The following is a 144,179-nucleotide window of genomic DNA, read 5'->3' as shown; positions in this document are numbered from 1 at the left end:
CTGACAGTCCTTTTGGGCTGAAAACACTATTCAAAAAAGTAGGCATTAATCAGCGTTGTATTTTAGTTGAGTGCAAACTACTGGTGAAAAGTTAGTTGAGTTGCTGAAGAGTGAACTGGACAGATTTTAGTTTTTCTGTAAGAGCAAAACTCAGCATAAGCAGGAATGACATTTCTGAAGGAAGCCTGGATAAACAGTTTCTCAAAGTGCTCTTTATAGATCTCTTCTGATGGTTCAAGACCTCAAAGTTGGCCAATCACACCTTGTTTACACCTTGGGAAGCTCTTGGTCTCTCGGTATAAATAAAGATCTGCAAAACAGAGAGCATAGCTTAAATTTCTTGACAATATGTCTTAACTTTGGGGTTACCACACCCTTGTATCTGGAGTTGTGTGTGGGCCCTGAAACACCGCTGTGCATCAAGGGACCCAAAACTTTGCCAAACTTGTTCAGCCCATCTCTCTGATGGTTCTAACTACTCTTATAATGGAAAGACAAGGAATTAAAAACCTTGTCAATTGGGTCTGATAGAGTAGAAACAAAGTAGTGAGCTCCCATGATTAGAAATGCACAGTGCTCTTAGGCTAAAAAAGCTCCTAAGAAGCCCTTTTGAATGGGTTGTCACATCAGGAGCAAACAGCTACCCAGCAAGATGGGTTGTCATATCAGGAGCAAATAGCTCCAGTGTCGTACCCAACAAGAGGTTCCACATCACAGCCACAATCCTTATTGAATCATATTCCTAAAGGGCTGCTGCAGTTGTACACATTGTCTGCACTATTTACTCCCAGGACACCCTAGGAGGTACTTGGAATGTGGAAGGTATTATCCTACCTTATGGCATCTACAGGGACATTTATGCAGTGTGCATCACTGTCAGTCTCACAAGCACTGATGGGTTTAGCCTCAGAGCACCCTCATGAGGGGTACAACAATTTTTATCCCTGCAATACTGGATGAAGTAGGTTTGTGACTGAACCCCACAATCCCCTAAATCAGCCTGAGACACCAGAGCTGACTGTCAAGAGCAGATACCAAGTGGTCACAAGTGGTGTTCCCTAGGGTTCAGTACTGGGGGTCCCATCCTCTTTAATATCTTTATTGATGATTTGGATGAGGGAATTGAGCACACCCTCAGGAAGTTTGCAGATGACACCAAGTTGGGGGGAAGCGTTGATCTGCTGGAGGGTATGAAGGCTCTCTAGAGGGACCTGGGCAGTTTGAATTGATGCTCAAAGGCCAATGGGATGAAGTTCAACATGGCAAGTGTTGGGTCCTGCAATTTGGTCATAAGAACCCCAGGCAACGCTACAGGCTTGGGGCAGGGTGGCTGGAAAGCTGTACAGAGGAAAAGAACCTGGGGGTGCTGGTTGACACCCAGCTGAACATGAGCCAGCAGTGTGCCCAGGTGGCCAAGAAGGCCGATGGCATCCTGGCTTGTATCAAGAATAAGTGTAGTCAGCAGGACAAGGGAGGTGATCATCCCCCTGTACTCAGCTCTGGTGAGTCCATACATTAAATACTGTGTTCAGTTTTGGGCCCCTCACTACAAGACAGACATTGAGGCCCTGGAGCGTGTGAGTGAACCTGGTGAAAGGTCTGGAACAGAAGTTTTACAAGGAGCAGCTGAGAGAACTGAGCTCGTTTAGCCTGAAGAAGAGGAGGCTCAGGGAAGATCTTATTGCTCTCTAAAACTACCTGAAAGGAGGTTGTGGTGAGCTGGGGGCCAGCCTCTTCTCGCAAATAAGTAGCAATGGGACAAGAAGGAATGGCTGCAAGTTACACCAGGGGCGCTCCAGGTTAGGAATTAGGAGAAATTTCTTCTCAGAAAGAGTGGTTGGGCATTGGGATGGGTCACCCAGGGAGTTGGTGGAGTCACTGTCCTTTGTGGTGTTCAAGGAAAGGTTGGATGAGGTACTTAGGGACATGGTTTAGTTAGTAATATAGGTGGTAGGGGAACAGTTGGACTGGATGATCTTGGAGGTCTTTTCCAATCTTGATGATTCTGTGACCTCTGGCTCTGAGCACAAGCAGCTGCTGCCTGGCATGGGATACTCATGGAGTAGTGGAGTGAGTCCAGAGGATGATCAGAGAGCTGGAGCACCTCTCCTGAGAGACCTAGGCTTGTTCAGCCTGGACAAGTGAAGGCTCCCGGGAGACCTTATAGCAGCCTTCCAGTACCTGAAGGGGCCTACAGGGAAAACAGGAAGAGCTGGGTATGGGTATGTAGTGACAGGACAAGGGGCAATGGTTTTAAACTAGAGCAGGGTAGGTTTAAATTAGACATGAGGAAGAAGTTCTTCATTTTGAGGGTGGTGAGACACTGGAAGGGGTTGCCCAGAGAGGTGGTGGCGGCCACATCCCTGAAGACATTCAAGATCAGGTTTGATGAAGCCCTGAGCGACCTGATCTAGCTAAAGGTGTCCCTGCTTACCGGAAGGCTGTTGGGCTAGATGGCCTCTAAAGGTCCCTTCCAACCTCATGCAGGTTATGATTCCATGAAATGCTCGCACTGAGCACCCATGTGCATCTTGGATACCAGACAGTAGCAGAGCACCATGATGCCTGTTTCTGAGTGGGGGTAACACACCCTCTGTCTGAGACAGAGGCGGGGATTGAATCTGTATCCCAGCTCCATGCCATCTCTAGCAGACGTGTCTTCCATGTCTAAAGCAAAGGAATACTTCAGTAGAGGATGAGCAGAATTATCTGCTATGTCTGATTTAAACTTCAAGATATTCAATGGCAACAGACCCCAACTCATGTTTCATCTGAATGCTTGTGGAAAAAGGCACCGACAGCTCCCTGTAGGTTAATCACACAATCCCAAAGGATGTAGCCAATAGCTCCTTTCCTATTTAAATGCAGTCTGAATTGGGTATTAACTACCTGCTGTGTTTGGCAGATCTCTTATTCCTAAAATAAATAACTGTATGAAAAGTCATAAACTCTATATTGGACTTTTTCATTAAAAAAAATTCAAAGTAATGTCAGGATTTTAGCAGCCTCACTTATTGCAGTAAATCTGGCTTCCACAGCTGTTCATGTTGTACTGTGTGCTTCAGCCAAGTGTAGCTGCAGTCCAACATTTCCTTCTTAAGGTATCCCTTACCCAGAGCAAAGCCAAGTGAATTTTGGACAGGACTAGCAAGCTAGAAATTATGAATGTGCTCTTATTAGAGCAGGTTGCATGTTTTACATTAAATATTCATTCAAACAACAATCCAGCAAAATGTTTGTCAAGATGATAGTTACTTTGGCTAAAAGAACACATTTTTTCCTCCAGCCTCTACCAAAAGTCGCCCATATTTATCACATCAAGAATCTAAGGACATTAATGAAGATCTTTCTTGAACTCGGCTGAGCCCCTTCACCAGTGCCAGATCCTGTTCTCCTGTTTTATAGCTGTACCGTTTCAGAAATTGCTTGGTTCTCACTAGGGACAATTCTTTTACAGGTTCCACTGCAGCTCATAAAAGGGAAAAAAGAAAGAAAGGGGAAAAAAAAGGGAAAAAAAAAAGAAAAAGAAAGAAAAGTAGGGGAAAGTAGCATTTTCTCCTCCTGCCTGTTAAAAACCTGTGTGTGTTGAGCTGAGACCCACAGAGTGACTCATAAAGCAGTTTGATTTCAGTGTCACGGGTTTCAGAGCAGAACTGAGTTTGCCTCCACTCATCCCTGCTGCTGTCCCCCCACTGTTACCACTTCTGGCCCTGTGTGCCTTTCTCTATCCCCATTTCTTCAGTAACCAGACCTCATACGCGGGTTTGCCCTCTCAGGCACGTCTCCATTCATGCAAGAACCCCTTTTTCCCAGGCTGCAGGCATCTTCTGCTTTTTTTCCCAATCCTCCTCTGAAGTCTCCTCTGCCTTGAGCAGAGAGTTTGTGTTGCCCCCAGTCGTGCTGGGGACTCTAAAAGCACTTGTGCTTGGCAGTCCTTTGGTGGACACTCTGAAGCAGGCCCCAAACCAGTGGTGGGCTAATGCCTGTTTCCAAAGCCTCAGCACCACCCATGCACGTGGCACAGCACGTTTGTGACTACGTGGTGTCACAGATCGGGTGGCATTTCTGTTCACTTCTTTCCCCCGAAGTCAGGGGTGTAAATATGGGCCATACATACAACAGGTATCACTCACACAGAGTCAAATCATGAAGGAAAGGTTTCCTCTAAAAGCCAGAGAAGGTCAGATTTCTAGTAGGGTTACATGCCTTACGCTGAGTCAAAAGCAGAGGCAGCCACTACATTAATGAAGTTAAAGATTAGCAATATTGCCATCATGCGGCTACTTGAAGGAAATGCTCGGGCACGATCCTGAATTTATTAAGCGCCAGAAAGCAGATTGTGCCTGAATTCTGCTGTTAAAGCTAAGAGGCAGCATTTGGAGTTGCTTGTTGCCATTATACAGTTATCCCTTTGATACAGCAGCGATTTATATGGCAAGAGCGTGTGTAGAGCAGACGAGGTTATGTTACCCCTTCCACTCTTATCCTCGTCCTCATGGATTTATAGCTCAGATTTAAAAATTCACTCCAAAATTTACCTTGAGTTATCCAGCCAGAAACTATGTAAGTGTGGATCCCCTCTTACTGCAAGAAGACGGAAGGAAGAAAAAAGGACAAGTATCAGTTTGGATGCTCTTCATATTTGAAATGGCTTGTAAGTAAAATCGTATGTTTAAATCCCCTGAGTTACTTTCTCATATGAGCACTATAGTAACTTGGGTTTTTTTCAGTAATTTTATTGTATTTTCTCTCTCATGTCCCACTCCATTCTATGCAGTGCCACAACAAGCTTTCTTACATAGGCTGAAATATGTAGAAGGAAAGGGACTTTCACAGCTTTTGTTGGAGGAGTTGGATTTTGCTTTGGTAGCTGGTTGGAAAAAAGAACGTTCTTTATATTACATCTACCAAAAATTACGTCAAATCCTGTCACATGATAAGGTATCTCAGCTCCTGGCAGGAACTCATATAAAGAATGTGACCTAGATCTGCAAATTTTGTACAACTAGAAAGCCTGACTGCACTTGACGATACTCAGAGGCTGTTGCAAACTTCCAGCCCCATTTTGAAAACTGCTTCCCTTTTTCTGGGAAATCGATGAGTGAAACAACAGTGGACTGACCACCAGCAACTACTCCAGCAACTGGCACAAGTCTGGCGTTTGCAAGGTCCTCCAATTTTCTTCCTTGAGGAACTCTGTCTAGCTACAAACCGCGGTTGTTTCACACGCACGTTCCTGCTACGGAGGATTCGCCGTTCCAAGAGACAAACTGCCACGACCCATAACTCATCTCTGCTGTTGTACTGTCTGCTCTAAATTAGAGGCATTGCGTGGAGGCAACATACTGCAGCGTAAGATGGTAAGATGTGTTATTCCTGCACACGCAGGCAAGAAACGCTGATTTAGCTCGTTGCTGGCTCCACACATTTGCCTTCTTGTAACAATCAATCACACAGCAGAGATGCAGCATTTTCATGGGGTCAGAGCTCAGATGTGGAATACTGGAGTACAAACCACCCAACGCATTAGCTCTCCCCCACTTGCAGAGTAAATACATCCCTGCTTTCCTGCCCCGCTAGTTACTTGTAAGTACATCCAGCTGGTGCAACCCCAACTGGTGCCAGGAGCAGGGAAACCAGAAACATCCACGGGGCTCCTGCAGCCCCGAGTATGCAGGAGGCAGCACTCAGTGATTTAGCTCAAACCACCATGTTAAACTAGTTCAATTAACCGGGCGAAGATCACACAGATAGCCATAGCCATTCCCATTTCAGTCTGGCCTATTGCCACTTCCCTTAGCCAGCAACATTTAAGAATTCCTTATTTCAGCTTTGCTGAAATCAAAACGGCTACCCATCTTATTTATTTACTTTTGCTGGCTAAATACACAGAAGTTTATTCTGAGACAAAAACCTGACGCTATTTATCATCATCGTTGTTGTGCTTAAGGGTCACATCGTGTGATGGAAGGACCTGCAGAAGAATGTCTGAAAAAAGGGCCTCAAAATCAAGCTTTACTGGTTCACAGCAAGAAAAATACAGTGAATGGAAGAAAACATTAACGAAGGACACCCGTATAGGGAAGAGTGTGTGTGTGTGTAAGCTGTACCTGATACATAGAATGAACCTAACATCGCTGCAGACAGCTGGTTTTAAATAATTGGGGCACAAAGAAACTCCAAACAAAGACTTTGGGGAGTCAAAGCAAACACCTATCAGTCCACACAGAAAGGATACCAACAGCTCCCCTGTTAAAAGACAAAAAAGAGGTTCTTCTCCTTTCAAGAGCACCAGGATCAGGTTTTTACAGTCCCTGGACAAGCCCCGATTTATGACCAGTTTCCAGACAGAAAGAAATCTGTGAACCTTTTTAATTATTCATGCTTTAAGACGCAAACCCTCTCGGGTTGCAGGCCAAGAGGCCTCAGGGCCATGGCTTTCTGGGGTCTGCAGTGGAGGGAATAAGCAGCCGGATTCTCAGCAATATCGCTTGGCTGAAAGCGGCTGTCAGGCTCAAGAAAAACAGCAGTGTGAGCTGGTTTGGCAGACATGAAAGGGAACCGGCGGGTGAAAAATCTTAACTGCTCCCAGTTTGTACATTCCAGCTCTTTTCCTGGTGTTTGAGCACCTGCAGACTGGCCACCAGAGACCTTGGGCAGCAGGGATGGCAGGGGCGGCCACGCTGGCAGGAGGCTCAACGGGACGCAGAAAGATTATTTGACCTTATGGAAGACCTTCTTGTGTGGAAAAGGGAGGCAGGAGGAGAGAAAGAACAGTGGCAGAGAAAATGCTCCTTGGAGAAGGCCTGAGCAGGCGGGTTAGGGCAATCCTAGCATCTCCAAGCCGTCTCTCTGCAACAAGCGGCTCTGGCAGCTCCCTGAAGAAACAGCATTGAGAAAATGGCAATGCCCCAAAACCCCACACGTGAGGAAGAACAGACCTGCTGTGTGGGACTTAGAGCTAGGCAGGGGGAATGATAATTGGTACCAAATGTGGGGATTTCCCCTCGGAGCTTATTGGGAGCGTAAGTGCTGCCAAAGAAGGGCTGGGGGACCTCCCGAATAAGCTTGTCTGGAACAAAGTGGGGAGCCAGCAAAAAACCCCTGGTGAATGTAGCACTGTCTTACACTGCAAAAGGTCTTTGCCTGGTAGACATTTCTCAATACCAAAGTTTGTGTCAGTCTTTCTGTTAAGAGTGCCAGGACCTCTAGCTGGTTGTTCCCATAGCCAGAGGTTCTGCTTGATGTGTGTGCAACAATCCATTCATGCTCCTGCAACATGGGGGTATGTGTCACCTCAAACTCAGGACGCTGGCTAACCAAAGGTCAATTGCTTGGGGAGTCTGCAGTGCCAGCACTCACCAGAAGAGGCTTCAGGGCTGCCTGACGTGCTGCTGCAGAGCAGAGCAGGAGAGGCTGTGCTTAGGTTAGAAAAGGAGACCTGTCGATTGAAGTCGGCCTGTTGTATTTTCTGACTGAAATATCTCTTTCCTGTAGAAGCCAATTCACAAGTTTTCTTGTTCTCCAAGTGGAAAGGGACCAAAAATCACTACATTTTAGAAAAAAAAAATCAATAAACAGATATAAACATGATGAGGTTTGTTATTAAGTAGACATAAGTCTGGAGTAGAGACGAGTTTCTGCTCCACTTGAAGCACTCCCCAAATGCTGAAACCTGCTGGCAGAAGAATGCAAAACAGTTTTGTGGTAAGAAGAGCCATCCCATTCCAGAGGGGGAGAAAAAAAATCAACCAAACAACAGCAACACAGCTATAACCTAACCTGGAAAACTAGGTGCTCTTGCATAAGAAGGATCATTGCTAGGCCAAGCATCCTGCACAGGAACTTCCAAGGATACTGAACACCCTCCCTGCTACCTATCACTGACAAGGCTTTCTGCACTCTTGGCTGCCTATTCACTTCCTTTCCCCAAATACCAACTTCTCCTTCAACTACCAACCCTCACAGATCGCTCTACATCCCAACTTCATCCACAGCTGGGACTTTTCATTTCGCAACTGTCACCACTTCTACCTACCCCCTTCTTTGACAACTTTTTCTTTTGACAACTAAGGCCCTTTCCCACCTTTCATCAGGCAAAGAGAAAACCCAGCGGAACCACCCGTTAGGATCACTGTCTCACAGCTACCTGAATAAAATGTCCTGTTTGGACTCAAAGTCCAAAACAGGGAGCACTTAAAACAGATTTTGAATTTTCAGGCTGCTATAAAAGAAAAAAAAAATCTTTCTGCCTCTTGCTCTAAGAGCTTTGTCCTTGTTGTAGGGAAATGCAGAGCTGCCAAAACCAGCCGGGAGCCTCAGCATCCTATGGGCATTTCCACTTTGCCCGAACAGGAGCTTAAAGGTAGAAGGTACTTGGTGGTGTTGCTTGTCTGTTAAACATGATTTTGAGTAGCACAACTTCTATGTTTGCCCAGACACACTTATACATTAGTAAATATTATGATATGGTCAGTAGAAGGGAGATTCTGTTTCCAAGACATTCATTGATGCACATGGTGAGTGAGAAGCAGACTGGTAGCATGAACACCATTTCCATGTAATTCTTCACAATAAAGAGCTGTATCTTCTGTTGTAGGAGCTTTTAGGCCCTGACAAACAGTACTCATACATCAGTCCTCAGCCTTTACTTATCATAGAAGGGTTTGTGTGGAGAGGGACCTTTAAACACCACCTCGTCCAAGCACCCCATGAGGAATTAGTACTTCGGAAAATCTGGCCCTTGATGTTTGAGGATGCCCTGTCCCCACTTTTCTATGAGCTTGTAATACTGACTTATCTACATAAACAGACAGACAAGTGAATTTTGCTATTGCCAGGTAGCAATGATCTACAGCCTTTGAGCTGCACAGAAAAATCTTTTCTAGTAGCACTTATATGCTACTATAGAGGTAGACAGGTTTTATCTGGCAGATCCTGCTATCATCTAACATATGGTAACACGTGTTACCATGTAACTCACCTGCCTCTTCTTCTTGGTCCTGCAACTGCTCTAACAGAAAGCACACGTACAATATAGTTACCTTGTTATATGTGTTTTTCTTTATAAGAAGTGAAGTTCATGTAAACATACAGCACATGAGTACAAAATACAGAGATTTCATTTTGAATCCATAGGCAAATACCAACCACGTTTTGACAAGAAGGCAGCGGTTCAATATTTACAAGATGTTAGGAACACAGGTAGCTGGACTTAAGGAAAAGTAAAACTAACATCAATAGTACAGGCAGCATCGTGTCTACCTGACTAAAAATTATTACAAACTAGGTCTTTTCAGGAGCCAGGCAGTTGTGAATCCTCCCTCACCTGAAAAGCTGCAAAATCTATTTGAAACCACTAGTGCAATTAGCTACAGATCTGTACGAAATGAGGCTGGTGCTGTGGGTCACGGAAGTATTTGGTTCTTAAGATGGTGTACCAGCATATGCTTTTGCTGAGGAGCAAGAGACTCTTGTGATTTTAACTCAAGAGCAGAAAAAACGGATCACTGACTGAGCAGCACCAGCCTGACACATGGTGGAAGCAGGAAGAAGTACCCTTCCAGGCAGGAATAAAGAAGTGACAGCTAAGGACAGAGTTGCACAGAGTTTTGCTCTTGCACGCAGTACACACTTCGTGTGCAAGGATGGCTTGCACACTGCCCTTGCACCCATCACCATCTGTGGCCCCTCTATCCCTCTCCAGCAGCTCTGCCTCCATCTTTTTCATTTCCTTTTAAGTGGCTGGAAGATGAGGAGCGTGGCATGGCAGCCCTTTAAAACTGATTAGGACAGCTAAGATGGTGCAGTACCGTGGCCGGACGTGATTAACGGGGGGGGGGGGGTGCTGACTTACAGGCTGGGCACGCAAACTTTCCTCCTCTTTTCCACCACCCCCCAGCTGCAGCAGTAGGTGCCAGTGCTGGTGGTGACAGTGGCAGTTCCTGGATGTCGAAATACTCCGTGTACCTGTCGCATGCCGCCTGCATCACAACTTGGGAACTCGTGGCAAGGCGCTGGAAAGCTGGCTGAAGCTGGCCTGTGCACTAACCAGATGGCTGCATCCCTCCCACTGCCTTGCCAAAAAGCTCTCCAACAAAAGTGATGCTCAAGATGTTCTTGGAAAGCCTGAGGCTGCATGTGGCAGGAATTCTTACGAAAGCCAACCCTGTCTTCTTAGAAGGAAGCTGAATGAATTGTTTATTCATTCAGTGACAATGACATTTGCTGTACAGACTCACCTACAACTCATTTTTAAGCAGCAGCAAACTGTTTCCCTGCCTGCTGTGGGCAGCATTATTCCCCACGGAGCCCTGGGAGGAGGACTGCCAGAAAGGTGGCATCCAGCGGTCGCTCTGGCTTCCTTGGTACACACACGTCTTGCGCCTGGGGCTTCTGCAGCCCTTCCCCACACTCATGGGAACATGGTATAAAGAACAAACTCTGTTTCTGACATGGAAAAATATGGTTATGCCTACACAGAGGCACAATATTTAAATACAAAAGGGGGCAGAATGGGGACATAAAGATGACCTTTTGGAAGATCTGTTATCAAGCCAGAGAAGCGCATGTAAGACATGCAGGAAAGCCAGTCTGAAAAAGGGAAGGATCACCTGCCTGCCAGCTCAAACTCTCCAAGGCAATACAGTGCCCATTGGTACTTGCACTATCAGACAGCACAGAACACGTTATCTGGGCAGCAGCTGTAGAGGATGTGCTCACCCCCCACCTTTCCATACACTTTGTATCCCTGGGCAAAGTCCATTTAATTCCAAGGAAGAGGGCAAGAAGTGGCACATGAAGACCAAGCAGCTCAGTGGGCTCCCATGAATGGTAACTTCATCTTAAGTGGTAAATGGCTTGTTCAAACTTTGCCAAATCACAAACTGGGTGAGGCTGGACGTGACCTTAGGAGGTCATCTAGTCCAACCCTCTGCTCCAGCAGCCCCCTCTGTCAGCCTAGAGCCTGGGGAAACACTTGGGGCAACTGGGATCTTTTTTCTGTTGGTTTTTTTTTTTCTTTAATCAGGACACTGACACACACTGGTACCAATGTGCAGGGGGAGCAGGGCTTGGACACGCCACCTGAAGAATTCCATGGTTCCCAGAGTTTTAACAGTAACTTGCTGCCTCTTAGAGAAGTTACTTCTATGCACTCAGCTCCATCTTCTTGCTGCTGCGAGCTTGACAGATGTAGATAAGGCTTTTTTCCATAATGCTATCTCATCAAGACAGTACAAAGGGGACAGCATTCCTTAGAGTGGCTAAGACCCTTACAGAAGGCACTAAGCAAAATGTGACCTAAGACAATGACATCTACACCATGGTCATAGCTGGAGTATGAACTCCAGGTCCATTTTAAGTACAAACAATCAGCTGGTCAATTAAAACCAACATTCAAGTCGAACCTGAAGTAGAGAGCACCCTTTGAAGAATCATGTCTGTACAAAGCATTGCCTTATGAAGCAGTCAAAAATGAACTGAAATAGCACTAGGCACATTCTGTCTTGGGGCAGAGTGTAATGCATGGCTGGAACAAAGCATCACCCCACTTTGTACAGGGAGTGTGAGAACAGTTTTCAATGCCCTGAGAATGACTGTTCTGTAGGGATGGCCCCTTGGAGGCTGAAACGGAGGTCACAAAACCCAGGGACCTACAGTTCTGACAGTCAGAACTGTAGGTCCCTGTCCCCATAGTCAGAACTATGTTAAAGATCATAACAGATTACACAAATGATCCATTTATAGAAGAAGCTCAAAAAAACCAAGTACCCTATAAATTTGACAAAGTAGGGTCTAAATAACAGATCAACAGAGAAGCAGAAAATCATAGTATCACAGATACAATCATAGAGCATTCTGACAGAGGTCATGATGTGAAAATGGTCTCCAAATGGCAGCAGTGAAAGCCATGTACATGAACTCCACAGCTCCAATCAGACTGTAAGACAGAGCGACAATTAAGCTGAGCAACCACACAAACAAATGTGGACGCCAGCTGAATGGTTACGGTATGAAAGACAGATTAATACTCCAGCAGTTAATTGCATCTGAAGACCAGAGAAGCCAGGTGTGTCAGTAACACAATAATACACACATCCTACTATTTTACAACAGAAAGTTGTGGTTTACATTGAAACACAGTGTAAAAAAAATGACAACAGAAGATTTAACAATACCTTTCCTGACAGCTTTGCAATTAGTACTCAGAAGTGCCATGTGGTGCACAAAACACTGCAGGACTGCACTAAGTGGGTCACTGTCCTCAAGGAGAGGAAACATCAGTCTTCTTATAGCTCAAACTGGACAAAACATAAACCAGCAAGTCCAGCAATGCATGGTAATTAGAAATAACTGCTTCAGCTAACGATTCACGTATTTCTACAAACTTTAAATATCTCTATAAACTCTTTGGGACAAAAAAAGCCCCAGTTTTAGATTTGGCACTGCTTGGTAATCAAGTCTTTATAGTCCTCACTAGAAGAACAACTACGTTTGTGTAAGTCTAATGAAGCTCCATCGTCATCTGAGTGGTTGAAAGCAAAGATTCAGTTAGTTTGCTACAAGTCTTTGCTGATTAACTTCTGCTGAAATTTAATTGTAGGCAAACACTGGAAGACAGGTATTGAACTCCTCCCTATGGAATTTTATGAATTGCTTCTGAAACATTTGCATTTCTGTTGGTCTCAAGTAGTATTCCACTTTCTTAGAAACTGAGAGGAAACAAGTTTTAAGTAAATTACACATCTGAAAAACAACCAAATCCAGGGAAGAATTAAAGTCAAAGCTTTAATATCAATTGCAGCTTTCCCCTCCTGTGTGTTATGGAGCTTCAAATGATAGAAAAGTAGCCTAACTCATGAGAGAAAATTCTATTTAAATCTTCTACGTGCTATCATCAGCTAGAACACCTTTTAAGAATTATCTTACTTTTAAAAAAATCAAGTTATGATGTTAAAGAAATTAAAGTGGACGAGCTCACAATACTGTGGCTGAGCATTCTACTTCAGGAGGCCAGGTCTGCACACTGCAGCAAACCAGTGTAGTGATCTTCAAACATTTTGGTCTCAACAAATCGCAGGTCTTGGTTCAGTTATTAAATGCCAAGCTCTCAGTACAAATATTACATACTAAAGAGAAATCAACTTCCAGAAGCTCAGCGTAAACTGGCTTTATAATATATTTTATCAGCTAATGGAGTTAAGATTTGGAAAGTGTGAAACTTCTAATGTATACACTCAAATCTCATGTTTGCATTTTTTTAAATACAGAAAGGAAAGAATTAAGAACTTTCTTCTGCTGTTTAATGCTTGTAACGGTCTTCATAGGGTCTCTTCCTTTCGCTTTCTTGTTCTTTGCAGTTACAAATTCTGCTTTATGTCTCCATTGTATCAATCACAGTATGTGCTGCTGCATTCAGAGCACGTGAACATCAGATTCTATTCCACACGTACCAGAGAGTCTGAATTACTTCACACATTGCTGAACAGGTGAGCCAAGGCACTTAACTGAAACAGTTTCTTAGTTTTGTGTCTCACACCACATCATCATTTTAAGTCCTTAGAAACCCTATTCTTTTGCCAGAAGGGTTACTGGAAGACATAATACTTCATAAACATCAACTCAGGGACTTTGATGGAGACTCTAAGGTTACTGTGTGGCTTTCCAATACCCAGGTTTCCCAGATTTCCTTAGAGCTGTGGCATTTCTCAAACACTGCAGTCTTCAAGAAGTACAAACGCACTTAGAAGTCACTTCACAACTATTTATTCATCTGCAAAGTTCCTGAAACCTGTGTCTTCCACTGGCAGTTTCTTTCTTCACAGCACCACACCCAATATGCAGATGGTACTTTGGTCAGGAACTGAGGATTGAGCATTTGCAAAAAATAAAAGCACTCTCAGATATGGCTACAATGCCTTCAGACTGTGAAGAGTCTATGAAAAACTTTGCCTTTACTTGTTTGCACCGCAGCCGATTTGATCTTCAGCAGACGTAGGAAGAGGCTCTTCCTCAATTCTTGGACGTTTCGATGCTGGGGGATTTTGAAGACCGTCATCAGATGGCAGTGACCTCTCTGAAACAGGCAGACAGGAAAATCATTTGAGCTAAGTCTATCCAGATTAAAAAAAGTAAATTGGTTTGCTGAATTCACCCCCAGTTCAGCACTCACCAAAAAAATCCACAACCCTGCTTTGAGAGAGTCCAGCATCATGAATGATGTGCTGAAAGCACAAGGGTCTTTAAAACCCACCTGTAGAACCTGAAGAGCATTTATTTATTCAATGAATTTATTCTTCCTGATTTCAGTGTCAGCAAACGCACCCATTACTACAGAAATGGCGGTGACACCATCACATCAGCAGCTGTCTAAGAGCAACCTCAGCCAGAACACACTTCACATTGTCAAGAGCACTTTCCAAACACACCAAGTCAATGAGGAAGCTTTAGCATCTGCACCTAGGTTTAAGTTTGTGCCTGACTGTGCTTGTGTTATAAGCTCAGAAGTCTATAATGGAAAGAACCGAGAGGCAAAAGACTTTGCTGGATATTAATAACCGCAGAGGCGTTACCATGTTCCTGTTCTGAAGAGGGAGATTCGGGAACCGTGTCTGGATATGCAGAGGTCGGCGTATCTGGCTTCAGTGGAATGAAGTTTGCTCTCCTTTAAAAGAGCAGAAACAGTTGAGCTGCTTTAAAGCCATCATTTCCAGAAATACTTCAAGACTTACTTCAGATAGATTTAGTTATATTTAAATGTAGCTGAGATGGATTTTATTTTGAATTTTTCCTACATGTTATACATTGAACAGAGCATTTTTTTTAGAAGTACTTTAAATCACACTAGTGATCTTCTCCACTAGTAAGCACTTTTGCATGTTAGATGTGGCAAAATGCTTGATACTCACCTTTAGAGCACAGTAACTTGGTCAAATATTTTAAAATTAAGACTGGCTGTGCTTAATATTCCCTAGTCCTGTCCACCTTAACACTTTAGATACATAAAACTAGGGCATTATTTTGCCCACTGAGGTCCATTAACGATTGTTCTACATCTATTTTCTTCTGCTAAATTTTTTCCAGGTGGCACTTAACTTTTAAGTGCCAAAGCAGCTGAGGTTTGAACCTTAAAAAAAAAAAAAAAAAAGAAGTCTTACAAGTAGCACCACACATGCCCATATGAGATGACAGTCATGGCCTAATAGGTCGATATAGTTAAATACAGTTTCCCTCAAGCATAAAAGCATCAATTAGCTCCACTGGTTACTGCACCCTCCAGGCAAAATCACTTCCAACTACCTACAACCCTTTGACTTGTTAGTGCCAGTACAGAGAACACCGGTGCGAGGAAAGCCACCATTTCCAAGATTTTTTCTTCATGGTTGCTGATGGAATCCACTATCCTGCTTTCTCATTCACCACTTCCTCCCCAGCTCCTTACTAATTAAAACATTCCTATGAGAAGTTACAGTAATCTCCTTTGATGCTACAATAGCCTTGTTTGGCTGATGAGGTCTATCTCTATTGCATGGCTGTCTCCTAACTGTTGCACAACAGCCCAGGATCTTAGGTGGCAGGCTGTCTACTATTGATACATGGATTACAGGCAATTCCTGAAACCCCAGTCCTCACGTCAGTGCACTGAGTCCCACATCCGTGACCATGCATACTGAGGGCCTGCTGAGACGTGCATTCTTCTTAAAATATTTCTTGTTAGAAGGATCTTTAAATAGCTCCTGTCAGCTGAAGGCTTCAGGCACCATCTTTATATGGAAAACGGAACCTGAAGACAGACACTTGTTGCTGCCATATGGACAAGGCGTAACGGTCAGGTTCACTTTGCTGCTGCCTTGCACTGCAGACACAAATACAAAAGCTGTACATTTAGGATTCAGAAGACATTTTGACCTTTCAGTTGGGGTACAAATGGAACAGAACATTCCATGTCAATGCAGCTACCACCAAGACACAGGGCTGGGAATTGATGTCTAAACCTCAGCCCCTTAAATGTAGCACAAGCACAGCTTGTCTTGGCCTTCGTATTTATGACTGGAAACGGCAATATAAATCTCACCTTGGCGTCTTGCTCCATGCTTGTAAAGTGTTGAGAGTAATCCTCCTGGGCTGGTTTCCTTTAGTGCTCTGGCTGGCTGGCTGGCTGATTTTCCTCTCGTCTGAGGATGAGACTGGAACATTTTTTATGCCAACAGGTGTGGAAGGCAAGTCCTTACCGGCAGCCGTGGGTGTTCTAGCTTGTGGGGTTGGAGTGCTGGGATCGGTGACCCTGCTGGGAGGAGTCCCCTCTGTCAGCCAAGAGCCTGGGGAACCGACTTTGTGGGACTGGCTTTTTTTCACCTTCTTCTCTGTCACACCACAAGTCCTGACATTTATCTGTGGCTTCTCCTTCAGCGGTATTCCCAGTTCATCTTTCTCAAAGGTAACAAATGAGCAATATCCATCCATGGAAGAAATAGCAAGAAAGGCTCCGTCGCTGGACCTATTTGTTGGGGGGTTTTTTCCATTAAAAGCAGAGGTCAGAACTTGTCTTCAACCCACTCCCCCTATCCCTAACACACACTGTACCTGTCCTTTCCTCCTCCCATCCCCAAGTACATGTATACATTTAAATAAAACTGCAGTCAAGGGAGAAACATTAAATGAACAGATGACCTTTGATTCTGGCCTTCAAGTCTAATTCAACCCCTCTGGTGGCATCTGTGATCACCTATAATCTGCTGCTGCCAGCACCTGAATGCACTTGAGCTGGCACAAGTAATGGTTTGTTTGCTGAAACTTGCTGAGCTCCCCTCATTCAGGCCAGCAGAGCAGTTAATGCTCCTTGCTTGTGCTCCTTGTGCTGAGGCAATGCTCAGAATCACCGTGGTGCTCACCTGAATGGGTCCTGCGTTCTCATTTCACCAAGTAATGTCTGTCACTGATTAAAACCCCCTTGCTTTTCTACTCTTTTCCACTCTCTTCCACTTGGCACACAGTCACCTTCACAGTGTCTGAGCATCAATTAAAACTCCTGAAAGAGAGGGCTCTGTGTGGTCCTCAGCCTAGGTATATTGGCCAGAAAGGCTGAGAGAAAAGGCCTTGTCCAGCAGAGCAGTCTATTCTGACTTCAAGGCTCAAGTTCAATTTGCAGTTCCTGTTCTGACACCCCACATCAAGTCAGATAAATGACTTAGTCCCACACATAAGGAACCATTAAGCAGAATGGTGCCGATAAAACAGAATTTGGCCAGGATAGAGACACCTGAACTCAGAGAAATTACTTCTGAAACCTACAACTAACGTCATTATCATTAGTCACGCTGCCCAAACAACAAGTACTGTTATGGGCACCCAGCACATCAGTTTTCATCAGAACATCTACCTGCTTGTCTCTGGGCTGCTTGTGCCTTACTTCCCCCCAACTGGTAATTGAACCATAGTTCCCAAGTTTACAAGGTAAAAAAAAAACAAAGGCAGCCTGCTGTCCAGACGCTGGGATGAGAGTGACCACGTGTGTGTCAAACAAAAAATGAAGTTAAAACAAGACACACACAGCTTCAACATGCAAAGGACACTCCCATCACAACAAATCTTAACAATATAACAGTTACCCACCATGAAATGTCACTCAGGGTGTGATAATGTACATTAGAAACATAACCAAAGGGGAAGGACTGCTCAGTGTCGTAGAAAAGCACAGAGTCTTCTGAAGCAACAGCAAACACCAACCGATAGGGCAGAGTAAATAGAGTAGAAGCTGATTTCTGACTGATTTCATCTAGAAGGAAAAGACATTAACACACTGAGAATTCCCTTGCATTCATCACAAGGTAATAACTGCACTTAGTTGTGAATCTAGTTAAATATTTCATTAATAATCAGTATCAAGATAATGGTTAAGACAGCACTTCTATAAAATGCAAAGTTTAATGTCAAAGACCAGTATTTCTGTTGTCTGAACTTTACCCTCTATTGCCTTAGCTTAAGATAGAGAAATTGGCAGAAGTTTTGCTATTATTTTGCTTTGTAAGTTTCTCATACTTTTCCAACTGAAATGTTTTAACATACTTCTGTGCACATTAGTATAAAGGTCCAAACAGACACACCTTAGTGTAAGGTCACAAATTTCCGTATATTTATATATATGGATTTAGCTCTATTTATGTCACACTGGGTTCAGCTCCCAGCTAGCCTTTTCACTGCAACATTAGTTCTCTGTAAGGCTGAATTCTGGAAGCAGGGCTCTAGCTGCTTTCAGAAGTGCCCAGCAGACTGAGCTCCCATTCTCTATGATGCTTATGGAAGCCATGCACTGAAACGGGCCGTTGACATCACCTAACTTACTCGCAGCTACAAATGTCTAGACTACCAGAGATTTTAACTTTTCTGGGTGTAAGCTGCAGAAACTAAACACACCATTTAGAGGAGCTGTGGAGATCAAGAGTAGACACTGATAGCGTTACTTTGCAACATACCATTACAGCGGATTTCAAGATTATGATAAAAATAAAGAACACAACAAGAGGTAACCCCTATGTTTTGTAAGCAATACTACAAAATGACCCTCTAGGAAAAGAGCAAAGCTCTGCCTTTTCACCAGGGTAAGACTGGTCTTGTTAAAATATAAACTCTCCTGAACCTACCGGGCTCACAATAAGGCTGGATTTCAAGCTCCTGGTAAGTTCTCAATGCAAGTTCATACTATCCATTCCCCAACTCACCACTCCAGTTCTGGCCAGTAACACCAGCACTACTTCAGGTTTGGCTTTCTTGAAAAAACATTAATGGTTGTCGCAAACTGCACCAACTCTCTGGTGCTTCTGTGATGTGGGTAGTTGAGGCTAACAGAAAATATTTCTACCAGTCTCTCCTTTAGTGCTAAGCCAAGTTATTTATTCTTACTCACACAAAATGGTTAAAAGTTAAAGAAAAATATTAAATAGTGTTTCTGTAGCCTAAGAATCCAAGCAAGAATGTTTATCTGCTATATCAAAAGCGTCTCACAAGGTACTTAAAGTGAATTCAGGGACTTAGAATCAGGAAACAGCTTCTAAGATGTGGTACAAAACTATCTTAATGGAATGTTAAAAGGCTGGGACATAAAACAGTAAACAGCCACAGTGGCCTTTTCACATAAATGCTGTAAAATCATACTCCCTGAAGGATTTACAGTACCTTTATTAAATGCTCTTCTCAACTCAAAGTAGACTGGGCAGCAGCGAACAGCAAGAGTTGCCTTTCCGGGACATGGCAGGTGACCCACGGGCCTTTCATAAAGAATCAGTATTACAGAAAACAGCATTTCATTTTTAAGGTTGTTTTTTTTTAAAAAAATGAAAAAATATTTTTATCTTATTAAAAACTCTACCTTTTAAGATTGTTTCTGGAGAAAACATACGTGGTATTTGTTACATTTTCTCCTGATTCAACACAGCCAGCTGCAAAAACAAAGGTTAAAACATTACTCATCAACTCCAAAAGGTACTGAGTACACACTTTATGTCCATAAACATTCTACTTGGGAATTGGCTTGTCAGTTGGGCAAGAGCTGTGCAACCTGAACACAACCTGAAAAGGCATCCCAAATATTTATCTACTGCTGTTTTTGTTTCCCTTATATACTTCCCCCTCAAAGCTTCTTTTTGATGTTGCCAGACGTCCATAAAAGCAGCGCTTGTACGGGCAAACCGATCCCCTCCTTGCAATGTTATTTTTACTACGACTGCAGAATGTTCTTAAGAAAAGATACAAACCAAGGCAGACCAGTCAATAGAAACCACTTACTAGTCTTCGTTTCTATTTTAACAGAGCTGTATTGTTGCAGTTTACGTGCTTCAGTCCAGAAAAATGCCATAAGCATATTTTTTATCACAGGAGAAAGCTGATGTTCTGGACTGCTAACAGAAAAGTACTGTGCAGTCTCCCTTTACTTCAGTAGGAAGAATGCAGAACAGCATATTTAAGGTAAATAAGCATCCCCTGGCAGTTTGAAAGCAATCTCGATGCCCATTCAAGCTAAAGCATAATAGATACAATGTCAGTTACAGTACATGCACGCTCTCACATACCTGGAGTAAGTAAATAGGAGCCATCAGGAGTAAAACTGAGCCTGCGGAAAAACGACTTCATGCTGTCATCGTGAAACATCCGATAGCTCCTCGCCTGTAACATTGAAAATACGACTGTGTAAAGTGCCAAGAACGTGTCAGCTGGAATTCAAGTGAGAAAAAACCATCCATTTGTGCAATGCAACCTGATGGAATTTTTTTACATAAAAGATAAATGTTTTAAAAACTCCATCAAACTCACTTCTGCCAAGCTATAAATTCCTCACAGCTAAGAAAAATGGTCCTTGATCCCTCTTCAGCTACTAATCAAAACACTCAAAGAGCAGTCACTTCAGACCAATAATCAAAATATGGTAATAACCTGGAGAATAATATTATTTAACACTCAACATAAAAAAGCCTGTTCCTTAGGCATTTAATTTTAACTCTATTGGAGGTTTAAAGAGAACTTCTATAACTGCAAACATCCTCCCTTCATGCCTGTTCTTTAGTCTCTATAAAACTGTTAATGATTTTTTCACAAAAAAGAAAAAAAGAGAAAAGAATAAAAGGAATTTAAAAGGTTATAGCCATCTCAGAGGTGTTATTTTACTATAACTTACAACTGTTGGGGGCAAAAGCTCTTTGTTTTTCCCCCTCAGGGTTAAAGATTTTCGTAAATTTTCACTAATACATATTTTTCCTAAAAATCACATTACCTTTTTGAAAATTTCAGGCTACTGACTTTCCAATACTGTTGCTATGTCATATCCATTAATAAACTTACAGTTACTGACAGACAGGTTTGAGGTTTTTCCTATTAAGAGCTCACTACACACACTATTTTTTCCACATTAATTTTAACATTTACAACCAAAGACACGGCGTTACTGCTTTAACCAGCTGAACCTGCAAATGTTCTCAGTCATTTCTGCAACGTTTAAGGGTCAATTTATGAAACGCAAAGGTGAGACAGAGACAAAAGACACCTGATGTATGAATTACCTGGATGGAAAACATTTGCCCCTTTTGGTTGCACAGAACAGAGCCACTCACTGAAAACAGCACCCAGCACATTCAGCAGTACCGTCTGCAGCAGAACAACATACCTCCCCTTCAGCTCCCGATCCGGATGGCATCTTGGTGACATTGAAGGCTACACGCTTGGTTTGTGTGTTGTACACCCGCAGGACCCTATGTGGTGGGAGAGCAGTTAGCCATGAACAGCTCCCTTTCACCCCAAGTTTCACACAGAGCTGCAGCACCTCACTTCTCAGTCTGGACTGCCAAATACACCCGACAACCACACAAGAATCCGAACTCTGTTCGTGAGACACCGCGAGGTGCCCGTGTTCTGACGGCTGAATTGCCAATGCAGCACTGACAGTTACTTGGCTGGGTAAGGCTTGTGCCAGCACAAGCATTCATGGGGGAGTGTCGTGGTTTCACCCGGCTGAGGGCCAAGATCCACGCAGCTGCCTGCTCCTTTAAGGAAAAGAGCAGGTTAAAGGGAAGAGGGAAGGGGGGTGAGAAGTAAGGGAAGGGAAAAGGAAGAGAAAGGGGCAAATAACCCCAAAATCAAGAAATTAAGAGGCCCGTGAGTTGGGATAAGGATAGTTTACTAAGATAACAGAAAGATACAATGTAACAATACTAGCAGGACTTCAAAGTAAAATATATGAAGCTGTTGATACACAATGCAGTTTCTCACCGAACCACACAACTCAGGCCGTGCCACCCAGAGCCGTACCAGAACCCGACCGTCCCCCAAGAACCGTGCGTCCCGGAGCCGCCCCAGGCCTTCCTCCCGTCAGCCCCCAATATCCTGGGCAGGACGTAACTGGCGTGGAATACTCTCTTTGGTCAGTTCGGTCACCTGTCCTGGCTTCGCCCCTCCTTTCTCATGAAGAGCTGAGAAAGTCCTTGACTGTCTGACAGCAACTAGAAACATCAGGGTGTTATCAGCATTACTCCCATTTTACTCTCAAACGCAGCATTCATCTGCTGCTACAAATGAAATTAACTCCATCCTGACCAAAACCAGGACATTATCCACCCCTTATTCCATACCATTTACGTCATGACCAAATCCAACCATTTCTTGTTCCAGACACACATATATGTGTGCACACATGTATACGCACATATGTGCATACAGGTATTCTTCCCTTAGTCCATTCCTCTGAGTTTGTTGAGTGAACGAACATTTAGTCCATGATGCTTTTCAGGCTTCATTCTTCGTAACAGTCTCTCATGGTGTCAGTATGCGCCATTGGATCGTTGCATGCTGTATCTCAGGCTCTCGACCGATACATCTGACATGGTCCATGTTCATAGTCTGTGAATCAAAGACGTTCATTTTCAAAGGGAAGGAGGAAAAAGTCCTTGGAACACCAGGTCTTGGTCCCGTCATCGTGGCACTCTTCTTTCATTGACTTGTATGACTCCGGCTGTAACTCCATTGGTACAACATACAAAAACATACAGCAATAATAGCAATAATGAATGTACAGAGCAATTATTATAATACAATTTCTACCTTATTACTTATATTGGCTATTCTCACCTAAAATCAAATCCCTCTGGGGTACACATCGAACTTCTCCATTCTTCTGCATTATCCACCAAGTACAACCAGGTCCTTGAGCAAAAGCAATCCCAGACATGGGTTTACCTTTGCCCGAAGCAGGGATGACCCAAACCGTCTTCCCTAACATACTCTTCATATGCACCACTGGGACTCTGTCTCCTTCCACAGTACGTGGAAATTTTGACTGAGCAGGACCAGCTTGATTGGTGGATCCCCTAGAGTTAACTAACCATGTGGCTTTGGCTAAATGTGTATCCCAGTGTTTGAATGTTCCACCACCCATTGCTTTCAGGGTAGTCTTTAAGAGTCCATTATATCGTTCAATTTTCCCAGAGGCTGGTGCATGATAAGGAATGTGGTACACCCACTCAATGCCATGCTCTTTTGCCCAGGTGTCTATGAGAGCATTTCGGAAATGAGTCCCGTTGTCTGACTCGATTCTTTCTGGGGTGCCGTGTCGCCATAGGACTTGCCTTTCAAGACCGAGGATTGTATTCCGGGCAGTGGCATGGGGTACAGGATATGTTTCCAGCCAGCCGGTGGTTGCCTCCACCATCGTAAGCACGTAGCGCTTGCCATGGCGGGTGCGTGGGAGGGTGATGTAATCAATCTGCCAAGCCTCCCCATATCTGTATTTCATCCACCGTCCTCCATACCAAAGTGGCTTCAAGCGCTTCGCTTGCTTGATTGCGGCACATGTCTCGCATTCATGGATAACTTGTGCAATAGCATCCATGGTTAAGTCCACCCCTCGATCTCGAGCCCATCTATATGTTGCATCTCTCCCTTGATGACCTGAGGAATCATGAGCCCATCGAGCTAGGAATAATTCACCTTTACGTTGCCAGTCTAGATCTACTTGAGCCACTTCAATCCTAGCAGCCTTATCTACCTGATGGTTGTTTCGATGTTCCTCCATGGCCTGACTCTTAGGCACATGTGCATCAACATGACGTACCTTTACAACCAGCTTCTCTAACCGGGCAGCAATATCTTGCCATAAGTCAGCAGCCCATATGGGTTTGCCTCTACGCTGCCAGTTGTTCTTTTTCCACTGCTGCAACCAACCCCACAGGGCATTGGCTACCATCCATGAATCAGTATAAAGGTAGAGCATCGGCCACTTTTCTCTCTCAGCAATCTCCAGGGCTAACTGGATGGCCTTCACCTCAGCAAACTGGCTTGATTCACCTTTTCCTTCAGTAGCTTCTGCTACTCGTCTTGTAGGACTCCATACAGCAGCTTTCCATCTTCGTTGCTTTCCCACAAGGCGACAGGAGCCATCAGTGAAAAGGGCATATTGCTTCTCATCCTCTGGCAGTTTGTTGTAAGGTGGGGCTTCTTCAGCCCGTGTCACCTCCTCATCCTCTGGTGACATCCCAAAATCTTTGCCTTCAGGCCAGTCTGTGATCACTTCCACAATTCCTGGGCGATTAGGATTTCCTATTCGAGCCCGTTGAGTAATCAGTGCAACCCACTTGCTCCACGTAGCATCAGTGGCATGGTGTGTAGAAGGGACCTTCCCTTTGAACATCCAGCCCAGCACCGGCAGTCGGGGTGCCAGGAGGAGCTGGGCTTCAGTTCCAATCACTTCTGAAGCGGCTCGAACCCCTTCATAGGCGGCCAGTATTTCCTTTTCTGTTGGAGTGTAATTGGCCTCAGAGCCTTTGTAGGCCCGACTCCAAAACCCCAGCGGTCGACCTCGAGTCTCCCCTTGTGCTTTCTGCCAGAGACTCCAGGTAGGGCCATTTTCTCCAGCCGCAGTGTAAAGCACATTTTTAATGTCTGTCCCTGTCCGGACAGGCCCAAGGGCCACTGCATGGACTATCTCGCGTTTGATCTGCTCAAAGGCTTGTTGCTGCTCAGGGCCCCATTGGAAATCATTCTTCTTCCGAGTTACGTGGTGAAGTGGGCTCACAATGAGACTGTAGTTTGGGACATGCATTCGCCAAAAACCTATAACACCTAAGAAAGCTTGTGTTTCCTTTTTGTTGCTTGGTGGAGACATAGCTGCTATTTTATTGATAATGTCCATTGGGATCTGACGACGCCCATCCTGCCATTTTATTCCTAAAAACTGGATTTCTTGCGTAGGCCCCTTGACTTTACTCTGTTTTATAGCAAAACCAGCTTCTAAAAGGATTTGAATTATCCTTTTTCCTTTCTCAAATACTTCCTCTGCTGTATTGCCCCATACAATGATGTCATCAATATACTGCAGGTGTTCTGGGGCTTCACCCTTTTCCAGTGTAGTCTGGATTAGTCCATGGCAGATGGTGGGGCTGTGTTTCCACCCCTGGGGCAGACGATTCCACGTATATTGGATGCCCCTCCAGGTGAAAGCAAACTGTGGCCTGCACTCTGGCGCCAGTGGTATTGAGAAGAAAGCATTTGCAATGTCAATTGTGGCATACCACTTGGCTGTCTTTGATTCCAGTTCATACTGCAGTTCCAGCATGTCCGGTACAGCAGCACTCATACCTGGAGTGACTTCATTTAGGCCACGATAATCCACTGTCAGCCTCCACTCTCCATCAGACTTACGCACTGGCCATATGGGACTGTTAAAGGGTGAGCGAGTTCGGCTGATCACTCCTTGACTCTCCAGTTGACGAATCAGCTTATGGATGGGGATCAGGGAATCTCGGTTAGTACGGTATTGTCTTCTGTGCACTGTTGTCGTAGCAATTGGCACTTGCTGTTCTTCGACCTTCAACAACCCCACAACAGAAGGATTGTCCGAGAGTCCAGGCAAGGCACGCAATTGCTCAATTTCTTCTGTCTCCAAAGCAGCTATTCCAAAAGCCCACCGGTACCCTTTTGGGTCTTTAAAATACCCTCTACGGAGGTAATCCATACCTAAAATGCACGGAGCTTCTGGGCCAGTCACAATTGGGTGTTTCTCCCAGTCCTTCCCAGTTAAGCTCATTTCAGCCTCTAACACAGTCAATTGTTGGGATCCCCCTGTCACTCCAAAAATGCTAACAGGTTCAGTCCCAACATGATTCGATGGCATTATCGTACACTGGGCACCAGTATCCACCAGAGCCTTGTACTCTTGTGGGTCTGACGTGCCAGGCCATCGGATCCACACAGTCCAATAAACACGGTTATCCCTCTCCTCCACCTGGCTGGAGGCAGGGCACCTCTATTGTCGCTGACTGTGTTGGTTGTTCACTGGTGCAGCATTCTTCCTGGCAGAACCGCGTTGTGCGATTCTTTTACCTCGCAGCTCATTTACTCGTGCTTGAAGGGCTGAGGTGGGCTGCATACCCCACTTCATCATGTCCTCACCATGGTCACACAGGTAAAACCACAGCGTCTCTCGCGGTGTGTACCTACTGTATCCTCCCTTCTGGGATGATGGACGCTTTCTCCCAATAGCTGCAACATGGCTGCATACGGGTTGGGAGATGGACACATTTTCGTCAAGTCGCTTGACCAGTTTCTCTACCGCTGCGATCACAGAGAGAGAAACATTGTCCTGATATCTCCGGAGATGGCCGGACACCTCAGATACGGTTGGTGGATATGTATCACTCCAGTCCATTGTTGCCAATGAATTGGTGTGCCCTGCTGGTGCACTTCGTACAACCTTACGCCACATAGCTGGAGTGCATAGGACGTCATCAGGATCAGAGGGAAGCTGTGAGTTGTCCAGATCATAATAAATTACCTCCCGTACAGCTAATTCTCTCAGGTGCTGGATAACTGCCTCTAGGTTGTTACACTTGGGTGTTTGACATGTAATGTATTCCTTTATGGGATACCTTTCCCTCACACTTGACAGTAGTCGCCTCCAGAGGCTGAGGATTTCAGGCTTTTCCCCAATTGCCTTATCAATGCCTCCTTCTCTAGATAGGGATGCCAACTGCTTGGCCTCCCTGCCATCTAATTCCAGACTACTGGCCCCGTGATCCCAGCATCGGAGCAACCAAGTGATGATGTGCTCACCTGGGCGGCGGCTGAAATCTTTTCGAATTTCACGCAGCTCACTCAGGGACAGGGATCGTGTGACAACAACCTCATCCTGAGATGGTTGAGATGGAACAACCTTATCCCGGGATGGTTGAGATGGCTTTGCCTTATCCTGAGATGGTTTGGATGGCCCTGCCTTATCCTGAGATTCATCAGATGACCCAGCTTTATCCTGACCTTCATCAGATGACCCCGCTTTATCCTGACCTTCATCGGGTGGCCCTGATTCAATTTCATCCTCATCCTCATCCTTCACTACAGGAACAACTTTCTTTGTGTATTTCCTCTTTCGTACGGGAGCAACAGACACTGATGTGGGTTGATTTTTTGTTTTACCGGCAGTATCTGCTGTAGGGGCAGCAGTAGCTGCAGCATCATCTGGGCAGGTTGCAGTAGCCACAGTGCTAGTCACAGAAGTTACAGTGGCCTCAGTGTTAGTCCCAGTGGTTACAGTAGCTGCAGTTTCAGTTGGGCAGGTTGCAGTAGCCACAGTTCTAGTCATAGAAGTTACAGTGGCCTCAGTGTTAGTCCCAGTGGTTACAGTAGCTGCAGCATCAGTTTGGCAGGTTGCAGTAGCCACAGTTCTAGTCATAGAAGTTACAGTGGCCTCAGTGTTAGTCCCAGTGGTTACAGTAGCTGCAGTTTCTGTTGGGCAGGTTTCCTTCCTTTCCCTCTGACACTGATGACTGCTATCAAGCAGTGTTTGGTAAATAGTGGCCAGGGCCCAGCACAGTGCAGTAAACTGTGCATCTCTGGGAAACTTACGGCAATTTCTTTTCAGATATGCAGCCACTTTATCAGGGTCCTGTAACTGTTCGGGAGTGAAACTCCAAAACATCGGACGTGAGAAAGTGCCTAGGTAGTTGCCCATACTCTGCCATGTACCCTGCCACTCGTGATTATCTGGCCTCGCAGAACACTCTTGAGTGGTATTCATAAACCTTTGCTTAATATTTAACAAAAGCAGAACCATATTCACCAAACATAACAACAGCAAAATGCTAGTTTGAACATCCCAGGGATATTGGAAATTTTCAAAAACTGTTACCAGAGCTGTTGTATTTAGCCCAAAGGAAGAGAAAACAGCATAGATATTTCTTTCTCTACTCCCACCATACCAGCTGCCATTGTTAATCCCTGCCGGTCTAAAGAATAGACAGAGCAGCAAAATCTTATACCAGAGCCGGAGCATCGTGACCAGAGACTGCTTAAATCAAAGTGCTTATCACAACTTTGACTTAATTACAATCGGGTCAGGGTCAGATCTACCGTTATCCCAACCTTTCGAGCCCCACGTTGGGCGCCAAAAAGACTGTCGTGGTTTCACCCGGCTGAGGGCCAAGATCCACGCAGCTGCCTGCTCCTTTAAGGAAAAGAGCAGGTTAAAGGGAAGAGGGAAGGGGGGTGAGAAGTAAGGGAAGGGAAAAGGAAGAGAAAGGGGCAAATAACCCCAAAATCAAGAAATTAAGAGGCCCGTGAGTTGGGATAAGGATAGTTTACTAAGATAACAGAAAGATACAATGTAACAATACTAGCAGGACTTCAAAGTAAAATATATGAAGCTGTTGATACACAATGCAGTTTCTCACCGAACCACACAACTCAGGCCGTGCCACCCAGAGCCGTACCAGAACCCGACCGTCCCCCAAGAACCGTGCGTCCCGGAGCCGCCCCAGGCCTTCCTCCCGTCAGCCCCCAATATCCTGGGCAGGACGTAACTGGCGTGGAATACTCTCTTTGGTCAGTTCGGTCACCTGTCCTGGCTTCGCCCCTCCTTTCTCATGAAGAGCTGAGAAAGTCCTTGACTGTCTGACAGCAACTAGAAACATCAGGGTGTTATCAGCATTACTCCCATTTTACTCTCAAACGCAGCATTCATCTGCTGCTACAAATGAAATTAACTCCATCCTGACCAAAACCAGGACAGGGAGTGAGGGAATTAGTGCACAGAGAATGGCCACGCTACTCCTACCTGGGCTGTAGCAGCCATTGTGTTCCTGGGGAGTGGGAACTCACCTCAAATCAATTACCTATACTTTGATACTTCAGTTTCCATTGGAATAAATGGAAACTGGAGTATGTCTCTGTACAGAGCATTGGAACTCTCCTGACTTCATCTCACTAAACCAGCAGGTTGTCTAAGCAAATCCAACTGCTTGTCCCACCACGTTCTCCTTCCTGCCAGCTTTGAACTTCACTGAGTTATGTTGGTTTGTCAGGCTGACAGAAAACCACCTACCACAAAATAAAAACCAGAAAGCTTTATGCTGATGTAATATCCTGAAACGGCTCCATAAAGAGTCCTGGACAGAGCTAGGAAGAGAATGTAGAAGGCAAGACTGTGGCAGACACCTTAAGACAGTTGTGGAACTACTGGCTGTGGATGTCACGCAGCTAAGCTGCCAAAAGAGGAAAGAGGTGTGCCCACCCTGGGCTGGTGAGTGGTCAGTCCCAGCAACTGGTATGGCTACTGTTAGACCCCCACTGAGCTGATGCTGTGCAGAAAAACATCTGAAACCTGAGGGGTGGGAGATTTCTCCTCTTCATGTCAGCTCATGCCCTTGCTCACAACTTTACTCCGAGAAAAACTTGTGCATGATTTGATTACTTGTTTCACTGCTGTTTGTTTTAATAAAGGCACATGATCTCACATAACTGATTATCAGAAGACAGAGGCTCATAACGATCTAGTCACCACTAACTTACCATTTTTCTGAGCCTACTGCAAATCTTAAATCAAAACTACTTTTCCACTATTACAGCAGTTTTCTTTGCAGTGGGTGCCAGATGAAATGTGTTTATTAGCCAGCTGTGAACTCCTTCAGACCAGCACACATGCCCCAAACAGTTTAAGCTCAACCTGAAGTTCTGACAAGGGCCAAGTTTATGAAGTGTGTGTTTTGCTTTCCCAATGACATCACTTACAAAACTGTTAAGAGATGGAGGGAACACGAGGGCAAAAGAAAGGTATCAGGGGAAAAACATTTTAATTGATTTCTTAATCTGTTCATGTCTTTCTGTCAAACAACAACGATGAACTTCTTAGCTCATTAACAACCCAGAGAATGCAGTGCTCACTCAGGATGTGCTTAGTATCTCTAATGACCAATACCATGAAAACTTATTTCCCAAAGAAAAATTTCTATGCAAGTTTATGAAAGCTTAGTTGCTGCTTAGAGAGGATACTCAAACTTCAGGAATCATTTACCACAAGCAAAAAGTTAACTAAAACATTGTGTTAATTTCACATCAACATTTTAACAGAACAATCTGAATAAAACTGTCACATTTATCCCACACACTTGCTTTCAATTCATCCTCAAGTAAGAAAAAGCACAGACCAACAGCTCACCTATCACAACTCAGAGTGGCAATGTACTGGCCTAGAGGATCCCAGGTTATTCCTTGGACGTAACTCTTGTGTTCATTTAATATTGAAACCTTCTGTCCTGAAATTACAAACAGTTTCCAAATTCTAAATTCAAATTTGCTTTAAAACACTGCTTCATTTAAAAAAAAAAACCAACAGAGAAACCAAACAAGGCAAAATGTTTCAAAGTAATTTTTTTAAACACACAAACTGATTATTTCATGGTACCTGGTAGGAGTATCAGAAATAGTTGCTTTATTTCTAAAATCCTCACAAGTACAGTAAACACTGACATACCTATTTAAGGCTTGTTCCTTACAAACTGACTCGGATAAGCAGTTTGGCTTAAGCATTAAACGTGCAAGATGAATATATTTCAAAACCAGAAGTATTATAAAACCTTTTTGATTTAGTAATATTTTTCAGGCCTGTGTAACTGTTCAACAGCTAACTGAATTTGGCTGAATGCCAAGCTACAAAACGCAGCATTAAAACATAACTTTCAGCTGGGGGTAGACAGCCAGACTCTCCTAACGTGAGGCTGCGTCAACTCACCTACTCTGTTGAGCAGGCAGTGGAAAAAATATACCACACACATGTTGAGTGATGCTTCCATGCAGGCAGCTTTCAGAAACAATTCTACAGCAGTGGTAACTCATGTTCTTCCACAACTTACTCTGTCATGAAGATCTCTCAAGGGCATCAGCTCTCTGAACCCACTGATGTTCCACAACTGAACGCCTCAGGTCTAAAGCATCACGACGAGGTAAAGGTACAGATAAGCTTATGAAATATTTTGTTCTGAAAACTAGGGACAGGGGGCTTTTTTTTTTTTTCTTTTTTCCCCTTTTAGCACCATGTTCCACTATTGCAAAGAAATACTATAAGCTGACAAGTTTCAAAGACAAGAGCTCTTCAAAAATATTCCACAAATAGGGTTGGGGCGATGCTGCGTAATACCCAAAGTCCTTCTGCGGCAGAGCTCTGTCTCAGACAGTGGCAAACAGCAGATGTCAGAGTACAGCAACAAGCCAAACACACAGTGGTATTTCTATGGGATACCCTATTAGCTGCCTACAGTTCGTACCTCAAGGGCTCCTTCTGTTACGGTCTCTTAGTATTAAACACCTCTGTGGATTTTGACTATCAATTTTCTTCCAGGCATTTAAAAAAACATTTTTGACATGCTAACTTTAACCTGGGTGTTACTGGAAGCTACCCCTGAAACTCCTCCCTTCGGTGTACCTACAACTTCAACCACAAAAACCTACATTTTCCAATAATGGCTTCTTACTTCCAACATACTCATTGCCTCTTTGCCTAGAGACAAAATGCCCTCCACACCATTAACTGCATGTTAAAAGGCAGCAGTGACAATGGAAGACATCACATATAAGTAACATAACAGCTTAAAAGGCCATCTGGCTCTTTTCAGTAATAATTCTCATAGATAAGTTGTTGGAAGCAGTCTGAGATACATTTGTACACAATGCCCCTCACTCATGCTTATTCTCTGAGCACACACATTCTTAATTGGACATTCATGTATTTATGGCAAAGACTTTTGGAAAGGGGCATGTGTGGTGGTCTGGATGGGAGAGACCCAAACCAAGAACACAAAGAAGTCAGCAGCAGAACACTTACGTTTTCATATGTGCATGCACTGAAAAAAAAGTCAATCTGGATTCTGCTTTATTTTTCTTAATCAGACACTAAACATTAGGAATGTGAGACAACATGTTATCTTTTCTCTAAAATTAAGTATTTCCACATTAAATTAAAAAAGAAAGTAATGATTACACTGCTAATAAAACCCACAAAGCCACTGTGTAAAGCAGCCTAACCTAGCTGGGTACTACCAGAACTTCTTGGAGAATACAAGCAATCACTCTAGTGAGATGACCATGAACAGAAGCGTTTTGCTGAATGGAGCCAATATAAAAAAGTCCCACTTTGCAAAACAGAGCCTATTCATTTCCCATTTTTGGCTTAGGTAGGTAGTTACCAGATTCCAGGTTAAGTTTTGTTTGTTTCCTGCAGCATGAGGGGAAGTAATATAAAAGATGCTTATGTTGGAGGCTTTTTTGGGAGAAAAAAAAAAAAAAAAAAAAAGTGAAGTTTACTTCCTGAATACTCCAAAGTGAAGAGACTACTTAAGCTTAAGTTTTGCTGACCTGAGGGTTATCTTTATATGCTCGGTCATCTGCCTCACAATCCCAGAACACTAGCAATTGGACTGTTCTCTCACAAAAAAATTGCTTTCAACTATTTTGGTAAATACTAAAAGACAATTCCATCAAGACTGGAGCTGCAAGTAATAAACATAACACTTACCTTTATTAACATCCCACATTATAGCTGTGTTATCTACAGAAGCAGATGCCATGTAATTTCCATCTGAGGTCCAACAAATATCATACACATCTTCTAAGTGGCCTCTAGAAGCCAGATGAGAAAAAAATAAATTATTAATTTAAAAATTAACAGCCACTTGTAAACATGAATTTTGTGTATTTTAAGGAAAAAAAAAAACCAAACCCAACCAACCAACCAACAAGCCAAAACAAAAAAACAAACCTCAAAACCCCAGAAATCCAACCAACAAAAAGCCCTCTAAACCCCCCATCAAAACAAAAAACAAACACACCCCAAATCCAGAGGCAAATAAAGTATCACTGAAGTAAAATGGGCAGCATGATTTTCAGCTTTCAAAACGCCCATATTCAGAATGTGGTAGAACATGCTAAAAAGCCACATCCTAGCTCTAATTCAAAATAAGCCTGCCTTTTCAACAGGTCTATTTCATTGACAATGACAACCCTGCCTTGGAAGTCATTTATGAATTTGTACCTAGAGATCTGTACCTAAGATTTCTGTCCTAAGAAACCTGCTCTGGCAGGGGGGGTGGACTCTCTGATCTCTTGAGGTCCCTTCCAGCCCCTACAATTCTGTGATCTGCGAATGAACACTTCTAGGATTTATACTAACAGAAAATAAAACATGACACCAAAGCAAACAGGAAGTGTCACTACTCAAGAAAACTTTCCTGCATGTTTATGGGTTTTATAAAAGCATTAAAAAAAAAAGGAATATATGTGTTACGGATGGCAGTGACTCATCTTTTGTAAGCAAGTGTAAATTCTTAATGATTTAATCAGTATGGGAAGACAGAGCCAAAATCTTTTAACAGAAACTACCCAGAAAGCACGGCAGAGTTATACATATTGTTCATCCAAAATGCATTTCAGAGTCCAGAACCACTAATTTCTTTCAGATTTGAGCTGAGAGTGAGATCTGTCATATCCCACCTGCCAGCAGTGGTTTGACACCTTAGCCACTATGAGCTAATACTTACTTATCCTTCGCAGGCACAGCCTGTGTGTTTTATTGGCACACTCGAAACAAGAGCAGGTAATACAGTAGATTTTCACCTACCAAAATGAACTGATTGAAAAAGATTGGTTGAGCCTCACAGCTATCATCTGGCAAAGTGGCAGGAATCATTCCATTTCCTAAAGCTTTTTTGCTTCAACAGTGATCAAAATTTCCACTACAAAACTAGAAATAAACTTCACATTTACTTTCTACATCTCTACGCTAAGCTTTATGTGACTGCACATCACAGGACCAAATTTCTGAGCACATCTGTTTTGTCACATAAATGGCAAATATTCTGCCTTAACAAAAGATGTAGGATGGCACTGTTATAAAAAAAACCGAACCAAAACAACACTCCACAACCAAAAAAAATTTAAAGCCAATAACAGGATGAATATTACAGCAAGCAAATTTCAGAGAGCACTGAAGTTCAGCATACACTGAACAGAAGACTGTACCAGATGATAAAAGTCACTGGGGAATTAAAAACACTGAAAAGAAAACAAACACATGAAATATTAAGCTACCTTAAAGTTTTAACAACAGTCCAGTTCTCCTTGTTGAGCTGAGCTTCATCTTCATCCTGAAAAACTAATGGTTCTGATTCTTTGCTATCATTCAGCTTCCACAATAAAATAACAGCATCTGTAGAAGAAATAACACAGTTTCTTTCCTTCCTGCTCACTGTTAATGCATTGCATTTAGTTCAGCATTACAAATATCTCGCAGAAGACACATGAAAAGCAGTTCTTATTTTATAGTGGGGAAGTTCTTATTTTGAAGTGCCAGACTGCTTTAGCTTCCAGTGTGAGGTGCTGATTTTAATCAATGTATTTTTTATTGTTATTTAATTACCCAATAAAAAAGATGAAGACTTCCAGGTGTAGGATGAGCGTTTAGCTTTCGATCTGCTTTTTGATTGGAGCTGGCTATGGTTCTACCCTTTGGCCTTTTGAAAAACCGTCCCCTAAGACAGGTAACACTTGGCTCTACCTCAGAGAGCACACACCTATCCAACACTGCCCTTCCTGTGACTGGGAAACCCACATGGCCATGGACGGGCAGGCCTCAAGTCACAAATTCTGCCCCAGCTTCCCAGGATGACAGTAGGTAATCCATTCAACCTCCCACCTAGGAAACAGAGGCAGTAATTACTTCCTGGGAAGCAAAGCCTCTCAGACACCCAGCCAGCCAGAAGCCGTTACTTCAGAACTTACAAATGACAATCGGAGGGTGTGTGTGAGTCTAAAGCTGGAAGTGTCAGAGGGGTATGAACAAGTTTCCCTGTGGGTTTTTTTCTCCCTTCACTCACCAGATGCACAAACATAGGGTTTTTTAATGTTAATTAGCTTCACCACTCACCGTCTCCTCCGGAGGCCAGGATCTCACCGCCTGGAGAGAAGCGCACAACGTTCACGGCTTTGGTGTGGCGGGCAAGGTTGGACAGGAACTCCACGATCGCTTTCCCATCCGGTCCCTTTTCCACTTTCCATATCTAGTCACAGAAGCATTGCATACATTTCAAGAACCAGCTGTAGTATACACACACACACACACGCCACAGCAGTAACCCACAATGTGCTCCTCGAGCAGCCGTTCTGAACTTCTTGTCTGAAACTTGAAGAGCTAAAGCTGCAGTCGCACCGCAGATTTTCACTCTGCTGTGCACTGGGCTTATGTGCCAAGGTTTTGGTAGCTGGGGGAGACTTCAGAGGTGGCATCTGGGAGATGACACCAGAAACTGCCCCCACATTCCTCAGGAGAGCAGACTTTGGCCTCTTTAGGGACCTCCTTGAGTACTCTACCATGGGATAAAGCCCTGGAAGGAAGACAGGACCAAGACAGTAGGCTGGCATTCAAGGATCACTTCCCCCAAGCTCAGGATTGAGGCATCACAACGAAGAGGGATTCAGGCAAAAATGCCAGGAGGCCTGCATGGATGAACAAGGAGCTCCTGGGCAAACTCAAACACAGAGCCAAAGCCTACAGAAGGTGGCAGCAAGGGCAGGTAGCCTGTGAGGAATACAGAGAAACTATCCAAGCAGCCAGGGATCAGGTTAGGAAAGTTAAAGCAATCATAGAATTAAATCTGGCCAGGGATGTCATAAAGAATAAAAGCCTCTATATGTACACGAGCGATAAAAGGAAGGTGAGGCCCTCTCCAGAAGGAAACAGGAAACCTGCTTACCTGGGACATGGAAAAGGCTGAGGTACTCAATGTATTTTTTGCCTCAGTCTTCAAGAGTAAGTGCTCAAACCAGCTGCAAATGGCAAAGGGAGGGCCTAGGATAATGAAGAACTTCCCACTGTAAAAGATCAGGTTCAAGACCATCTAAGGAACCTGAAGCTGCACATGTCCATGGGACCTGATGAGATGCCTCTGCAGGTCCTGAAGGAACTAGTGGATGAAGTAGCTAAGCCACTCACTCTCCATCATATTTGAGAAGTCATGGCGTTCCAGTGAAGCTCCCACTGACTGGAAAATGGGAAATATAACCCTCACTTTTAAAAAAGGAAAAAACAAAGACCAAGGAACTACAGACCAGTCAGTCTCATGCCTGTGCCTGGCAAGATCACAGAGCAGATCCTCCTGGAAACTCTAGTCAGGCAGATGGAAAATAAGGGGACTGGTTACAACCTCCATGGCTTCACTAAGGGCAAGTTGTGTCTGAAAAATCTGGTGGCCTTCTATGATGGGGTTACAGAATTCGTGGATAAGGGAAGCACAAGTAGTATCGTCTACCTGGACCTATGTACCTGACACTGTCCCATACGACATCCTTGTTGCTAAATTGGAGAGACATGGATTTGACTCAAGAACCACTCAGTGGACAAGGAATTGGCTGGTCAGTCACACTCAAGAGAATTGTGATCAACAGCTTGATGTCCAAGTGCAGATCAGTGACAAGAGGCTCTCCTCAGGGGTCAGTATTAGGACCAATGCCGTTTAATGCAGTGGGATTGAGCACACCCTCATCGAGTCTGCTGGTGACACCGAGCTGTGTGGTGTGGTCTATGTGCTAGAGGGAGGGGTGCCATCTAGAAGGACCTCGACAAGCTCGAGAGGTGGGTCTGTGTGAGCTCAAAATGCCAAGTCCTGCACCTGGGTTGGGACAACCCCAACCACAGCTACAGCTTGGATGGAGAATGGATTGACAGCAGCCTTGAGAAGGACTTGGGTGTATTGGTTGATAAAAAGCTCAACAAGAGTCATCAATGCGTGCTCACAGCCCAGAAAGTCAACTGTATCCTGGGCTGCATCAGATGAAGTGTGGCCAGCAGGTCAAGGGAGGTGATTATGCTCCTCTACTATGCTCTGGTGAGACCCCACATGGAGTACTGCATCCAGCTCTGTGGCCCCCAACAGAAGGGCAGACTCGGAGCGAGTCTAGAGGAGGGCCACAACGATAATCAGTGGCCTGGGGCACCTCTCCTATGAAAACAAGCTGAGAGAGTTGGGCTTGTTCAGCTTGGAGAAGGCTCAGAGGAGACCTTATAGAAGCCATAGAGTACCTAAAGGGGCCTACAGGAAAGCTCGAGAGGGACTGCTTAAATTGGCATGGAGTGACAGGACAAGGGATAATGGCTTTAAATTGAAGGAGGGGAGATTTCAGATTTGATATTAGAAAGAAACTCTTCCCTGTGAGGGCGGTGAGGCCCTGGCACAGGCTGCCCAGAGCAGCTGTGGCTGCCCCCTCCCTGGCAGTGTTCAAGGCCAGGTTGGATGGGGCTTTGGGCAGCCTGGGCTAGTGGAGGGTGTCCCTGGCCATGGTGGGGGTTGGAACTAGGCGGGCTTTTAGGTGCCCTCCGACCCAAACCGCTCTGTGATTTTATGTTAGAGCCAGTTCCAGCTGCCTCCAAGACTGTCACAAGTTCAGCCCATCAGTGACACTGGTAGCATCTCCGCAACAACACATTTACAAAAGGTTAAAAAACACTGCACAGAAGCTGAGAAAAGCTGAGAAAGAAAAATGTAAGAAAATCAGCCCTGCAGAGACCAAGGTTCAATGAAGAAGGAGGGAAAGAGGTGCTCCAGGTGCCCGAGCAGATATTCCCTTGCAGCCAGCAGAGAAGACCATGGTGAGGCAGGATGTCCCCACACAGCCCACTGAGGAGCAGATCTCCACCTGCAGCCCCTGGAGGACCCTGTGCCAGAGCAGATGGATGTGCCCTGAAGGAAGCTGCGGCCTGTGGAGAGTCCATGCTGGAACAGGCTTCTGGAGCGGGTTTGTGAAAAGGAGCCCAGGCTGGAACAGGTTTTCTGGCAGGACCTATGACTCCATGGGGGAACCCACACTGGAGCAGTCTGCTCCTGAAGGGCTGTACCCCATGGAAGGGACCCATGCCAGTGAAGAACTGCAGACAGTTATATGAGTATATATAACTGTACTTACACATACAGAAATGTATACTTATAAAGATGACATATATGCATTCAGTAACTTACACATACAGCCAAAATCCCTGAAATACATACACTGCCTTATTTTTAACTACATTTATCATCTCCAAGAGACAGGGTCATTCTAATAATGCACAAATTACAGCAGTGACCATTCATAATGATTTCATAATAAATATATTAAGAAATATTTCACAAAACACTGCATTGAGGATCCTAAGAATCAAACCTGGATCTAATCCAAGTGTTCCAGAGGCTAAGGATAGATCCGACCTTACAACTCACACTCTCAGCTAAAAGAGAGCATTACCCTATTCAGAAGAAAATGCAGGAGCACTACAAAAGAAAACTATTTCTTCTCCTGTGTCCATCCCACATGTAATGAGACCTTATGACAATAATTTGTATTTCTTCTTCAAATACATCACAATGGAAGCCTGACGGAACACAAGCAGGGCCAAGAGATAGTTAAAATATAAAACTATGATGCAAAGACAGATACGTACAGATGCAGCAGAAAACCTACAAGAATTCTTTGTGTTGGAGTTCATTACTAAGGAGCACAGGTGAAGTCTCAAGTTGGAACCTTTCTTTACTGCCATATGAGTTTGAGGAACAGTCTCAAACTGAAAGGTTGGCAGTAGAGGTTTTAGTAAACAAACCAACCTAACTTTTTACAGGAAATCACCAGGCCCTGATACCAAGGTGGCCTACAGGAACTCAAGTATGAAATGAACAGCCCAGCAGTGATGAGTGACATGCTCTGTTTTCATTCTTAGCCCCAAAATGCAGGGGATGTAAACATGTCAGTTTTTTTACAAGTGCTCTAATGGTAACCCAAAAGACTCTGATCACTACATCTACCTTCTGTACAGAGAAGCTGTTAGAGTAAAATAAAATTTAAAACTGAGTCAACGAATTTCTCTGCAAAAGAAAACTGTGCCTCACTTGTCCACTAACTTTATTGAAGGAGATGACTAACATGGAGATAAAAAGAATGTGGTTCAACCAGTGCACTCAGTTTCCCCCAGCTTTCAAATGAGGACTGAGGCTTTTAGAGAAACCAAGGGAATGATGAGGACAGTCTTCATGTGCCTTAAGGATCTGGAAGTCAGTAACTGCCTGATTTTGAAACAGTGAATCTTACAGCCACATATTTTGAGGACTGAGCCTCAGATTTCATTTTCATAAGTGAGTCTCAAACGGATGAACCATCAATTAACAAAGGTGGCTAACACCAACACAGAATTACTTAGGAAAGCTTCATCTGAAGCTGAGTGAAAAGGTCTGCAGAAAGACTCATACCACTGAGTGACTACTTACAAAACAGCAGATAATACTGAACTTTGCTGAACATAAAGAAATCAAAACCAGTTGTGTCTCACTAACCCACAAGATACCCCAAATTAGCTGTTACTACTCAAGAATACGACCCAGCAGTCAATAGAAGTAATTTTCCAAAAATACCAGTTCAACACCCAGCAGGGAATGACAGCACGTGAGGGGAACAGCCATTCTGGGTACAGGTGTACAACCTCACACCCTTTCCCCGGTGTACCAGCCGGTAATCTCACACCTTGGAAAGCACCACATCCCAGCTCTGCGCATGCGACAAGACACAAACAGGTCTGAAACTTACACGAACGGTGGTGTCCACACCGGCTGAGGCCAGTCGATTGATCTTCCCATCAGCTCCATGCTGGAAGTCTAAACTGTAAACAGGCTCCTTGTTATGCCACGCTATTTCACAGGTGATGACCTTCATGCTTGCTAGAGAAAACAGAGCAAACACAGGATCGTTTCTTGCTTCTCCCGACTCAGGCAACCCGCTCCCCAAGGGCCACCACGGGCAAGATCCCCTCACAACCTCACGGCCGAAGCTCACAGAAGGGTGGCTTAAGAAGGGCCATTTTTAAACGCTATCATTTACCGCGCTTAAAGCTACTGCCGGGGCGCTGGGCGATGAGGGGAATAAACCCGCACCCCCGAGTTGGGTCAGCCGCGGTGACAGAAGCGCTGGGCAGGGTTACAGCCAGCAGTAAGTGCCGGCGGCCGACCCCGCGGCGCGCCGGCCCCGGCCCTGCCCTCAGCTACCGCCGAGCCGAGGGGCGCCTGCCCGGAGCTGCGCGCACCCCGCCAGCCCCGGCACGACTTCCGCAGCGACGGGGAAGCACCGAGAAGCCAAAACAAAGTACGAAGGCCCCGGCGGGGACAGGAGGACGGCTGATGCTTCCCGGCCCGAAGCCGCCTCTCGTCCGAACGGCCGCTCGCCGGGCGGGGCCGCTCCCCAAGGCCCCGCAGGACCGGCGATGCCCGACAGGGATCTGCCGCACGCAACCCGACGCAAAGTCCGAGCCTGCGCTCCCCGCCGCTCCCGCTTCCCGCCCGCGGCAAGCCCGGCTGCCGCTCCTCTCCCCGCACCGCAACGGGACAGCGGCGGCCCCGACCGGCAGGATAGAGGGGAGGGGATGTCCCGCGCGGGGGTAGGGAAGCGCCCCCCCCAGCCCCTACCCGCGGCGCCCCGCGACCTTACCGGGCTCCAGCGCGGGCGCGCTTTTCCCGCCCCGCGCCTGCGCGCAGCTTGCCCGCCGCCCGCTGAGGAGCCCCCGGTGGTGCGGCAGCGCCCCCTGCTGGAGGCGGTAGCAGCGGTGCCTCAGGAGGCGGCTCCGGTGCCCTCGGGCAGCCTGGTGGGGCCGAGGCCAGCGGCCTTGGTGCGGGGCAGCCCCCAACACCCTGCGGCGTTGCCGTTTCGGCGGGGGTTTCTGCCTGTCGTGTGCCTGGCCTTGTGCTGCACTTGTGTCCAGTTTAAAACCCCACACACACACAACAGAGCAAAACCTGGAAAAGGCCGGATGCCTTCCTGCTCCCCAAGATTAAAGAAATATAAGGAAGGAAGGGAAAAAGCTGTAATTGGCTGTATTTGGGATGTTTTTACATTTTAGACTGGTCAAAAGGCAACAAATTCTCCCCTAGTTTTCAACTGCAATCCTTTCCCTTTGCAACAGCGAATGCCAGCTGCTCTCCCTCCTTCCCACCGGGCCTATGGCTTTGCTGCTTCTCCCCACCTTCCCATGGCACCTATGGATTTGCTGCTTCTTCCTGCCTTCCCACAGTGCCTGTGGCTTCACTGCTTCTCTCTGCCTTCCCAGCACCAACAGGTGAAGGCAGCACGGGCCGGGTGGCTGAGATCAAGACCTGAGGAGCTCGCTACCCCCAACACAACAGGCGAGAACCTTTTCAGTGACACCTCGCCTACTGCCATCTCCGTCAGTCTGTCTTAGACCATAAAGAGCTGGTCAGGGTAAAACGGTGTGTCTCACACTCAAAAAAAGCCACAAAAACAACTGGAAGAACTTGAGTCTCTCATGCTGAGGAGCTGGGAGTCTGAATGTGAAACTGGAAGGAGAGCTGACCCAAGGGCTGTCACTCACCCGCAGAGTGATGGTGAATCTAACCTCGCTCCCCAACTCCAACCTTCGCCTTCCCGCCACACCCCAAACATAACAGCTCTCCCACAAGGCCTTGAAAAACAGGTTTGCCCCAAGCCCCAACCTAGTAACAGCCTTGTAATTGGGTAACCAAATTCCCTGTGCAAATCTGACTGTGCGAGGCAGTGAGGCCACAGGACTCAGTGAGGGTGCCTGCCAGGGCTGAGGGTGCACATGGTCTGCCCGCGTCTTTGGCTGAGAACCAGACTGGGCCAGCTTTCTTAAGACAGAAGACTTAAAATAAGCCAGAAGCATCAGCCATTCTGCATAGTGTTTATTTATAAACAAAAACATTGCATTTGATCACATACAAGTTTTGATCCAGCAAACTCAGATTTATATATTTTTATTTTTTACAAAAAATACATCTTAGCAAGTAAATAAAAACCATTTCCATTAGCCCACTGTTCTCCAAAGTGTAAATGTACAGGCTAAATTTGTCATTTTTGAACACAGACGTGCTGTATTTTGCCAGTTGTCTATAAGAAATTCAACTACAGAATCTGATGGAGCATAATAAATAATGGATTTAGAAATGGAAAACCACACACCAATAAATGGAAAATATAAACTTTTTAAAAGTCATACAAACAGTTATATTACAGCCACCTCTTCAAAAATCAAACATTCAATTTATCCATTACAAAGTACAATAGTACTGTGTTAACCTCATTGGCATATCAGAATAGACAGCATCTTAAATTGAAGTACTGTCCCATTGAAAGAAACTGACTGAACTATAACTAAAAGGTACATAATCTAATCAAATCAGGACAATAGCAGTGCAAAAGCCAATACTGTTGGCTTTATTAAAACAGAATAACCAACAAAACACTTCCTAGGAATGACCATGTTGAATGCTATTTCATGATTTTAAAAAAAGTGTAATATATTTTTAAGACTTTTTCAAAAACAAGAACCATTTTTCTCAGTCACTGTTTGGATGAAAAATACCATCACAGAGTAAAAGGTGGATTTGCCATTTTTGCCGCATCTCTTCTTATTCCTGATGACTTCAGAAGAAGAATACGCGCTTGGTTGAGAATACTGTCACCACTGTAGTAGCAATTTCTCTCTGTAACATTTCTTCCAGGAAGTTTTTGCATGAGCATTAGAGCATAGAACTTGTGGCTTAAGAGTTGCTATAATACATTGAAAAATCAACAACAAAAAAAAGAGGGGTGGGGAAGAGGGGATTCCCCACCCCTCTTTTGTCTATAATAAAAGACACCTAAACTTTCCGGTTGCAGAAAGAAATCCTAGTCGAACATTTTCAGCTCTAGCCCACTCTGTAGTAGTTAACACCACAGATAAGGAAACATGTCTCCTTTTGAAAGTACTTCAACTCAACTAGTTACTTGAGGATTTAGTAGCCAGACTCATTCATACTCAGCACGGTACATTCTGACAGTAAGGTAAGTTTTGGAGACAAACCTCAGCACTCTCCCATCTCAGCCTGAAAGACTCCAAGGCTGACTATATGCTTTAGACTGAAAGAGGGTTTTTTTTGAGATAATAAGTAAGTATTTGTATGCATCATAAAAACCTCTATGTCAATCCTGTTCAGCACTGAGCATCCCCAGGAAAATAAATTAAAAAAAATAATAATAATAATAAAAAAGAGGCCTTCAAGTCTCAAGAAGTGCTGTTTGATGCAGAGCAGGGGTTGCCAGAGATCCCACCTAGTTTTGGATACACCAACCCAGCTTGCTTTCTCCCACAGTCCACCAGGATGTTGCCCATTCCACCAGCTGCCTTTGACTTGGAGAAAAAAATACAAAAATAGGGAAGTGTTGTGTGTGAAATCTGAAGCCAGCAGAGACTGGCAGATACCTGGACTTGTGAACCAACGCTGCTGTGCTCAAATGGGTACCACAGGGTAGGACTGAAGGTGCCTCTGACTGCGCTCAAATACAGACAGGTTCTTGGATGCAGGAAACAAGGGCAGGAGACAAACAGGCATGTGGCTTCCAACACTGGAAAGGCTGAAATATCCTAGCCATATCGCATGGAGTCGTTTATGCTGCAAATAACATAACTATGTACAGGTCATGTTCTTTTAGTGGCATCAAAAAATCCAAAAGGGAGTCAAAGAACATCAGTTTTCTGGATAAAACCCTTAAAGAAGTTTTCTTCTTTTGGTAGTAAAACACAAATATTACTCATATGGCCAACGTTTTCATCTACTAGTTACATTTCTATCCCATTAATGCAACATACAACATTGCTGATAGCAATGTAACAATACTGTAGTATACGACAGCGGTACTAAGGTTTGTTCTGAGAAGGAAAACAAGGAAGGTTCTTTTTTTTTGCATTTTTAATATATTCCACTACTTAGATTTTAGAAGAGGAAATAATTGCAAGTATTAATGCTTATATAAGATCAAAAGTCAACGAAAAAGCCTTTGTAGAAAAGTAGTAAGATTCCTAATAATAAAAATATTTGCAAATTTAATTACAAATACATTTAAAAAGCAAAATCCTTAATTAAGTACATCAGGGTTGGTCAATATTGACAGTATTCCTTTAAGAGGAAGTGAAGATAATACCCACTGTATCTGTGGGAACATCTTACCGCGCAGCGTATATACACTTCGTGATCGAACTATGTCAAATATATAAAGTGAAGAAGCAGTATATACAGTTTTGAACCTACACAAAGGTTACAATGGAAGATCAAGTAAAGGTCTGCTGAAAATCTTAAGATACTAAGTACTACTGATTTCGTGCATTTGTTCTACAACTTGTCCCAAAATTTCATCTACAACATCAATATCATAATTTACTTGCTGCAAGTCTAGATCAGGCATGATGGTAGCCAGAAGTTGTCCAACATTCACTCGAAGAGAGCGCAGTTTCAGGCTGTGAAGAAATAATTAGATTTGATTAGATGTAGATAGAGTTTTACATTCAAATACACAGTATTTTTATTTAACAATGCTGGATTAATACTCTGTAAAGGCTCCATGCATGATTTCTGTAAACCAGTAACAAAAAAACCAAAGATGCAGGTAAAGCTACACCAGGATCATTTAAAACTCTACCCAGTTTTCAAAGCTGAGCCTCTCAAGTTTTCATCTTGAAGGTAAATAAACCCTTAGTTTCACACAAATGCTAAGGGCTAAAGTGAATTCTGCCCTGACCCAAACACATCACAATTATTTCTAAATGCTTTTGTTTACATTAGCAAGTAAACAACAGCACAATCCTTTATTCCACCTTTTTATTTTGAGGAATATTAAATATTAATATTAAACCCTAGTATTTTTATATATATACAAGTACTAACTACTACTACTGTCATGGTTTTACCCTGGCTGAGAGCTGAGATCCACGCAGCTGCCTGCTCCTTAAAGGAAAAGAGCAGGGAAAGAGGGAAGGGGGGGGGGGTGAGAGGCAAAGGAAGGGAAAAGGAAGGGGGCAGATAACCCCAAAACCAAGAAATAAGAGGCCCGTGGGTTGGGATAAGGATAGTTTACTAAGATAACAGAAAGATACAATATAACAATGCTAACAAGACTTCAAAGCAAAAATCTATGAAGCTGTTGATACACAATGCAGTTTCTCACCAAACCCACAACTCAGGCCGTGCCACCCAGAGCCGTCCCAGAACCCGACCGTCCCCCAAGAACCGCGTGTCCCGGAGCCGCCCCTGCTCTTCCTCCCGTCAGCCCCCGATATCCTGGGCAGGACGTAACTGGCGTGGAATACTCTCTTTGGCCAAGTTTGGGTCACCTGTCCTGGCTTCGCCCCTCCTTTCTCATGAAGAGCTGAGAAAGTCCTTGACTGTCTGACAGCAACTAAAACCATCAGGGTGTTATCAGCACTACTCCCATTTTAACTCTCAAACACAGCATTCCATCCGCTGTTACAAATGAAGTTAACTCCATCCTGACCAAAAGCAGGACAACTACTTACAGAAAAGAGGGTAGAAGAGGTGAGACAAGAAAGAGTAGCTTGTATAAAGGCTTCAAAACATGAAGAGGAAAGAAGGTAAGAAGTATAGTACAGGACAAATGCTGTGCCTCCTCTTTTTGCTCTTTCCTGGGTTCCCTTGCTCTATCCTTTTTCTGATTAAATTCCTTCCAAGCCACCCATCCCTTCTCTTGAGCATTTCTTTCCACTATCGGTTCCTTTATCATCTCCTATAGCCAATCTTCCCAGTGCCATCACACCACCACAGGACTCAGGGTAGAAGTTACTTACAAGTCCCACGTATGTTTGCTAATTCTTCTAGGAAGCACAAGTTGGATGCTTTAAAAAAAAAATGGGAACTCTGGCAGATAAAGGGGAGATTTAACTACAGAAAAATACTAGATTGAAAGGGGTGTCTGGAAATCATCTAGGCCATTCTCTCCTTCTGCCCCTTCTTCAAAGCAGGGGTAACTGATGAGGTTGCTTATGACCTTCTTGTGTTTTGAACATCTCCAAGGATGGAGATTCCACAATCTCCCTGTGTCCTTTTTTCAGGGATTGACTACCCTTCACTGTAAATATTATAGAGAAAAATCCAGTGTTCAAACAGATTTCCCCTTGTGGCAGCGTGTATTTGTCACCTCTCATCACTCTGCTCCTGAGAAGAGAATCATAGAATATACTGAGTTGGAAGGGACCCGTAAGGTTCGTCAAGTCCAACTCAAAAAGGCTGTCTTCATCTTTTCTACATCTTTACTTAGGCAGCAGAAGAGATCCATAAAATCTTTCAGGGTGACATGTTCTTTGAAAGGCTACTTTCCTGAGCTGCTCCTTCCACATCAGATGCTCCAGGCCCCTAGCCATCTTGGTGGCCCTTCAGCAGACTTTCTCCAATATGCCAGTGTCATTCATATACCAGGGAGCCCAAAACTGGTCACAATCCTCCTTCTTCAGTCTTGACAATACCCAACACTAGCAAAGAGTTACTTCCTTTAAACTGCTGGCTAAACTCTTGCCAATAGAAGCCAGTGCCCTACTGGGCTATCCCACCACCAGAGTGCACTGTTGACTCACATTAAGGTTTTTAGTCTACCAGCATCACAGGCTTCCAAGCTGCTTCTTCCAAGGTGCTCTCCTGTGAGTAGTTGTCAGTTTGTTCAACAGCATTGGGGTATTTCCAACACAGGCACACAACTTTGCAGTTGCCTTTGCTGAATTTCCAGGAGGCTTCTTTCTGCCCGTTTTTCCAATTTGTCAAGGTCCCTCAACAGCAGCCCTACACTCTAGAGTATCAGTGGTTCCCTCCAATTTCATGTCATTGTGAATTAATTCTGCTTCATTATCTAGGCCACTAGTGAAGGCATAAACCATTACTGGCCTTGATACTGATCCATCAGCTCAGCAGTCTGGCCAATTACGTGACCCACCTCCTAGATTACCTGTGCAAACCATACCTCACAAACTTGGCTGTCATGGTATCACAGCAGCCCACATTGGAAGCTTAGCTAAAATGAAGGTTCACAGAGCTGGTTGTCTCATTGTAATTGGAAATGAGGCTACAAAGGCATGATTTAGTCTCCATAAATCCACACTGGTTGTTCCTAATCACCTTGACATGGTGCTGCAGGTGGCTTCCAGGTAGATTGGCTTAATAGTCTTCCCAAGGACTGGGGGCTATGCTTTTGCCTGTCCTAAAGCTGGGCATGGCAACTGCCTTTTTCCATCAACTTGTGCAACCTTTAGAAGATAATTGTTGCAAGGCCAACTGCCCATCAGCTGGCCAGCTCCCTCTGACAGATCTCATCTAGCCCCACAGATCTGGGTATGTCAAATATGTTTAAGTGGTCCCTTGATTCAGTCACCTTTTATTACAGGTAAAGACTTGGGTTTAAAGACCTTACCAAGGTAAGGAAGACACTGGGTACCTCAGTAGTTTGTGCTTCATACCCCTTGTGTCTTTTGCTACTGAGCACCTGCCCCTCTATGCAGCCAGGCCCACGTTTTTCTTAGTTCTCCCGTTGCTGCTACTGTGCGTACAGAAGCCTTTCTGGTGGCCCTTCACAGGCCTTGCCAGCTTTAACTCCAGCTCAGCTCTGGCTTTCAATTCCATCCTACATACCCAGGCAGAACTCATCCCTGCTTCCCCCTGGTATGTGTCCTACTTTTGTGCATTTGCTAATTCTTTTAACCAAGAGCTGCAAGCTCACTATCTGAAAGTTTAAATCCTCATTTAGTTCCAAAGGTACACTCCAGGCACAACCTAGTTCCACAGGATTGGTCTGCAGCAAGAAATTGCTACAGGAAAGCAATGTTTCAAAACCAAACCCAAACTCTTTTCAGAAAAATAGAACACAAAAGTAAAGGTCATCTACACAACCTAAGTTAACAATCACCCTCTTTCCTGCCCCCTGTCTCTCTCCTTGTTCTGCAACTCATATCTAGAAATTACATAGCATTCTTGCTATTTTAAGAAGTGCCAGTATGAATTTTTTTGTGTGCAATGACTAACCTTGCTCACACAAGTACCCATTTAGAAAGATTAAATCACTTGATAAAAAAAATATTACTGAGTTGGGAGTCACAAGAGGCAGTAGAAAAGAATTCCAAGCATCACATTTTATTACATGATTATCAGACACAACCTACATCAAGATGTTTCAGATACAGTCACAGTCAGCCAAAATCTTGCTTGAACAATAGTCTAGAAAGAGCAAAATTGATACCTTTCTCCATCAGAAAAATTTACAGAGTCTTCTACATTACTGGTAGTAGAATCATTTGCACGGTCCACTGCTTGTGGAATCGAAGCTTTTAACTGTGCTATTTCTGCTTTGAGTTCTTCACATTGACAGGCCATTTGATTTTTTTCCACTTCTAGTAGTTCAGTCTGGCAAGTAAATAAAAATATTCTTAAATATCAAATAAAACTGTGATGGATTAAAATAAAGACAGTTTACACAAATTTATATAATTTAACTCAGTTGACTGATTTTAATTAACCTTTCAGTTAGATTTTAAACTAAACTGCTTAAAAATTGTCAGCTGCACATGTTCCCTGCTAAGACTGCTGAGTCTTGTCCTGCATTCAGAGCCACTCAGAGCCCTGCAGTCTCCCTTAAGTATCTCTTCCACAGATAGAGATAACTATCTATGACAGCAGAAAAACAGACACTCCTAGGCTAATTTCAGATTTTCTTCTCTCATTTAGGTGGTTTGGTTAGTTAGTGGACTGAATGACATGACACGTTGTGTACTAGAAGGGCTGTGAAACGCCCATTAAGAAAATAAGAACTGTTAGTTTGAAGGGTATCACTCTTAACGAACGTACCTCACTTTTATATCTGTCTCTCTCAATGCTGCATTTGTCCAGTTGCCTGAAAACATCGTCCAGCTGCACAGCCATCTCATCGACCTCGCTCTTATTTTCACCATCAGCACATTTGCTGCATTCAGATTTTAAGTTCTGCAGGGTACTGCACTGTTCCTTTAGTTTTGCTATTTCTTCTAAGGCCTGTTCATAGAGAACAGTCACTTCTGCTAAACTTCTTTCAGGAACTTTGTCTTCTTCAAATGAAACTGTCTCTGTCTCAGTTGACTGATGGCACATTTCTTTTTTTACGTACTTATTATTCATTTCTAAAATCCTCTGCTCCAGTGTTTCCACTTGTTTGGTTAATACTTCACATTTGTTTTGGTACATTTCTTTTTCTTTGTTTAATAATTGCAGCTGATTTTTCAGTTCATTTCCAAGATCTACAGATGCCTCAGAAACATGATTAGCGTGGTACTGTTTAGCTTCCATCTCTGCCCTGGAAACTTGAGTACCGGTGTCATCCTCCGCCTCTTCCTTTTTAACAACCAAGTTTGGGACCTCTGTCTGTGTCGCTGAGGTCAAGTGTTCACTTCTCGATTCTGAAGCAGCTGCACTGCAGGGCTCTCCAACATCACAGTTTTCTTTCTGCTTCTCCTCTTGATCCAAATTAATACATTCAGTTTTTACGACAGGACCATCAGAATCTGCTGAAGGCTTTGGAGTACTGCTCTCCTCTAAAATGATGACCTCATCATCATCATCATCGTTGGTGTGATGGTTGTTCACTGTTTTGTTATTTAATCGAGGTGTCTTTAACAACACAGGTGTCATGCAACTAGGTGTCTTCCGTTTAAGACTGAGAAGCAAAACATTGCACTGATTACTGTATTGCTCAAGTACTGCAAAGCCATTGGTTTCAAGTACTGCCTGGTGTTCCTACCAGCGCTACTAAAACCTACTGCTCGATAACCAGAGAGAGATGTCTGTCTCCCTGAGAGTTATTTTAAGATGTGCAGCCAGAGCAAACACCTTTTCTGTAAGGGCTGGCTGACAGCCGCACACCAAATCATTACCTTCACACACTGTTTTGACTCAGATTTGGACTCAGTATTTACGGGAACAGCCCCCACCCTGTACCCATTCCTTCACCAACAGACATTAAGAAAAATCACACTGCAGAACGCGGTTAACACGACCCTTTTCTTTCCTAAAGACACAAACCACTATGCAATTTTCCTCACCAGTGCACAGTATGCTTTGCTGCGTTCACTTTTGTAGTTCACAAGGTTTCAAGGTACTTTTGATTAACCTGCTGCTTCCTATGCTCTCAAAAGTGACATAATAATGTTGGCAGCTATCACCTCAAGACAGGACTACACCCAACACTGTAATTCTCATTAACAAGTGATTAATTCTAGAAATGAAAAGGAATCCCCTTTGTACAGGTTCACCAACCTGCTATCAGAATCAGAATGAGGTGAAGATACTGATCTATTTAAAATAAGCAGAGGTCTTTTGACAGAAGCATTTGACGTTTCTGGTAAAAGTGATCTTGGACCAGCTTCCTTTCCGCTCACAGCTGAGAATGCCTTGAAGTCTTTACTTGAAGAAACAGGTGTTTTTAAAAACATTTCGTTACTGATCTATAAAATAATATTAGTTAAGAATGAAAAGAAACAGACATTAGTAGATTCTTCAGAATAGACTGAAGCAGTTCTCCTAACTACCGGCCAACACCTAAAATTCTGACTGCCATTTCTTATGTACACTACAAGGATTTCCTCTGACCTGGGCTCAGTATTTTGCATTAAAAAAGCCTAACTAGACTCTACATCATCTTAACTTAACGATCGCACAACCCCCACCCCCAAAGCCTAGTGATGCATATCAAGTATTTCCTTCTGTTGGTTTAAGACACACAACATACTAGAAAGCACCAAGTTCTGTATCATAACTACAGACTTCTGTCAGATTTCTTAGTGGACTTTGAATGCTCTACACCGGCTGCACACCCTCAACCATGCAGAGATTTCTTGCTGTCAGAAAACAGCTTTCTGATGTTACAAATCTTTCTCCAGATAGAGCTTTGTTTAAAGTACCACACAGTCTCAAGCAAGAGCTTTTCCCAAGCTGTATCTCTCTCTGAAGTCTGGCCACCATACACAAAGTACAGGACAGCCATCTCTGTTAAAGCTGCTCATGATTAATTCAGTTTGTCTAAAATGATCAATTCTTTACTTTTAGAAAATACTTTCATACTTTGGCAGAAGTAATGGCAGAAAAAAATTAGAATTAAGTATATAGGTTAAAACAGTATGTACAAAATATCTTCTCCATAAATAGAATGATCTGAAGTTAGCACTTCACTTTGAAAATAACGTAAGCTAAATCACACTCAGGAAATTTGATTGAGTTACAACCTACACATTCTCATCACTCGCTCATGTTGACTTGCGTCTGCATTTAATTTGACTGTGAGTGCCTCCTTGCAAAAGTATGGCCACTACAAGTCTGTTCTTCCCCAGCCCCTGCCCCAGTTTTAAGGGCATCTTTACTTTTTGTATCCTCACCACATCTCTCTACAACAACAAATCCACTTCCAATAATCAGATATCATGCCACAAAACCAGCTGTGAGTGACTGACATCTTTTCTAGTACTATTTTGTGAGAGAATCATAGAATCATAGAATGGCATGGGTAGAAAGGGACCCCAAGGATCATAGAGCTCCAACACCCCTGCCACAGGCAGGCACACCAACCTCCAGGCCTGGATCTACAAAAGGTTGCCCAGGGCCCCATCCAACCTGGCCTTGAACACCTCCAGGGATGGGGCATCCACCAGCTCTATGGGCAGCCTGTTCCAGCACCTCACCACTCTCTCTGTAAAAAACCTCCCCCTAATATCTAATCTAAACCTTCCTTCCTTTAGTTTTAATCCATTCCCCCTTGTCCTGCCATTGTCTACCCTTTTAAAAAGTTGATTCCCCTCCTGTTTGTATGTTCCCTTCAGGTAGTGGAAGGCTTTGTCTCTCTCAAACCCTTTCTTCAGTACTACATAGAAAACAATGGTGAACTTTCCATCCTCAGACAGGGGATTTTTGGTTTACTAATAGCGAGCATATCTCCTACAGCCATCAAAACAAAACAGGATGTCAAACTGACCGCTAACTACAGCAAACTCTGACTCAAAGCCTGGCCTGTTAGATCACACTGCATAGTATTGTTGCCAAGAAGAATAACTCTTCTACCAAGGTCAGTTTCCCATCAAACTCAAGAGTTACCTGGTAACTGTACTCCAGTCGCTTCCTCAGTTTTTCCCTGTCTCTGCATGGCAGCAAGGAAAAAAGATTAAGAGCTTAGATTCAAAATGTTAATTCATTATAAAACCAAGCCATCCTCAACATCCAAAAGCAAACAATACTTCTTATCTCAGCTAGGTACAATAATGTTCTAGTGAACATATTCTGGCTTACTGAAAGAAAATCTTCTGCAGGAACTTAAAAGCCAACGTATCTTAAAGGTAGCTTAACTTCCAACAAGCTCTGTCTCAGATTAAGATTTATTAAAAAATAATAATAATTGCACACTCCCCCTTCCAAAATCCCCCAACCACTCCCACTCCTGCAATGCTAGCCAGCATTAAAGTTACCCAAGTCACGTTTTGGGGTTTTAGCTAAGAATCCTCTTTTTCTTCAGTAAATGTACTGAAGTATTATGCTGCTTCAACATGGACCTCGAAAGTAACAGGAGACCTTGTCCAGGTAACTAACAGCCCTAGTAGCTTGCTTCTCTAACATCCCAAACTATCCTTATACTCTCTACTGCTGTGAAACAATGCCCTCTGAGTGCTGCCCTCGAACACAAATTACTGCACTGCTCTCCTTAGTAGTTATGAAACAGGAGAGGCCCCTTTTGTTACGACTTCCCTAACTTTGGTTTAGGAGGGCAAACAGGTAATTAAGTAAATCTGAATGCAATGCCAACATACTAATAACAGAGAAAAGAACAGTGTTATCCATATCTTCACTGCTATAATCAAGCCTTGGTTTCAGGGCACTATTTTCTGGCTGGACAGATTCCCAGAAGAGGTGCAATTATACCATAGGTACGAGAGAAGGGCATTTAATTTTCATGTTCCTTTTCTAGTGTTGTAAGAAAGTCTCTATCACTCACTTCTTTTTGTATGTTTTCTCATACGTAGGATGTATTAAGTCATCATCTTCTGGTTCTTCTGGTACATTACAATTCCTAAGTTAAGAAAGACAAAAAAAAAGCGCAACAGAAAGAGCTTAACATCTGTGCTTCTACCAAGTGATAGAAGAATAGTCACTAAACCCAGTCTCTAGATATTAATTGAAACCTGGTTTTACCGGAACTGCGGGTCGGGGTTCAGTGAGCAGTACCACTTTTCTGGCAACTGATCAATTCCATCTGGCAGCTTCCGCCACTTCAGACACGCATCACACTGTACCCACGTCTGATCAGGCTGTTTTCTGTGATGGAAAAAACAGTGCAACTTTCCCATTGAAAGCTCATTTTCATAACTGAGTGTAAAACAGTATTAACAGTAGGTAAAAGTCTCCTAAATAGAAGTGATACTCACTGTATCTCCTCAACTGGCAGAGCTAATGGATATTCTTCATTTTTCTTCGTTTTCATTTCATTCCAGTAATCATTAAGTTTTTCTCCTAATGCTGCTATTGTAAGTCTAAAAAGAGAAATTTTTAAAAGACAACCTTAAGTAATCAACAATGAACCTTTATAAACTACAGTGAAAGAGTAAACGTGTGAAGCCCTCTAATATTTCCATTTGCACAAAGTAAGCTTTTTGCTTACAGGAATTCTGTGAAGCCATATTTGTCAGCAAAGAAATTACTGGAAGAATGAGTTGGAACACAAAGACTGAAGTCAAGAGTGCTCAGCTCAGAAGTACTGTGAATGTACAGTGCAAACCCTCACCAGTTCAACCTCAATCCCAGAAAAAACAAGTACAAAACTACCTCTGTCAATCCAGCACCCAGCTGTGTTATTTGGATGATGTTTCCACACATCCATCACACTTTCATGACTACTCTAAGCTGACATACAACACTACACAGAGACTGCAAATGTATGAACGCTTTAATGTGGTGTAAAGTCTATATGCTACTAAAAGGAGCCGGGCAGTCCTACCCTAGGTTAATTTTTAGCTGGATTAGCTTCCTGACCAGGGTTTGTTGTGCAGCTCCATGCCTGCTAGAGCTGGCACACACAAGAGGGAGTGGCACAGAAGAGCAACAAGCAGCTCCACAGGTGAGGCAGAGTTAAGACTGCCTCTTGTCAGCATGCTGAATTTACATCAGAGTAAATTGGCCGGGTAACCAGAGGCTCAGTCCCTCCCTCCCCGGCTTATGCCACATATACCACCCTATCACTTGAACTAACACTAATGTTTGTGCAGTGAACTGGTCTGACCTACAGGGTTTTGATCACCTCTGAATCCAAGCCATGAATTCCTGTGCCAAAAAAAGGGAAGTACCACAAGGGCAGAAGTGAGCAGCAATGCATGGATGGGATCACATCTCTTTTCTGGAGAGGGAAAAAGGGCGGGTCATCTTAAAACTGATGCTGTAATTTCATGATCAGTGTATGTTTCTCCTTTGAGTTGGAAAGTTAGCTTTTGCAAACCTGTAGCACTTTCTGCAGCAAACCCTTTAGAAAAGATCTTTCAAGTGTGGTATCTCTATGCCCACATTACAAGTGTTTCTAAGAAGAAACAAGGAAAAAGCATTTAATGCTCGTTGCACCAGCCTGTGAGTGCAAACCTTGGCCTACACAAATGATTATCCTGAAACTTTCCTAATTCCTCCCCCTCTGCCAAGGGAACCCTTAATGCCACTGCACATGAACTGGTTCAGGGAGCACCTGTATTGCAAAAACTGACAGTGGAGCTATTTTCCAGTTTGACCGGTTGCCTGATCCGCTTTCCCCGTGCTCTTGTTCAGGGTTCTGCGAGCGCAGTCCTGGCAGAAGGATGTAACTGCTGAAAGCTGGCGGTATCGCCACAGAGCGCGGCACAAGCTGTGGGTACCTTTTAAAGATACAGGCAGACTGAACTTCAGTGGCTGTAGCAGCTCTCAGGCTTGCTGCTCCTCCTCCAGAGGGCTGCTGCTTCAACAGCAGGAATGACCAGATTTATCTTGCTATAGCCCCTCAATTGCTGCAATTAAGAGCTTTGTTTATTACAGAACAGTGGTGTGTTTTTTGTGTTATCTTTATGTGCAGATCTGCACATAAAACAGCAATTTGGGAAGGTGGTGTGGACAGTTCAGGCTGCTGGTGGAAGCTGAACCACAACTGGCTGAAGGGCAAAACACACAGCTTGAAAAAGGTAATGACTCCTGTGTTTGCAAGTCAACACCCTACATCTCTAAGTAAGTGCTGGAATCAAGTGCGTTAGGGCACACAGAAGGAAAGTGCGTCCTCTTTTAAGGACCTATGGTCAAAGGTACCCTAAACAAGAAAATACAGAGACAAACCTGACTAAAAAGGGAGGTAGTGGTAAGAACAAACCTTGCCAGTCACACTAACTGGTAAGGACAAGCAGAGCATGAGAATGTTTATTTTTGTTTAATTGGGAGGATAAGGAAAAGGAAGGAGACAAACACAGAAAGTAATAAAACCTGACCAGCTAGCCTTAAAGACAATGACCAGAAACAAATCAGGTCAGTCATGCTAATTAAGAAGTTGCTGCAAGCACACTGGGATTTTGCAACTGATAAGGATACAAACTTGAAGATCAAGGATGCTTGGAGAGTCAATGGAATTATGCCAACTGGTGAGGCAATGTGTGTGGGTAAGGGGGAGCAGGGAGGAACAAAAAGGGGCCAGGAAGAAAAGGCTATCAAAGGAGCTGTTGGCCTGTAAAACAGGTTTGGGCAGTACTGTGGTCTGGCTGAGCCTTGCGCCTGATCATCATAGTCTGTCCTATCTCCTTGTACCCTCTTATTCAATATTTTCTTAACTCTCTACATAACCTCATTTTCTATCCCATGTGCATGTGTATGGCAAGGACTAAGTGCCAGGTACTGGTGAGAGCTCTGTTTGTGTGAGTGGATTTGGTGCCAGCTCCTGGAGTTGAGGCTGCATGCGTAGTGTCAGCTACTGAAGCACCTGGAGGTCCCACAAAAAACAGCTCCTGGGGTGGACCAGCAGGAGCAAAACGCTCAGTGCTGGCAGCTGGAGCTGGGCCCTGGGTCACAGCCTGTGCGACTGGTGCTGGCTCTTGGTGGGGGAAAAGAGCGTCTGCATCTTCCCCAGTCCCGGTGTCCTGGTGTGCATGGAGTGGATGCGTGTTGCTAGAAGACTCCAAACTGAACTCAGCAGTGAATAGCAGGCCCTAGGTCTGGGCAGGGGCATCATGCGCGCAAAGGTCAAAGGTACAGGTATACTCAGCAGGACTTGCAAATATGTCATAGGAGTGTGCTAGCATAGGACATTAGCTAGCAAAGGTCAAAATTTCACTAGTCAGCATGGAGAACACCCATGAAATCAGGTAAGAGGGCCCGGGATCCAAGCAGGGATCCCAGGAGAACAGAAGGGCTGTGCTGGTGCTCAGTGGACTCCTAATACATGAAGCCCCAAAAAAACCCCAGAAATAGCCCTGTCACCATGAAGGGAAAGAGAGTAATAGAGTAGAACAATACTCCAGGTTTGTGTTCAGGAAGTTTTCCCTGGACAGTTTTTACACCTCAGCTTAAGAACTGTTTAGGTAACTCAACCCCTCCAGCTTTTTCTCCCTCACATGCCTTCATCCACAATGCCAGCAGAACCAATTTACAGTAGAGCAGTAGAAACAGATTAAGTAATTCATCTGCTTTAAAACTTTCAGAGATGAGGACTGTTTTTAAGTCAGACTGGATTCCCAATCTGGTTCACAGTTTAACTGTAGGAAATACCACACTAGATACTGATGGATCGGATCGATGCTGATACGTGAAAAAGTGGCAGCCCTGAGTTAGAAACAAAGCAATGCCCCAAATCACCACTGCCTTCAGGATGTCAAGTATTTGAAATGCTTTATCAGGTGGCAGAGAATTTGAGTGCACTCAAGTTCACTTTTAAGAAAGAAACTGAAATGCAGGTCTTGGCAATATTCTAAGCAGCTCTTCCAAAAAAAAAAAAAAAAGGCCAAACAAAAATTACTATAAAAACTTAACAGTGTGTGATTCATGTATGACAAATTTCCTTGTCACACATACACCCACATCTCAGCAAGTTATTCTGTGCTCACTTTGCAATCAGCGAGGGGCAGAATTACAAGCAAGCTCTTTTAGGGCACTTGCTTTAAAATGACGTGTGTGATACTCTAGACTTTGCTGAGGGCACAATGAACACAATATAACTAGTGTAGATGTCCCACCTCTATCGTTCAGCACAGTCACACAATTTAGTGATGGGACATAAGCTTTTGTTCTTACTGCTAAGAAGCGGCCTTTATCCTCGGGCCCTTCACAACGAATGACAATATTCAATGGAAAGGCTACATAAAAATATACATTTACCTGTATTCATTTGTGTAGTCAAAGTCTTGTTTATTATGAGTTGGCTTCAGGAAGTTGCATTCAATAATCCCAACTACACCAACACCCATGTTATTTGCCTGTAAGAAATTTAAGATTTACGAGGAAACACAAGATACATTCTGTGCTAATACTCCAAGAGTTTGTCAGAGGTAATTATGAGCTATAGATACTACATTAAAACAATTTTCTGACCTATGACTCCTCTCCAAAGAAACTCTCAGCACAAACCCCCTCAATAAAAGAATTCTCTGTTCCACCCCTCTTTTTGCCCTGAAATATATGCTTAGGCCTATATTTTGTTATCAAGCGTAGTTCCAAAAACAAACACTAAATTAACTGCAAACAATGTAATACTGTTTAACTGCTGCACAAACAAACAAAGAAAGGTGGGTTTTATAAAGGATATATTAAAAGGATATATCAATATCTTAGTTTCCACCCTTATTATTTTAAAAGTCAGCGTCTGAGTGAAAATGATTCTGAAGATCTTGAAATATTTCTTGAGCTTTAATTTCTTACCTTTAACTGACAGCCAACTCTTTCATAAGCTTTGATGAGTCTGTTTTTATGGTACATCATTATTCCATAATGATCTTTGTTTCTGCAGTTAAATCCAAAAGTAATTCTCACTGTTTTAGCCTTTTACCAGACATTAAGGAAAAACCTGGTTAACCTCATGCAACACAAAGATACAGTTACCCCGAGCGTCGATTTTAACCGCGTCCTAGAATTGACCTTTTTTTTCTTTTAAAAAAAAATACTGAGATAATTTCTCTAGTATGTCTTTACAAAACAAGAAAACACCAACCACATAAGTACAGCTGCAACACACCCCGCAGAATCCAGGCAGTATGCACAGAAAGCCGCGTCATTAAATTCAGCGTGTGGGGAGGTCGGTATTAGCAAAGGATACGTTCAGAAATTTCGGCCGGTATATGTCGCGCTCGATGAAGGCCAGGCTTTTGGAAACCAGCTGGGTCTTCACCTTCTGTCCTCGCAGAATGATCTGCATCGTGGGCTTCAGATACAGAATACTGCAGTAAGCCTACAAAAGAGAGAAAGTCCTGTTGTTAAAAAAACCCAAACCAAAACAAAGTCCTCAAGACATGAATATTTTATTACACATCTTTGTGGTTATGAAGACAAACTGAAGTTTTAAATCAAATTTTGAAATGTGTGTTTTTCCCTAACTTGAACCCAGAAAAGTAAGAAATCTAGGTATGCGTAATAAGCATACATATATCACAAGTTGAATGAATAGTAACCAAAGTACAACTTTTTATATTCATAAAAGTTAATCCGGTGTCTGAAGATGGAGTTGACCACTAGAAGAGCACTCAAAAACACAAGTGTCTCTTCCTATCCTTTTACTGAGAGCTTGAAAATTCTACTACAAACTTTAAAATAACAGAAGCAAGCGTGAGAGCTTTGTTCCAAGTGACTGCATATGATCGTAGCTTAAAAACAGCAATGCACTATTTTTTATAAATGTGCATACCTGTAAATTTTAATTTGCATTTAATTTAATGTTATATTTACAACTTCTAACAGTTTACAAGGATAGAGGACTTTAGCAAGTCTTAGAATAATTGAATGTTTCAGTTCAGCTGGAATATTACTTCTGAATATTATCCATGGGAAGTGTCCAGAACACCTAGTAATTCCAGATGCATTTTCTAACAAGTCAAAGCCTTCTTAATGAATCAATAGTGGAGACAATGGTCATATCAATTAGCCTACAGAAAAGCCTTGTCCCTGTCTGCATGCACATATTCAAACAACAGAGCTGCTTCCCAATTCCTCTGCCTCTTTTTGAAACCTAGAAATGGCACTTTGGCAACCAAAGCCCATTTTAAAGAGAACGACATGGGCACAGACAGCAGCAGTACTATATGCACTTGTGCCAGCACTACAATGGAATTGTTTACTCTGCTGACAACCACACACCCCCCTATTTAATTTCCCAAGCTACTGCCTGCATTTCCTTCTTGCTCCTTAGCCAATAATGATAGCTACATTTAAGAGCAAAAGGCATCTGCAAGACAACAGAAAACACAGCAATTTTCTTCTAAATGAATAGCAACTGTTTACACAAGTACACAAACACATTCCACCTTCAAGTTTCAAAGGTAATGTTTACATATTGCCCTGGCATTTAAATTCTGACATCTGTGTGCCCCCCTCCAATCAACACATCTGTATAGCACTTTATATTAAACCAAAACCATAGACCCTCCAGCTTCCAAAAATAACCAACAGAGTAAATTTTAAAAAGTTATACATACTCTCAGTGAATAATCACTTTCCGGAACAACCTGGTCCAGTCTCTCTTGTTTTTTATATCCTTTTTTGCCAGTTTCATCTAAGTCCTCTGGAATTCTGATGTCATATTTATCCTTGTCAAAGTCAAACTCCGTTTTTTCATTTTTATCTCTAAGAAATAAGAGTTAAAAAATACTGTTGGGGGGGTAGGGAGGGAGCCAACACAAGTTAAGATATTGTGGTGGACCCAGCAGGTATCACAAAGATGCAAGAAAAAGGGAACTCAATATTGAGCCATGGTGGTTTTCCTCACAGATTTGCTAAAATTCACATAAAGTTCACCAGTTTCTTTCAGATACCCAAGGAACAGAAGAGAAGTGACAGCTAGTGAGACATTAATTAATTCTAACTTAATTCTAAACAATTCACACAAATAAAAACACTATCAGGTGTCAATTCTAGGTGGACCAAGACACACACATTCCTTCTAAATGCAAACTTTCCAAACACTACAAATTGACTTTCTGAGATTTTTAATGCTGCAAAAAATGTCACCACAGCTTTCCAACTCAGTAACTGTCACAATACACATGCATGATGTTTAGCTACAGATATAAACACACTGCAGGATCCTGGCAATACCTTTGCACAACACTGAGATGCACTGTAGTTGGCACAGATATTCTGGAAATAAAGTCTTTTAATACTAAAACAACTCCATGTTTTGTTTTGAAGTTTGGGGTTTTTTAAAAGCATATTAGAAACAACATGAACATCTCCTAAGTGTTCTCCCCCACAATTTCCCATGAATACACTCCGAAATTCAGAACATGAAAGTTGCCCTGCCCAGTCAGCTGGGTTCACTGTATTTTCTTTTGCTGAAGCCGTGAAGCGATGCACATTCCTAAACAGGTTCACACCTAAAGATAAATGAAAGTCTACCTGGGCAATGCAAATTCGTTTCTGAACTGCAAAGGAGGTGAAGTTTTTCTTATACAGCAGATGGCAAGCATGGAAAGTTGGGCCCGGGTGAACATAATGAGGTTCAACACCACGAAGTGCAAGGTCTGGCACTTGGGCCAGAAGAATCCCAGACACAGATACAGACTGGGAGAAGAGGTCCTGGAGAGCAGCCCTGCTGAGGAGGACTTGGGGATTCTGGTGGATGAGAAACTTAACATGAGCCAGCAGTGTGCTCTTGCAGCTCACAAGGCCAATGGTATCCTGGGCTCCATCAGAAGAGGGGTGGCCAGCAGGGACAGGGAGGTGATTGTCCCTCTCTACTCTGCCCTCGTGAGGCCCCATCTGGAGTCCTGTGTCCAGGTCTGGGGCCCCCAATACAAGAAAGATGTGAAACTGTTGGAGGGGGTTCAGAGGAGGCCACGAAGATGATTAGAGGGCTGGAGCACCTCCCCTACGAAGAGAGGCTGGGGGAGCTGGGCTTGTTCAGCCTGGAGAAGAGAAGGCTGCGGGGGGACCTCATTGCAGCCTTCCAGTACCTGAAAGGAACACACAAACACGAGGGGAATCAACTTTTTAAAAGGGTTTAAATTGGGTATTAGGGGGAAGATTTTTACAGAGTGAGTGGTGAGGTGCTGGAACAGGCTGCCCAGAGAGGTGGTGGATGCCCCGTCCCAGGAGGTGTTCCAAGGCCACATTGGATGGGGCCCTGGGCAACCTTGTGTAGATCCAGGCCTGGAGGTTGGTGTCCCTGCCTGTGGCAGGGGTGTTGGAACTCCATGATCCTTGGGGTCCCTTCCAACACAGATCATTCTATGATTCTATGAAGCATCCAGAATAAGCAATACATTTTGTTACTTCCAGATTTCTAGTATTGAAGTCTCCTAAGCTAAGTGATGCAGGTCTCCCATACTCCCCAGAAATTAACAAAATAAAAAAACCTCTGAACTTTTCACCTGCTGTAATTGACAGAGATACTTTTTGTCCTGTAACAATCTATACTCCTCCAGGTGTGGTTTCCTCCCCCCTTCTTCTATATTGCAACAATACAGATAAACTGAAAAAAAAAGCAAGATAGATTCTCCCTAAGTCCACAGGGCTGAAACAGTTAAAAAATGCTTCCTATAGATACTTTATTACTTCAGGTATTTAAAACTAGAGTAAGACAAACACTTAAGACGGTACAAGATAACCCATTCCAAGCAATTAATGCCATCACAGACCATTATATGTTCCCTGCTAATAAATCAGCAGCAAATATGTTAAGGGAAAGAAGATGGGAAGTGATGACACCCACCTGCCCCTTCTACAGCAACAAATGGTTAAAAAAAAAAAAAAGCAACAAGCAAGTCAAAGCTAGTGAAGGCTGGGAATCTGTACTGTTGTGAACAACCTCATGGAGGCAAGCAGATGAGCTACAGAAAAGTGTATTTATTTACTTGGATCGCTTTTTATTTTATGATAAACAGTTCAGTTTAGAAAGGTCTGGATTCCTCTATGAGGATGCTGCTGACTCCAAACTTTTGACAGTCAGTAATACTTACCTGTACATGCAAATATTTTTTGTTTGGATTTTTGCATTCATAATTTCATAGGTCTGAAATAACAGATTTATAGTTTATCTATTTCAATTTTCCTTCTGGGAAAAGCAACAGTATCTTATCAAAGGAAAATACAAAGTCCTTTACATTGTCCTTCCTTCTGCTCTGTTAACTTGAGATACTAGCAACAGTTCTCTGGCAACAATACAGCCTGTTTCTGTTTCCCTGTTACTGCTAGTTGCCCACAGTCTTTCAAAATTATTCTAAAAAAACCCACAAAAAACCCCGAAACAAAAAAACCCCACCCTTGTATGCTTGCATACACTTAAAAATAACATAAACTAAATGAGATATCCAGGAGACTGGGCTTCATCTTACCTTCTAAGATTCCAAATGATAATTCTTGTTCCTTTTTTCCCTATTATAGCATCAAGCTCTGCCAGTAATTTATCCTCTGTAGAAAATAAAGAATGTGTTAAGATGGCCTTCAGGCTGTTTTTGGATTCTGTTGGATCGCTTATCTGTCGTAAGCATTATGTTAAGGACAGTAAATTTGAATGAAGTAAGCTTTCAGAAGATGGGGAAACTTCGTCAGGATCTGAAGTACAGGATGCAACAACATCCTGCACTGACTTCACAGGTTCTTATTCCACATATCAGAGCTCCAACAAATTTAAAGGCTTTAACAAGTTGCAGCTTTCTCCCCATCTTACAATTTATTTAGGGTATCGTCAAGACCAGGCAAGGACAGGCATTATCCTCCAAATTTGGCACATACCCGCAGTTTCTCATTCAGAAATGACTAAAAGGATATGTTGGTTGTTGAATGTCACTATAGGAACCATGACATGTTCTGCTTTTGTGACTTCAAGGAAGGTCTGAGATAAGAGGCCCACGCTCATGGTTTCTCCGTTCTTGGTGAAGACTATCGCATCTTTTCCCAGGCGCATGGACCCTGACTTAAAGCCGTTCCCATACAGCCCCACTGGAACGCGGCCATTCATCATGGATTTCTCACTGAAGCCAAAGCTGAAACATACGAAAACATTACAAGAGTGTAAAAGTCCCTGTAAAACTTGAAAACCCAAAAAGCGCACACAAGACTTACCAAATTAGACAAACACAGTGAGTTCACCTCTTGGTTAAGAGATCAGGGACTACTGTACAATGAAGCAATGCACAGGTCAGCAAATCCTGTAAGTTACCCGTATTACATTGCTAAAGCCACACTGCAAGAATTCAGGGAAATTTATTTTCATCTTGAAGTATGGAAAAGAAATATCATCTGCCTGGAATGATGCAATAAACATTCTTGCAGGAGTTAAGAGTTATCCTGTGGCTCCACATTAAATAATAAGAAAAGCCCTGACACTTTTCCCCACCACCACCACTTGCTTGAGTGTGAGCTACAAATTTTCCATTACTAACTATACACTACATTTAAACTAAAACAGCTAACTGTATATGGAATTTAGCAACAAAGCTATTATTTTTTGTATCTAACAGGAAAATAAAAATAGCAGTTTGAATTCAGGCTTGCGAAAGTTTAAACCCAGAGATTTATCTGCTGGGAAAACCATCTTTCATGCTAAAAGAGCAACCAAATAGCAACTGTAGAAACTGTAGAAACTGTAGTTGCAGTAGGATCAGTTCAAACCCTATAAAAATTTAAAGACTAATAGACAAACCACACCAATGTAATTATAATTATAATTATAATTCTTTAAAGTTTTACACAATAGCTTCTGTTTTCAATACTCTAAAGGCCTTTAAGAGAATCTCCTTTTTTCCCCTCTCTTGCTCGCTAAGGCAAACTAGAGAAATCTTGAATTAAAAAATATGAATAACTAAATTCTCCTTTGCTCCATGAAAGGGCACTACTGAGAGGGCACAACCACTGAACGGAAAGTTGAATGGGATGGTTGATGGAAAGGATAAAAGGAAATTATGAGATAAAAATGCACTGACAAAGTTGTGTCAAAGTTTTACTAGCATCTGTCTATTCTAGATTTTCACTTGCATAATTGTTGACCTTCAGAAATGTTACATTTATGAACATAATTATTCAATTACATGAGAGAAAAAAGGAATAAGCTCAGTAATAACAGAACTGGAAGCTGGAATTTTTACAAGAAAAACGTTGCAAAAGAGGTTATCCACCTTAGCATTTTGTGCAGCTTCTCTGAGTTCATGCCATTTCCATTATCGGTGAATGTCAAGCATATACTGTCGTTTATCACTGTTTTGTCTATCCATATCTGTTTAGCACTCACATCTGGATCGTAAGCATTATCTGAAGAGAAAGAAAGAAAACAAGAGTGGGATACTAAAAGGCAAAAAATTAAAGAGCTTAAGTATGAACATATTTTAATGTGTTTAATTCCAGTGAAAAGGTCAGATAGTAACTCTTCCAGACCTACTTAAATCTGCACACAGGAATATATAACCTATCTGCCAAATGTTCTTCTTGCCACACTGCCAAAGAGCTATGGAATAGCTGTCCCTAACTTTATCATGGTACTATGCTTCCACCTGTATTTATATGCCAAATATAGCAGCTTAACGTAGCTCCCCAAATGTTTGCCCTATGACCATGAAGAATCAAATACTAAATTAATGTGAGCTCTAAAATTGCAGCCTCTTTTCAGCCCCACACTTAGGTATGTAACACAGTGGCAGAAATTTTGTGCTGATATAAATTTCCTCAGCCAAGTCACTGAATATTAGTGAACTTTTGCACAGAAGCAAAAAGCTGTAGTCTTTAATAAAGTAAATACTAAGTTAAAACCTATTTCTCCTAAAGCACTATAATCTTTACAGAAGACAACACTAAATCAAAACACTATGAAGAAAGAGCTGCATCAAAACCTAGTAAACCTAGCTTGAAAACAACACCCGATTTCCTAGTTATTGCAGGTGACAGTAATGTATAGGCAAAGGTTTAGGCAGAGACAAGCAGCTCATACAGGAGAAGAGAAAACGAAACCAAGACAAGTTTCTACTTTCATTTCCTGTCTCACAAGCAGCTGTTGCAATATTTACTTTCTTCCAACCATGCAAACATATCTTCACAAGGCCATGTTACTGTCCACAATACAGACAGTGGCACACCACCTAGACACACGGCTGCAACAACAGCCTACCTGCTGCAGGAATTTCACTTGGGAAATGACATTTGCAATACTATCACAACTTCAGATAATCACATTTGAGACACTACCAGAAAAACCCCCCAAAAACCCAAGCAAAAACCCTGAAGCCCAACTGCTCAACTCCCAGATAGTTCTGGGAAATCCAGAATTCTGACTCCACAAGATTAAGGTAAAAAAAATTATTGCTGCTGTGCTACCACATCACTTTTGTATGAACAGAGCTGAATGTCACAAATAGACGTTTTGCTACTGCAAGGTGTTCAAATCTAAGGGGACATGACCTTCGCAGAAGGGAAGTACTAAGTTTCTATTTATAGGATTTGAAAGCGCTTGCAGCATCACTACCACAAGGGGAACAAAACCCACGGCTTCTCAAACATTTATTGGCAGCTAAGACAGTTTCAATCTCATCTGCCCTAACACCACTTTCTCATATCTTCTCCTCTGTGCTGTGCTACTCATGGAATCGTGGTGGTGGTGAACAGGGAGGAGGGGCGGGATGTGACAGCACAGCAGGATGCAGTGCCCCTGCCTCACTGCCTTTTTACAGGTTGAGCTGAGGGCCATAAATGAACAGCTCAAGCCAGCACTGCAGCCCGTAAAAAGGAATCACGGCTTGGTAGCTTGCCTTCTATATGCATGAAGTACAAATTGCATCCAGAGTGGGGAAAAAATCATAAAATAAAATTTGACATCAACAAAAGAGGACACTTCAAGCACTACTGAAAGCTTGCAAGTGTTGTTCCAAAACCATACTTTGTACAAGTCATTCTGATTTGCTGGCTTGCAAACTCTCTCTAGTTGTCCTGTTTACCCACTTCCAAATATCAGATTTAGTTCACCTTAATTTAATCTGAGTACTAATGAGAGAAGCCAGCAATATAACCAGCAAAAAGTTGACAGTAGGGACTAGAGCTTAAAGGCAAGTTTTAACTAAAATGGCAATGATCTGTATGCTAAGTTCTCAAACTAAAATCCAGGACTCCATAATGTAATCATATTTAATATTATTTGATAGCTTGCATGTTATAGCCTTACACAGCATGCAAAAGGCAGATTATAAAGCTTATTTAAATCAATGTGTCTAACTAACTTTACGACAAATAGGTTTCTATCTTCCTTTTGAAGCTTTGTTAAAGCAACACACGTGACAAACCAGAGGCAGATAAAGTCAAGTTTGCACACCTTGTACAGCAGATCTACAATCATTCCAGACAGGTATGACACAGGGTGATAAACCAGCTGAAGTGGCTTCAATATTTTGTTACTCCCAAAACAGGCAACCCATCTTGCAAGCCATGTAGTTTGTGTTCTTCTTTTGTGACAACTCTGGCCTTATCTAGCTGAAGAATTTCTACTTTCTTTTTTAAGGTTAATTTTCTGGATTAGCAACAGCAAAACTCATGCAGAGGAAGCACAGGAATGTGTGACCAGAAGAGGTGCTCCCTTTGGCAGCAGCAAACTGCCAGATAAGCTCGGCAAGTCTCTCCAAACCACATCTTTATTTTGAGGAACCAGTTAAAGGAAGTTTGCTAATCATTCCCTGACCTGGGGAAACAAGCAACTCTGAAGACAGCCAACTAACAGCTATTCAAAAATCAAAGGCAAGACAACCAACAGGAGCTAATAAACAGATAAACAAGTTCTAGCTAAGAGCAGGTGACAGAGACAATAACAAAGAGCACAACTTAGAACACTGCAGATGGACCATTAAATGGAACCACTCGAGTACAGCCCTGAAGATGTCAAGAAACTTGGTAACCCAGAGGAGTAAGATTAGGATGCCTGAGGGGTATCGTGAAAATCTGCAAAAATTTCTATCGAATGTTTTGTGGAAGCACCAAAGAAAAGGGTAAGGTTAAAGTGGATGGGAGAAGAATGGCATAATGGGGTGGGGACACGAGTAACACAGGCTGTGTGTAAGCTGGCTGCTGGTCAGTGTGCTTGCAGGGTTGGACCCTGTGCTACCCTACTGTACATTATTACTAACCACTATTTATTTCCAATGATTCCCCATGTGACTGTGCTCTCTATGCTCAGTCTGTGCCTGTACACATTTGTTCTGCAACCAAATTTCAAGCTGGACAAGCCAATGAGTTGGAGAAACCAGCAATCACTGAAACCCAAGGCCTAAGCCAAAGACTGGTAGAAAGCCCAGGCCACAGGTACTGGAAGGACTCCCAGGTCTTGGCAAAACACCCAGAAACCTGAGTAAGCATGAGCGATAAGTGAGTGAAAGTATGTGTCTGCGCCACTAATGAACTTTAAACCTGGTGAGCCAGGAAGCCAGAATACGATAAGGCCATTTTGCAGTACGTGTTTCCAGCACTGTATCTACATGGGTTCTTGCAAAGTTACTGTCCTGCTGTCCACGCTCATCTGCCCCTGGCCAGCTGTGTCCCTACAGGGTGCGGACTTGCGCGCACAGCTTTGGAACGTGCACTTGGCCTCACTACCCGCTGGGCCTGGGAACAGCAGAAAGCAGTAGGCTTGCATCTGCTGCAAGAAGAGAAGGAATTAACTCAGTCCCACACTCTTCTATTTTTGGCAATCCTTCACAAATTCGGTGAAAGGAAAAATGCAAATCCCACAAGTCCCCTGCAACTGATCATCAGGTAAAAAGCATTAAGAAAGTAAAAAAAAAGTCAATCTGACTATAAAAAAACATTGTGCGATTCTCAACGGTAACAACAGGATCAACGCCTTCCCCTACCTGAAGGACAAACATTTTACAAGAAAACAGCATTAGAGTCAAATACTGGAGCAAAGGATTGATCTACGTACCTATAAGTTCTGCAATTGCACTGAAAGGCCAGGTGTGACTGGTTGAGTTGGTATGCAAGAACTTTGGACAAAGCTGAAATAAACCACAAACAATGGCATTAGTTTGCACTTTTCAATGGTACCAAGGCAGAACACAGTGTGTTAAATAAAGTAACATTAAACAAAGTGGTTTTGTGCAACAGTACCCAAAGGTCGCTATTAATTTACACTTAGATATTGGTATACTGACACCTTTTAAAGGGAACATTAATACAACTATTAAAGACAAAAATATTAATACAGCTACTGAAGACAAATTCAGCATGGTATCATACTGTATTCTGAGCACGTGTTATACTGTCACCCTAAAACCCAGTCTTTATAAAAGGAATTACTGCAATACACTTACAGCTATATATTAATACATATACACATACTAGCTATATCACTATATATACTGGTGCTAGAGGTTGCAGAAAACATTAAAGCCCAATTGTCAGTAAGCTCCCAATTAGTGGTTTGCTTTTTTAACATTTTATTCTCACTTAATGAGAAGATGTAACTGGAGGAATGTAGCCACTGCAAGGGTTAGATAAGAATATACAAATGCACTACCTATGTATGAGACATATCTTACAGCTGTCAGTGACAGAAGTATTCTCAAGTAATTTATGAAAACCTGGGTTCATATATACCCACCAAGATCAAAAGGCTAAGAAAAACAAAACTAAACATTCATATAACTTAAGGATTTGTCAGTGCACTGTTTGGAGTAATTTTAACTGCTGAAACTGATAGAATCGCATTTGCATTACCACTGACAATAAGTGTAATTATACTTTTATAAGACCTTTAACACAACCCTATCAAAAACATATGCTAAAGCCTTGCTGGCAGAGTTACATTGATGGCATAAAAAAAGCAGTATCTATGAAAACGTAATGCTGAAAATAGTCCTTGTACGGTGCAGTTAAATCAAAAACCAGAATACAATCCACATTAAAATACGTACAAGAAAAAAAAATATCAAAATACCATTTACATATCCATACCTCATAAAATTTACAGAGCTACTACACTGACAAGCACTTTGTTATACAGCTAGCAAAGTCTGAATAAAAGCAAGTAACCATTTCAAGTCTTCAAGTTAATTTATCAGCAAAAAGGAATAATGCCACAGGCAAGTTCCAGAGCCACGAGCCAGGTACCAGAACAGCTGTAAAGCAGCGGCTCTAGTTCAGACCAACATAAATTGCCAGGAAACCTCACCTTGATTCTAAGGTCATAAGAGCACAGGACGCACTTTCAGACTGCAACTTAATCCCTGTACTTCTCCATCAAGCCAGAGTACAAGAATGAACAGACAGCATGTTCTTCACTGCCATCTACGCTTTAAAACTCCGGTTTTATAAAGCTTGGTAAATTGAGTCAGGCTATGACACTGTGCCCCTTTCAAATTTCTAACAGAGAGTTACAGATAATTTAGAATCCAAGAAGAAAATGACATCAAGCCTATTAATGGAAACTGCACACATGGTGAGTTTTTAACCACATGGGTAAAAGGATCGTTTTATTCCCCCTCTGACATGCAGCAACTGAACGGATCTCAAGACCTCTGTATCGCTCCCTTCACTTCTGCCATTCAGAGAGCTGGCAGCATTTGTTCCTTTGCTTTCTAAGCTTCACAATCAAAATACATAACAAACAACTGCTTTGCTCTTTTTTTTTTTTTTTCTTTTTCTTTCCCTGCCTGAAATCCCTTCTTGTCAAAACAGGAGCACTAACATTCGGAAAAACCCCACCTCACAGATGCACATTCGAACACTGAACACCCGCTCAGCTCAACTCACTGCTGAGCTATTTCCCTGCTGCTACCAACCATACAACCCAGGTAGACTTGGAGTTAATACCAGCTTTGCAACCTCAGCAACATGGACTTGGTGAAAAGCCTTAACTGTATTTTTGACAAAGGGGTGAATTCACTGTTGTGAACCTCCTCTGGTCATTAGACAGCGCTGATGAAGGAAGGAACCTCAGCATCACCAATAATGACACCTGGCCATGAGCCAGCAGTGTGCCCTGGTGGCTAAGAGAGCCAATGGGATCCTGGGGTGCATCCGTAGGAGTATAGCCAGCAGGTCAAAGGAGGTGATCCTCCCCCTCTACTCTGCCCTGGTCAGGCCCCACCTGGAGTGTTGTGTCCAGTTCTGGGCTCCTTGGTTTAAAAAGGACAGGAATCTCCTGGAGAGAGTCCAAAGAAGGGCCACGAAGATGATTAGGGGCCTGGAACATTTCCCCTATGAGGATAGGCTGAGTAAATTGGGACTCTTCAGCCTTGAGAAGACTAAGGGGGGACCTAATTAAAGTCTATAATCATCTGAAGCAGGGGAGGCAGGGGGAATCAGCCAGCCCCTTTTCAGTGGTCTGTGGGGACAGGACAAGGGGCAATGGCCGCAAGTTGGAGCACAGGAAGTTCCGCACCAACATGCGGAAGAACTTTTTCACAGTGAGGGTGACAGAGCCCTGGGACAGGCTGCCCAGGGAGGTGGTGGAGTCTCCATCTCTGGAGATATTCAAGACCCGTCTGAATGCCTGAGTGATATGTCCTAGGGAGCTGCTTTGGCAGGGGGGTTGGACCCGATGATCTCTTGAGGTCCCTTCCAACCCCTACAATTCTATGATTCTATGACACCTTCACAAATATGTATGGCTTTTTTTTCTCTGCGAAGCAAAGTGTACACATGCACAGCAAGAAAATCCCTTCACACCTCAGCTGTGTAATGTGATGAGTCGCACTGACACATGCTAGTGATTAACTTTAAAAAGGACAGCCTTTTAAAGGAACAGCACCTTCTGTAAGCAAGCACATGAATTACGCTAATCTTTTCCGGACAGCTGCTAGAATCAGTGAGGTTTTGAGCCAGGCTGGAAGGCAGCACAGAGAACTGGGAGCTGTTTCTATGAAATGAGGAGACAGGGGTTGGAACACAGGAATGGTAAGAAACCAGGTCTTGGCTCTTGTGTCTCCCCCCGCAAAAGGTGAGCGAGTATCCCATAGTGTAGTTCACAGGCATCTACCACAGAGCAGATACCACCATTGCACACGTAGGGCGCTGAAACAAGGGTGCAGGATGAAACCAGATTAAATAGGGGGACCAGTGTTTTGCAGTTTGCTTCAGCACACACCCAGCTGTCAGCAACAGCTCATTTTCCGATGAGTTCATCGGGAAATGTTTAAGCCCGTTTTGTCCCCTAACACTTCATTTCATCAAACCACCACTTTAATTAGCTCAGGAATAACCGAAGCTCGGTAAGTACGGTAGGAAGGAGTTAGTCCCTTGGTGAAAGCTCGTTTCCAGCTACCTTAGCAGGAGGGTAGCCGAGCTCACTGGGCCCAATACATTTGGTTACTAATTGGATTTTGTTTAGTTTCACTTTTCCTTCTGAGACGAGTCCAGCCAAAGACTTTCCGGAAATGCAGTAAAACCTCTCCCTCCTTCAAACTGCATTTGCAGTGCATCATATAAAAACACTCAGCTGCACTACAATTATGATCAGCAATTTTTTAAGAATAAAGCAGCTTCTCTCTCAAAAATGACGGATAGCTTTGGGAATTTCAGTTTTCCAAGCAAACTGTAATTTTTCCATCCTTAGCAAGGCATAAGGCACGCAAAAATCAAATTACCACTGAACAATCTGTCTTGTTTTAGAAAAGTATTTTGCAACTTTTTGGGCAACAATCCCAGTGTCATTTTCCCCCTCTTCTTGCTTGTATCCCACCGGGCCGCTTGTTTCTTTCCTGGTATGTTCTCCTTTCTTCCTCCCTCCCAGTTATGCTAGTCCACTTACATTCAGGGAGCTGATCCAAAATAAAAATAATTTTTAAATCTTATTTTTAACCTGGATCCCTTCTCTGATCTGCCTCATCATGCAACTGAGCAAAAAGTTTACCAGAGCAATGTGAGATAAATGCCAGTGTGGGAATGAGTTACCAGGCCTGCTCACACTGCCTGTGTTGTTTGTGTATGCTTCTGAAACGAATAAAAACATTTTGGTGAAACCCAACATATTTCCAAAGAATAGTTACTAACAGACCAGACTGTGGCCATCAGTTCTCCACTGTTCTCTAGAATACAGAAACTTTTGCATTTCAGGACACAACCTGTTAAAAAAAAACCCAACAACCAACCCAACCTAACAGCTGTTTCAGTTCTTCAGTGAAAAGTTAGAAAAAAAAATCACAGCTTTCACCGGAAACAGCCTGAAGGTAAGCTTTCAGTTATGACTGCCAGCAAAAATCAAACAGCAGCCTGAAAGCAATTCAGAAAGTTACCAACTGCACCAACTTTAACTTAGATTTCTCACCTGTATCTGTAAGAGTTCATCTTGCCAAAGGGATTTCAACTGGACAATTGAACTCTGCAGCCTGACTTGTGAGATGTAGGGTTTTTTCACAAAGGTGTATTATTATCGGTAATGTTCCCCATTCCCCCTCTCCCCCCGGGAAGACTAGAAAACCATTAAAACCAAAGGAAGACCTACTCTGTCCTTTTTAGAAATGATTTTATTTAAGCACTGTATCATCTAAAGATAGAGGAGGTCACAGATTATATTTATAACTAACCTCTACAATCATGCCAACTTATATTAAGGTAATTTAAACAGTGCTAAGAATATACTAACATATACTTTTCACTCAAATGTTGACAAGTTACTGTAACGACCCAATTTCTTTCTGCTATTCTATACATAAGGTTATGAACCAGGCATTTCTAACTATAACTGTGACTTCCAGGCACAGAAAGCTGAAGCCAAAAAGGCTTAAAACCCTCCCCGTTTTGTCAATAATGTATCAAGCAACTGAAAAAAAAAAAAAGCTTTAATTTAATTTACATAAGCACAAATAAGGCAACGACCAATTGCCGCGGCTGAAAAACACAACACGGCCGTGAATTAGCTCTGCGCACATTCACCACCCTCGTTAAAATGCGATTTTACCTCTCGCAAGAAGAAGAGTTTGGATTTTAAGTTTCAAGCTTCCCGTTAGAGCGCACCGTGTTCCTAACCAGCTGCATCACGACACCAGACCGTGAAATCCCCCTCTTCCCCCAACAACCAGCGCATCCACAGACTGTAACTTCCCCTCCCGCTCAGCCTGAGCTGCCTCGGGCCGAGACCGACGGCAGAGCCCCCACGGCCCTGCCGCACCCCTCCCCTTTCCCCACCCCCGGTCATGGCGGACCCCCGGGGGCTGCCACCCACCGCCGCTCGCCCTGGCACCGGTACCCGCGGCTTCCCCAGCCAGAGGCTACTGGGCGAGGGCACCGCCGGGTCAGCGTAAGGCGGGAGAAATGCCTGAGGTAACGAAGGGGGCGCGGGTTTATTTTAGGCGGAGGGCTCCGGAGCCCGCCCTTCCCAACACTCGGCCGTCAACTTTTCAGTCTTGCAGAAGCGAGGTGTCACCCACACCCCCCCCCAGGGCAGACGGGCTCCGCTCCCGCCCCTCGCTGAAGGAAAGCGACGAGCTGCACAGGCGGCGGCCGCAGCGGCAGGATAGCTCCCGCCTCCCCGGGGCGCCCTGCCCCTCAGCCACCGCGGGCCTCGCACAGGTACTCCCGCTTCCCCCCCGCCACCAGCTGCCAGGCAGCGCCGCCTCCCTCCACGGGGACCACCGAGGAAGAGGCGAGACATCCCCTCAGGAGCCCCACGGGAACCCGCGCCACTCACCGCGCTGAGGCGGATGCCTCCCTGTGTTTTCGCCGCCATCTTTTGTGCCGCAGCGAGAACCGGGGCGGGAAGTGGCGGGGGAGGCGCCGGAGCGCCCAGGGCCCACACTTCCGCCTCGCCCCCTCCTCGCGCGGTCGCGGGAGGGGCGGGCCTTGCCGCCCGGGCCGCGCCCTCCCGCCGGGAAAGGCGGACGGGGCAGGTTGGGGCGGGGGGAGGTGGCTGCTCTTAGGCGAGGTGATGCCGGCGTTGGCCTTTCCTGGTTCAGTGTGCTGCGGCCCCACCGTCCCGAAAGCGGGGTAGCTGGGGGGTGGGTGGATGGGTGGGTGAGCGCTGCGGCCGCCCCTCGGGGCAGGTCTCCCGTGAGCAGGGGCCGCGGCTGCCGCTCCGCGCTCCCTCCGCTGGAGGCAGGGCTGTCCCGCCGCTCTGCTGACGGGGTGGCGGTTGCAACGCCGGTTCTCCGGCGGCACCACCATATAAAGGAATAACTCCACGGAGTAACGGGGAAGAGAGTCGATACCTGCGACCGCCTGCCTAAGGCTGGCCCAGCGAGCTGGGGGGTGGTGGGAGCGGGAGGTGGCGGCCGAGAGTTGGCTCAGCCGGCTCCGGCTGCCCTCGCCCCCCTCAGCCCGCCCGCCGGTTGTGCTGGCACGGCCGCCCCTCCGCGGTGCCTCGGGTTCGTCAGAGGCAGCGTGAGGTCAGGGCGGGCTGCCGGAGTGCACAACCTGAGCCACACGGCGAGGGAAGCCGGAGGTACCCGTGAGGGTAACAGGGAGGTTCGGCGCTGCCCGTGTTCTGCAGGGTACGAGCGATGCCTGTGCTACAAGAGCAGAGGCCGGGACTCGTGTTCCGCACCCTGTTTACTCGTAGAAGTAAATTCCCCCGGCGTTTCATTACAGCTACTATGGCCCAGCTATTGGCGCGTGTTTTGAGCTCCATGTTGTTGCTTACATTAAATTCAGATTGCCCGTTTTCTTCTTGGAGGACTTAAAAAACTCAGCTGCTTCACACCTGTGTTTATAGCTGTGGTGGTTTAGCCCTGGCTGGATGCCAGATGCCCACTAAAGTCGGTCTATTACTCCCCTTCTTAGTTGGACAGGGGAGAAAATACATATTCAGAGGCTCAGGAGTCAAAATAAGGACAGGGAGAGATCATTCTGTCATCCACGGCATGGGCAGAACAGAACACAGAGTGAAGAAGGAAAACTTATCTAATTTATTACACTACACTAAAAAGAACAGTGAAAACCAGAGTTGGGAGTGTGACCAGATCTTACAACGCTTTCCCCCCCACACACTCCCTTCTTAGCAGACTACACTCTAGTCATGATTTCACTCCCTTCTTCCCCCCAATCACAGCACAGGGGTGCAGGGACTGGGAGATGGGGGCTTTGGTCAGTCCCTTGCAAGTTGGTTTCCTTCTTGGCCGGGTTGGGGGAGGGGGAGCATTCATTCCACACCCTCTCCCTGCTGCACTGTGGGGTCTCACCCACAGGAGACAGTCCTCCACGAACTTCTCCAACATGAATCCTTTCCCCAGGGATTTACCTCTTTATCACAATGTCTCTCAGTCCCAGTCCTCCACAGGATTCCAAGCCTCCCCCCAGCAAACCTGTTCGGTGCAAATCTCTCTCTGTCATTTCTGTGTCTCTGATTCTCCTCATGGCTGCAAGTGCTGGCAGCGGTTTGTTCCAACGTAGGGTCACAGCGTCTTCTCTGTGTTTCCACCTGCTCCATCCAGCGTGGAGCCCCTCCACGGGCTGCAGGTGGGGTCTGGGCCTTTTCCATGGGTTTCTCCACAGGCTGCAGGGGCATCTTTCTCTCCGGCACCTGGGCCGCCTCCTCCCCCACCCTTTCCCAGCCTTGGTGTCTGCACAGCTCGTTACATCTTCTCGCTCCCTTCTCTGGTGGCAAAATGCAGCTGCTGCTGGGTTGTTTTCTTCTGTATGTGATTCTCAGAGGCGCCATGATTATCTCTAGCTGTGACTTTGTCCTTGAATTGTCCAAAGTTTACACTGAGGCTGGCAGGAAACTGTAACCACTGCTTACAAAAACCGTCTCAGCAGCACAGCCTCGAAAAACTGCAACAATAGCCGGGAAGCTCCCCAGTGTCTATAACAAGCTAGGTCTGTGTTACTCCCCAGCTCCTTTTGTGGTTACCCCAATTTTTCATCACGTAAAGAAATTATAAATTTCCACAGCTGGAGGGGAGTGGTGACTGGTGGTGGATAGATCTAAAAAAAACCCCAAACCACCCAGAGATGTAGGTACACATTGCAAGAGTATAGAGAGATAATTCATGGTGACTGAAACCTTGTGGTCACTTACTCTTTAGCTGAAGAGCAGCCTTTGACAGACCTCGAAGGAAATGCTTCCTTCCCACTATCTTCAACAAAAGCCCACTTTCTATTCCCCCCTCGAGGCGGGCCTCACAACCCTGCACACCAACATAATTGAGTCTGAAGCCAGTAGCAAGGCTGCAAGGAATGTATCATGCAGGCAGGGATGTCTCTGCTCAGGGAATTATCACAGAAAACATTCTTCAGCCTCTATCTGGAAGTGTCATCAGTTTAGAAAAATACTTTTTTTTTTCCCCCATCTGCCTGCTCCCTCTGTTCCTTTGGTCTGTTTACAGGTGTGGGCTCTAATGGCCCACTCTGCTGAGCAGCCACCACTGCCCTTAGCCTCACCTGAAGCTCTGGGAACTCATCACCAAACAACATTTAAGTAGGGCAGCTGCACTGGGACAGTAATTGCAGAGTGTGGAGGTTTGCTGTCGCTGCCAAACTTAAGTGGCCAACCCAGCTGTTCCTTGAGTTCCAGAGACAGTCAGTGCTTTAGTATTACTAGCAGCTACGCTACAGTGTTTCCCAGTATATGTGCAGTAGGTATCACTGGTTTCCAACATACATGGTGCAATCAAACAGTAGCAGCTTCTGAGGTACAAGATACATCACACTACGTCACAGAAGATGTACAGACCTCAGGGAAAGGGTGAAATCTGAAAAGCAGCTTTCAAGATGTTGTTGAAACCATACTCCTCTGGCCTTGGATGCTCAATGTCAGTTGTATGGAAGAGTTTTCTTCCAAGCGAAAAGGCAGTACTTTCAGGGCATTTTCCTCAGGACATATGAAAATGTACAGACTGAAGTTTGGAAAGCTCTGGGGCGCAGCAAAAGCATTATGCAACAGCAGTCACCAGTTTCCTGGGGAGAGGAGCTCCCTCCACACAGGGAGTCAGCATCTGTCAGTCAATGATCCCCCTGGTGCTGCAGGAGCAGCAGCTTCCTCCATCTGCTTCCACACAGTTCTTCCAGGCACAACAGAAAACTTGTCCCAAGACCACAGGACTGGGATCACAGGGTGGAAAGGTTAGGAATGCAGAAGAGAAGGATGTGAGATCCAGAGCAGGAGGGGCTTGCAATGATATGGGCCTTTCTAACAACATGCTTGCAAAGGGTTAAAGGGCGCTTGCTAACAAAATGCTTGTTAAGGGGGGGGCTTACTAACAGGATGGTTTGTGTCAGAAATGACCTTGCATAAACAATGCCTAGTGTGTGTTCTGTGAAAATAAAATTATTTCTTTGATGGGTTCCAGTCCGTCCCCCCCCCCCATCTGTTCGATGAATTCCTTGCTTGTCTCGTAATTGGTCATAAATTCAATCAGAGCATTTCACTGTAGTTAGTTCGAGCTCCCCCTCTTGTCTTTGAAAGTATACAAAACCTGCTGAAACCCCACTCATAGTTTGGATGAGAGTCAAGGGGCCACTGAGTCTGCGCAAAACAGGTTACTTGCGGTGATGAAGAGGAGCCATCCAACTTCATCCCCACGACCCTCAACGACCACCACCAAACAGAGGTGCGCAGGCGCAGTTGGGAGGAGTTTATGGAAATGACTTCTTGGAACTCAGTTTAATACGAAGCGGGACAGGTGATGCCTGTGTATATGTGTATTACAAAATGCCATTAATATGTAACATCTTATTGTACATAGTTAAGGTGAATTGCCGTGTGTGGTGTGCATGTCTGTGGTGGAGCGATCCCCCATCCACCCAGTGCTGAATAAACATACCTTCTTTATAAGTCCTTGTGAGTTGTGAAGTCAGCTTCTGCAAATCAGCAATGAGAGGATGGGGGGAGGGGGAGGGCAGTGGCACAGTGTTTCCCCAGGCCCAGCGTAGGGGATAGCACAGACTAGCACTGCGCCACTGCTGCTGGGATCCAAACTGAGGTCTACAGGGCTCTCTAATTGTAGAGAATTGGAAATTCTGAATTGAAGAGCTTTTGTAGAATCAGATAAGAATTGGAGTTGGGGAGTAAGCAGAAAAAGGAGTCTAAAAAAAGAATTGCATTTGAAAATATAGGTCAAAATAACTTTTAATGTTGTTAGAAGAATTACATTCAAATACAGTGTTGAATACACTTAATCATTACTTAATGCTCAATATATCAAGTTCTGCTGTTCTTTGGCAGTTACCTTGGTTGTACCTGCTGTTTTTTTCCACCTGGAAAAATGAAATCCTTTTGGATATTTAAATACATCTCCCTCTGTGTATCATGCACTGTGGCTATGCTATCTCAAAGCCGAAGTATCCAAAAGAGAAAGCTAAGCTTGGTTATTCTGAAAACAAGCACACAGCCAAGTAAAAGCATTTTCTGTCCTGTTCTTGATACTGAGCTCTAGGATGAAGTTTTTTCAGGGTCACCTACAGTTAAGTTTTACTGCTCTGGCAGTTAAATCCTTCACATGGATTTAATAGCAGTAACAGACTACAGTTAGTCCCGTACAGAAAACGAATAGTTACACCAGTAGAGATACCTTTAGGCCTACTTAGCTGTGACCCTCCACCACCAAAGGAGAACTTTTTTTTAATTAAAACCCTTTCCTCCTTATTCATATGCTATTTATAAAGATACAAGATTTGCTTATATACTAAATTTCAAAGAGTTAGGTTCTGCTGCAGTGAAAGGATTCTGCAAGTCACAGATAGCCGAGGCCGCTTAAAGCGGCCACCTGCAGAACCACAGGACAAAGGTAAATATAAGTACGAGGGCAGGAGTTAGAACCAAGTGGTGTTTTTGTAGAAGGTAAGGTTGTCTTAGAGGTTGGAGAGTTATGCAGACCTAAGTCACAAATTCTCATTTTAAAGTTCACCACCGCAGCTGGGGGAGAACTGACTGATGTCCGATCCCCTGCACACGCGAAGTACAGTCAGACAGAATGGGATTGTTCCCTTCCAAGGGGGAAGATAACCAACCCCTCAATCAAAGTTACCAGTTCACCACCTCGTTAGTGAGGAGACAATGTGAAGACACGGGTTTATAGCTTATGGGAGAATGTAAGGTTTGATGGCAGAAAGTTGTTTTTTAATAGCCAATTTGACAGCATCTCGTTGGGATCTTAAGGGAAAATACCCAAGTATGGAATGCATCCACCAGAAAGCTAAAACTGCCAATTCATCCTGAGTGCTGGTAATATTCTCTTCAAAAATTATAAAGATATGTAAATAACGAACACAAACATCCTGCTCTGGTTTTCAAGCCATGCTTTAAAAGGGTAACTTTTCACTCGCGCTCATTACAGTAGCAGTAGAGATCATTAATAAATTACAGTAATACAAATAATTCACATTCTTAGTGACTACACAGTGTTAAAATTCAGTCTATCACTTTCCTTAATGTAAAAATGCAAAGAAGCTATTTGAGTTTAGCACAAGCCTATTATAGTGGTACCATTTTAGAGCACTGCAGTATTATCACAGTACAGCATGCTGTTCAGTGTTGCATTGTCTTAGTTTATAATCCAAAGAAGACGAAGACTTCATGTATCTGTAGGTAAAAAACCACTGCAGAGTAGGACTCCATGTTTGTTGTGTGAGTTTTGAAAAAAGAAATAATCCCTGCCCTCATAACATGGTGACATTAAACCATACATTTTCTATGTGCTTTTTTAATTAGCAAACCCAAGAGCTGTGAATTCTGGTAACCAGCGTATCTCTTTCAGTTCCGATGTTCCAAATAACTTAAGTAACACGTGCCAGTCTACAGGTACGTCTTACACACCCAGCTCCTCTGGAGGCCAAGGTGTTAAAGAAAAAAGAGCAGGCAAAGCTTTTCACCATGAAAGCGAAGATGAACTTCTTTTCCCAGACAAACCAGCATTGCAAATTCAGACAGTCCACTGAACATGAAAAGGCAATGGAGACCACCCTCTCATTTAAAAAACAATCTACTGTGCCTTTTCTAGTACGTGTTGCTACAATGGTGCTTATCTGTGGCCCGTCAGAAGTGTCCTTCAGATGTGTGGCAGTGCTGTTTGGTGGTAGAGCTAATGCCTCTTTCCCAGAGCCTGGGCAGTGGTAGTTCCAAAATAAGCCGCACCTTGAACATGACTGTAGTAGTGGCACCGTGATGGTCTCCCCACCTCTTTCAACAACTAGGACTGGCCAAATACATTCTTTTGTATAAAAAGTGCTCTTCAAAAATATAGTTCGTTTCAGTCAGGCCGCTGGTAGACAGCAATGTCTGGATTTACAGAGTTACCTTCTTTCAGTTGCATTTCAGAAGTTGCAAAGTGACCTTTGTCACTGAAAGAACAAAATTTTTAATTTAAAAAAATGAATTAGAATATTTTTAGTCATTTGATTACAGTAAGAACCACTCAAGTAATGTAAATTACAAAATGTTACTGCATAGGTTTGTCTTTTATTTAGGAACCACTATATCCTGAAGAATGCTATTATTGTACAGAGTTGAAATTACAAACATTGTAAGCCCGCAGTTCTTTGCACAATGCTAGGACTTATAAAATACATCTGTTTGAAATTTAGATGATTTGTTTAGAAGTTGGTAAGTTTTAGGACAAGTTAAAGAAAAGGGAAGCAGAAGCGGGCTTTGACCTCAGGAAATGGCTTATCTGCAAACTGACTGTACACTGACATGCAATACTAACTTTTCTTAGCTACTTTCCGAACGCCGTCCCAAAAGCTGTTTAAAACACTTACTTGAGAAGTTACTGGATAAACGCCACAGTTGCTACTTTCACCCAGTCAAAAATATTCTTCCTTTATTTACAAAATCTCTTTAATCCTTCACATTGAAAACGAGTAAAATAATACAGTAACTAGGATAAAATTACCACTAAACTGTACTTTCCCCCTGCCCCTTCCCCAGGAACTGAAGAATCCTGCTTTATAAGACCAGGTCAGAAGCCTGGATTGTTGAAGAGCGCTCCACAATAGCAGGAAGAAAACCCAAAATGTATTTTCCAAGCTTGGGAAAAAAAAGGAGAGAATTGCAGCAAAGTTTTCCCTTTTTTTTTTGTTGTATTTTTCACCACGAGCCAAGTGTCCGACGTGTGACTTAGCTTTCCATGTTTTCAAGGAAGTCACATTCAACACCCTCTTCAAGCTGCTGCAGGGTCTTTGTGCCATTACTGCCAGCGTAGTCCACAGCGAGAGAGGCAGAAGTCCCTGAGTTCTGGAGCTCGCTCCTGCTTGTTGTGAAGGCGCAACACAGCGTCTTGAAGAAGGGCATAAGCTGGGTGATGCTTGATACAGAGCGCAAGTTCAAAAGAGGAAACTTGTGCTTCTTGGAAATTCCCTCGGTGTTGTTTGTTTCCTGTAGGTGTAAACAAAATGAGATTTACTAAAGGTTTTGCTTGAAGACACAGTGTTGTCACCGCTTCCCTGAACCCCGCTTGTTTTCATCCAAAGAGCGCCACAGCTGCCAGCTGTATCACAATGTAAATCATACAGATTGTATACTGAGGTATTTCTGTATTTGGATTCAAGCTTCTGGTAAACACAAGTGTCACAAGTCCAGCAGACTGCAAATTCGGACTGGCCATCAGAATCAAACAACTACAGAATACAGTACTTCTCACAGAGATATCTCTAATGCCCCTGATTCCTTTTCTGGAAGAATTAATATTAAGCTTTAATGGTAATTTAAACGCTATCATGGTAAACTTTTTTATAGATACCAGTCCTGCCTGAGACAAGTTGTTTTCACTGTGGGCAGATTTTCAAATTCTAGGCAGATTTAAGGTAACAATAAGAAAATTTCCTTTCTTCCCTCACACTCAAAAGGAATACAACATGTTCAAGATATATATGTGAAAGCAGGCAAATAATTTTAAAAGCCTCATGAATTTTATTAGAATATCTAAAAGCCTCTTGCCTAACTTAAAATGTTGTCACTTGTTTGGAAAAGTATGCTAATGGATAAGAAGAAAAAAAGTAAAAAAGGGAAAGATTCAAGTGAAGCATTCTTTCCTTACCCCATATTTCACCTTCAGCAGATCCATGATTCTTACAATGTGTGGTCTGCACTCCTGATGATTTTCTACCAAATGATGGGGCACAGTAGATGACTCTGTGTCCACCTCTGGGACAAATGCCCATTTGTACCTGAAAAAAATGGATTACTTAATAAGAAGACAGGCAGAAAAAAAAATATTAAAATCCTTGTTTGGATCATACCTACTTTGGTAGAGCACTATATTTTTATGCTGTTACCAGATCCAAAGTTAATGGATAAGGATGTTACTATCATGTCGATATTTAAATGCAACTGATTCCAAAAACATTCCCAAGCGTGTGCAAAGGAAAAACAAAGAACAGTCTCCATCATCCTCTTCTCTCAATTTTTCCCAGTTAGAGAACCTCCTAATTAAGATGGTGGAATCCTCCTACACTGTCAAGACTGAATCGTTTTCCCAAATATCCCAAATTACATTTGTCTGAGCATCAACATCTGCACTTGTAAAGAGAACAAGTGGAAAAATTAAGTCTAGAAGAAAATACATGTGGAATTACTTTAAAGGGTAAGAACAGTGGCAACCTGGAAAAGAGGTAAGTGATTGGAGGACTTACATTTGAAACAGCTGCATCCTGTCGGGTGGAAATGAAAGTGCAGTGTCCAAAAACTTACAAGCTGATAAGTACAAGGACAGCTCATTCTGCTGGATGTCAGATCCAGCGCCATCACCGGAGGCTTTCTGTTTGCTAATTTTGCTGTTGCTCCTGTGTGAGTTACAATTAAGAAATGTACCATTAAAACATAAATCACTAAATGTTTTTAATGCAGCAAAAGGGAAATAGACACATTTACACAAATGAGCCCTTGTACCTGTGCACCATGGAAACTATTTTTATTCTGTATGAGCACTGTAATTAATGCAAAAGGCTGTTAGAAGAAAAAACAATCTAAAGCATTCAGAAAAAATGTCAAGGTTAAAATATTCACATGCTGACTTAGCATCTCTTCTATTTTTGCATGCAACTGATAAGCGGTACATATGTTTTCTGAACACATCACTAGTTTAGCTACTGAAAAAAAATCCTCAACTATGATGCATCATTACAAGGAATACACAAGTGCAATAACAAAAATTCCCATTGTCTCCTCCCTATCCCAGAGAACTAATTCAATGAATGACAATGCGCAGATACAGAACAAGCACAACTGTTACCACCTTTCATGAGTTCCCTATGTGACAAATGATAATTCTTACTTTGATGGTTCATCTTCCTCAGTTAGATCTTCTTCCAGCTGCAGAAATGTCTGAATCTTTAAAAAAAATAAATTATTTGTGGGGATACTGATCCGTTCATATACCTCAACCACAAAAAGGAGATGCTTCACTTAGTAGAAGGAACTTTAAGGACTCTTAGCTTCCTTTTATAATTTGTCACATCATGCAAGAGATTACATTAGCAACAACAATAAAATTAACCAGAAAAGTATTTCCTAATGACAATGGCAGTTCTTTTACCAAATTATCAGACTAATGTAAAACTATGAAAACATTTCCTTTTTCAAACAGGGTGTATTTGGGGGTAAGAAATGGGAAAAAACACACACTAATTAGTTTCAGATTACTACTTATTCCTTACCAATTCAGTTACCATAATTGGCCACAGTGAGGTTAGATGCTGAGGAGAAATCCTTAACAGGAGGACTCTGAAGAAGAGAAACATCTGGGCGGCAACTAGAGAAGTCTGCCCAACACGGAGGTTTTCAGTCAGTCGTTCTGAGATAAACAGAACAGACAAATAAAAAAGACCAGTATTTTCCTGAACATGCCTTGGTTTGGGAAATAAAAAGTGTAGAAGGTGCAAGCAAAATTTGCACTTTGTCAGTTTTGGGTTGAGTTCCTTGCACTCTAATAACAAAATTATGAATCAGAAAAAGTCAGAAGACATGGTGTTTTATATTGGAGAAAATTTTGTCAGAACTGACATGTAAGGAGAACAACAGCCCAAGAATGGCTGGAAGATTGCCACAAAATAATCATGTTTCTAGTTACATTTCAAGACCAAAGGCTTTGGATCCCAGATTCCTGTCTCCCTCTTTAAGAGATTATTTATTTGTAAGAATTCAGAGATGCACAGCATCATCAATTTCATTAAGAACTTTAAAAAAATGGAATTATGTGTCAGAAAATGGGTAACATTCCTCTCATGTAATTTACAGATATGTTACAGTAAAAAAAAACCCCAATCCATAGGTGAAATTACAAATCTTACCTTGTATTAAGGGGAGATAGAGATGATACTGATCAATCTCTCCACTAAAGACAGCAAAAGCTTGCCGCTTCAACAACATCGCTTTTTGCTCAAAACTTGGGTACAGTTTTAAGGCGCTGCTTGGCATATCTGTAACAGAGGTAAGAATTGTCTACCATATAAAGACTTCTTGCATTTCTGGCTGAAAATAAGTCCTATGCTCTGAAACCTTTTTAAAGATAAAGGCTCTCTTTAGGTTTAGTAATTGTAATAATAAATTGGTCTTGATCCAAATCTGCTTACGCAGGCTGGAAAATGATATGAAACAAGCACTGCGGCTCCAGTGAGACTGTCCACTACCTTAAACCCCTTTGTTGCCCCTGTGTGCATGGATCTTCCCCTCTTAGCCACAGATGAGTGAGCCCAGAGCTTTAAGGCTTACTGAGAAAAAAAAAAAAGGAGGCAAATTTAAAAGTATATATAGTTTTAAAAAAGCATGTTATGAATTAGTCTTGTCCTGTAACCCTTCAAATATTTCTTTTCAAAGACCTGAAAGAAGAGACTAAAGCTGCTTTTTCTCACAAAGCTTTGTGCAAATTTAAGGGGTTCTATCCCACCCCTTCACCCACTTTCTTCCATGCTCTCCTCAAGCCTGAAGTAGAGGTCAAAGCATATTGCTCCCAGGTTTGCTCCACTGGTGCACCACATTCCTACAGCTCGATGGCAGCCAGTGTACACACTTGCAGAGTTAGCCACAGTCCCCTTGCTTTCTAACAGGGAGGAAAAGGTCACAATTCAGCAACTTAAAATCATGGCAAGAGGTGACTGCAGGAGTCCAACATGAGCATTCCTAGAACAAAAATACTTACAGGGTGTTTCAGACATGACCGAAATACAGCAGTAACATAGCACAGCTTTTAGCTGTGAATGGAGTTGGCAATATAGGCAATTATGCAGGTGCAGCATTGTCTGCATTTTATTGATATGTTCGTACATTAAAAATGCACCCAACAGCTCAAATGCAAATAAGATTTCAAATGAATGTAGAAATAAGTTTTCAGTAGCTGATACTTACTCATCAAATCTTTAAACATAGTTTTCTCGTGTGTTAGAAGATGATCAATAATGGATCTCCAACTGAATAAGATACAGAAGGAATTAGACAACCAGAGAAAACTTTGGTATCACTTCACCTCAGAAAAGATTTTTGTCAAATGTTTCACAGAAGGAAACAGTTTCCAAAGGGTCTTCAGTGTGCAGCCTTTTCTCTGGTTTAACACATGCTGCATCCCACAGCCCTACAGTATGCAGCTCCCTAGTCACTAGGGGGACTATCACCATAAGGTGAGTTTATCCTTACACATTATAATGAAAACTTAAGTGCTTATAATGCATTTAGTAGTGGCCAAGACCCATTTTTTAACATTATTACATGCTGTATCAAAGTACTAAAAGTAATTTTATTTCCAATATTAGCCATTCTCCTTTAAAGCCTTTCTTTGCAAATTCAGCATAGAATCTTGGATTGCTATGATGTCACATCTTACTGAGTGCATGAAGTGTCCATCTGGAAAAAAGCTGGATCCATGTACAACTCGAGGACTTCTTTTTTCCAGGCTCGCTTGGTATAGGCGTATCCACTCAATGAGCTGAGCAGCTGAGCACCAGCACGGAAACTAGGAATGTTGTAGGCACTGGGGGAAGAGAACAATAGCGATAGATAAACAAACAAACAAATAAAAGTTAAGTTTATGTAACCAGAAAATAAAACTCTGGGGTTCCCCAGAACTTCTAGCCAAATTCTCTCAGTAACAGGCTATGTCTACATTAGCTCATAACTTGGAACAGGAGATCAATAGATCAACATAGCTTGTGGGGAAGCTCCTCACATTTCCAGTGTACCTGGTTTGGGGAAGTATTTTCAGATTAGATTTACCATGGCACAGCACTACCTGTCTCTGTTACAGGCGTGGCTCCAAACTGTCCAATAAGCTTTGCACCCTTGTCAGCAGACCCCTTTCATCTGTCACCCAGATAACACTAAGGTGTCAGTTCCCATGTCTTCATCACCTGTACAAAAATGTCACACACAAGCCTCTTTCTCCATGTGCCGCCCTATGCACCATCCCTCTCCAAATCTGGACACCAGGCTCCGCAAGGCACAGCAGGGGAGGACTGACGGGCTCAAGGCAAAGGGACCCTGCACAAACTAATGCTTGCTCTCTGGCACCTCAGTTTCACTGAGGACAGATCCAAACAGTGTCCTGCTACAAATCCTTTCCACAGTAACTGCTTTGCCCATGTCTGAACAGACGTTTCAGGTTGGGGAGGTGGTGCTCAGACTTGCAGGAACACCCCTTCTCCACCAAAAGTTATGCTGTCAAGGTCTTCTGTAGTGAGCTGGCACCACACCTTCATGGGAGGCTTCAGCAGCCCCTGTGCTTTCCGGATGGGGTTGTGGGGAGGCTACTGCTTTTTTCTGGAGCCCTGCAACTGAACTTCTGCCAATCTGGGGGTGACAGTGGCATGAAGATGGTCTTAGAGGTTATAGTCCAACTGCTGAGCAGCATGTATGAGTGACGTGAAAATCATACAGCTCATCTATGGGCCTGATGTGGGCTCTACATTCTTAACCAGTGGCCATCCTGTTGTGGTCATGGCTATGCAGGTCACAAGGACTGCTGGCCTTGCCAGGCTGACACTAGAGAACCATCAAAGAACATCTGTAGGCATCTCAGCAACTTCATCAGGACCCTGGTGTCCACATCTTTTGAACCATGTCTCAGATCAAAGGGCATAACAGTATCTTAACTGCAAAGAAAAAAAGAAAGCTGGCTGACTCCTGGTATTCAGACCTCCATTTGCACTGCAGAAGTCGTCCTTTATCCCAGTTCACAAGGACACCCTGGCAGCAGTAGTGTCCAAGCCAATTTTTACTGTGCCTTTTCCTCACATGGCACAGAGATGGAACAAACATTTGGCTTGCAGCCACTGGCTCACAGCAGGCCCAGCACGGCAGCACGATGCCAGCATTCCCAGGGACAGTTTCAGTGGTGACTGTACACAGGATCTGTTGCAAATAGTGAGGGCGCAGGATGCATGTGCACAGTGGTATATTCCCCAGCCAACAAGAGTGACATACACTCCATACGTCAAGAATCTGACTGACTTGGTTAGGGGTGAAGTAGGTAGAAAACACCATAATAGATACAATGGAAAAAGCACTAATACAACAAATAGAAAATAATAGCTTCCCAAAATTTCCCTGCATCATTTTTAATCCATCCCTCTTGAGAAGGAGCATGGAAATATCTTCAAACCCTGTTGCACCCTGTGGCTTGCTGGCTGTAATGCTCACTTTTCACCACCCATCATCACTTGCATGCCCAACCATATCTCTCTTCCCTGACCTTTTATGCCCTTTTGTGCTCTTTACACTGGCTGGTGTTTTTTCCCCTAATGGAATTAACACTTAGAGAATCTCCACTCCCCCGCGCAACCCACAAGCTGTGGCCAATGCTCTCCCACACCTCAGTTTGCTCAGAGAAACCTAGTAGCCAAAAGGTAGCAGCCAGGAGGAAGGGAAGCTTGATAACAAGCTGCAGGAGTAGCTACAACTCAGAAAAATGCAACTGTGGCGAGCAGAGGAGAGAAGGGGAAGGTTGCTTCCTGCTACTTGGCAGAGAACTGCAAACTAAAAAGAGGATTTGCTCTCCGTGAATAGCACTGGGAGAAAGGTGGGGAGAGAGGCGTGAGGAAGGCTGGGGAACCAAGACCAACTGCTAAGGCTCCAGAAGATGGAAAGGAAACCCCCACAGCAAGATGGAAAGGAAATCCCCACAGCAAGATGGAAAGGAAACTCCCTCCTGCTGTCCCTGTGGGAAAAGGGTTACGCTATTCTGCTGACAGAGGGTAGCATCCAGCTCTCCCACAGCTATGCTTGTGGCTGAGAAACTAAGCGGAGTACAGGGAGATACTGCGCTCTTCCTGCTTCGTGATGGGTGCTGTGACCAGCCCAGTGCTCTGCCACCCCATCCCACAGCCTCTCTCTGTTTCCTGACACACACAGAAAAAAGGGAGTTTTAAGTAAAGGCCCAAAACTGACATGGGAGGAACACCTACAGCTGAACAGAAACAACTGCCACAAAGCTCAGACGACAACAGGTGTCAGTGTCTGGAAGAAATACAGCTCCTGCCTTAGTAGAATGGAAACAGGGGAGAGGACAAACGGAGGAAAAAGCAAAAGCCTTACAGTGTGGTCAGAAAAATAAGGCTTAAGAAAAATCAAATGTGCAGAGAGAGAAGTCACCTGTGGTTGCGTAGGTAAGGAAACACATAGTAAAGCAAACGTGAAATCAATGGCACAGCCTTCTCCTTCTCGTCGCTCCGGTAAACCATGTCCAGAAGAGAAGCAAGAACCTTAAAAATAAAAAGAATGCCTCTTTAAACCTCTAGTTGGTATTTCTGACAAAAGGGGAAAGCATGCCATACTTCAGGCTAGAGTATGTGTGCACATGGCACGTGTCAATAAAGATTTAAGATGTCATTTAATCAACCAGGAAACACTAATGTTTTCATTTTTCTGCTTAATAACATTGATAAACAACCACCCCACAGGTAAGAGCAGCAACTAGAGAACTGGTTCCCACTTACTTCTGCAAGCAGAGAAAGAGCTTGGACACTGTATATTGAAGGAGCAGAGGCAGAAACCATTGAAGATGGGATCACTGATGTATCTAAAAGAGGCAAAATAATTTAGTTTTCCCCTCAGACATGTTTAAGTTTTGCCGCTTCCTAATTTTCTTCCCAAACAGAATGTTATTTACATTTTGGTACTACACCAAAGTGCTTCTGGGCCTGTTGCCACAGTGTCATACCTCATGGCCCATGCTGTTCTGTCCCATGTACTGCACACACCTGCAGGAAGCCTTCCTCTGTACACAACCTGCAGACAGTTACTACACCCACCTGGCCTGACACTGTCACTGGAGGATAATGCGTTTTAGGGGCTTTACTTTCCATCTGTATTACTCCTGTCACATGCAAACTACACACTACCAAACACCTTGTGCTCTTCACCAACGTAAGCAGAAGACAGAAAGCAGACAAAACCACATTACCATTCACATCTTCAATGTTGAAGTCATCTGGTAAAATCTGAGGCTGAGCTTTCACTTCCAAGTTGCGGCTCAGCCAGCTAGTCTGTTCCAGAGAAGAACCAGCAACAGTCCCTACAGCCTCCAAGATTTTTTGGGTCACCTCCTGCAATGTAACCAGACAACATGGCATCAGATGAAAGCTATCACCACTTAGCCAATCCAGCAATGTCATTTTTATATGAAACATGCCAGGAGGATCAAATGTAAGCACTTTTATCTCTTAGAAACAAATACTTCTCTGATTTAACTATCTGTGCTCTCAAGATAATAATTACTGCTCCCTTTAAATAAGAACAGGCAAGAAAACGAGAAGCAGGAAAAGCTTTAAATTAGCTTAGGAGGTTTTAGTCATCATTGTCCATGCAAGCCATTAACATTGCATCAACCTGGCATCAGTCCCATCACACTTTATACGTCATCTGACAGCCATCAAAGACATGATCTGAATTGTTCAGCCCTTCAGAAATGGTATAGCAAGGCCTGTCGTGTTTCAAACACTGCTGCTTTTTATTCATTTTGTATTTGGAGAACATTAAATAAGGCAGGGTTTTCTTTTATCCATCTGTTCATATTTAGGTCTTTCTATTAGAGGCAAGCAAGACATAGCATCAAACTATGTGCATAGTCACACTTCTGCATGTTTAATTCCCAGTGAAATGAAAAGCTGGTCACTCTTACAAAACCAAACCCCAAGTATCCAAAGCAAAGCAGAGGCCACTTGTGAAGAGGCTGTAAGATGGTAAGATGCCAAAACTGACTTTTTGTCATCATTGTTAGTTTGCTGGCAAGTCTCTGAAGCAGAGTGGAGACTCTATTTCTCTGCTGGCATACAAAAGTTCTATAACCATAACACTGTCTCAGCTCAAACATGGCAAGTAGGTTGGCACCCACCTAAATGGCACCCACCCAGGTAGTGATTAAACTGTGCTGGTGAAATCACAGTCAGTACAGGAAAAGAATCCTGCTCTGCTCAACCTCTTCTTTACCTAAAAGGTAAGCTGGGAGTCATTTATGTAGCCAAACACAGCTATAAGCTTCCAGGATAACTATGCTAATGATTTTCCTAGATAGTTTTGAGATTGTCCACGACATGAACTCATGGACATCATACTTGTGCTATGATTTAAATTCTGAGAAAAATAATAAAATTACCCAGGGAAGTGGTGGCTGCCCCCTCCTTGGCAGTGTTCAGCGCCAGGATAGATGGGGCCTTGAGCAGCCTGGTCTAATGAGAGGTGTTCCTGACCATGGCAGGGGGTTGGAACTTGATGATCTTTAAGGTCCCTTCCAACCTGAACCATTCTATGATTCTATGAGAATGTGTCCACTCACACACTCTAAAAAGCACAGGTGAACTCAGATACAAGTGCAGATGAGGCCATCTCCACTTTTACTTAGATGCACAGCGCCAGATTTATGAACTAAAAAGTGTATATGTACACACTGTACCTGCAAGTCTTTTTGGTCTTTTTTGTTTTCCAGAGTAGGTGTCCTAGTCACAAAGTCGTTGAGAGTACTGTGGGAAAAATCAGTTCACCGTGAGTTAGTAACTGGACAGGTCTACTAGGGCATCTAAAACCCTTCCTTCTCTCTTACACAGTACCTGAGAAGAAGAAAGTGTCCAGGAGGAGCCAAGTTCAACTGCACAGACTCTTTGAGAAGTCCTAATAAGGACTGGAAGTTCTCCTGCAAGGCTGAGACAGGCAGTCTGCCAAAGAAACAAAACCAAAACACACCCAAGCCCGAAGTTAGAGTTCAGAAAAAAGCAAAGAACCCCAACATACACGGGTAACTAGGTGGCCTAAATGCTTCCATGAAGATCCTTGCTATTTGATCCTACCCCTTCCTGACCGATCCAACAAGATGGTACAAGTACCCAGCAGCAGAAGCAAAGGCTAGCAGCACATGCAGTGTGCCAGCCAGCACCGCAAGAGGGCTGGGTCTTCAGGGGGAGAAGAGGGATAGAGTTTAGCTACTGGCTCCACTGCATGCCGGCTTACTTTATCTCCACAGCTTAGTGCATACAGTATATTGTACAGCCTGATACATCCCAAGGCTACTGTATAAGAAAAGCCAAGTATGTGAAGAGGAGTTTTGATCAAAAGAGTACTCCCAACCAACTGCCTGACCCACTACCTGTCCATCCCAGACTGCAGCCACAGCAGTGTCACTGAATTCAGAAGCTCTCTATCCATTCATCTGGCGACACAGAACAGGTAAGGAGAAAGATGATGAGAAATTATAGAAGCATGTTGCCAATGAGGTGCCTGAAGTATAATGCTCTGTTAGAGTGAAATGAGGTTTTCAGACTGGCATTATCAACAGATCAATGGAACAGAATGTCGTAGCCCAGTTATTTTGTGTCTACCTGTCACTTAACAGTGAGGTGGCAATAACCATTTCCCACAAAAAGGTGTTCGGTGACATTGCAGCATGAAGATCAAAGCAAAGCAGAAATAGTGATGCTGGCTGTTATCCTAACTAGAGTCAAACAGAAAATTCTCTTTTATAACAACTGAATTACCTTTGAATGAAAGCATAACTGAACTGCAGCACCGGAATATCTACAAGAGAAGATTTCTGAAAAATAAAAGCAAAACTGCAATTATTTGCCATCAGGAAAAAAAAAAAAAGAAGGTCCAAGCTCTTGAGTATTTCTTTTAAATGGTTAACAGACCCTTCTTAGAAGCCACTTGTACTCCAACAAATGACCAACTATAATAAAACTATCTACACAGCAGTATGAGAGAATTCAGAGCTTAATAGAGGACCCTAACTCAGAAACAGTCATGATACTTTGGAGTGTCTGTTACAGTTTATTCAGAGCTGTAGAAGCTCTTGCAACAGCATTCAGAGCAACAAAACTGTTTTCCTCGAAAGCCAACCGGAAGATTCAATGAGAAGTATTTTTAACCCTTAGAAATGAGTCATTGAGTTGTGTATTTGCAGCAGCTTTACAAAAACTGTCAGCATCTTCAGTACTGGAGAACCTCAAACCTTTTCATTACCAGAAAATTCTCTAGCAGAATATTCTGAAGGACTGCTTACATTGATGGATTAAACCACAGAAAACTGTGTTCTGGAAAACCCAACTTACTCAGCAGCAAAAGAGGACCACACATTTATAAAAAACCCACCCCCACCTAAAACTTCCTCTCTAACAATATTTACACGACACACTGAATAGAACCAGAAGGGATCTATTAAGAAAATGGAATTATCTTCATGGTTACCTCTTCACCCTTGATTTGTGATGGTTTCTTCACTACCTCTTTGACCAGATGTAATATAGTGTCAATTTTCAGTGTGTTAAGTGCACATATTAAGTCCACAAGAATAAGCTGAGATGCACTAGCCACTGGAAGAATCTGACAAAACAAAACAAGAGACACAACCCTCAGATAATTGTACAAGGCAAAATATGAAGTTGAAAAAAGTTTTTTTATGTGATTACTCAAATATGAATATTTTGTAAAAAACACAAAACTTAAATTAGACAAGTTAAATCAAGCATGCAGCAATTTGCCACGTGCAGATCCTCTCCCAACACATTCATGAAATCAACTTCATTAGGCAGAAAAGGTGTTCTACTCTGAATAAATGTTTAGTGCCAGAGAATACTGCAACTCTAACCTTTCTCTGGAAATGGAACTGATTCAAGGTCTTTAAAATATCATCGGCAAATTGCAATCCCAAGATTACAATCCAGTATTCAATTAAAAAATTATACTACTATCAAACAGGCTGCCACATTGGCCTTTTTGTTTGATTACTTATTTAGGTTTAATTTTAGCCCTGATGCTTTGTGGAATTACCTATAAATAAGAGTGTTCCTGATTTTTCAGTGGCTTGCCACTTGCATGTGTAAAAAAGCCTGAAGAATCTATAAACAAGCCCAGAGTTTAGAACTGATCATATAAATATAACATCTACATTAAGACTAGAAAACTAATGGTGCCTTTCTTTAGCTTTACCTTGATTTTACTTTGACTCCTATGGGGTTTCTTGCTATTCCACACTGCTGCAATTGCTGCCATCAACTGGATTCCAAGATGTGCAGTCAAGGGATTCATGAAGTCCAGTATTTTAGTTCTTAATGTCTATAGAGGGGGAAAAAACCCATACAGTTAATGTTAAATTTCACAAGGCAAAGGCCATCCCATAGTCTGTAAAACATTCTTCCTTTTCTGAAGAAGTTCAGAAAATACACAACTACAAAAGATCTTTTTATATACTTGGCAGTCAAACTAGTTTGATAATTTATTTAGGAGTTAGTGTGGCCTTCTTACAGATGGAAGGCACATGTGTTGCAAAAGAGATTGCAAAATATTAAAATAACTTATTGTGTTACATTCTCTCTTCTCTGACAGACTTTTTTTCATTGGTATCATTTTCCAATATCCACAGAAGAAGGGAAAATATCTAGGATTTTTATTCCTTCAGGTACATGATCTGCTGCCTGTGGAAGCTGCAGACCATTCAGAGGTGGTTGGCTCCACAGCAGCTACTAACAGAAGCTCACAGAAAAAGCAAAATCTTAAACAGATCAGGAGAGGGTGCAGATGGGCAAAAAGAACAGGGAAAAATCTAAATTTGTAGGTGGATAATGTGTAACCCATGACGGTTCTTCAAAAATTCTTTATGGTCCAATATAATTCACATGGCCCAAACCAGAACTATTCCTATGAACTCTGTTAAATGCACTGGTAAGGGAGGGGATGACTGGGATGATGAGGTACATGGCAGTTTAAATGAATTCCTACTTTGGTTGCTTTAAAGTAGACGGAAGAAGAGCCTTTAGTTGTTCCAAAAAAGTCTGTTGGTCTTTTTTGAGAGTCTTCCCTCTTTATAACACTCCAGAGAAGAGACATGGTATTAATGATGCGAGGCAGTTCTTCCAAAATAGCATTCCTAGCATTTCTCAGGTTTGCAGGTTCAGTTAAATAAGATGACTAGAAAAAAAACCAGAAATATTAATATTGCAATACATTATATTATGCACCACAGTGTGACTGCTCTTATTCTATAATTAAAATTATAGTCAACTTCTATAATAACCACTTTAAAAATAATTCAACCATTCTATTTCTGAAATATACTGCTGCTATTAGTGTCTACTGAATTTGCTGTTCACTATTTTGTCATAGTGATGATTGATTTGTCTTGGAAATTATTAGGATAATAACCTCTTCTGACAAATGTTATAGGAATACAAACTGTACAGAACGCATCAGCATGTTATGAACTCAAAAGAAAATAGAAGACTTTTGTAATGGCAGAGCAACTGTAGACAAGTTACACAGGACTAATATTTGTGTGACCAAGACTATCATGAATATCTCCTGCTTAATATTAACTTTGCTAATGAAGTTTCAAACAAAAAAACCCCAAGTTCAGGCCCCCTCCCTTACACATTCACTTATTTCACTGCTTTTGGTGTGCTATGAGGCTTCTTTAAGGTTATCTTCTTGTACCAGTGCTGCTTCGCTACTTATATTCACCCCTGAATGATGAACTGATGCCAAGGCATCAAGCAAGGGATCGGCATTAAGCACTTACCTTTTTAGTCTGACTAGGGTGATCCAGAAGGCAGAAGTGGCCAATGGTTGTCAGACCTTCCAAAAGGGTTAGTGGGTAATCAGGCGTAACGTTTTCTCTTTTAGAAGTAAAGCTTTGGAAGAGAGGAAGGGAAAAATAGAAGTTAGCTGGCCAAGTGGTATTTTCTTGACTAAAAATCAGAAATTATGCTTGGACAACCCCATTTCCTTGCCTTTTCGAGTATTATTCATCACCTGACCCTAAATCCTTAGCATTCGATTATTTTTTCCCTATTACTTTCACTTACTGCCTGTTCTGAACAGGCTCCCTGTATTTTTCTTCTTCAAGGTGTCTCTCCTTGATTAGTTCTCCAAAATCCTCAGTCTTGCCAAAACTGGGAGCTGCTTTTTTACCTGTGTGGTAGGCAGAGGGGGACAGGAAGTATCACAGCTTCTGTTCATTTCTGCTGCTGGTCCCTTTTCCTCTCTTCCTCTGATGGTAGCAAGCCCTGCTGCAACAATACTGCCTCCACCTTCCCTGGGCTCAGGGGACAGATATACATGTGCAGTGGGGTTGGAGGATGAACCCCTGGGAGCTACAACACTAAACCAGTAAGTTACTCTGTAGTAAGGGGAACTTTTCAGCATAATGAAACCCACCACACCACAGACTCTTACCTTGCAGATGTTTTTGCAGATGTCTTCACAGCTTCATTTTCATACTGTTTGACAAGCTCATCCAGGTTTTTACAGATCTGTACAATAAATGGTGCCACAGTCCAGCCCAAAGACTTCCCAAAATAAGGCAGGGAACACGTGACTAACCCTACCCAAGTGGGATGCATCCCATAGCCATACTCTGGTTGCAAACCTCTAACCACAGCAGAGACAAATAATCCCTGTGAAGTTATTGGGTGTGGATAAACATACTGCATTGCACCAATAGCCTGCTGGAAATTAAGAGCCTGCTGCCACTCCTTAGAGAGGTCTGGCTGATCCTCTTGCTCCTCATGAGTTTGCCCAAGATGGTGCTCCAAGACAATCAATACTTGCAAGAGCTTCAGCAACTCGATCTGGAGTGGGTGTTCGCTCCATATTTGATCATGCCCAAAATTGATTAGGCTCTCTTCAAAGAGTTCTTCTTCAGCAACATTATTAACCCCATCTGCCATGAGCAGTTCATACCGTTTCTGACTCGTATACATAGATGCAGACAAAGAAAGAAGAACAAACTCCTGAATTTTGCATCTTCCCAGCAAACTGCGTATGAACTCCACATTCTTATTCTCTGCAGCCTTTGCCATGGTAGCTAGCTGGGTCATCATTCTAATCAGGACTTCCACACTTTTCACCTGAACATCTCTGTTGCCAAGCACATCTCTCTGGGTGACCTTCAAGTAGCATGGATAATACGAGCGCAGAAAGCTGAGACAGAGGTAAGTGAGCAATTCTATTAGAAGAGAATGGGGACACATGGTTGGGGACTGAGTCTGAAGCTTGCCATAAAAACTCTGCCCTACAAGGGCTTCCTGATGGCGAGCTAAGAGATTGTATATAAGATTCAAATGTGCTGTGGAGCTGGTATCCATACTTGTACTAGCTACAGCTTCAATAAATTCTTTAGGGTTTGTTTTAAGCACTGCCTCCAGAACAGAAAAAGCATACAGTACCCTCTTAGAATCGTAAGGCTGCAAATACAACAGCATGTGTTTGAACAGCGCCTCAATCATCTCCTGTTTCTCCTTTTGCTGCTTGAGCAACCTAGAATGGGTAATTTCCTGGAGCTCCAAGTCCACCTCTTCGTCGCTTGACAGAGACTCTGATGCTTGGGTCCTCTCAGAGTCAGCACGCACAAGGTTTAGCGCCACACTGGATCTGGAGCTTTCGGGAAGGAACGCATTGAGAGAACTCACATGGTTTGTGGTTTCTTTGCCATCAGTTGCACCGCTGTCATTGTCCTCGTTGCTCATTTCTTGCAGCTCCAGAGAAGGAGAAAAAGAGGATGTATTTTCACTGTCATGGCCTGTGCTGGTGTCTGCTGATTCTGTGTGCTCACTATTATCTTGGTCACCATCTGCTTCATGTGAAGTTACTGGATTACAAAAGCCATTGTTCTCAGACTGTTCTGTTTTTAACTCCAGCTTCTCTGGATCTTTTTCCACTTCTGCCCAAATTGCTTCTCTATCCACAGTAGTAAACTGGCTGAACGGAAGGTTTTCATCAAAATTGCTCTCAGAGATGCCAGACTCTTTCAAAGAGGCCTTCTTCTTGCAAAGCCAATCATGTATATCTTCTGAAAAAAAGTATGTTTTTCTTCAAAAAGAGCATAGAATTGTCTATTTCACACAACAGGCTTTATATTGAATAAATCATTGTACGAGGAGAAAAAGGTTAAAAAACTACTCTGGTCTCCTGTACTAATAATTGTAACAAGTGGAGCTAAAAAACCAAGCAGAGTTCAGGCAAGAATTATCTTTGTTTTTAGTGTGGTAGAGCAGTCCTAACCTATGGCAGCTCAAGAGAACAGGAACAAAACATAAAGCACATGCTGTTTCTCTTATGCTGTGACTCCCTAGATGTGACAACTTTTTTAATGCTTCCTGAGCATAAAATGTTGTTGAAGTCAGGATAGAAATGAGAAGGATGGGAACAGAGGGATTCTGTGGACTTTTTTTTATTTTAAGAGCTAATGTTTTCCTTGATTACATGCTATGGGAAAAGAAAGGAGGGCATTAGCTCTGTGTATAGCATCTAATTAACACGTCCCTTTGGAAGCTACAAATGTCTACCATCTAACTATGTGCCAATCAAGACAGAAAAACAATTATGCAAGCCACCAGCTGGGTTAACAGTAATGAGACAGACAGGTGACACAGAAGTTTCTCTACACAAAACTACCAGGACACTTCTCCACTGCCTTTCTGCTCTGCTCCAAGAAACAACCTTGACTACTTGGGCCAAATGGTGCAGTGTCTCACATCCACACCACTCTCAGGAGTCCCAAACTTGAACGGCCTGCCAGCCTTCGCGGGACTCCACGGCTGGAGCAAACCCAGGCTCTATTCCCGTTTCAGTCTTCCTCAACTGCTCCCTGCAGGTATTCGTCACTCTCGTCTGTTCTACATTTGACACAGTTCATGCATGGGTCACAATGATTCTCACTACAGGACTTAAAATGGGTATCTTCCAGCCGTCAAATTTAGCCCATCTAGGCAAAGATGCCTCGCCACCTTTCTAAATTTGGGTGGCTAGAGGTCATCTTCAATTCTAAACTACCCTCTCTGCTTCTACATCCTAGCTCTGGGACACTCAGGACATATGCCACAAGGACTCAGATCTCCTCTTGAATCAGGATGGATCTTTTTTGGACAAAGACATGTTTGTTTTCAGAAGTTAGTAGAGTTAGGCTGGTTTGGCTTTGTTTGTGTGTGTGTGTGGCGTGCCCTAAACAGAAGAAATTCTTCACAACCTGTCTGACTATTTTAACATGATGCTGAGCAAGTCATTAACAAAAAATATTCTGAATAAAGAAACCTGTTGTGAAGGTGCATGGTGTGCTGGGGGAAGAGTGGGTGGAGAGACTGAGATTTTCCTGTCCATCCTGCCTACTGGAACAGTTCCTGGACTGACACAGTCACCAACCTGCTCTCAGATTTCATTTGGTTGCAGACCTAGTTTTGCTCGAGAAGGGATCCTGTGAGCAGTGAACACACATGCACCATGGATCATCTGGGTATGGCAATGAGAAGTGAGGGACAGGATCCCAGAGCAAAGCAGGGAGCAATCCAAATCAACAGTGTAGGTGCAGCCACCATAATAGCAATGATCATTAGGCCTTCTGCTAGCATGACTTACTCCTGAACTCTCTTTTAGGCATCACTAGAAGTACTTGGATGGGGGCAAATCTATGGAACTGAGACGAGACAACTCAGAGTACTAGGATGCCATGGTACTTCCGAGGCTGCCTTCAGTAGGTGTTCAGGAGTATGCAATGCTATGTTAGCACTTACAGTTTCAGTCCAAGAACAGTTTTACCTGCTGAATTTTTCTGTTTGATGTAGTGGATGGACGTGCGCTGTGTCTTTGGATGAAGCAGCAGCAGCAGGACTGGTTCCAGAATCCGTGCCACGTCATTAAGTGAAAGAGCACGGATCAGCCAGCCCTGCGCTGCAGCACCAATTGCGCCATCTGAGCAATTGAGACTGTCCAGTACCACAAACAGAGACCTGAGTGGAGAAATCAGAACGGAGAGGCACAATTGAAATCCCTGGAAAAGTTAATGCAAACAACAAAGTAGTGGCAGGGAACAGACACAGTGCATGTTCAAGCAAGCGCCAGCCAGTGGCTCCTGTCTGCTAAGGACAGCTTGGTCATGCACGTTTTCCTGAGCTGAGGTTCAGTACGCATGCGTTTGGGGAAGCAAGGCCATACATAGACTCACACTCTAGGAGAGCAGCATAGCTTAGAGTTCTTTCACATATTTACTTAGAAAAACTCTTAATGCTTTTGTCTCATTTCATACAAAGATTATGATCTTGTAAATAGGAAGTAAAACTAATTTTCTTTTTTGCACAAGTAGCTGGTTCTATTTTCTTTGGAGAAAAAAAGTTGTAAGCCACTCCAAGAGAAACAAAATGTCTGCTGTGCAGAAACTTATCTGCAAGCTACTCTTCATGTATGAAGCTCTTTCAATTTTTACAGAAACCTCATTCACACAAGAAAGTGCACCATGCACACAGAGTGCTTTGCAAAGGTAACAGTGCAAGAAAGGTGAAGATCTTCCTTTTGCTCATTTTTTGTTCTCTCTACAGAGAATTTTTTCACACCTCAGGAAAAAAAGGAAAAAGAACAAAGCATGATATAGTTAAATATATAACTGTAAGTCTAAGCCAGTGGAAATGGAAAATACCTATCAAAGGACCGATTGTGAGTAGTCACTCTGCTGCCTTGGATCTCTCTGGTCAGATGCCACATGACAGAGAATCTGAACAGCGCTTCCAGCCTTGTCCCCTTTGCAAGGAAACAAGACAGATACAAATTTCTTTGCAGCATTTATCACCAAGTAAAGTTTTAGTACTTTTTAAACCTCTAGTAGAACACATTTATTATGTAGATGACTGTTAACCCTCTCAGGTAGTTTGAGAGAACTTTTCTGTTTTGCAAAAGACTAAACCAAAACGCCACGTATCCATGAACACACAACCAGAACTTAACAGCCACTGTGCTTGTAGGAGCAAAAACCAGATGTGCCAGCACACCAAAAGATCTATTTCAGGGTTCCTGTGTATAAACGTTTCAGTCTTACTCTGGTGTTAGGGAGGTTGAAAAGGTAGATGACAAATGATATATTAGGTATTGTATATTAGGTAGTGTTTACTACTCTTAACTTTGTTTGAAAGCTTTTAAAAGATTTCAAAACTTTTAAGTTTCAAAATTGCAAGAACAAAGGTATGAAAACAATACTGAGAACTGAAGGTGGCTGGTTTAAGTCTTATTGTGCAAGGCACTTCTGACAATTATACTCTAAGTTATTAAAGAACTGTTTGTTCTGTCATTAAACCAGGCAAGTAAAATAATTAATAACTGGCTCACTTAAAATACAACTTATTATGAGAACTAAATGCTAAGGTGGACACAGGGTCAACATTATGTTGACATACACTCACAAAGTAATAAAGTCTGTTGCTGGAATAGGGAGTTTACAAAACCAACACAAAGCAAAATGATTTTAGTCATTGATGGAGCTGGGTCTGTTGGAAGTACTGACAAAAACTGCAAGATTTTAGATACTACATGATTTGAGCTGAAACTAAAAAAGCTTCAGCACTGACTGACAGAGACTGTATACAGGGATAAAGTTTAGCTGTAGTCCCACCACAAATAAATCCTAGGGAACTGTAAAGGTGTGGACAGCACCTGTCAGACTCTTGGAAGACAGAGAACCGTGGGAGTGAAAACGTGGGGTGGAAGGGAACTGGAAGCAGTCTGGGAAGCACTGGAACAACTCTACAGTGATTAAGGGGCTTCAGTGAATACAGGACTTACTTTATCACGATCCAAAAGTGCATGGCAAATAATGTCTTCACAGATATTTGCTGATGGTGCCAAGCAGTGCAGCCTGTAGAACAGTTCCACACAGGCAATATGGTGCTCCCGTGTCTCTTTGTTCAGCTGATTCCAGAGCACACAGGCTACTCTCTAGGGAAAAAATATCAACAACTAGTATTACTACTACTAGCCATTTCTTCCCTGAATTAAAAGCTTTCCATTTCGTAAACGCCCTCTGTTACCAAAATGGATTTCCAAATCATCTTGGTTTAGCAAAGAGCAAGAATTGAGGTCATACACTCAGACCTAAAGGAATGCAACTTTCCTACCCTAGTAGTGCAGGTAATTTGCATGGATGTGAGCCAGAAGTTATTCTGCTTCTATTTATTTTCTGGGTCAAAACCTAACAGATTGCATGTGTGTCAGGCACAGCAATTAGAAACAAGAAAAAGATCTTGGAACCAACCCTTATACTAACACTACAATCAATAAATGTTCAGGAGAAGGAAAGCATCTTTGAAATACATATATTCAAAACAAGAAGGACAGAATGTTTTCATTATTTCATTACTTCCATTATTTTGTTATTCACCCACTATTTTTCTCTTATCTGAAAACTTAGGGCAGTATCAAAACTCTCCAAAGCGTAGCTTTCAAGTCAATGAAACCAAACCCTTCAAGTCAGAAATCAACTATACCAATCCCCTTGAAGAATTTGGGCACAAAACCAAGTGGCAATTTGAAAACAACCTTCCACTTTTGAACATCCTGTTGGGAAGCACACAACGAAGAATGTCATTGCTTTCAAGTGCTTATGGAAGCAAAAAACGGTCACGTGTCATTGTAACACAAACATGTTGCCCCCAAACATCCATGCAGACAAAATTTACTCTCCCACCCCATCCTTAGAGCGTAGTTGGGCAGTAGAAAAGAAGAAAAAAAAATAACTTGGCACCTGGTAGAAATCTGTTTTCTCTGAGATGATCTTTAGAACTCCAGGAGCAATGGGAGGAAGAGTAACCATCTGCAGCTTTCCAAAGAAGGGGTTGTGGCCAGACACTTTGTACCGCTTCATTCTGTCCTCTATCACAAGTGCCAGCGACTGGGAATGGTTGATCACCTCCAGCAGCGTGAAGATGGACACATTCTGAACATAGCAGTCACTCACACAACAGCATATTGTCATTAGGGACTTCAGCCACAGAGGGAAGCTGGCATCACAACCTCCTCAGAAGACAAGTGAGAAAAAAGTCTTTGAATAATCTCAAGGTTATGGACATATTTTCAAGAATTGTTCAATCAAGCCCAGAGGACCAAGAGACAAAAATGACTCCCGACATCCAACTGTCATGCTATCATCAAGTGCCTTGCTACAGAAGGGACTTGCTTCAAAACAAGTTATATTCTTGTCCCTATTTCCCCAGCAAGAAGCTCTCACAGGACCTCAGTAACACAGTAGCCAGAGGATTTCCACTTTCCGGTTTATGTTTGTTCACAACTATTTTTTACAGCTGCCCTTTTCCAGCCACCACTGTCAAAAACAAAACCAGAGGTCTGCTGATCCAAGGATGCTCTTTTGGGTAGCATGAGGCCGATCATTTCAGAAACCATGACGCACACAAGGAACTGATGTGGGTAACATCAAATCAAGCCATGTTTGCCTCTCCTGAGTGAATAATCAGATAAAGTTTTATTAAGGCTTGAATGGAGACAGTCTTAAGGTATAAGTGCACAACTCTGGCTTCAAACCCAAATGTTTTAACTGCTTCACTACCACAACAAAATGACCACTCTTCCTTCTCCACATCAGACAACTCCTGTATCACATTCAACTCAGACCTTCATTATCAAAGGTTGTCTCCTTTTGGCTCGAAACCTTACTGTACTCTCCAGGGTGTGAAGCTGAAAAGAATTCTGCAAATAAATTCTATAATCCTAGGATGACATCCCAAACAAACAGTATTATGAAAGCAAGCCTTCTAAGTTCAGCCACATTGCTGACCACATGGAAGGTAACGCAAACATGAAAAAGTTTCCATGTCAAGCAGACAGCTCACCCATGTAGATGATGGGCATATCATCACTTTGCTGAGGTAGACAGCAGAAATTTGTGGTGAGGTGGTGAAGGGAACTGAATTTTCCAAGTTTCCTACCTCTCCATTCACTACAAACCTGTCTTGTCAATTAGCCTGCAGCCAGTAACTGCTCCTGATAAAGCTAATGAATTTCAACTCGGAAACAAACAGACCCTCCAATTATACAAGATTATTCTTATATGTTAAGATTACATCAGACTCCTTTGACTTCTGAGGGTTAAGGAAAGAGATGGTTTTACTTCTGTACTGGTTTAGAGCTCTAGTTTTCCACCTACACCCATCTTCCTGTAAAACACACGCACATGACAGGGGTGGGTACGGACACGGATTTCCTGAAAACCTTGAACCATGAGACAAGGCTCTCCAGGTTAGAAGGTCTTTTCCTTCTTTCAAGTACAAGTTTTCCAATGAAAACTTTCAAAAGACTGTGAATTTAAAAAATTTGGTAAAAATTGTCCTTCAGCCAAGACACAAAACACATGCTGATGTGGGTACATCTTTAACTCCCATGCAGCTTGCCTTCAGCCCTGTCAAAAGGTATTACTACTTGCCCTGGTCACTTGTCTTGCAAATAGCTAAGCTCACACTGCCATCTGCATCCTCAAATGCTCAAGCTGCCCAGCAAAGGAATCTTTTCTTACCAGGAACCTGAAACAGAGACAGATATAACTGCTCCATCTCCTCCTCTGAAAGATAGACTGGAAACGTGGTACAATCCAACAAAAGGTGACAAGCTGCAGCAAAAGCTTCCTTGCAGTCACCTCTAAGGGGTCCCAAGACAAGTATCACCTGTTCCAAGTCCCACTCTTCTTCCTCCTTTTCCTTTTTATTACCAGAGTTGCGATCAGAAGGAAGAGGATTAGAACCCTTGTTCTTGAATGGTGACCCTCGAACTGAGAACAAGTCTGAAAGCATTTGTTTGAACTGAGGTACAGTGATTTGCTTTGCATCCCATGGGGTCTTCTTTTTGCTAGCACTTTCAGGTAATCTGTAGCCATTCTCTTTTTTCTCTTTTCCACTCAGATTCAATGCTGAGATGCTTTCGTTACTTGTATCTTGAAACTGCACCCCAAAAATATATTTACTGGAGAACTTGGCAACCAGCTCTTGGATGCAATACAAAGTCTTCTGAATGCTCCCCCCTTTCTTCCAGACATCATCTCTTTCAAGGGTCACAGTTGGCACCCCCAAGTGCTGAGAGAGCTCTGGGGAGGAAGCACTTAGACCAATGCCACTGTCTTCTGACTTCAGTGGAGGGAATGGAGTCTCATCCTCCTCTTGCAGCACAGACTTTGTCTCCAAGGTTATGTCCACATTCCCCTTTTTCACTGGGCTCTAAACCAGAAATGTTAATATGGTTAGAGTGGCATTGAACTGCGGCAGGTGCTGGGGAACAGCAATGACAGGAAAAAACCAAAACCCTTGTATTTGCAATTTTCAGATACAGTTTACTTTTTAATGAGACAGTTATTTGTAGGCAGATCAATTCCACTGCATTTAAAACCTAACAGATGTTTGTACAGTCCTCACACTTTGACTCATCAAACACCAACCGATCCGTAGCTGTAAACACTTACCACATGAAAACATTTCCTTAAGATCAATTCACCACTGCAACGGTATTATTTATGTTGCATTATTTTTAGTCAAGTGCTTGTCCTTGTTCTAGTACAAAACTTTGGCAGGCTGTGGTTATGTGACTGCTTTATGCCACCTATTCCTCATTCCCTATCATGGTCTCTTGCACAGAAATAATAGCACATTGTGTGAAACTAAAATATTAATTGAAAACCTTGCAGACCTAACGCTGGCCTGGATTTGACAACTTGAATCTTTGGCAACTGCATGACCTGACTGCCTTTCAAAACCATTAAGACCACAGTCTTCTCAAAAGGTAGGATTAAAGCCCAAATTTCAGACATGACTATACTCATTCACTGGCACGAATAATTCAAACAAGTCAGAACTGAATAACCAGTAAGACTAGTAAGGCACCGGGTAGCTCTGGAACAGGCCAAAGAAGAGAAGTTTAAAAAAAAGTCTTTATTGCAGTAGTTATCACCTAGGTTTAATGTCACCAACCACTTTAAACATGCATGAGTAGCTGAAAAACACTTACCCCATTTCCACTTCCTGTCTCAATGTCCAAATAGGAAGGGGGCATTTGCACTTTGCTAAGCACCTTAAAACAGGTCTTTAAGGCATGAGTGAGTTCTGGTAAACCTAACACTTCCATATTTTCCAGGAGAGACTGCACCATGTAACTGAGCATCTGTGGAAGATACTGAGTTTGCACTTCAGAGTAGAGTTCCTAAAATAAATAAGCACTGTTTAGAACAGTTATCACGTAATATTACTCAGCCATCTAGCAACACTGATCAATGATTGATAAAGTCAGTTCACGAATGGTTAAATTGTACAAACTTGCTTCATTGCTATTGTCTCTTCATTCTACATGGTGAACACTGAATTGGACTTGGCAGTGCTAGGTCAACAGTTGGACTTAAGCATCTTAAAGGTCTTCTCCAACCTAAACGATTCTGTGGTTCTATGAATCATACCCTAAAAATTTTACAATATCCAGCCAGCTACTGAGAGACCAAAAAGTCTCAGGAAATTCTTTACCCAAGAAGTAAAAGGTACACTTTTTCATCCCTTTGATAGAGTATTTTAAAATGTAAACAATTTTAATTTTGCTACTCAATAGCACAGGTTGCCATACATAAATCAGCACACAAAGCTACTTTATAGGACGAAGTATGCATATGCACACATATGTCAATTTACCTGTTTTAATTTTAGGTAATCACAGCATGATTTTAATTTTCTTAAATCTTTGAATCAGTTAACTTCCGGTTGCCTTACCAAAGGAATCACGTCAAGAAGAAACACCAATAGCGTGCAGAGCTCTGAGACTGTAGGAGGAGTGCTGATATTTTCCAGAGGATATCTCATCTGTGTGGATTTGTTTCTGGATTGAGAGAAACGTTATTTTGTAAGCTTTTCTCCTGTCAAAATTATTGTTACAATAAAAAAGCTTCATCAAAACCAGCATAAAATACTGAACCACTTTCTGAAGCAAAGTAAAATGAGACTTCTAATACAGCAGGGTAAAACATTCTGTCAGAACCACCTGAAGTGTAGCATGTGGGATGCTAAAGTGCTTCTAATTTTCAACCTGAATCTTTATGCACGATCTTACTACTTAAAGTATAATCTTCTCTCTTATATTTGGAAAAAGATAAAAAGATAGAAAACTTATTTTTCCGTTCAAAAAACACTTGTTCTTCCAAGGAAGACGTTCCTTCCCAAATGTTTCCCTTCTTCAGCTGTCATTCTGAAAGAGAATTCTTTTGTTCTCAGTTTGCTAGTTTCCATCTAATGGCTTACCTGTTTGCACTACTGAATTATTTTAGGATGCAACTTACAAATGTGTCTGATTCTAACATGTAATATGTCCCTTCCGGATTTTAAATGCTTCAGCAAACATTATTATCTTACACAGATAGCTCTTAAGTGGTATTTTTAAAAGCAGCACTATTGTTTGACACACTAAACACCTGAAACAATCTTCGAAACATTTGGTCATGTAATCCCAAAGAAAATCCGTGCTTAAGGATGTGATCAACAAATTGACTGTTTTGACAATTTCTGAAGCATTTTTGTTTTCTTTGATTGCACTGTGGGAAAGGGAAAGAAAAAAAACACAGGAAACAGATGTCAGTGAAGATTCTGAGAGCATGCACATCATCACAATACTAGCTGATGCGTTCTAAAATATTTTCTGCCCTTTCTTTACAAGCTAGAAGATATTGATTGTTTTAAATCAAGGATTAAGTCATTCTGGAATAGCTGGAGTTTGAACATCGTTCTCCCAGATAAAAGAAATTGAGCTTCCAACTTTGAAAACTGAAAGGCTAAGACTTCTGACATCACACTGATTCTTGGCCAATAAAGCTGGATTTAATCTCCAACTGTCATACGTGGTGTACTTTACTTTTTTCTCTGATAATCAAAGAGAAATCAAGCAGGTATGGGGAAGAAAGTAAGTGATAGAAAAATCTCATCTTCTATAGAGAAGGCCACTTTGTTAAAAATCTAACCTTCCTTAACTTGGTTAGATTTTAATAAGCTCGCTTAATATAAATGATGCAGTTCTGTTTCATAGTTGGAAACTTGTAGTATACCTTGCAAGAATGTTGCCACTTTGATTGTAGCTAAGTTTGAGATCAGAACCAAGTGCATCTTTGCAGAAGGAATAAAAGGCTCTGGTAACTTCAAGGAACAGATCTCCAACAACCTGTGGCCCTACAATTGAAGGAAAAAAGAATCCAGTCATTGTACCAAAGTGTTTGCTAAGCAGCTCAGTTACGAACCTATATGGACAGGGGTAGCAAGACTAAAAAAACATGAGCACCCAAGTAGGAGTAAAATGGTTACATGGCCCCTTGAAATAACAGATTTTCCAGTTAAAATAAAATTAAATATGTAGGGTGGTTTGGGTTTTTTTTTTGTTTGGGTTTTTTTTTTTTTTTTTTAATTCTAGTTAATACTACTTGTTCATTTTAGGAACATTTTAGTGATACTTGGAAAGCCATGGCACCGGTTCTACATTACGCTTGTGTCACATCCATAAGGCACCTACACTGCAAGCATTTATAAGTGGACACAATCACAACCATAAACCTGCAGTTCATGTGCCAAAAATAATCACCATGCCCGTATTCATAAGGAAAACAAACAGATTTCCTAACACACACTTAATATAGTAGCCCTGATTAAATTTTGAGGGACAGAACTTGGAAAAATAAGCAAACTGAGAAATTGAAATGCTTAAATATATACTAAAAATGCATATTTATAAACAGTTTTAAGGAGAATATTATCTTAGGTGTGTGCTGACATCTGCACACAATTTTCAAGGGTCAGCACTTTTTCATTTTATCTGAAACTGTCTATAGGGGAGGTACACAAATATTAAGTACAATACCCTACACACAGAACCATTAAAAAAAAGTAGTGTATAAAACATTCCAGTGAGTGCTTCTAAACAGGAAAATAACAAAAGAAGTTAGTGATTAAGAGTAATGGAAAGGGTCAAAGAATCTTGTTGTATTTTAGTTTGCTACCTTTAAAAAAACCCCACAACTTCCACTGCTAAATCCATTTCACAGGAAGTGAAAGCCATATTAGATTAAGGCTCAAGAAGCTATATTTTGTGAGCTGACAGGAACAGAGATACTAAATTGAATAATGCAGTTCAGCTAAATACCCTATATTGTAGTTCAGATTAACACTGATTGTCAGCCAAAAACATGCAATAGGGTAGTATCTGTCATCTACTTTCTAAATCAGATTAATCAAGAGATTGTTAATGTAAGTCAACTGTCTCTTCTTCAGAATTTTTGTCAGGAAATGAAAATGCATCATATAAGAGTCTTTAATCAAATATTTTTTTAAACAAAAAACAGCTTTAAAGCAGCTAAAAGCAGTGGAAGGAACATTTCAGCACCAATTACAAACAGACCAACAACTGCTTCTACTAAGGGAGCATTCTTTTGTTAGAAAAGCAATACAGAATCCTCATTTGCCTTGGTAGTGCTTTGATAATTCCTCTACAGGAAATGTTCTTAAAAGGATTTTCCTGATCCGTGAAAGTCGATAAGCTAATCAGAATACAAGAGCCTACAAAATCAACTGCTTCATCTCAGCACATGAGTTTTATGCTAAGTCTACAGGCTGGGTCAATGATAACATCACTGCCCCACCCTGAAAAATAACTAGAACACCACTTTGGGATACAGTCAGTCATTAAGACTCTATTAGCTTCTAACAAGTAGCAGTTAACCCGTCCATCGGCTTCTCATAGCTGTTAGATTAACAGAATGTCATTTCAAAGACTCATCTGTCCATGGTTCTTACAGAACCCTGTTAAATGCGAAATATACGGCAAGTTATTTTAACTTAATTCTTTGATACAGAAAGGAGAACTCGCCCTTTAAAACAAGGGCTGGCACAGCCTCACCCTTCTGGTGCTGGCAAGGTCTGTTCTGCTGTGTACATGACATGTGACAGTCAGAGAAGAGGAGGAGACTCTTCACAGCTCAGTCTTGAAGCCTCAAACTCTATCTCCCACAGCAGCATCAGGCCAGCACAAGCCAGCAGCGCCACTGACAGAGGCACCCCTACCTCCCCACACCCGTAAGAGGTAAGTTCCCGCTGGAGCACTTGCAGGTTAAGTGGAGCTGCCCATTTTGGCAGCAGTACCACCACAGGCTAGCTACTGGCAGGACTGCAGTGTCTGGAAAAGCAACACTGACAGTCATGAGAGTCTGGTGAAAGCCTTTAAGAAGCCCTGCAAGCACAGCCAAGTACTGCAAACACACCCAGGCAAGCACAGTACTGGTGGCTTTCCAGACAGAAGTCGCTTTATAAGACAGAAGAAAAAAAAACCCCAAACACCTCCCAGCAGTATTTCTTTATAAGCTCTGAGCAATGAATTGAGCTGAAAACGGAGACTGGGACAGAAGTGGTTCTTTTTAACTGGCCCCTACCCCCCACCCCCAGGACAGATCCATGCTACGCATCTTCTGGCTTGCAGAAGAGCCAGAGAGAACCTGGAGAGGGAGCTTGCTCCAGAGCACCGTTTTGAACCAGGTCCAAGGCAAGGAACACAGCCCCCTGCAGACCAATACAGGACACGCTCACATTCAGCAGTAGGAAGAACTGTGCAGGGTGTTGCCTTTGGCAGCAGGACTCAAGACAAAGAACACCAAGCTGTGACAGTTCTCAGCAGCCATGACAGACAGGACAAGCAACATTACCTATTTCAGGTTTGTCAAGGAGACTGATCAGGATGCGGAAGGGTTTTAAATAAGCTTGATGCTGTTCCTCTGTGTCAGACTCTGGGAATTTCTGATGCAAAATTTCAATCAAACTCTAGTAAAAAGAAAATATCAACATGTTGTACGTAGAAAAGAGATTGGAGTGTTTCTAAATTATTTTTTTTTTAGTACTGACTATGATTGAACTTCAGTTTTCCATACAGGGTAGACAAATCAATGCTATCTTCTCATCATCTGTACTCGAGAGCGGCTCTTACTTAGAGAAGCGTTTTTAAATAATTCAGGTAGTTCATCAAAGATGCTGCCCTTGGCTTCCATTAGATTCCATTTGTATTTTAGGCACATACAATATTGGGATAAATACAGCCCAGCAGACATTTAGATAGATGAAAATAGAACCACCAAAAGGATGTTACCGTTAGAGACAGAGAGCGAAGGACAAACCAAGTGGCACAGCGAACAACCCCCGACACAGTCAGCGCTAACATTTAAAAGGATCATAAATACATCTGTATACAACGAACACCAACCTCAACCAAAAGATCTTTAGAATATTTTCCAAAGAAATAAATAGCATGGTCTTCAGAAGTCGTTGAGTCTGGAGCAAAAGTGCCACCTTTAATGTCAGAGCCTACAAGATAAACAGAGGCATCAGGAGTACAGAGAAACACTACAGTGCAGAGCAATACTCGTGTCATTTATACAAATATTGACATTACAGGGCATTTTTAACCTTTGTCATTTCAACACTTTGCTTGCAACTAGCTCAGGTACTGCCCAAGGTTGTCCCACATATCAGTCTGAGGCATCCAGATGTGCTATACTAAACATCAAAACAAGTCCAAATTCAGACATGGGGTCAGGAAGGGCAGCCTCCATGCAACTGTGTGGCTGTAGCTCTTGCCCTGTCACATTTAGCTTCTTCTTATGCTGTTAAAAGGAGGCAGATGAGGAGAAGATACAGCTCCCTCATAGCCCCTCCTTGACAATTATGCCCACATGGGAATGAATAGACTATTACTTCCAAAAGAGCAAAGGTCATAACAGCACCGCACTCCTTTCAGTCCACTGAACCACTTCAGAATGATGGGACCAGAAATAACTAATCAGATCAGATCAGATACCCTGTGATTCAGGACAGTGAAATGAATTGACCTTTGAAGAGACCTGTTTGACAAATGAATGCTCAATTTTATTCAACAGGTATTTAATAAACAGCAGCTAAACACTTTAATTTATCAACATTTGTTACCTGCTGAAAAACTGCATTACATTTTGAAGCACTGATTCTGGTTTCCCCTTAGGTATTCAGAATATTGATTATCACTGTATGTTGTACAGTACCTAGCAACCATGCGTATAATCTTCTGTTGAGTGACATGTCTCTCCTCAACAATGTCTGTGTAGCTGCTGACAGAATATAGACTAAATCAGCCCTCTGCAATAGAACAGTGCTTTCATTGCAGTCCTAGGATGAAAAACACAGATACTTTAGCTGCTTATGAACACTGAAACCAGTTAAATTGGTAATGGATTTATGTTTTGGGGAAAAAAAAAAGGCAACAAATCGTCAACAATAAAATATTTTGTATACTGTAAGACTCAAGAAAGGGAATCTGACATAAATGTGATCATCATCATACTCAAGGTACACAACTTCAGTTAAGCTACAAATGCTAAAGACTTCCTTGTGTTACGCTTTATAACTACTTGTTACTTTCAAAATACTGACTATACTACTAGGTGAGTTAGGAAATGATGGGGAACAGCTCTTGTTTCAAGAAATATTTTCTCTCCTACTCTTTAACAGAAGTATCTTAGTTTAGAGCAGACAATTCCAAATGCTGAAATCCTATGTGGGAAAGGAGCTCGACATTTTTTCTACATGCAGTTTCTCAGGCCTGACTACTTCAAGCACATTCCAAGTATCACGCAATATGCGCCGTGAAAGCACACCTTCATTTGAAGCTGTAAGGAGCCTGAGAAGCAGTGGAGCCTCCTCTGCTATTAAAATCGGGGGGAAAAGAAACTGCAAAATCTGTTCATTGATTTTGAAGGTATAAAATTCAGGCATTTGGCAATAACAGAGGTAGGAGTTGGATTGGTTTCACCCAAGACACCTTCCCGTGCCAAGTGCACATGCAACAGTTCCAAAATAGTCCGCTTACCAAAGCTGTATAAAACGGGAAGAAGAAGAGAATCACTTCTAGAGTGTTCCTTTGCACAAGGACATTTGAATCCAATACTGATACACACAAAGACTTTATCTGTAAAAGGAAAAGAAAGCACAAGGTTGTTCTACTTCAACATAACATTTAAACTACAATCACCGTTAATAATCACGAGAAGGAAAGAAAGCAAACTTGGTTACATGTGGACAATAGCTTTTTTAAGAAGAGGATAATTACTCTGCCATTTAACTCCTATCCCCAAAATGAGTTAAAGTTTTGTTGAATACTGTTAAAAAAATCGTTAACACTTATGAAATACTTGGTTTTGTAACAATACAGAATGTTAGAGTGACATCAGCGGCTACCAGACAGATTGTGAAGCCTCAGAAAATGCAGATATTAAAGTACTCTGACTAGGATTACAGTTATTCCATTACTCAAGTTTAACATAAATTACTACCTACTGAAGATTTCCATTTTACTGAAAAAATAAAAAGACACCAAATTTCAGAATTGTCTTCCAGGACTGCAAACACTCTGAGAAATCCCCATTAAACATTGCATATACTGTATTACAGAAAAACCGATCTTCAGCCTCAAATGCAAAATCAGAACAAATAGAAAAAACATGCCAGGGTAATCTTCTTATTTGAAACAGAGTCAGTCTTTTAAGGCTTTATGTAGTACCAGTCACCAAAAACTGCAGAAGCTTCAGAAGATGTGCATTCTGCAGGCTAACGAAATCAGGAAGGAAGATTCTCTGCCATACTTCAGGTAAGATGCCCCCATTAAATAACTGTATTAAGCAATTCCATCAGCCTCTCTCACTCTCTCCAAAATATGTTTAAGAGTGTGTCACTTTAATACAGAAAAGGCACAATCTGTTAGTATGCTGGTATAATAAACTTACTGTGAGCTTGTAATCAGTGCCGAGCATGTATTTCTGCTGTTTTCCAGGCAGCTCTCTGTTGATATGACTGACAACAAAAAGAGAAGCAGGCAGCCTGATGGATGGGCTGACCAGGACACTGCCCCAGAGTGCCCCGTAGAACACTTCTTGGCCCATCAGTAAGGAGAGCTTCACAAGCAAAGCATCTGTTCTGTATGGAAAGATATTTGACATGAGAAAAAAAGATTTTTATTAGTTCAGTTATATACTGTAAAAAGGCAATTATGCACAGAGCCAATATTGTAGTCGACAGAATTTATTTAATTTCCTCATCTCTGTATTGTCAGTGTTGTCCTTTCCATGTGAAGATGGCCAGCATCTGATTGTACAAAACCAATCAAAAAACACTCAATCCTTTGTCACTGCCCACACCCACTGACACAAAGTTTCTGTGCACTCTCTGGTCATTGTCTGCAAATATTAAGCTTCGACCAAATTGCTGGAGTAGCTCTGATGGCAAAATATTTATGGTGAGAGGTGTGCAATGCTGAATTGGAAATAATTTAAGCTGATGCTGGAAAGCCTGTTTTGTTCAGGTCTGGAATTGGAAGATATCCTATGCATTTGTACTTACAAATCAACGGGCTCAATTCCTAAGTCCCTGAACACAGACAAAACACGAGCTAAAATGACCCGCTGCAGTTACTGCGCACAGGGCTGCTACACTGAAACGGAAGGCGATCACCTTGGAGGCCACATGGCTGAAGGGACATTCTCTGCTTTTGCAACTCTGTGAGTACTCCAGTATTTTACTATGACGTATGACTTAAAACCTCATGTGAGGAATGTTGAAGTGAGAAAAGAGGAAGAAGTCCAGCACAGAAGAGGGAACAGTTGTCCGTCCCTCCCCATCCCCCCCCCACCATCTGATACACTTTTCCATTTCTTTATAAAGTAGCCCTCAAGCCATTTTTACTTTTCCACTTTGTGTGTGTGCATGTGTATGCAAACTCACACATATAAGTGTGCTTAATAAGGAAATAGCATCTAGGCTGAAGCACGACCTCAGCTAGTACTTCAGCTGCTGTCAGGAACAGCACAGGATGTCTTCGTGTTAGTCCTCAATGTTGAACGTTCTGAAAACATTCAGTGGAGTGTCTTTCATGAAGCTGAATTTAAAATTAATCTAACACATCTTCTGACAAGCTATCTTGGTCTATCTTTCTCCCTTACAATGAGTAAGCTAAAAAAAGACTCTCATGTAACTTTCATATTTCACAAAATAACATTAAATTAATTTTAGCATGACTCTTTCACAGTGAAATACACGGTCAGTTCCTCTCTGTGATCCTGTTTGTTCAAAGCAAGAGGAAAACAATGCCATCAAGAATAAGGAAAAAAGGGATAAAACCAGTAGTTGGATCTTACAAGTTAATCTGCAGTTCTTGTTAACTCATTACTTCTTCACATTTAGTCAGTTTCAAATGAAGTTCAGTCTCCCTAAAAAGGCTTCAGATAGGAAATTTAGTTTGAAGGAATCCCCTTTCTCCTCCAAGTCCCCAGCAACTAGTGCTGTAGGATACACTACACACCACCATCTGTAAGCCTGCCTGACAAAAAAACCATGCTACAGTTCATGTTTCTACACCAGATGGGCAATGGGGATGTACTTGTCCATAGATCTTATGTTCCTGAATTGGCAACTGAATGCTGCTCACCGAATTGGGAACACATGCAATCTACTCTTAGCCACTCCAGCAACTGAAACAAGCCTTCAATTTAATACTTGTTCTTAAAAAGAGGCATTAGAAGCATTTTGCTTATCAGCTGTAATCTATGCAGCCTAGTATATCTCCATAACTTTTTTTTTTTCTTTTTGTTTGAAGTGTAAACACAGCTATGTAAGATTCAAAAAGGGTGGAGAGAACAGCCAACACATCCAGAATGGCAGTACAGAAGGAAGTACACTTCCAATGAAGTGTCTACTGACTCCTTAAGCGACAAAACACTTGGATGAAACCTACAGTGGTGGAGTTTTTATAAGATCTTACAAAACAGTTGTGAAACTGAAGCAAAACCACAGTGCAAGTGGGTGCTGAGCTGCTCTTCTCAGCACACTTCCTGACCCTGACTTTATTGTTCTGGATGCCGTTGTTATTAATGCCAGGGGCACCCAAGAGTGAGAGAGATACTTTTTTCCACAATAGATTCCAGAAGAGTTGCCTTTTGCTCATGTTTTCAGAACCTGAGGGTAAGTATCTGGGATAGAAAGACTCAAAAGAATTGAGCTTCACTCTTGTGTTACAACGTTTAAATAGAATTTACTGACAGAGGAGTCAGGACAATTATTTAGGAGTTCAGAGGAGCTTTAAGAAACAGTTTTTATTCCTTTCACTCAGCACATCTATTTTTGACCCTTCTTTTCCTCTTTTACTCCTGAGATGAAAATAGAAGGGGAAAAGGGTCTTCTGCTTTAGCAGTATTCACTGCATCTTTCAGGGACTCACCTCTTCTTCCACTCTTAGAAGCTTTTTTATCAAGCCTTCTACATAGACAGCTGACAGAAATTTATTGAGAATTTCCAAGGAAAGCAAAACACTGTATATTGTTTTTAAATTAACCTTAGTTCTCACCTGTCATAAATTTCTGATCCTTCTTCCAACCCAGGCAGAAGTCCAATTACAAAGGCTTGAAGACCAGGCAGGAGGGACTTTTGGAGAGGAAGAAAGTATTTCTCATACAAACCAAGGAGAACAGGCCTTACTGACATGGCTGCATTTGCCAGCAAAGGAAACAAACCAGAGCTTTAAAAAAATAAAAAAGAGAAAAAATAAGAGGAAAAAAAGATAAGAAAAAAATTAGTTAATTAAAATAGACTGCGAAATGCGTATGCCTTCAAAGAAAAGTTTACCTGTACAAGAATAAATCCTTTGCAAGCCATTTTGTCCCAATAATTTTAAAGATTATTTCATAGGTTTCTAGTGCCTTTAAATGCACTCCACTAGGTAGTGCTGGATGCAAACACTGAGACAATCGTTTACTGATGATCAGCCGTCTTGGCAATAGAGAATACTTCAGGTTACTCTGAAGAGCCTGTGAGAGAAAACAGATGAGAATAAATAGCTGTAATGTAAAAGATGATGTAAATGATGACATCATGTCAAAAGTTTCCTGCTAGCACATGGAGAACTAAATGCATTCAAGAGCCTTCTCTCGAGTGCATTTTGTTACACTGCAATGGCAGAATTATGCCCTTGTGCTTTTCATATGGAATCAATCATGAACAATCTAGAAAAATCTGGTCTCACTTTGCTCAGAGGCTGGAAAGGGAAGTCAAAGGGCAGGACAGGGACAGGGTACCCTAATCCTATCTCCAAGGAAAGTAGGAAAGTGACAGGAAGAACCTATCGGCTTTTAAGGACAGGGAATAAAGTAAGAATACAGCAACTATCTTTCCTTTTAACTTTTATTACACATATAGCTGAAATATAAACAAAAACCTTCCGACCAAAGCAAGTTTGACTAAATGGGCCAATAAAAACCTTAAAAGTTATTTTTAATTCTGCATGGCTACATTCAGTAAGCTTTATTAACCAAACCTGCTGCACTGACACAGAAGTAAAAGATCTTCAGGACAGGAGATAGTCAGCTAAGTACTGCAGACAGCTCAGGTGCCTATAAAAAAAACCCCAAACTCTAGCAGCTTTCTTTGGAAAGATTTATCTTTTCCTTGAACCAGACATGCATTACAGCATGCATTTCTCAATTGTGTCTTCAATTCAGAGACAACTAAGAAAAGGTAAGCAAATAGCACTTTAGCCTAAGATTACTGCCTGCTAAGGCAAACAAATGTTTCACTGCTGGTTGACATTTGGGATGTCTTCAGGATTAGGCAAGTTCTTGATGCTCCCAAAGGTTAAGTCATCATCTTATCCTATATAATTGTTTTAAACTGGAGGCTCTTCTCTCCTGACTGAAAAAAGGTTTTGAAAAAGCAGCAGACAAATGAACTAACCCTTCCTTGCTCAGAAACAAATCAAAACAGTTCAGGTGACACTGAATAGTCTCATCAACCGTTAGAGGAAGATATTAAACTCATTTTCTTCCAGCAGTGTGTGCAACCTGTTGTTTAAGACTTTGCAGCTGGTGGCATGAGAAGCTACAATCTGTGAGACTACTATTGCATTATTTCTCTCATTTGCTGCCCTGCCTAAATTGAGACACCAGCTGTCAGTAAGGAGCTTCCAGTAAACAAAATTTACTCAATAAAAAGTCCGAGAGTCTGTAACATTGGTAAACAGAAACATCACACCATTCTGAATCACATACAGTACAGATGCCTTTTACAGTCAATTAATTTCCTTCCTTCCATCCCCTGCTAAGAGCATGTGACTGATATTTTAATAGGTACTAAAAACTACAACCCAAGAATACAGCAATATTTCACCAGGTTGTATTTGTGGAGTTCTCTCTTGTGTCTTTTACATTTGAGAGATTTACTTGTATATTACAAGAGCAATATTTTTTAAATATTAAAGATTAAAGACCTTAATACTTGCAACAACTTTGAAGGCTGTTGGAAAGATGGACTTTGAAACATTCTGTTTATATTGGTTGGTAATGTATTTGCCCGCACCCTTTGTATATATAAAAGAAGGTAATTACAAAAAATATGTCAGTGGTACATTTATTTCCTCTAAGACTGAACAAATACCATGTTAATATTCAATCAGTTAAAATTTAAATATCAACTAGGTAGAAAATGAAAACATTCACTGTTTTTTACACAATCTTATCCATTACATAAATAATGCCATCTCACAAAAATGTCTTGTTTGGCCTATTTCATTTTGTAAGGGTGTGAAGTAGATCCGCAAATAAGAACTCTCCTTCACCAAACATCAGGGATAGCTAAGCAAAACATTTTGTCCAAAGAGAAAAATATACTCCAGGCATATTAGGAGTTGAATAGTGCCTGTGCAAGGATAATTCAGTCTTGAGTGTTTCTCCTAGATACCTCTGAAACCTTCATATGTCCAAATTCCAACAAACGAGACTAACTGTGGTGGTCTGATCCTGGCTGTAGGCCAGATGCCCACCAAAATCGCTCTATCACTCCCCTTTTCAGCTGGACAGGGGAGAAAATATATATTGAGAAGCTCAGGAGTCGAGATAAGGACAGGGAGCAATCAGCACCACGGGCAAAACAGACTCAACACAGAATAAAGGACAGAAACTCTCTAATTTACGACACTGCACTGCACACCCAGTGACACCAGAGTTGGGTAATGAGAAGTGTGACCAGATCTTAAAGCATCTCCCCCCACCCCTCCCTTCTTAGCAGCCTTCACTTTAGTCATGATTTTGCTCCCTTCTTCCCCTGATATTGTGGCACGAGGAGGGGCAGGGAATGGGGGAATGGGGGTTTCAGTTCCTCACGAGTTCTTTTCCTTCTTGGACGGGAGGGTGGGGTGGGCATTCCTCACACTCTTCCCCTGCTGCACTGCAGGGTCCCACCCACAGGAGACAGTTCTCCATGAACTTCTCCAACGTGAGTTCTTTCCCATGGGGCTTCAGCTTTTCACCAGCTGCCCCAGCATGGGTCACTGCTATGGGGTGCAGTCATAAATCACAGAATGGCTCTCAGTCTCTCAGGCCCATACTGCTCCATCCTGGTCCTCCACGGGGTCACAAGCCTTTCTGCCCCCAGCAAACCTGCTCCAGCCTGGGTCTCTGTCGCTCATCCCTGTCTCTGTCTCTCTCCATGGGCTGCAAGTGCTGGCAGAGGCTTGCTCCAACACAGGTCACAGCGTCTTCTGTTATGTCTCCAGATGCTCCAGCGTGGGGTCTTGGCCTTTTCCATGGGCTGCAGGGGGGACACCTGCTCCACCATGCATTTCTCCATGAGCTGCAGGGGCATCTTTCTCTCCAGCACTTGGAGTGCCTCCCCCCGCCCTCGGTGTCTGCAGAGTTTCTTACATCTTCTCACTCCCTTTTCTGGTGGCAAAAAGTGGCTGCTTGCAGGTTTTTTCTCCTAGATGTGATTCCCAGAGGTGCTGTAACTGTCACTGATGTGCTCGGCCTTGGTCAGTAGCAACTCTGGCCTTGAGCCGGCTGGTGTTTGCTCTGTGGGGCCTGCAGAGAGCTTCTGGCTGCTGCTTGCAGAAGCCACCCCTGCAGCCCCCGCTCCTTCCACCAGAGCCCAGCCACACTAAGCTAAAACAGTAACCAAGAACAAGACTGAATTCATGTATATGTGCCAACTATACCACTTCACCTAAAGAATCTGAGGACATCTCTGTACAGGAAACAAGATTTTAAGACATTTATGATGATGCTCATACATAAGCTGAGGTGAGTTCCTGCCCATGACTTCATAATAATTTGGAAATGAAACTTCCTTCTCAAAAGCATGTAATCTTTATTTTCTGACTTGGGTTGAAAAAACACATAGGTAGACACAAGAAACAATTCTTCTCAAGAGTGGATGTTCGTGGTTAACAGTCGTCTCTGATCTTCCAGCAGATGCAGGGGATTTTAAACCACACTGCAATGTATTAGGTGGCTGTGGTTGCACCAAGAGCCAGGCCAGCAGAGAGGTGGGCTGGCTGCTACTTTGCAGAAGGTTCAGCTTCTTAACAGCTTTCCCAGAACTGCAGGGCTCAGGGGATTTTAAAAGGGTTGAAAGGCATTCATTAGCAGACAGATCTAATACTGTTCATTGAAATAAGAGTGACATAATATACAGAAACTAGTTAGCTTTTGGAAATACATGATCCGATAGGCAAAGCTAAGCAGCTTGATTTTTAAGCATCCTGAGCTCCTGCAACTAGAATGAAAGAAAAATGAAAAAAAAAGAAAAAAGAAAAAAATCAGTTGTCTGTGAGACCCAGGTCTGTTGAAATGCCATTAGAATTTCAGATGTTACGGGTAGTTAAATGTTGCGGTAGCACACCCAGTGTCATTGGCACTGTATGTAGATGAAGACCTCATAGTAAACCATTGTTTCCACGCTCAGAATCCAAGATGCAAGACCACAGATGGGCAACTCTGCTCACAGGTTTCGACATTTGTTACTCACCCACTCTCTTGATTTTTGTGAGCTTAATTTGACAGTCTTTAGTCACACTTGGGCTCAAGCCCATCCATGATTTTCTTTTCCTCCTTTTCTCAAATTGCTTTCCACATGAGCAGTTAAAGTGGCAGAAGTGTTAAATGTCACTGGAACTGCCAGCAAGCACCCCAGGCTTAATGTATCATATATATCATTCCAGGACTTGGTTTTTCATAGATCAGTGAGAAATCAACAATCCCAGAAAACCAAGAAGTGTTTCACCTCCCAGTGGCTTTTAAAACAAAGACTTTAATCAATAAGTCAGGAAAAAAAATGACATATGTAAAGGAATGATTTGTGTCCGTGTGCATGGCCAGTTCACAACTTTTTACAGATTCTTTTTCTTTATGACTGACCAGAGAATACATTGTACACACTAAACATTTTCTAATGCATAAGCATGTTCACAGTTTCTTTCAATGTGGGCTATAAAGGGTGGAAAGGTGAGACTATCAATTCTTTGCAGCAGTGTATACACGTGCTGTAAATCAAACCCAGACACACAGACACAGAGGAATTATTTGTGTTTCCACAGTTACTGCTTTAAGTCATCCTGTTGCACTGCTTTATAGCACCACTAGAGACTGGTTAGATCAATTTGCACTGACATAAAACCCTGAAGCAAACCAAGTAAATACTTTTATTTACATAACTAGAATTTCAGAAAAAGGCAGCATGTACATCAATTTATAAGCTTATGTTCAACTAAGAGATATTCTAATTCTTGTTTTAGACAAGAGGGGTTAGGAGGTGGAGAAGGAGAGCCTGTGATTCCGTTTTCCAGTGATTCATTTTCCACCTAAGTAAAAAAAAAAATTCTAAACAGAACTCTAGCTTAAAAAATACAAATGGCAATATGAAGTTCAAATATGTTTGTGAAGGAAGTGTAAACTAGAAGCTGGAGTAATATTAAAAGAAGGCAGGGGTGGGGGAAGATGTGTAAAATATCCCTATTCCTGCACATTGCATTTGTGCATCGGGTGCCATAAAGCAATTAGGAGGCAAAGCTTCCCTTCTCACAGACACAAGGCTTGCCTTCAACAGAAGGCGAGTGGTGGTTGTGTTTGTAATTCGGCCAACAGTTGTTACCAAGCTGTGGCAGTCAGAGTTTGAAGCAACTGGTGCAATTAATGGCTATGCTCATTAAATCCGCATTTCAGAAGAATCCTTCTCTTCTCTCCCCTCAAGAACAGACGTATCGCACCATTAAGTGTTACTACTGAAGCAAGCAGTAGTTGTGCAGCTGCAATGGGTTTTGTGCTCTTTCCTCTTCCCCTGAAAACAGATCAAGTTTTTGGCTGAGATCACATTCACCTTCAAGTTTCTGAAGCAAGAGAAGCCTACAGAAACAAAAAGTAACGTACTTGGAAACTGCAGACTAAAGACTAAAAATTAGCTTGCCAGAATTTACATACCTGTGTTACATCCAAGGATAAAAAGCAGTTTGAAAGTGCTTTTTTAGGGCAAACAATGCTATTGCTACTGAGCAAGTCAACCATGCTGTAAGCATAAAGTAAATTCCTCTAGAACAACTGATTTTTCAAAGCTTATAATATTTTGTTTTCATGGTGAACAATAACTACAAATGAACATCTTGCTCAGGAAAGGGACACTAGCATGCCTGCCAGGCTCAGTAGCAACGACCACCAGTAAAGCTTCTGTGCAAGTTTCATACCACTGGTATCCGGAACCTGCTGACAAGTTGTTGACAGAAGTAGTTATGCCAATAAGCACGGCAAAATCCTGTCCATTACTCTTGTCAAACAGATGCAGGTTGCCTTTGGGGCTTTTTGTGAGTTGGTTATTTTAGTTGTTTGGGGTTTTGTTGTTGCTTTTAATATTTAATAATATTAAATGAACAAACAGGGGACTTTAAATATTCACTTGCCAAAAGGCTAGTGAGGTTTGGTGCTCTTTTGTGAATCAGTACATTTCAGAGACTTTTTGAAAACCTCTTTCCATAGTTTCTTTGCAAAGGCAGGCTGGGGAAACCAATATTCACTATAGCTTAGTTCTTCATTTTGCAAACTGTGTCACTAACCTACTGCTCACTGGCACCCAGGGTTTAAATTTCCAGAAAATAATTTGGATTAAAAGCCCTAATGTAAACTATGCAACTTTGATCTTCCTAAATTCTTATTAATTTTAGCCTCTTAATTCCTTGAAGTTCCCTGTTAGATGAATACTTTTATATGTATTTTATACAATATACCTACCTGTTTACACATTTTGGATATCAAAATTTCACTGACAAGCCCACATGTGCTGAAGCATCACCTATTTTTAGGTTTAGGAAGACAACACCCATTCCCTCCAGCACTTTTTTCTATCAAAGTGATTTCACAGAGTTGTATCCTCTTACAACATTGGAACAAGCTGGCAAAATCTGCAATAGCACAATCACATTTTAGCCCTAAAACAATTGAGGAGGATTACTGTATTCTGAATGCAGCAATCTGTACTGAACATCTGTAAACCACAGTCACAAAACAGTGCTTTCCAAACAGCAAACACAGGCAGATTTGCAAGAACAGAGAAAACAGGGTTCAAAGCTGAATCCAAGAACAGTACTGAGAAGTACTTCTTCAGGCATGGAGCAGCCTAGGCTGCAGCTAGTAAATGACGGGCTTATAGTAACTAGAGCTTTAACATAAGCAAAGCACAGAGAAAAAGGTATTTACAAGTGGAATGTGAGTATGTTTCAAGGCAAAGCTGAGCCCCCCTTTAAAACATTAACAACCATACACATCGCCTGTTTTATCCACCCGTTTGCATCTGACAATTCACAGTCTTCTCTAAGATTTTATAAACATTACTTTACACTGTTTCTCCTTTACCATGATGATGCACAACACCCATACTATTCAAATGAAAACCTCAAAATTCTTTCTCTTAAAAACTTGATGTGTAGCCTCAGTTACCGAATTCTGCCAACTTTAGCTTCTGTTAGAAAACAGTTTCTCTCCATCCTTCATGCAAGCTCACACTTTGTACCCACAGTTCTGTTCAGAGCTCTGCAGGAGCTTCACCTTTCTTAAGCACAGAAGCCTAGGTCAGCTAGAACACACAGGCAGAACTGCAGTAGTTCACCTCAGGCTCCCTATAAAGCCAGCGAGGAACACACACAATTTTAGGACCGTGTTCACCTGACCTACTTTAAATAGCAAGTGATGAGTCACAACAAGAACAACAAATAAAACCCTTTATTCCTCTCTTTGCCTAAAAGTAATTCAAGATGAAGCTGTCCACACTGAAATCATCTGGAGTTAGATAACGCTTGTCTCCCTTAAGTGACAAAAAATAGTCTTTCTACATCTCAGCCTTCCAGAGACTAAAGGGAGCCTACGGACAGATGGAGAGGGACTCTTTATTGGGGACTGTAGTGATAGGACAAGGGGTAATGGCCTTAAGCTGAAGGATAGTGGATTCAGATTAGATATTAGGAAGAAATTCTTCCCTGTGAGGGCGGTGAGGCGATGGCACAGAGTGCCCAGAGAGGCTGTGGAAGCCCCCTCCCTGGCAGTGTTCAAGGCCAGGCTGGATGGGGCTTTGGGCAACCTGGGCTAGTGGAGGGTGTCCCTGCCCGTGGCAGGGGTGTTGGAGCTAGATGGGCTTTGAGATCCCTTCCAACACAACCCATTCTGTGATTCTATGATCTACAAACTAACCAGTTTGGCTATCCATTCAGATTACAGTAAGCTGTTTTCTCTGTTGCTTTCCTGGTTCTACAAGTCACTGTAATGAGTTAGAATCATAGAAGGAACAGAAAAATGGAAAAACAACCTTCAGTTTAACCCTGGTACCTAACTAGTAATAGAAAGGAGTAGCAAAGCTGTCTCTTTTCACCAGGAATAGCAGCAAGAGCCCAAGTCACTTGTTTCAGTCAAGGGCAAACGGATCTGGACTAATTCCCTCCATTCTTTTCTCTCATTTTTAAGTAGGAAGCTTGTTGCTTCCTTCAGACCTTGTATTGAAAGGGTAATGCCACTGAGCATCTATAGACCCTCTGTGTGCGTGTGTTAACTTATGAGAATCAACAGTACAAACTATTGCTGAAGCCTGACTAGAGGAGAGAAAGCCTCAGAAAAGATTACACCTATGTAAGCAAGAACGCCAGCAATAAAGTTCTAAAGATCCTCAAGAAACGTATGCTTAAGAGAGATCTCCCATGAATAGTACTTCCAAAACTCGTCACCTTAACCTCTTTTGTTTCTCCCCTTCTCAGCACTTCCACAAGAATAAGCATCACTGCACACTAGTGAATGACACTCAGGTTCCTGAATACAACCACATGCAGTATTTAAAAACGCTTTTATCACTGGGATACTGTTGATCTCCTCCCTCCTACCCATTCTCTCCCTGCTCATTCACTCTCCCTCAGAATTGACTATAGAACAAATTAGGCTCTTATGTTAGGAACACCTCTCTTCCCCTCAACACTTACATTCAAAACCATAAATATTGTGGTTGCATTTGTAAGGGACCAAGTAATCACAGGGATTAAGAGAATGATTACTGACATCTTATTTGACAACCTTCCTGTAGGCGGCACATTCCCCTGCCCCCCCCCCCTTATTTTCATATAACAGACAGAAGCAGATGAACACTGGGGACAATTTGCTGTACGAATTCTTAAGCTCCTAAAACGATTAAGTCCACAAAATACCACAGCAGATGGACTGATGTAACAGCTAAAAGCCCCTTTTCCATAGTTTCTACCCTGCTGCTATGCATTTCAGCAATTATGTGTGTGAATTTTCAGTTTCAGTTAGGTGTCAATCAGTTCAGTGTGCTCATCTAGGTCAAGATAAAAGATCAAAGCCTGCATCTCGCCACAGGTAAGAAATCTCTCACCCTAGTTATTTCTTATTTTACCTTTTGAAAAAGGCATTGTGAAAGTCTCTAGCTTTCTTTATTGATTCAACAGGAATCAGGATGAAACAGTGAAAGCAGAAACATATAACTCCTTTTCCCAGAGCAACATCCAGCTTCCCTCCTTGAAGAAGGAAAGGACACGTCTGCCCTTAAAAAGTCCATTTGACAAATGTTGTCCCAGTTTTCAAGACGGGTAAGAAGGAAGACCCTGGTAATTACGGACCTGCCAGTCTCACCTTGGTGCCTGGTAAAATTATGGAGCAGGTTATTTTGGGGTTATTGAAAAAACACTTGAGAGACAGTGCAGTCATTGGTCAGAGCCAGCCGGTTCTTACAGCTGCCATCAGAGTGGTTCCAAAGAATGTTTATCAATACAGTGATAGGTGCTTTATGTTATTATACTATTATACAGGTTCTTGAGGGAAGGGGCCTGTGTAACCAACTTAATTTCCTTTTCTGACAGGGTCACCCATCTCACTGACCAAGGGAAGCCAGCAGATGTGGGGATTTTTTTACCTTAGCAAAGTTTTTGATATGTCTCTCATGGTAACCTCCTGGATAAACTGTCCAGCACACAGCTAGACAAGACCATAATATAACAGGTGAGCAACTGTCTGACGAATTGGGCTCAAAGGGTTATAGTAAATGGGGCTACATCAGCCTGTTGGACAGTCAGCAGTGGGGTTCCCCTGTCCCACCCAGTTTTAGGACCAGTGCTCCTTAGTATTTTTATAAATTATCTGGATGCAGAAATAGAATGTACATTAAGTAAGTCAGCTGGTAACAGTGAACTAGGAGGAGCTGCAGACTCCCGTGAGGGTACAGACGCCTTACAAGGAGATCTGGATAGACCAGGGAGCTGACCAATTGCCAACCATATGAAATTTAAGAAGAGCAAGCGCCAGATTCCCCACCTGAGACAGGGTAATCTTATTTATACATACAAAATGGGAGATGAAAGGCTGGAGAACATGGGCTGGAGCCCATGGAAAAAGATCCAGGGCTTTGGGTTGATGATATGCTGAACATGAGTCAATGGTGTCCCCTGGCAGCCAAAAGGGCCAACGATGTCCTGGGGTACATCAAGCAATGCAGAGCTACCTGGTCCAGGGAAGTGATTGTCCCAGTTTACAGTACAGTGGTGCAGCCCCCCGTCAAGCACTGTATGCAGTTTTGGGCCCCTCAGTGTAAGGAGGGCATTAAACTATTTGAGTGTGTGCAAAGGAGGGAGACCAAGATAGTGAAAAGTCTCAAGGGCAAGACTTGTGAGGAACTGCTGAGGGCATTTGGTTTGCTCAGTTTGTAGAACAGAAGGGAAGTCTACAGTTCCTCAAGGGGGGCAGGAGAGGTGGTGGTGCTGATCCATCTCTGGTGACCAGTGATAAGACATGAAGAAATGAATGAAGCTGCATCAGGGGAAGTTCAGACTGGACATTAGGAGAAGGTTCTTCACTGAGGGGATAGGGAAGGGTTCCAGAGGGTCACTGGAACAGGTTCCCCAGGAAGGTGATCATGGCACCATGGCTGTCAGAGTTCAAGGAGCATCTGGACAATGCTCTTAGTCATATGATTCAGTTTTAAGTAGTCTTGTGAAGAGCAGGGAGTTGGACTCGATGATCCTTATGGGTCCCTTCCAACTTGAGATATTCTATGGACTGTCCTCCTCTGTAGAGTTAAGGCTTAGCAACAACAGCAAGGCATGTGAGGCATCTATCTGGTAACAACAGATGTTTCCTTATGAATTTTGCAGGAGTTGTCTCCTCCCACCCTTGTTTCTTTAACGACTGTAACTCTTGTCCCATGTATACTCCAGAAGAGCTTTATGTTAAAAGAGACCAAGTGGAACACAAACACCACGCACATCATTTCTTTGGCAGGAGGAGAAGACACACTTCCTAGGTGTTTTCCTGTAAAAATCTTTTTCTTTCTTCCTGTGCTGAGCCATATTTTCCACGGTCATACAAAAGACACCACCAGCAGCAAATCAGTTATTTCCCCAAATACAAGAGAGGGGCATGATCAAGTAAATTTTATCCTCAAATACAAATTTTGACTCAGAATATATCCTAAAATGTGTGATCTCCTGTTCTACATAAAGACTTTTCTAGCTACTCCAAAGTAACTAACCAGCATCCTTAGAATTTCTTGAATGCAAAAAACCAAATTAACTTGGCAGTATAAAGGAAATAAGTAACATCTGAAGGAAGCCTCTGTTGGTTTTACCAGAATTTCTCACATTACATGAAAGACACCAACTTTGCTGCTTTCATTACCCCTCCTTTATGAACTAATACTTTTCTCAGGTGAATTCTCAATTCTGCAACTTAAGTATTTAACAAAAAAGCCAGTAACAATACAAAAATAATAAACAAATGAAAAAATACTCCTGTGATGCTGTACCTTATTGAGTTTTCCAAGGGAAGATATAAGGTCCGCCCATTCACTTGATGATTCAAAGTTTCTCAAAGCTTTCTCAATCGCTGAAGAATAATTTCTGTATCTGTAATCACCAAGTAACTCCTGCTCTTCTGGATCCATCTTTGGTTCTCATAGCAAGGTGGAACTTCCTGGTGAACTAAAACGTGCACACAGTTAGGAAAAGACAACCTGCATTTAGGTTCTGGCAAGCCTAAAGTACTGTGAGGTAACAATAGATGCATGAAAGCGTCGACGGATCACAATAAACAGGTCATCTGATCAAGTTTCAACACAAAGTTAAAAATAATTCAACAGGCATGACTCCAACTCCCCACTGCCTATTTTAGAAGTTTTGCAATCACATTTTCCTATTTATGAGACATGTTTTTTTTCCTTCCATGCACGCGGATCTCTGACACAATAACAAAGGAAAGGAATATAAAGTCTCATTGTAAACAGTCAAGGAGTCAGGGGGAAGGAAATAGTTCTCATAACTTATCATCTGTACAGTGTTTTGAAAGGTCACCTGTAGCTGTGGAATGTGAAACATTTCATATATCAAAATTCCAACTTTCCAGAGGAATCTCATTAAAGGGCCTCTCAGCCCCAAGCAGAGGGAACCCTCAGAACTCTGCATCTCAACTTGACATCAGCAGAGGCTCAAGTACAAGAGGAAAGTACAGGGGGAAAATAAGTTGTTCAGACCAAATTCTGCAACACATTTAGATTTTAAAAAGCAACATGCACCTGTTTTAATACAATGGGAAACAGGCACGGCTGGGTTTTCCGTACTGAGAAATCAGACCTTTGCTCATATGCTAGTCATGGCACTAGTTCTCCCGTTAGCTAATACCAAAATATTCTTCTAGAGCAATGCTCAGGTTTAGGAATACCAAATTTAAGTCAATCTGCACTATATTGCTGACACGGAAAAGAAAGCACAGTCCTGCAACAAAACATTTTATACTGTTTCTCAAGGACATCTGCTTTCATGTTCCTACTGACTGGACACAAAAATAAATCTAAGTAGTCTTCTATATTCTTTTAAAATAGCTCATCTCTCACAGCACTATAAAAAAAGACATCAACAGAACTGTGTATTGTCCATTAACTTTAATAAACAACAACAAATACACCATGATTTTGGTAGCATACTCTCAGAAAAATGCTGGAGGAACTCTCAAAAGAGAAAGGATTTTAAAAGCAGGTTTAAGCTGTTTTTTGCACTCCCTGATAGTAGGATTCAGCCATTGCTGATTCAACCACTCCATAACATCCAACCTAGATCCACCTCTATGGAAAAAAAAAAAAAAAAAAAAGGTATTCTCACACAATGTCATCAGGGCCATATTTGGTTGGTTGGCTTTGTTTGTTTTGCTACAGTAAAAGTTTAATTATCTGTTTTGACCAGGATGTATGCAGTGCTTCTCACAGCAGAGAAGAGTAAAAAACCCCGCTGCCTTTCAGGGTATAACATTCATCTGGGATACTGCTATCCTTGCTCCAACAAGGATCTAAAACCAATGTCAACCTTACAATAAAACCTAACAAAGCGGCAAACTTACAATATACTGTCAGCAAAACCCGCGAGCAATCTGATACAGACGCTGGCCTGAAAACAAGCAGGGCAAGAAATATTCCCTCATCTCACCTAAGTACCTTAATCATTCGGCTACTGGATGGCATTCACAGTCCCTTGAACAACGCAGGAGCTGGGACGTACCCCAGCAGCTCTCTGCCAAGTCCTGCCACTTTCATAAGTAAGAGATGTGTCCGGATCGTTTAGAATCAGGCAGCTGTTCTGCTGACACAACACATCAAGTTTCTGCATTTGTAAATGCAATATACCCGCCCGAATCCACTTAGAGAACTGGAATCAATCAACTTACCAACGGCACTTAAAGTCGTTCTGAATATTCCGTGATAAAAAGCATTCTCACAGCATTAAAACTTGGCCTATTTACGTAAAATCTGAGTAGGTTCTGAGGGCAAAACAGAACGTTGCACTGAAGGAAAAAAAACCTGCCATAAACCTAATCAAACTTCAGTGGGGAAAAAAATTGTCTTAGACCTTGGGGCACTTTCTTTAGGCTGGTCTGAGAGAAGGCAGGTGAGCAGCGCATTCCCACCCAGGAAAGCCGCGACGCGCTCAGTGATGCAGCCGGTGCACTGATGGCTACAGCCCTACGGTACGCGACGTCAGCCAGGTCTGAAAAATATCCAGCAACCTCAATGCCGCCAATAGGTCGTATCTGCCCTTTATTACAAAGGCAGGACGGCTGAAAAAGCCCCAACCCTCAAACCAAACGAAAAGCCACCTGGCAGTGACCTTCAGGCGCGTCTCCCCATTCCCAACCCCGGGCCACCGAGCTCCTCAGCCAGCAGAGACGTCAGGAGCCGCTCGCGCGCTTCCAGCGCGGCGCCCAGCGCCGGGCGGGCGCTTTGCCACGAGGGACCAGGCGCCGCTTCCCCGGGCGGCGGGGCCTGCCTGGGCACCCCGCGCCCCGCCGGCGGCTACCGACCGCCCCAGAGCCCCGCTGCGGCTTGGCAGCCCTCCGGGACGAGGGGAGGGGTGTCACGCAGCCCCGCGTCAGGCCCGGCCGCGGCGGGAGCGGGTCTCATTTCAGGGCCCGCCCTGCAGGGACGGGATGGGGGCCCCTCCGGACCCCCCACCTGGACGGGCAGCCCCGCGGCGACGCTCCCCGGCAGCTGCCCTTCAGCCTCACCTGCCAGGTGAGGACCGCCGAGGCCGCGCCGGCTGAGGCAGCGGCGGTGACAGGGCGGGCTCCCCCTCCGGCAGCGAGCCACGGTGCCCCCTCGGCTGCGCCACCAGCAGTCCCCGGCGCGCAGCGGCCCCCGGGCGGGTCACCCCCCGATGCCCGCGCGTTTCCCCCCTCCGCCCTTCCCCAGACACACACGCCCGCCCGCCGAGCCCGGGCGCGGCGGCATTCCCCTCCCCGCCACCCCCGTACCTGGGAAGGGCCCCGCAGACCTCCCGGTACGGCGGCGACGGCGACGTGTCCCAGCCCGGCGCGGGAGGGTGGGGCGACACCCCGCAGTCCCTATGGCAACAGGAGGGAGCGAAAAGCCCAAACCCCTCCCGCTCCGCCAGGGCCGCGCCGCAGTGGGCAGCTGGGGTGATACCACTGAACGCAGCGCGGGGGGAGAAGAAAGCTCGTATACCGGTGCAGAAGGGCTCCGAACATCCCCGCCCAGCGGCGGCCGCTCTCCTCTTTACCCGCTGCCAAGACACGAGGGGAGACTGCCGGAGTCCGGTAAGCGCTACCGGAGAGGGTCATCTACAACACCCTCCGGCCCTCCCCGCGGAGAAATGGTACACCCCGGAGGCTGGGGGCCGGCCACCGAGCGCCCCCTGGTGGCGTGGGGTACAGGCTCAGCCTGCCCCGCCGCCCGTCGGGGTTCGCCGGCAGCTCCGCTCGGGTGCGGGGGGAGCGCGGGGCTGGCGGGCTGCCGGCGCCTCGCACCCGGGGCCGCTCCCTCTGCGTGGCGTGTCAGCCTCGGCCGGTCTGGAAACAAGGCGGCGGCGGCGGCGGCTGCGGGGAGCTGTAACTTCGCGCGTCGCCGGACTCCTGTGGATGAGGGACGCGTCGGCGCCTCTGGCCATTACGGCGAGGCCAGTGAAAGGGGCGCGCTTTAACAGGCTTGTGGCCGCCCCAGCTGGTTGTTATTAAAGCCCGAAGCGCTTTGGGGCAGATTCCGTCCCCGCAGCTCTCGCCGGGGGCTCGGTAGTCCCGCGGGCAGGACGGCAGCGCTGCGCTTCGGTACCGCAGGTGCCGCTCCTCGGGCAGGGCTGGGGACGAGGCCCGTGTGCCGCAGGTCCAGCACGCTTACAGCAAAACGGGAGACCGGCCAAGCGCCCCTCGGACGTAGGACACAGGATCCCACCATCTGGCCAGACCAGGATTTATATACTGAGGAAACCGGTTATTTAGACTAAGGGTTTTAGATTTACTTTGGGTTTGTTTTTTTTTTAAGCATCCAGGCAGAACACAGCCCTGGTAACGTCGCTGGAAACGTCACGGGACAAGAAGCTGTTGGGTTATTCAGGATGAGAGAAGAGGAGCTGTGGCTTTTAGGGTGGTGACGGATGCTCTCTCAGCAGTGATCACCACGAAGTTTTACATTCATATACTCTTTTTTTTTTTTCCTTTTTTTTCCCCCCCACCCTCCTTTCCCCTTCCTAGCTCGGTTTCATCACTGCAACTTGTTCCCAAGCTGTCCCGCAGCCCATGTGGCACCCGGCGTCTGCCTGAAAGGCTGGGTGGCCTTGGAGAAACGTGTGGGAAATCTGTGCGGCAACATGTTAAAACGTTTTGGGGTGATTTACAGCTTTAGCACAGATATGTCATCATTTTACAAGGTGACTCTTCAGAAGTGAGGTGGTATTAGAGCATGGGTGCAGTCAGGGTCCAAATTCAGCCGGGGCTTCCTCCTCGTACAATAAACTGACCCGGTCATTTGAATACAACATTTTTCCATAGGTATTACGTGGCCGTAGATACAATCAGTACCTTGGGCATCAACATGTCTTATCTGGCTAAAATACAATGCCATCACTTTAAGTTTTAGTTTCAAAGTTTTAGGTTTTAGTAGCTTTCAAAGGTAGTGCAGCTTAGCTGTCGGAAATGAAGGTCAGTGCTTCTGAGTACATGCCTGACTTGTATTTTTTATGATGTCCACAACAGATGACATTTATGTCCTAAAATACAGCATGTTACTTAGGGTATCTTGAAATTAAGTTTCTCAGCTTTTGCTGCCTTTTTAGAAGTTCTTTTTCTCACACATCCCCGTGCTTTGCCTGCACTGGTTGTATGTGGGTGCCTTGCTATATTAATTTCATTCCGATTTCTACCTAAATTTTGAACCATTTCTACCACAAGACAGACGTCTTCTGGAATTTCAAAGAAACAGGCAGTCATGTGGAGGAGAGAGATCCTCCTGGGCTCCCACCGAGTCGTGCCAGCTTCTGGCAGGTACCAGAGCATCTCCTGAGAGAAGCTGCGGCAGTGTTCGGTCTGCTGGGAAGTTCTGCTCAGAACATACACCATGAACAACCAGCCTCCAGACCAATCCGCTTCCTCTGCTCTTGAGCTTACAAACCTGCTGGCTGGCAAATCATTTGGAAAATATCTCTTGAGTGCTGTTTTTTTTGTATCAGAGGTTATGCAAATTCCAAGTATGCCTATCATACTAACTATTCAAAACTTCTTTCCAGGAAAGAGTATAAATCAAGTTTACAGAATCACAGAATGGGGGAGTTGGAAGGGACCTCTGGAGATTCACCCCCCTCCCCCCACACTAAAGCAGGATCACACAAAGCAGGTTGCACAGGATCACTTCCAGGGGGGATTGAATATCTCCAGAGTGTGGAAAATGCTGGGGAATGTTGCTTTTGCAAACTGAAATGGGTTGTTGTATTTTTTATATGCTGACGTGGGAAGTGAAGAACTCAGGCTGTCTCATCAGAAATCCTTTGTTGGGAATTTAGGAATAGGAAGATAAAGGACATTTGTCAATCTGGATATGCAACAGATAGCACATAAGATAAGGGGGAACATTGCTAATGAAGTTTTGCTGTTGGTTGTGTTAAAAGAATTATGGTAAAATCTATCTCTCAAATAAGGGTTCAATTAGAAACTGAGGAATACGTAGCTCTGATAAAATATATAGATGAAGCTTACACCCATATATAGGACAGTGAAAACATATAAGTAGTTGAATTGTGACTCAGGTCATGGGGTGGAATGTAAGGAATTGTCTGGCTCAAGAATTCCACAATTAGTTTTTGGCAATGTTTAGCCCATTTCAGCAGAGACAACCCACGGGGAGCTGTGTAGATAGCTCAGACTTGAGTTGTCCTATAAAACGAGATTAATCAGGGCACTGCTGCATAATTCAACCAACTGAAACCTGGGTTGAGCCTTGAATTCCTTCAGCAAACAATATGCCCTGAGATCCAATCAAGCCCCACTATTCAGCTGCCTAAACAGTGAGATAAAGGCAAGCATTTGAGGGTCCCCATTTGGCTTGAATGGGCCCAAACAAAAAAAGATATGCAACAGTTACAGGCTATGTTATGGGCTATGTAAGATAAATTAGTAAGTCCATAAATATTAACGGAAAGCAGGAACCTGCCAGACATGCAATGTGTGAAGAAGGTGCCTAGGCTGAGCCAGTAAACCTTGGAAAAACCTAATCCATAGATAAACAGGGGAGGGATTTTGGATGGGAATAGGTATTAAAATGCTGCAAACTCTGACCACAGGTGTGCCTACTTCACTAGGACACCCGCTCTTGCAAAAACGTAAACTACTGCTTCACTAGTACGTCTACTACGAGTCCTTTCTTAGGACCTTTGGCATTTCTAACAAGGGGAGGAGACTCCACCACCTCTCTGGGCAGCCTTTCCCAGTGCTTGGCCACTCTCACAGTGAAGAAATTTTTCTTATGTTAAGATAGAACTTCTTGTATTCCAGTTTGTGCCCGTTGTCCCTTGTCCTGTCACTGGGCACTGCTGGAAAGAGTCTGACCCCATGCCCTTGACACCTACAGGTGTTTGTAAGCATTGATGAGATGCTCTCTCAGTCTTCTCCAGGCTGAACAGACCCAGCTCTCAGCCTCTCCTGAGTTTGTTTTACGCACCATGGCAACACTGCTCACCTTTAAATGCTGGTCCTTGGGATTGGATCAAGTGGTAGATACACTGATGTAATCACTTCTGGAGACAGCCGGGCTGCATTTCAATCTAACAATCATTCATGTTAATTTCCACATGATGTTGACATAAATCTGGGTCATACTGGAATTCTACTTTGCATTTCAGTGTTTTAAGTAGTACTGGGTGGCATATATAATCTAAATTTTCTTGGTGCATTTTTAGACTGAGAGGAACACCACAGCATTCAGTCAGGACACTGCCCACAGGTTGGATTATGCTACTATGGGAGATGGGTTCAATTAAAATGAGTTCCATTAAATGGGTCCAATTAAATGAGTTCTCAATGGGTTTTGTCATCTTCAGTACTTATATAAGAAAACACTTCAATGGAAAATTTAAGGAGACAGGATGTTAAACCAGGTATATTCTCTTCATTTTTTTAGGTAAACTGACCTCAAACTCTCCAGGTAAGTCTATGATGCAGCTCTGAAAACCAAGTGCAGTGCATTACTCTCACTGGAACCATAACAGAGACAACGATCTGGCCCGCACTGTATTTGTCGGCATTGCAGGGGGCACACATACAAATTACCTGCTTGTAATCCCCTTAGATTCAAGAAAAGGCTCAGAGCAGGCAAGTCTCCTTGCTGATTGCTCCCATACCTTTAGATCTGTTGCTTTCCAGTGCAAAGCTCTGACAATAGCCAGCCTACTACAGGCTTTGAAAACAATGGCTGCATTGTTAGCGAGCACACTGGGGTGCCTGCAGCTTCTCCTTCAGAAAGTCCCAGAGGCCCTGCACACCCACACCGTTTGTCCCAGCTGATGGGGCAGCAGGTACAGCTTAAAGCTCCCAAAGTTTTGCCACTGCTACCTGACGACATCCTGTGCAAGCTACCGCATCCCCAGGAAACTGCCTCCACTGGGCTCTCACAACTGGGAATCCAATTTCTTCATTGTCCTGTGTCACCACAGCTACTGTGTTGCCAGACATTTCCTCTGGCTAATAAATTACAAAGTAAAGAAAAACCAGAAAATCCACGCATAAAACTTCTACACAGTAGAACAGATTGTTGTTATTTCATCCCTCTCTTGACCCTTAAATTTTACACAATAGCCACTCAGCAAGTGTGCCAGAATCTGAAAGCAACAAAACACTTCAGACACAATGGACATGGGAGAAAAGCTGAGAGGCAGCTTAAGGGAAAATAAAATAAATTAATCTTACTTGAATGGTGGAAGCCCTGCCCAAAGACCCAGCCTGCCACACACGCTGTCCAGCCTGTCCTCTAATTCTGCTCTCAGGAACAGCCTCCCCCGGCAGCCTGCCCCACAGGGTGCCAGCTCTGTTCCCAGGACACCGTTCTCCTGCGGCTGTCACACGGGGATGTGCTTCTCCTGTCTAAGCTTCTTCCACAGTCTGGCTGGGCCTGTGAGCAGCCAGTGTGTTCTGCCCCTTGTCCCCACCTCCTACAGCTGTGGCTGCATCCATCCACACAGCTGCTTCTCCTTCCTTGAGCACCGTGCCACAGCTGCAAAGATTGTCAGAAGATGCATTTACTGTTTTTCTTTCTTTGTATCAGGAGAAACTGTTGGCATTATAATCAATTTCACCATGAGAAATGACATTTCTGAAGATGAATACTTGGCCACCATCTTCCACCTTGCTTCCTTACCCTGAAACAGAGTAAGTTTTACCAAGAACAAGCACTGTGGAAAGGCTTAATGCAAGAATTTGGTAGACATCCTTTGCAAAACTTTCCAACTTGCAAGTTGCTTGGCTTGAATGTAAAAAACATCCTAGATCTCAAGTTAGACTTAAGAAGGAGCTTTACAGAGGATGGGGAATACTTAGAAACTAATTTGCATTTAACAACGGCTACTGCCAGGCTACCACTAAGTCTTAGGTAAACTTGCCTAAGACTTACTGCACTGTCTTTGCACAAACCCTATGAAAGTTTGGTCAGGGTTTGTTTGGAAAGCCTGTACGTGCCAATCAGAAAGGCACACAGCTTTTGAAATGTAATGACTCAAGCAGCATTTTGAGTGTGAGGAACAAGGTATGACTCCTCACTGCCAGATTATATCCCTACAACTTGTACACCAACTATTACTCAATTAGTACACTTCATTTTGGTGAGGCAACATCAATGCAACTAGAGGAGCACATAGAAACCAGGGTTCTTTCTGTTGCACATCAGAATGGCAGTCAAGTTACTCTATTAGCTGGGTGGCTTTTGGAGCTGTCATGCTGCAGGCACTTGGCAGGCCATCTATCAGATCTGTTAGAAACTTCATACAGGGTTTTCGTAACTCCTCCCTTGCCCTTAAACTAAGGGCCTCAGACTTCTTTTCTTCACAGAGAGTATGTTACCATGAGAACTCTGGGGCAGCACTCACCCTGCTCCTCCATGAGCTCTGGGGCACGAGTCATTTGGCAACACTTCCATCTTCATAGGAACAGTAGGTGCTGTATCCTTCAAAGACCAACTAATAATCACACCTTTGTTCTGTGCTGATAAGGAATTACTAAACCCACACACAGTATTTATATCCAACATCTTTTGACTCCAGGCTTCCCTGAACACAAACTGTACTTGGGAAGCCAAGAACTGTCAGCTGAGCCACTTCAGTATTGTCTTGCTGACTCCCAATTAAGAATTACTATGTCCATTACTGATTTGTCACTACTAACGACAGGTTTACAAGCAATTGTTTCCAGCTCCTTCAGCTTCTCACAGGGCAGCAGCCCTTCCCACAGAGCAACCCTGTGAGCACCTTGCCCTGAAGGAAAGCTGGGGCAGGGCCCTGGAGCCCCCACCACAGTTTTAGGTCTGGCTGGCAGGATTTGGTGGGGAAGGAGTTGCAGGGTTATAGCCTGGGGGTGACCAAATTGCACCTCACTCCTGCCCCACAGCAGGTGGCTGTCACGGATGCCCTATCCCTACTGGGGCTGCCTCTGCTACCACCAGCTCCAAGTGCTGCACCAACCTTTCCAGATTAAGCCTTTGAAACATAATCAACATTTAAAATAGGAAAGAAAGATTGGTGTTCTACACAGAACTGCTTCCTGCAATGACAGAGTCACGTTCATGGTTCCTCTTCTCTATTTCACGGAGAGCACTTTCCTGGGCTAAGAAAGCTTGTAGGTGTGCAGTAAAAAATGGAAGCGCTGAGGAACAGTTTGCTCTATCAGTTCTGTAGTTTATTTTATCTTCATAAAGTACAAACATACACTCCAGCTACAAACTTAACTGCAGAAAATTAGAGTGTATTTTCAAACATTACACATTTTTAGTATGAGAATAAACCAGTGGGATGAATACAAATCTGTAAGCAATCATATGTTTACGTGCACGTTAAACCAAGTGATTAAAGTTTTCCTATAATCAATCAGTATGTAACTGCTATTTTTATTTTCACCTAATTCCACTCTGTATTGATAATAAGGAATCTATAGCAGTGATTCTGTTCTGGTCTTATTAGCCTCCCCCCAAAACTAGTCAGGCTGTAGATCTCAATCACCCCCTCCTCCTTTTTAGAAACCCTGTACAACCTCAAGAAGCAACTATGGTCCCTAGAAAGAGATCTAGCATGCTGAAAAAGCGTAAGGCACCTACTTCCTCATCCCAACTCCATGTCAGAGATGTGTCTCGGGGGGAGTGGGAAAAGGGATAGCAATGATTTAATTAAGAGTATAAATTCAGGTAAACTAGGTCAGGCACCTCTCCACTAGGACACCACCAAATTAGCCTGTATCATGTGGGCTGGAACACCCACAAATCAGATTTCAGGCTAGACATTCAATGCTGTGAGCAGGCTAATGGAGGTGGCTGGGAAGCGTACCTCACACAGACTTAATCCCAGAGGAATATGGTAACTGTGTCACTGTAATGAGAAAGGACCCTGCTGCTGCTGTGGACAGGATGAGACTGCTCTGGGTAAATGCCCCCTACCAGGGCATAGGCTAATCCACAGTCACATTACAGCTTGCACGGGCCCACATACATAAGATCACCAGGCTCGAACAGTTTTGTTACTAACAAACTGACCATGAGGACCATCAGCATCAGAAGGCAGAAGGGCCAAATAAACTGGGGTCTCAGCCCCCTCATCTGGTGATTTAGTGGCTTTAGGACCTGCCATGTCTGTTCTCACCCATCCAGGACAGCAGGCATTGAGAAGGATGTGGTCACCTTTTCTCTTCTCATTTAGCATCCGTGCTTGAATCCTGGACAGGACTGTGACACCGATTTTGGATACCCCATAGGCAGTATTCGGCCAACCCTCTTTCTCATGCACACTTTTCTTGGTATCTTCCACAAATTTGTTCATGAGTTCCACTAACTCATCTTCAGTGATTGTGTCGCTGCGAAACTTTTGCTGTAGTTCTTTGCTGCAGCCTCCCAGAGCCGAGCTACTTACCATGCTGGAGACATTCACCACTCTGCCTGATGAAGAGAGAAGACAGACTGATTACACACACTAAACAAGCCCAGGTACTGAAGTGGGCTTGCTCTGCAGGTATGTATTTATTACCAAGTTGAATGCCTGTAACATACTTTGTGGGGGCTATTTTGCAGAGCTTCTAGAAGATCATAGTTACCTCAATCTGTTTCTAGTGAAATCCATTCCAAAGGGTAATTTAAGGTGTGAACCTGCAAAAGCTCTCTATTAAACTTCAGGTATGCTTCCAGGAAACAGCTTGTTACAATCTGCAGACACATTCATGGTAGTAAGTGGTTTTCTCAGTAATGGAAGCCAGACTTTAAATATACTTGAGGTTCTGGTGGAAAACATTCTCACTTCTGCAACAGCTTGAGTAAAGTGCCACGAGAATGTGCCTCAGAAGCCAGAATAATACTGAATTCTAACAAAAGCAGTCTAGTTCTTAACAGAGAGAGTCCATGAGCTTGTTTACAAAATCCCTAAAGATTCACAAATCCCATCATGCAGAGCTGCAGTATGCTATTTATCTCAGAGCTCTTCAGTACACAAGAATGAGTCAGCTGAATCAGTAACTCATCTTCCCCAAAATGATATTAGTTTCCCTCTTTCTTGCTGGTTCACAGCCATTCAGACAATGAACTAGGGAAGGAACATCATGATTTAGATCTTAAAAGTCATATAATCCTTTCTGTTAATGACTTAACACATTCATCTGTCACCCTTAGTACAAGAGGGACTAAATTGCAAGTTTACTCTCCCCTCTACCAGTCTCCCCAAATTAATTGACTCTGGCCTCTCCTTTCTCCCTCAGGATTATCAGTTCCCAACTTCTCTCTCATCTGCTTGAGTTCTTTTCTCTTAAAAAACTAGATGTATTTAAACATTAGTATAGACTGCATTTCACTTTTCCAGTGAATCCATTGAGCAGCAAATACTTATCCAAATACCCATGAAAACATCTAGTGATCACAAGTCTTAAGACTACTTGTATTTAGAAAACCCCAAACAAATCACCAGCGCTTAGATTTGGCATGGGTATTAGATCCAAATGCCCCCCTTTCAAATCATCTGAGGCATACCAGGTTTTAGGAACAGGAGCATTCAGTACAGGACAGTCATCCAACAAGTACAGATTACTTGCATGTTGCCAACATTTCTTTACTATTGATAAATCTCTCTCTGACCCTGATACATTTACCATTTTTTGTAGTTTTCTTCCAGTACCTCTTAACATCACCAAATCACAGTAACTTAACATACACCTTCAAGTGTCACATTTAACTACGTCACTGGACATGTGCACATACAGCAAAGGCTGTGATCTAGATAGAGGTAGACCAACAGCCAACTGAGATCAGCAGTAGCAAGAACAGGCATGCCACACAAAACCAATGTTTCAGCTGTGTTTGAGGTGGTACTTTATCCTAGTTGTATCATCAGCAGGTCTTTTTTTAAGCAGTAACAAAATATGTAGGCAGATACCATGGATAGAACACAGGTAAGTTCTTCACATCTTCAGGGTGCCATAAGAATTCCACTTCAACCCGTAAGAAAAATGTGACTGGCTTGAAAGTAGAAAGGCCATATGTTCCCTTACCTATGCTACAGCAAGGTGCATGCCTGTTATGTACTACAGGGCAGTGTGCTTCTGAGACAGGAAAAGATTTTCCCATTTAATGAGAACAAAAATTAACCTAAAACTATTCCTCTACTTATGTTACACTTACCATAAGGCTTCACAATAGGCAACAATTCTGTGCAAACATTCCTGGTTCCAAAAAAGTTTGTCTTCAGAGTAACCTCTGCTTGGACTGCAAATGGACTTGTATCATGAACTTTTTGGAAGAGATGGAAGCAAGGGAAAGGAAAAAAAAAAGAAAAATCAGAATTGTGCTAGTGTTTGAAAGGAAGTTACCAAACCCCCAGTTTTAACTTACTTTAATTAGGAAAAAGGTATATGATTAATTATGTATAAATAAGGAAAAAAAAAGCAACATCACTAAGACACACATTCTTATTAATAAAAGGATCCAGCTCTACAATGTTAATAAGCCAACTATGTTTTCATCCCTTCTTAGCTGAAAGTTTTAGCCTTGCCCCAGAAGAGGCAGTGGCATCAGTCTGCAGCGTCACTTGTCAACCCACAGGCTGTATGTCTTTTTGCCTTTAATATGGAAGAGACAAGAAAAGGCTACTCTCACAGGGTGTGCTGCCCAATCTGCCACTACTACATGCAAGCTAACTTTGAGGTGCCCTCTCCTCTTAAATGCACAGCATAGCGCCACCACCCTGACATAGCAGGGGAGGAGGAAGAAGATCCTGTATCTAGGATGCTGCCAATTGAAGATGCGAAAGTTAGAATACCACACTGGTTCTAACATCCAGCAATACAGTAGACAACTGCTTCTGACTCTTATGATGTCATAGCTTGGGTTTGTGGACAGGACTTGAAGTCAGAGCAGCGCCAAATTGCAACAAACACTGGAAAAGCTTCTGTAAAGAGCACAGGGATAAGATTTGGTGCAGTCTAAAAAAAAACCAAACCCAACAAAAACCCCAAACACCACCAAAGTGATGATATATGGGACCATACAGAAATCGGGACAATAAGTTAATCACAACTATATATGTGTACTCAAATAATATAGTCATATTACTTAGTCACATAGTTTGAAGAAAACAACTAATGGAGGAGGAAGTCTTTTTTTCTTTCCCTGACAAAGGGCTTACTTGTGAGGAGTAAGAAATGGTCTCACATTATCTTGAGGGAGTGATTATAAGGAGCAAGAATTTGAAAACAAGATGACATCCATCACAAATACATCAATAAACATCCTTGCTAAAGGAAAACAGATGGTTAACAAGGACACAAAGTAGCTCAGACTGGTAAGAACACTGCAAGCTTGCAGGATCATCACATTTTAGGCAAAGGGTGAAAAAGTACACCATGAGGAAAACCTACAGCCTTCCTCCCAAGGACGACTGCTCGTGTTCTGAAGACCCTTGCCCACAATTTTTGGAAGAATCTGCACAAGCACGAAGGACTGATAAGCTAATTAGCATATGAAGCAGGAGTAGGCGGGTTTAGGTGATGAATATTTGTAGGCGTCAACTGAATATTCACTGTTTCATTGTATAAATATGGGACGGTTTTGCTACTTCAGGCACACACGCTTGTGGTGGAGCGATCCCCCCGTGCACCTGCACACAATAAACATACCTACTTTGTAACTTCTGAGTTATAGAGGCTACCTCCCTACCTCAGTGATACATACTTGTGTCAAAAAATCACCCCTGAACTGACAGATCTGTGCTAACGCACCCAGAAGAGTGGGAATTAGCAGCTAGGAAAGGGAGCTGACTTAAACAGGCATAATCAGACCATGAAACTGCACTGCAAGGGTTATGATTACATCAAACACAACTGACAGCTTGCCACCACCAAAAGCGGGGTAGGATGTGCCATCAGATGACAGTTTGGCTCAGCAGTAAGCCATATGCTAAGCATCCTCCACCTTGAGGGGGAAGTAAGAGTTAACAGAGCCTGTAGCAGAAGAGGAGAAATGCCATCTCTGCCCCAGTGAAAGCCATCTACATAGGTTAGGCAGGTCTTCACTTGTCTCTATAGCTCAGACCTTTGTAACCTCAAAAGAGGAGCAGTAACAGGTCTTTTAATATTTAACGTAGCTGTGCTTTTATTGCAAACCACAGCTTTAACAACTTTTTTATACTTACAATCAATCCCAAACTCCTGCTTCCACATCCACCTTGCAATAGAGAAGCTTCTCTACACTCAAACATACTCATTTGTCTAGCAAGATACATTACTTGTAACAGGTGATAGATACACACTCCCTTTTAAGCAAGCATTACTGGAACACGTTCCCACAGAAGCTCTTGCAGAAGGCAATCCATGGGTACATAATCATTTCACACATGAACAGTTTTTGCAGGACTATCTGTAGCACAGAATAAAACTGAACAATAGATTCAATGGCAAATCTACTTTTTGACAGACAGCAGTAACACACAGTACTACAATAAAGAAAGGAAAGCATAAATTCTGGGATACTATCAGAAACCTGATGAGGCACGAAGCAAGCTTGGGTAGAAATGCCAATCTTGGAAGCAGGAATTAAAGCCAACATATGATATAAGCATCATAGCAAGCTCTTACACAGCTAAGAACAGGGCTCTTACAGGGTTCTTATTTAAACCCTCTAGCTTCTGCGCCAGATACTCATGCAACAACAGTTACAACTGGCTCCTCTAGCACATATCTTCATTGTGTGACCTCCTGCTGACTCATAGTAATTTGTCAGCTTGAAGAAAGTCTATGCTGAACATCTGGAAGCAATGAATGAAGAAGAATATATAAATCTGTTATGCAGTAAAGGAAGAAACAGGAACTACAGTCATGCTACATTACCTATTTATTTTTTCAGTGGCTCTATGACAATAAACCTAAGATCTCTCACACATGAGCTCCAGTAAATCTTGCTGCAGCAGTTTGAGGAGCATTTGTCTCACCTGTCCAGGTACTCATCTCAGTGGAGGCTACAGCTGCTGCAACAACAGCAACAGGAAATACAGCCTGCACTTCAGCTGCTGTACTTGCAGTCCTGTCTTGCTCAAACTCACTTAAGACCCGATTCTGAACTGAATACTGGTCTGAGCACCTGCAGGCTTTATAAGCCATAGGTACGGACAGAGATACAATCTTTTAACTGTTGCTGCAAGGTTACAATACCCCCTTCTCTCTCCCTCTAGTGCATCCTGAAGCTCAGGCAATGATATTGCTGCTTCCTACTAAGCTGATCTTGAACTCCAGGATTTTCCTGCAAAGTACCATGCAAAATACATAGTGATTGGACTTCAGAATGCCACTGCTGCAGTCCCACTTCTCCTACATGAGAAGCTCTGTTTCAGCAGCAGGTGAGGTTTGATCCATACTACTTGACAGGCATCCTAATCTCATGCTGTAGGCAGGTAAGCCAGCACAACACTGTGCTTGTAGAGTTACATGTCCTAACTGGAGAGCAGGCAAAGAGATTTAACATGCAAAGAACAAGTTAGTACTGGCAGGGAAATTAAGTAGTAGTTTCAGATTTGCTGTATTTGGAGCTAACATGATTCTTGATTTATTTTTATTAACACCTACATGGAGAATGCACTCTGCTACTCTCAAATTCTGCTTTCCTCACTTTCCCTGGCTTCCTGTAAACCAGAAAATGAAAGGGTTAAATGCTCGCTATGCACAGTAAGGTTTAGGTTAACTGCTCTGTAATTAACTGAACGACCTGAAAAAGTTAAAGATAAATAAAGATTACAAAATCACCCACTCACCCACGGCCAAAAGTCGTTTTTTTATGAACTAGAATCCTTGAGCAGGTAACGCACAGCACAAAGCATAAGACTTGCAGAAAAAACACAGATCACCAAGGAACAACTCACACCTTGTGATACACGGATGATGGGCTCCCACAGGCCTGGTTAAACTCATGGGCAGTAAGCCCAACTCTGCTCATACATGCTGTGTGCCTAAAGCATTTTCATGCTTTGTCTATGCTGCAAATACAATACTCTAGGGAGGCATCTTTGCCCAACAGATGCTAGGAGAAGAGCTGTTTTGCACTGACCTCTTATCATGCATGAGAAGGTAGGCAGCTTGCCCAGCAAGCAAGCAGCATGCCATTGGCACAGAAGTCCCATACAAGAAGGTAGGTAAAATCCTTGATGCATTTGTTGGGCTTGACCATCTTAAAGGTATTTTCCAACCAAAGCGATTCTACGATCTACTATTCTTCACATAGTCTTACGTGCCACAAAGCTATCCCAGACAGTCCACTTCCTACCTTTGAAAGCGATCCCTGCGTTGTTAACCAGCACGTTCAGCCCTCCATACTTCTCCTTTAGGAAGTCACGGAGAGCTCTGATGC

At 43.1% G+C, this 144,179-nt stretch overlaps 4 protein-coding genes across 7 annotated transcripts in view; all 4 read right to left on the bottom strand.

Moving 5' to 3' along the window:
• Positions 1-13,955: 13,955 nt before the first annotated feature.
• On the bottom strand, positions 13,956-39,528 carry CHAF1B (chromatin assembly factor 1 subunit B; the record flags this gene model as incomplete). The annotated part of the gene is made up of 13 exons (XM_084267642.1): positions 13,956-14,077; positions 14,574-14,665; positions 16,076-16,498; positions 17,614-17,776; positions 19,174-19,265; positions 19,367-19,436; positions 20,067-20,160; positions 21,155-21,239; positions 29,966-30,062; positions 32,318-32,421; positions 33,889-34,006; positions 34,724-34,856; positions 39,403-39,528. 13 exons carry the CDS (start codon positions 39,526-39,528, stop codon positions 13,956-13,958), a joined length of 1,719 nt encoding a protein of 572 aa, XP_084123768.1.
• A 4,434-nt stretch (positions 39,529-43,962) lies between these two features.
• Positions 43,963-73,491, bottom strand: MORC3 (MORC family CW-type zinc finger 3; the record flags this gene model as incomplete). Of its 2 annotated transcripts, none has more annotated exons than XM_084279110.1 (17): positions 43,963-44,116; positions 47,893-48,056; positions 48,498-49,338; positions 49,938-50,125; positions 51,765-51,807; positions 52,657-52,731; positions 52,854-52,976; positions 53,087-53,191; positions 57,027-57,124; positions 57,567-57,686; positions 57,961-58,092; positions 59,333-59,480; positions 62,189-62,331; positions 62,614-62,839; positions 63,971-64,103; positions 67,747-67,819; positions 73,453-73,491. In XM_084279110.1, 17 exons carry the CDS (start codon positions 73,489-73,491, stop codon positions 43,963-43,965), a joined length of 2,805 nt encoding a protein of 934 aa, XP_084135236.1. The 2 variants fall into 2 exon arrangements, with proteins under 2 accessions (XP_084135236.1, XP_084135237.1); XM_084279111.1 differs by having other exon boundaries at positions 62,189-62,325.
• A 6,649-nt stretch (positions 73,492-80,140) lies between these two features.
• DOP1B (DOP1 leucine zipper like protein B) lies at positions 80,141-127,232 on the bottom strand (the record flags this gene model as incomplete). Of its 3 annotated transcripts, none has more annotated exons than XM_084279283.1 (36): positions 80,141-81,069; positions 81,731-81,860; positions 82,326-82,475; positions 82,967-83,022; positions 83,349-83,485; positions 83,982-84,110; positions 85,036-85,097; positions 85,508-85,654; positions 88,270-88,379; positions 88,614-88,696; positions 89,081-89,222; positions 90,569-90,635; positions 90,723-90,827; positions 91,644-91,699; positions 92,353-92,487; positions 93,094-93,219; positions 93,883-94,071; positions 94,679-94,790; positions 95,335-96,949; positions 98,692-98,882; positions 99,566-99,666; positions 100,702-100,854; positions 101,660-101,931; positions 103,442-104,135; positions 104,920-105,111; positions 105,666-105,755; positions 106,339-106,480; positions 106,988-107,108; positions 109,625-109,739; positions 110,176-110,276; positions 110,990-111,113; positions 111,814-111,912; positions 112,727-112,916; positions 115,339-115,509; positions 115,617-115,798; positions 127,095-127,232. In XM_084279283.1, 36 exons carry the CDS (start codon positions 127,230-127,232, stop codon positions 80,812-80,814), a joined length of 6,885 nt encoding a protein of 2,294 aa, XP_084135409.1. In that variant the 3' UTR covers positions 80,141-80,811. The 3 variants fall into 3 exon arrangements, with proteins under 3 accessions (XP_084135409.1, XP_084135408.1, XP_084135410.1); XM_084279282.1 differs by having other exon boundaries at positions 105,666-105,771; positions 106,361-106,480; XM_084279284.1 differs by having other exon boundaries at positions 101,660-101,928; positions 105,666-105,771; positions 106,361-106,480.
• Positions 127,233-136,980: 9,748 nt separating this feature from the next.
• Positions 136,981-144,179, bottom strand: part of LOC311205240 (carbonyl reductase [NADPH] 1-like) — an 8,539-nt gene continuing 1,340 nt past the window's right edge. Inside the window, exons 2-4 of the mRNA XM_084279580.1 lie at positions 144,096-144,179; positions 139,968-140,075; positions 136,981-138,242 (exon numbers count right to left, since the gene is read on the bottom strand). The exon at positions 144,096-144,179 is cut by the window's right edge and continues 236 nt beyond it. Coding sequence (XP_084135706.1) covers positions 137,806-138,242; positions 139,968-140,075; positions 144,096-144,179 — 629 coding nt within the window. The 3' untranslated portion in view covers positions 136,981-137,805. The remainder of the gene's footprint in view (positions 138,243-139,967; positions 140,076-144,095) is intronic.

Source organism: Gallinula chloropus, assembly GCF_964237585.1.
Source record: "Gallinula chloropus genome assembly, chromosome: 1".
Classification (NCBI taxonomy): domain Eukaryota; kingdom Metazoa; phylum Chordata; class Aves; order Gruiformes; family Rallidae; genus Gallinula; species Gallinula chloropus.
Note: the sequence above shows the minus strand (reverse complement) of the source record. Positions and strands in the feature narration are given on the sequence as shown.